This window comes from Nomascus leucogenys, chromosome 17 (genome assembly GCF_006542625.1).
Source record: "Nomascus leucogenys isolate Asia chromosome 17, Asia_NLE_v1, whole genome shotgun sequence".
Lineage (NCBI taxonomy): Eukaryota > Metazoa > Chordata > Mammalia > Primates > Hylobatidae > Nomascus > Nomascus leucogenys.
In genome coordinates, this window is record NC_044397.1 from 926,799 (window position 1) to 1,050,821 (window position 124,023).

At 43.6% G+C, this 124,023-nt stretch overlaps 2 protein-coding genes across 4 annotated transcripts in view; both read left to right on the plus strand.

Annotated features, from left to right (window-relative positions):
• Positions 1-33,529, plus strand: part of TBC1D22B (TBC1 domain family member 22B) — a 72,921-nt gene extending 39,392 nt beyond the window's left edge. Inside the window, exons 9-13 of the mRNA XM_030796357.1 lie at positions 14,102-14,208; positions 14,981-15,056; positions 17,875-18,002; positions 18,283-18,378; positions 31,625-33,529. Coding sequence (XP_030652217.1) covers positions 14,102-14,208; positions 14,981-15,056; positions 17,875-18,002; positions 18,283-18,378; positions 31,625-31,753 — 536 coding nt within the window. The 3' untranslated portion in view covers positions 31,754-33,529. The remainder of the gene's footprint in view (positions 1-14,101; positions 14,209-14,980; positions 15,057-17,874; positions 18,003-18,282; positions 18,379-31,624) is intronic.
• A 19,081-nt stretch (positions 33,530-52,610) lies between these two features.
• On the plus strand, positions 52,611-89,602 carry RNF8 (ring finger protein 8). 3 transcript variants are annotated; one of them, XR_004026417.1, is made up of 9 exons: positions 52,611-52,931; positions 59,087-59,215; positions 67,348-68,085; positions 70,378-70,440; positions 73,500-73,589; positions 75,792-75,899; positions 79,104-79,308; positions 88,723-88,968; positions 89,266-89,602. XR_004026417.1 is itself a non-coding variant. In XM_003276911.2 (8 exons), exons 1-8 carry the CDS (start codon positions 52,821-52,823, stop codon positions 88,737-88,739), a joined length of 1,461 nt encoding a protein of 486 aa, XP_003276959.1. In that variant the 5' UTR covers positions 52,611-52,820; the 3' UTR covers positions 88,740-89,221. The 3 variants fall into 3 exon arrangements, 2 of the variants coding, with proteins under 2 accessions (XP_003276959.1, XP_003276960.1); XM_003276911.2 differs by lacking the exon at positions 89,266-89,602 and having other exon boundaries at positions 88,723-89,221; XM_003276912.4 differs by lacking the exons at positions 79,104-79,308; positions 89,266-89,602 and having other exon boundaries at positions 88,723-89,221.
• Positions 89,603-124,023: the final 34,421 nt, after the last annotated feature.

A 124,023-nucleotide genomic window follows, 5' to 3' on the forward strand; every position in this document is an offset into this window, starting at 1 on the left:
TCAACTTCAGTCCTTGTCCTTGGACTTCTAATGGCTTCGCCTATTATATTTAATGCTCTAAAGCAGGCAGTACCTTTCTTATTGCTTATCTTTCTAAAAAAAAAATTGTAGTAGAAGAATGTTCATTAAAAAAATCAAAACAACATTCTACTATAAAGATACATGCACATGTATGTTTATTGCAACACTGTTCACAATAGTAAAGACTTGGAACCAACCCAAATGCCCATCAATGATAGACTGGATAAAGAAAATGTGACACATTTACACCATGGAATACTATGCAGCCATAAAAAAGAATGAGTTCATGTCTTTTGCAGGGACATGGATGAAGCTGGAAACCATCATTCTCAGCAAACTAACACAGGAACAGAAAACCAAACACCGCATGTTCTCACTCATAAGTGGGAGTTGAACAATGAGAACACATGGACACAGGGAGGGGAACATCACACACTGGGGCCTGTTAGGGGTTGGGGGGCCTAGGGGAGAGATAGCATTAGGAGAAATATATAATGTAGATGACAGGTTGATGGGTGCAACAAACCACCATGGCATGTGTATACCTATGTAACAAACCTGCACATCCTACACATGTATCCCAGAACTTAAAAGTATAATTAAAAAAAAATCAAAACAATATAGAAGTGTTAACACACACACACACACACCCACCTCCAAGATAACTACAGTTGTTAACCTCTTGTTGTGTGTTCTTCCAGACCTTTTCCTATGTATGGATGGAGCTGCATACATTGTTTTTCTTTACTGGGTTCAGAAAAATGAAATCAAGCTATTCATACTTTTCTATATTTTGCTTGTGTTCATTTAAAAATATCATATAGCAAGCTTTCCAAGCCTGAGCATATAGATCCACTTCATTATTTTCAGCAATTCCATTATTTCTATAATAAGACTTAACTATAGTTTATTTAACTTTTCTTCTCTAGAAGAACATTTAAATTGCCTACAGTTTTTTTTTTTTTTGTCTTGCTCTGTTTTTGTCTCGTTCTGTCGCCCAGGCTGGAGTGCAGTGGCGCAATCTCAGCTCACTGCAAGCTCCGCCTCCCGGGTTCACGCCATTCTCCTGCCTCAGCCTCCCGAGTAGCTGGGACTACAGGCGCCCGCCACCACGCCCGGCTAATTTTTTGTATTTTTAGTAAAGACCGGGTTTTACCATGTTAGCCAGGATGGTCTCGATCTCCTGACCTCGTGATCCGCCCGCCTGGGCCTCCCAAAGTGCTGGGATTACAGGCATGAGCTACCGCGCCCGGCCTAAGTTGCCTACAGTTTTTAGCTATTATAAGTAACATTGCAGTGGATATCCTTGTACATATTTTCTTGTGCACTTGTTAAAATATGTGTTTCTCTGAAAGAGTCCTAGAAGTGAAATTACTAATCCTGAAAGCATGCCAAATAGGTACTACTAAATTATAATCCAAAAATGTTTATACCAGTTTGTACTCCAGCCACGAATGTGTGGATGCACTTTTCCTCACCTCCTTAGCAAAACCTGTGTATGGATGAAGTCTAGTGCATTTCAACTGTCTAGCAGATAAACCATGGTTTGTGTTTCAGTTTTTGTTTCCACTTTCTGGTCGGTGATATTATGTATCTTTTCTCATCTGCATTATCATTTTCTTTTGTGGTCTGCTGGTTTAATCATTTACGTATTTTTTTCTAATGGATTATTGACCTGTCTTGTTTTGTAAGAGCTTTTTGTATATTAGATAAATTCATCCTTCATCTGCTATGTGTTAAAAATATTAGGTTGAATCATATAAATTGTTAATACTCAACTTTTTTTTTACCCCCCAACATGGGAATTTTATATAGTCCAAACTAATATTTTCCCCAGACCATTATTTATCTCTTAACTTTGCTAATTGTGTCTCTTTATGTAGAACTTACTAATTTTTATACAGTCAGATCTGTCCATTCAACAAGTATTTATTGAGCTGTTACTATGTGCCAGGAGATAGACATGGGCCTGCCCTTGTGGCAACTCCTGTCTGGTAGGGAGGCTCACAAACAAGTCACCAGATAATTGCAAACTGAGATGAAGCCTCCGAAGGAAGCAGCTTCTCCTTTAGAGTTTTTGGATTTGGTATCTTGCTTAGAAACTCTTTCCTTCCCCACCTCAAGATTACAAAAATACTGGCCGGGCATGGTGGCCCACGCCTGTAATCCCAGCACTTTGGGAGGCTGAGACAGGTGGATCACATGAGATCAGGAGTTCGAGACCAATCTGGTCAACGTGGCAAAACCCGTCTGTACCAAAAATACACAAATTAGCCGGGCATGGTGGCGGCTGCCTGTTATCCCAGGTACTCGGGAGGCTGAGGCAGGAGAATCGCTTGAACCCAGGAGGCAGAGGTTGCAGTGAGCCGAGATCACGCCACTGCACTCTAGCCTGGGTGACAGAGTGAGACTCTGTCAAAAAAAAAAAAAAAAAAAAGATTACAAAAATACTCCCCCGTGTTTTCTTCTAATACTCTTGTGGTTTTAACATTTAACTTTTTAAATTCCATTACTAATTTATTTTCTTGTATGATGAGAACTGAGATTTATAGTTACTATTCCAGTTACATAGCTAATTATTTCGACACCATTTATAAATAATACACCATCTTTTCACCAGTGTGAAATCTCTCTTCATAATATTACGTAATTTTAATTACACAGTTCTGCTGCTTTGTTGGTTTAATTTTGTCTCCATTTCTATCCAGTACCACACAGCTTGGATTTTTTGAGTTTATAAAGTTGTTAAATTATTATTATTATATATTTTATTTATTTATTTATTTTGAGACAGAGTCTCACTCTGTTGCCTAGGCTGGAGTGCCATGGCACAATCTTGGCTCACTGCAACTTTCATCTCCCAGGTTCAAGCCATCAATCTTGGCTCACTGCAACTTTCATCTCCCAGGTTCAAGCCATCCTCCCACCTCAGCCTCCCTAGTAGCTGGAACTACAGGCATGCGCCGCTATGCCTGGCTAATTTTTGTATTTTTGAGTAGAGACAGGGTTTTACCATGTTGGCCAGGCTGGTCTGGAACTCCTGGCCTCAAGTGATCCACCCACGTTGGCCTCCCAAAATGCCGGGGTTACAGGCATGAGCCACCACACCTGGCTATTATTTTTTATTAGTGGCTTTTTAAAAAAATTCTCCCCCGCCCAGGGCCAGTCTCTTTCATTATCCTTTAAAAAAATACTGTCTTGGTTGTTCTTCCAGATGAACTTATTTTTCAATTTTGTTTATTTTTTATCTTTTTCTCATAGTGATAAGAGCACTTAACATGAGGTCTACCCTCTTAACAAATTTTGAAGTGCGCAATACAGTATCATAAGCTGTGAGTACATGGTTGTACAGCAGATCGCTAGAACATATTCATTTTGCCTACAGTTGTCAAATTTGTTCCCTCTGAATGTCAACCCTCTGTTTCCCCTTCCCCCTATCCCCTGGCAGCCACTACTCTGTCTGTTTCTATGTTTGTGACTATTTTAGATACCTCATATAAGTGGATTCATATAGCATGTGTCCTTTTGTAAACCAGCTTTTACCTTGCATAACGTCTTCCAGGTTCATCCGTTGAACTTGAGAATCAACTTTTGTCAACTTTAGGAGTGGGGAACCTTTTATTAATACAATTTTTATTGGAGTTGCAATAAATTTATAAATTACAATTTTTGTGGGTTTTTTGGTAACAGCTTTATTGGGATGTACTTCATATGCCAGACAATTTACTCATTTAAAGGGTACAGTGAATAATTTTTAGTGTATTTATAGAGTTGTATATCACCACAATCAATTTTAAAACATTTTTATCACCCCAAAAAGAACACTCGTACTCTTTAGCCATCATCTCTAAGCCTCCCATCCCGTGTATCCCTGGGCAACCACTAATCTTCTGTATCTAGGGATTTCCCTATTCTGGACATTTTATATAAATTGAACCACACAGTATGGAGTCTTTTGTGTCTGGCTTCTTTTACTTAGTGTAATGTCTTCAAGATTCATTCATGTTGTAGCACATGTCAGTACTTCATTCTTTTCTATGGCCAAATATTCTATTATATGGATGTACTACATCATATTTACCTGTCAGTTGCTGGATATAAATTAAATTTCAAAGAAATACAGACTTCTCCCCACCCTCACACCTTTCTTGAACAGAGATAGATGCAACATTGTGGCCATCAAGCATCATTTTTTTGTCTAGGCAATGATGCTTCTCTTCTGTACTTCTCTCATGTTGGCATATCTGGATGAGGCAGCTGCTGTCAAAGGTTTTTTGCTGTGGCCCTCCTGGTGTGACTCTCCCTACTGTAGGAAGCCTCAAGTATCTTTCTCATGGAACAGGCCAGCAGTTGCCCTCATTATCCTGGGTAGGTCTCTCCAGGCATCCTTACCCCACTGCCCCATCTCACTGAATCATAGCATAGGGGATCTGCCGTAGTAGAGCTGTGGGGTCCACATTGCCACTGGGACATTATTTGGCTTCTCTCATACCTCTTCCCCTACCTATTCTCTACCACCTCTATCACTTTTAAAAATTAGTACCTGAGCCTGCTTCATGCTTTATGTTATGTTTGTTGTAAAGTAGTTGGAAACAGTGAGTTCCAGTGATTCCCCTGTGAGTTGATAGAGAAGTTTTCTATAGCTCTAGCCTTGCCCCCAAGCAGCTTCTTTATCTGCTGAAGCCAGCTGCTCCTGTAAAAGTGGGTCCTCTGCAGATAAGCCAGCTGTGTCTGGGTCTAGTGGTGACAGTGCTGCAGGTGGGGAGGTCACCCCTGGGGAGATAAAGTGTCTGGAATCTTATCTCTGAGACTGTGGTAGAATTCTAAACTCTTTCCTTCAAGAGCTTGTAGGCTTAGGCAATATTAGTCTAGCTTTGAACTACTAAAGTCCAATATAATTGACCATGCAGCCATCATCAAAATAAACTGCTTAACAGGAACAACAGAAGTGATTCATATAAGGAAGTCATGGAGAAGAGCAGGACTCATGATGCTTCCTATTTTCAAAAGAAGAGTGGTGTCTGATGATATTTTTAGGTACAAAATGCAACACCAATTATCAAGTAACCTTTTCTCTTTTCCTCTGCATGAAACAGCACAGTAGGATTTTCACCATAGATTTTACCTGGAAGCATGACGGCAGTGGAACTCTCAGAAAGGAAAGGAAGGAAAGGAAGTCCTCCACAGACCTCTGACTTGTGTCCGGTTCCCTACATGACATTTCCACCTGATTATGTCATAGATGATCACTTAGGATTAGCTAAGCTGCACATAACAGGGAACCCAAGTAACAGTTCCTTAAGTAAGATAGAAAAGCTTATTTCTCTCACATTGAAAGTCCAGAGGTAAGTGATCTGGGGCTTAACTGCTGCTCCAAAATATCAGAGATCCAGGTTCCTCTCTCTCATTCTGCAATCTTCAGCATGTGGTTTCTTTCTCATGATCCAAGAGCTGTTTGTGCTTCAGCCATCACATCTATATTCCAGCCAGTATGGAGAAGGAAAGGAAGCAAGGCATACTTCTTCTGTTTAAGAACATTTCTGAAAGCTCTGCATGACTCTGGGGCTTGATTCTCTTTTGTCTGAACTTAATCTTGTGGACACACCTAGCAGCAAGTGAGGCTGAGAAACAGTCTGTCTTAGGTGGCCAATGCACTTAGGGGTCCTGTCATCAAGGAGGAAGAAGGGCACAGTTATTTTAGGCAATCTTTGCGATTCCTAGGCTCCTCAGACTCGGTGATTGGCTCTTCTCCTTCCCTTACCCAGGCACCATTTTCTCTTAGTTGGCAGCATTTCCTGTCACTTAAGTCAGAAATGCTAAGAATTGCTCATGATTCTGTTTCCTTACTCTTCCATATCCAATCATTTACAAAGCTCTGGTGATTTTACGTCCTAAATGTTTCTTGATCTGCTGCTTCTTCATTCTCACTATGCATGCCCTAGGTCAGGCCTGGATTGCTGAACCAGCCAAGCATGTTTTTTCACCCCCGGTTTTATCTCCTTCAAACCCATGTTGCACACCATTCAAACACAGACTCGCCTACACAACTCCTCTGACAAAAATCCTTCCTTAGCGTTCCATCACCTGTAGGTTAAATGTCCAGGTTTTCTAACTTGGCATGTAAAGGCCCTGTGACCTGCTCCCTGCTTCACCCGTTAAACTCAACAATCCAAAATGGACATTGTAAATGTAAAGCCTTGTCCTGCACCACCTCTTTATCTCCTGAGCTAATCTTTGTGCACCCTTTAAGACTCCCCTTCCTCTTAGAAGCCTCCCCTGGGGTCCCCCCGACCCCCGGCATCCAATAGTGCTATTTCTGTCACTCCGTAGATTTCTCCTGTGGCACTTTACCTCGCTAGTCATTGTTTGTGTTTCCCTCCTACTCTCTGCCACCAGACTTTCTGATTCGTTGAGGCCAAAGAGTATTTTAAACATCTTCATATCCCCAGTACCTTCATTTTGGTGTCCAAAATAGGCATTCCACACATGTCCAGATGAATGAGAGAATGAAAATTCCATGATAGCTGCAGAATACTCAGAAACAGCTTCGCTAGGCTTGGCCACTGGAGGGCAGTGAGTTACGCTTTTCTGATACTGTGCTGAATGAGCCGAAAGTTGTCTCTCCCCTAAGGGATGGAGGTGGAGCACACCACTTAGTCAACAGGTCTCTGATGAGCACCCACACGTGCAGGGCACTGCTCTAGGCACTGGGGTTATGACCATAAACAAAGTAGACAAAAACCCTGCCTTCTACTTCTAGGTGTTTATTCAAGGAAAATGAAGGCTTATAGCCCCAAAAGACATGCACAAACGTATTCACAGCAACTTTATACAGGCATAAAACGAAACAACCCTAGTATCAATTAATATGAAAGCAGATATCCATACCATGGAGCAGTACTCAGCAATAAACGAGAACATACTAAGTACAGCAACATGGAAGAGTCTCAGAAACCATGAAACGGAATGAAAGAAGCCAGATACCAAAAAATATATATGATTCACATTATATGGAGTTAAAAATAGGTAAAGCTTATCTATGGCGATAGAAATGAGAACAAAGTTTGCCTATAGTGGGAGGTGGGCTGAGAATGGGCATAAGGAAATATTTCCGGGGTGATGGAAATATTCTCTATTTGGATGGGGGCATTTTTTTTTTAAACCATAGATATAAACATGTGTCAAGACTCATAGAACTGTGCACATATGTGCAGTTTACAATGCGTAATTCTACTTTTTTAAAAAAATCGCTTTCTTAGTTTAATTTCTGGTGGGCAGAAACAGACAATCAACAGAAAAAACAGATATTTGTAGGATTGAGATAAGTGCTATGGATAGAAACAAAGCAAGAAAGAGGGACAGGGATGTGCCACGCTGGCAAGTGTGGGAGCAGGAGGCAGGTTTTAAACCGGGTGGTGAGCCGCCTTCACACTGAGGAGATGACATTTGAGCAGAGCCTTGAAGGAGGTAAGGGAGGGAGCTGTGCAGTTAATTTTTGATAGCTAGCACTCACATTTTCAAAGAAAAGGTGCTGTGGATCCTGTTGCCTTGTCTTGCTCCTGGGCTGTTGTGGATTGTGCTCGCCCCCCACGCTCAGTCCTAGAAGGCGGCATCCTCCATCTTACATCTGACTCTTTGCGTCAGCTTTGCCCAGTCTGTTCTTCCCTGTCTGGCTAGGCCAAAGATGAAACTGGACAAACTTTATTACTGTCTCAAGAGGACATTCCTTTTCTGCTTTTTAAAATGTGAACTTCATATTAAATTGTACATTTAGAAAAGTGCATCTATCATACATGCACAGTTCGATGAATTTCCCCAAAATAACCAGCACCCATAGCAAGACATGAAACGTTTCTAGGACTTCAGAAGTCCCCTTGTGTTCCCTCCTAGTCCCTACCCCGTCCTCTCCTCCCCTGCCCCTGCAAGGGTAACTACTTTACTGATTTCTAACGCCTAGATTAGTTTTGTGTATTTCTAAGCTTTATCTAATTTGAATCATATATAAGAATTTTCCACTTTAATATTGTTAGTTTGGAGGGAATTGGTGGGGAGTGGGCTTGATGCTGAATTTTTAGCAGCCACCCTATTTGGGACTCAAGCTGCCTCCTGGCCCCATCTTCGTAGATGAAGCAGCCTCCTATGTGATAGGCAGCTGAGAAATATTGAGGCTCTTCCCAGCAGTGTGTGGAGATAGCCCAGCCAGGATGCTGAGCTGCTTTCAGTGACACGTGAGGACAGTGTGTGCATTTGGTGGGGTGTCCAGTGCTGGATTTCCTATCATTGCAGGAGGTGAGCTCTCCAAGGGCAAGTTGTAGCTTGTCATTTCTGAGACTATAAGACCTAGCCTGGCCCTCTACCCTGGCAGTGAGCTGAGCAGGGTGTGGTGCACATTTGCTCTCTGTCCCTCATCTGACCCCAGGGATAAGTGAGAAATCGTAACAGAGGAGAAGTTGAGGTAGCCAACATATTCAAGATATTTGAGCCTGCGTGAGTGGCCTCTGTGAACAGCTGACATTGGCACTGGGGACCCTGAGCCTCCCAGAGCCTGTTCACATCCACAGCGTCTTAGTAACATGCTGCCCATCTCTGTGAGTGGTCTTTGGGCAGGTCCTAGAAGGTTAAGTATGTGCTGGACCTTGCCTTTCCTTTGCCTCCTCTTCCTTTACTTCATAACCCGAATACTCAGAGTTTGGGCTCATATAATCTGGGCTCCTATAGCCAATGTCAGGAGGCTGACTTAACCAGCAGCAACTAATGTTTGCTAAATAAAAGTAAAAGTAATACAGCAACCTAAGGAAAATAGTGAAAACTTGGTGGTATGTTGGTTTTTAAAATTAATTTTAACCAGGGCATCATGATACATGTATACCCACGCTATCCCATACTGAGCAGCCAGAATTCATGTATTATTCCGAGTTAATAGTCACCACCCTGATTGACAGGCACAGTGTCAGAATGCTGTATGGTCAGCTAAGCAGCATCTTCAAAATAGCACATCTCCTCTGACAGTCAGAAACATGGGCCTGGCGAAACAGAACCACCTCCCAGTGGGTCTCTTCTCTGTGGGAATCTCGAAATAAGTCTTTCCTCCAACCATCTCATTGGAGTGGCTATCTCTCTCAGAGACCAGCTCCCCCTGTCTTTGTCAGGTGGTTTGGCTTTCCCAGGTTTGGCGAGGGGCCTCTCCACCCTCTCTACACTTACAGGTTTGCAGTGCCGTTATTGTCTCAGCTGCTGCCATCAGGGACTTGCCTGAAAATGCCAGATGCATAACACCCAACAATACATTTATATATAGCACTTGAACCAGTTCAAAATTATTACATCGAAGTGATAAGATGAATTATTGACGGTTTTCTTAAAACTGTTTTTTCTGAATGAAATATTTGTTGCTGTTTTAAGAGGTTCTTTAGATGTATGGTCAAAAAGATTTTTTTATTTTTCTCAGTCAGTTTACTTTTGTTATCAGAAATTTTTTTTTCTTTTCTTTTTTTTTTTTTTTTTTTTGAGACGGAGTCTTCTCGCTCTGTCACCCAGGCTGGAGTGCAGTGGCATAATCTCGGCTTACTGCAACTTCTGCCTCCTGGGTTCAAGTGATTCTCCCGCCTCAGCCTCCTGAGTAGCTGGAACTACAGGCGCCCGCCACCATGCCCGGCTAATTTTTATATTTTTGGTAGAAACGGGGTTTCACCATATTGGCCAGGCTGGTCTCGAACTCCTGACCTTATGATCTACCTGCCTGGACCTCCCAAAGTCCTGGGATTACAGGCGTGAGCCACAGCTCCTGGCCTGTTATCAGAAAATATTACGCAAGGTATTCTTATGAGTCCAGTTAAACAACAGCAACAACAACAACAATAACAAGGACCCGAATCAGGTAAACCAGAGGCTTTGGAAAATAGAAAGGCCATCTGCAGCTGAGGTGTTGGAGCCTCTTGGTCCGGCTGGTCAGGTTGAATCATGCTGGCCCACCAGATCACATCTAGAAATTGCCCTGAGATCACAGATGGTTCCTGGGAAATGCCTAGAGCAGTGAATAGACAAGTTACTCTTGTCAGTGTAGGCAAAACCAGTTTTTCCCATAGCTGTCAGGGAATTTTTGAGGCATATATTAAGCTGATTTTTTAGGACTGGGGCTCAGAGTTCTTGGAAAAATAAACAGTTGACTGGAGCCGTCACTCAAGTACATTTCATCAGCTAATAAATGGGCATGTTCTTTGTAAGGCCCAGAGTGGCCAATTTGATTTTTATAAAGAGCTTTTGGGTTTCCTCCTTTTGGATGCCTTGCCTCTTAAAATAGCCATAAAATATCCCTTAAAATCTCGTTTCCTCCCATCTGAGTCCTGCTGCTGTATGCTCTGTCATGACAACCAGAGACGCTGCCCTCACTCGAGACTACACTGCTGGCATGGTTTCCCATTTCAGCTTCAATTATATGTTGAATTTCCTCAAGTGGACGCTTAATGATCCTTGTGAACAGATTGTTTATGCTGAATGAAGCCCTTCAGAGAGCATTTGCTCCTCCCTTTCTCCATGGCTTTTTGCTGGTGCACTCAGCTCACAGTTTTTGACTAAATGTTTGAATTTTATCCTCCCAGCAGGCAGAAAAATAGAACTAAACCTTCCCTCCCACTCTCTGAAGTGCTGGGGAGCTCTCTCACTGGCTGTGAAAACAAAGGGCTAATGGGCAAACAACAGCCCCCAATTCAGGGCCCCAAAATAGGGTTCGGCGCCTCGTCTGTTGTTCCCTTCGCTCCCTAGATGGCTAAAGGTTTGGAGTGGGTACAGTTACCGAGCATGGTACCTTACCAACTTGTGACCTCATGTTGTTAGTCAGGTTTTCCTCCTTAAGACGAAAGGCAGAAGTACAGAACTTTTAAAATTGACTTATTTTTAAGGTATGTTTTGGAATGGCAGGTATATCAGTTAGGATTAAGTTTGGCTGTGAATAATAGAGATCCAGAATATCAGTGCTGGCTGGGCATGGAGGCTCACACCTGTAATCTCAGCACTTTGGGAGGCCGAGGTAGGAGGTTCACTTAAGCCCAGGAGTTCAAGACCAGCCTGGGTAATATAGTAAGATCCTGTCTCTTAAAAAAAAAAAAAAAAAAAAAAAAAAAAAAGACAGTGCCAGTGGCTTAAATAAGATAGAAGTGTATTTATTCCTTTGGTAACAATAATAATTATGCCAGCTAACTTTTATGTAATGCTTATTTTATGCCAGGCACTGTTGTTAGCACTTTTCATATATTAACTAACTTATTTAATCCATAAAATATCCTATGACACTGGTACTGATATTACCACTTTAACAGATGAGGAATTGAGACACAGAAAGTAAAGTCATTTGTGCAAAGTCACGTAGCTAATGAGTGACAGAGCCAGGACTTGAGCTCTGCGGTCTGGCTTCAGAGTCTGCTCTTAGCTACATGCTTGCTATTCTGTCTGACAAAAAAGCCACAGGTCACTAGGGCTGGTGTGACAGTGATGCTCCTGTTGCCCCCAGGAACTGGGGCTCTTGCTCTCTTTTTACCCTGCCAATTCTGTGGTTTCCAATTCTGCTTGTATTTGCATTGCAATGTTCTGGAATCTTAAAATGCCCAAGTTGGAAAAGACCTTTCAATTGATTATGCAGCTCTGGATCTTCCTTTGGGAAATGTGTATGAAGAGTGGGAGTGGTTTTTGTCTCGATCCTTCCTTGCGGTTTTCACAGGCTCATGCCTGTGATCCCAGCTTCTTGGGAGGCTGAGGCAGGAGAATTGCTTGAACCTGGAAGGTAGAGGCTGCAGTGAGCCGAGATCGCGCCATTGCACTCCAGCCTGGGTGACAAGCGCAAATCTCTGACTCAAAATAAAAATAAAATGTGATTTCTCAAATTGATCTTTATATGCTATCTAGATTTTTAGTTTCTGCAAGCTTAGTGTTGTTTTACAAAATCTTTATTCTTTTTTGGTGATAAAAGGCAGATGTAGTCAACTGTGGCTCTTTTTTCCTAAAATACTGTGCATATAAAATGACTATAAAAATTATGCTTATTGTAGAAATTTTGAAAAGTCCAATAAAGCTTTAAGAAAATAAAATCCTTCATTCGTACCACCTGGGGAATAAATACTGTAAACCTTGTGATGTTTTGTCTTTCCTCTGTGCATATATAAACACATAAATATTGTATGCACAGTAAGAAAGTATGCCATAAATAATTTTTCCCCTCTTTTCTCCTTAATATTGTGACATGCTTTTTTATGTCATTACAAGTTCCTAATAAATTTCATCTAAGATAGCTATATCGTGCCTACTGTGTGCCAGGCACTATATTTAGCACTTTATATATATTAACTGCAGCTGGCCTTCAAGTTGGATTTTTAGGTCATTCCTAGAGTCATGGCTTTTCTGGTAAAGCACCCCACCCTTCTCAAGAGGGTTTTTTTTTTTTCAGCCTTGATGTTCATTTAAAAAATGTCTCTTTAAACAGGTGAGAATCTGAGAGTTGTCACATGTTATCTCGAGGGTTCAGATATAGGTCTTAGTAACACTTATTAGAAATGAAAAGGCTGGGGTCAGGTGCAGTGGCTCACACCTGTAATCCTAGCACTTTGGAGGCTGAGGTGTGAGGATCACTTGAGTCCAGGAGTTTGAGACCAGCCTGGAAAACATGGCAAAAACTCATCTCTACAAAAAATACAAAAAAAAATTGGCTGGGCATGGTTGTATGCACCTGTAGTCCCAGCTACTTGGGAGGCCAAGGTGGGAGGATCATCTGAGCCTGGGAAGTCAAGGCTGCAGTGAGCCGAGATCATGCCACTGCACTCCAGCTTGGGCATCAGAGTGAGACCCTGTCTCAAAAAAGAAAGAAAGAAAGAAAAGCTAGATTCTGAATACGTTTTGTCTAATGCCTATGTCTCTGTAGCCCAAGGGATTGCAGTGAACATCTGTTTCCAGAATAGGGGTTGTGGGTCTGAGGAGAAAAGCTGACTGGTGGAGAACTCAAGGGCTTGATTGTTTCTGTGTGTGGCCTCTGACAGGCATACCCAGGGGCCTTTCTTGTTGGGCAAACACAGCGCTTCTTACTACTTCACCTCTCTGTGACAGGAAGGGGGAGTTAAACACGGGCTAGGAAGGACACATCACATAGCCTTTTCCTTCTTCAGGTTTCTGGAAGGCTGCTTATGTTTTCCTCACTTGCATCTCAGATGAGACAAATTCTCACTCCTGTTACTCTGTGGGAGGTTTCCATGAGAAGCTAACAGATAGTTCTTTCCAAAGAGGTCTCGTGGCTAGATAAACTTGGGAAATGCTGGATAAACAAAGTTAAGCAGATTTACTTAATGCAGAATTTCTGTCAACTTCTCAAACCCTTTTGTGTGCTGTGATGTTTGCTAATCTCCAAGATGGGGATATCTAATGCAACATTTCTCAGCCATATTTGTCTGTGGAACCCCCCCCCTTTTATTTTTATTTTTTTGAGTGTCCTGTAGGATTGATGTTTTGCAGAACCCATCTTGAGAAATACCGTCTTGTTGGAATTAAGTCCTAGAAGCAGTCACAGGCTTGACTCATCTTCCTTTACATGCATACCTTCTCTTTTGAGTGGCAAGACTGTGGGTCTGCCTTATCAGAACTTGGGAATTCCATCTTTAAAATAAACTGTGGGGGCTTTCTGATCCTAGCTGCTCTCCCTGCATATGAGTGTGAGTGTGCTAGACAGCTCACTGAGCTGAAATCAAAGAAATTTTCCAGGCCATCTTCAGGGAGCTAAGTATAATTCATTGAACATGAGACCTGAAGTATCATTTTCTAAAACTGAATGAACAAATGTCAAGGAAGAGAAAGATATGTTGGGCCTGATGGTACTAGCATGAGAAATGGCCTGTCCAGTGTTGTAATGAGATCTTCGAGAACTTCCCTGGGACATATTTGTCCACCTGACACAGAGAGTAGAGGGGCAGGCCCTCGTTTCTTAACATCAGTTTAGCCTGGTCCTCACTTGGCCTTAAAGACCTCGTTGAAGACACTCGAATCTATCTTTCTCTCTCCATTTTTAGATAAGACCTCTGGACTTTCTTCACCTTTTGTTTTACAGAAGAGGATGTGGAGAACTTTGACGTGACCAACTTGTCTCAAGACATGCTGCGAAGCATTGAGGCTGACAGCTTTTGGTGCATGAGCAAGTTGCTGGATGGAATCCAGGTGAGCTGCTTCTGCCCTTGTGGGAACAAACATCTAGGTGCAGGGGCTCCCAGCAGGCCTTTGGTTTCCTTCTTGCTCTTCTGTATCAGGCAGGACCATCCACCCACCCACTATGGCTCCTCCTCCTTTTCGTCCATCTCTATCCTTCTTCATTAGCTTTACAGCTCTCAAACAGCAATGGTGGGTCGGGCACGGTGGCTCACGCCTGTAATCCCAACACTTTGGGAGGCCAAGACTGGAGGATCGCTTGAGCTCAGGAGTTCAAGACCAGCCTAGGCAACATAGAGAGACCCCATCTCTACAAAAAATTTTGAAATTAGCCAGGCGTGGTGGCGTGTGCCTATAGTACCAGGTCCTCAGTGGGCTAAGGTGGGAGGATCGCTTGAGCCTAGGAGGTCAAAGCTGTAGTGAGCCATGATCACACCACTGCACTCCAGCATGGGCGATAGAGTGAGACCCTATCTCAAAAAAAAAAAACAAAAAAAACAAAACAGTGATGGTGTAGTTTGGTCTGGAATCCAGTGCCTCTTGGAGTAGACTGCTCCTTTCTGCGCTGTACCCCAAGCATGTGGGTTTGCTTCCACACTGCAGGGCTCCATTGGGCTTTCCCCCCACACTGTTGTTCTGTAGATTTCTTTGTTTCCCAGAACAGTCACTGGCCATTGGTACTAGCTTTGGAAAACAGCCTGAACTTTTAAACGTGTTTCAGTGAACGTCAGGTGATAGCACAAGTTAGAGTCCATGTTTATCCTGGGCTCTATGTCATTTGCAGGATAACTACACCTTTGCACAACCAGGAATCCAGAAGAAGGTGAAGGCACTGGAAGAGCTTGTCAGCCGGATTGATGGTAGGTTCAGAGGGAGAAGAGTTCTCTAGCAATAGCAGAGTTGAATCTGTTATGAGCCAGTTGTACTTGTGGGTCCTCTCCTCAGCTGTCTTCCTAGCCATGACCCTTTCCAGTGCACTGAGTGCTGCTGGCAGCACTAGGATCCTTCCACATCTCAGCAGGAAGGCAAAGTGAGAACTGCACTGTTATATCAAGTTCTTCTTCCCCCTTGGTTTCCTATCACCAGGCTCTGTTGGTTCTCCTTCGGCAGCTCTCCTCAGTATGCCCGTTGCCCACTTCCCCAGCCACAGCTCTGGTGCAGCTTCCTCCTCAGAGGACTTGCCTCCTCCATGCTCTTCTCTTCCAAACTATCTGTCACACAACTGCATCTTTCTGCAGCTCTGTTCTGGCCATGTCCGTCTTCTGCTCTGAAGCCTCCCATAGCTCTCCATTGCCTTCAGCATCCAGCCTGTCGTCCGGCCTTGTCCTTCACGTTATGATGTAACTCAGAACTCCTGGGCTTGATATAGGGTCCTCAGGCCTGGCTGATACCCCAGCAGGACTTTACACAGCTTCCCAGGACGTGTGTGGGGTGGGGAAATTGAGATGTGGCTCTTCCTAAGGCACATGTCTTTGAGGAACAGCCTTACAGGAATTCCTCAGCTTTGGCCTAGAGTCATAGAATGTTAGAATGAAAGGACAACTCAGGAAGCTCTGCTGTTGACTGACGTTTAACTGAGGTGCGGGGAGAGAAGTTGGTGGGATCTCTAACACTAGTTAAGTTGTAGTAGCTCCCGTAGGACTCTGCCTGTCCTGACACCAGCTAACAAATGTTATTCCCAGGCTTTCCTACTCATTGGATTTTCTGCTTCACCCAAGCAAAGCCTTTCTCCCCTACCTGCTGCCTACCCACCCCCAGCCCCACTCCCAACATTGTATATCTTTCTCTCTTCTTTCCCAGGTTTTTTTCGTGAAAACCTTCCTTGAGTTGTTCCACTCACTCTATTTTATGACTTAGCATTTCAGTCTTCTGAACCCATTTGTTTATTCACAGTTACTTTGCGTATGTCACACGTGGAGTGTTTTTTTCCGCTGTGTCTTATCACTCTGGCCCAGCTGTTAGCCCTCATGTTGGGGCCCGGCGTGCAGGTCTCTGACACCCCTCAACCGGAGCCTAGCACAGGGTGTCTGCTGCCCTCTTCTGGGGGATAAGCTGGCGGCCAGAGGCTGGTCATCAATCAGGTTCCAACAGGCAGGTGCTGTGGTTTCTGCCACTGTCTGCCCTATCCTTATGTTTTCCACCCTTACAAATACATGATACATAAAGGCATAATACCTTGGAATAGTGGATTTTTAAGTATATATATCTTGGATGTTTCTTTGCATTGTAGAAGTAATACTTCCTCATTAAAAAAATTTAAACAGGCTGGGGACGGTGACTCACACCTGTAATTCCAGCTGAGGCAGGAGGATCACTTGAGCCCAGGAGTTCAAGACCAGCCTGGGCAACATGGTGAGACTCCATCTCTACAAAAAATTTAAAAAGTAGCTGGGCATGGTGGCACACGACTGTAGTCCCAGCTACTCAGGAGGTTGAGATGGAAGGATCACTCGAGCCCAGGAGGTCGAGGCTACAGTGAGCCAAGATTGCACCACTGTACTCCAGCCAGGGTGATAAGGTGGGAATCCTTCCTCTCCTTAAATTCTTCTCCCCAGAAATAACTTGATTTTTGAGATGGAGTCTTGCTCTGCTGCCCAGGCTGGAGTGCACTGGTGCGATCTTGGCTCACTACAGCCTTGACCTCCTGGCTCAAAGGATCTGCCCACCTCAGCCTCCTGAGTTGCTGGAATTATAGGTGCGTACCACGACGCCTGGCCAATTTTTGTATTTTTAGTAAAGACAGGCTTTTGTCATGTTGCCCAGCCTGGTCTTGAGCTCCTGGGCTCAACAGTCCGCCCACCTCGGCCTCCGAAAGTGCTGGGATTACAGGTGTGAGCCACCACACCTGGCCATAACCATTGTTAATAGTTCTTCTTTCAAGAAGTGTTTGAAATATTTACCACATGCCAGGTGCCATTGTAAGCACTTTACTTGTGTTTTCTCATTTATCTTCCCTGAAACCCTCTGAGGTGTGAATGATTATTCCCGTTTTATAGGGTAGGAAACTGAGGACAGTAATTTAGAAAACAATCCCACTAAGCATTATTTGGAGAGCTGTCTTCTGGAACAGCAATCAGGTTTGTTTGGGCTTGCCTGAGAATACCACACGAACACCAAATGGTGGGAGTGAGGAGGCAGCTGGTTTTGTTGAATATGGTGAAGCACTTTCTGGTGAATCACTTCATACATCAGTGGAAGAGGCTGCCCTTGAGTGGAGTTTGTGAGCCCCTTTTGCTGGCAGTGTTCACGTCCCTGCTGGCTAGCCATCTGGCAGGGATGCTGAAGAGGAGTTCCTCGCCAGTAGGAGGGTGGCCAAGGTGACCTCCATGGTTCTTTTCCATTCTGGCTTCTTCTCTGATGAGTACTAAGGTCGAGCAGCCAAGTGAACCTCATATCCTCTGCTTTGTGGCCAGAGTGGCCCCGCAAAGGAAGCGGGGCTCCTAGAACATCGCTGTGGGATGTTAAAATAGTTCTGTCTGCTGGGCTGAGTTAACCATGCAGTGTTGCTGTGAGATGATGGAATCAAACATAAAGGACAATCAGATGCCTCTCTGCCCCCTCTGTGTCTGCTTACCTATGGGAGGGGGCAGTAAGAAGTGGGAGCTGCTGTTTTGGCTCCTGTGGCCCTTTCAGGGTCCAGTCCCCTAGGTTGATCCCCAATGATGCTTCCTGTTTCAGAGCAGGTACATAATCACTTCAGGAGGTACGAGGTAGAATACCTGCAGTTTGCCTTCCGCTGGATGAACAACCTGCTTATGCGGGAGCTTCCTCTTCGCTGCACCATCCGCCTGTGGGACACATATCAGGTAGGAGGGATTCCCCGGCCTCTCTGTGCCAGGCTGTCCCTGAGGTGTCCAGCTCCCTGCCATGTTGTGGAGTGTAGCTGCTTAGAAGTTTCCCCTTCTCGCCTTTTCTACTTCCATGTCTGCTTTAGCCTCAGGGCAGGGCCTTTGCTAAGTCTCTTCAGAACTCCATCTCCCCAACTGTGAAAGAGTTTCCCACCTCCCAGAAGGAATGGAACTGAGAGGACCAGAGCTGAATCCTTGTCAGGGCTGGGAGACCTAACTCCATTTTTTTGCTTCCCAGTCTGAACCAGAAGGGTTCTCCCACTTTCATCTCTACGTGTGTGCAGCCTTCTTGATCAAGTGGAGGAAAGAGATCTTGGATGAGGAGGATTTTCAGGTGAGTGGTCAAGAGCTTAGCGTGGGCAGGGAATGAACGTTAGAATGGGAGTTAGCCCCTCAGTGGGCAGCACAGACAGAAGGTGCCATAGCAGGTACCTGGCTGGGAGTAGGAAGGGAGAAGGAGTGCTCTGAAGGGGTCGTCCCTCTTAGTTGGCAGGAAGTCACTGGAGCCCAGGGGTTCTTCAGTGTGTGAGAAGGGTGTTTGTGCCAAGATGGCTGCAGAGTGACTGGGCAGGCCTAAGAGATCTTTCAGTCCTTCATTGACAAGCATTTACTGAATGCTTGCCACATGCCAGCACTGTCAAAGACAAACGCTATATTAAGAAGTGAAACAGAGAGAGGTCTCTATTCTCATAAAGCTTACATACTCTGATAGTTGTGGGGACACATACAGTAAATAACATCATAGTAAATAGTAAATGAAAAAGAATGTAAAGGTGCTAAGATATAATATTTTTTTAAAAAGTAGAGCAGGGTAAAGGTTTTATTAGGTGGTAGAAAAGGAACAGGTTCCAATTTCGGATAAAGTAGTCTCGATAGGTTCACTGAGAAGGTGACATCTGAGCAAAGACTTGGGGAAGGTGAAGGAGCAAGCCACGTGGACATCGGCAGGAAGAGTGTCTAGGCAGAGGAAACAGCCAGTGCAAGGACCTCAGGCAGCAGCATGCCTGAGCTGTAGAAGGAATCATGATGGTCACCGGTGTGGCCTGCAGCAGAGTGATCCAAGGGAAGAATAGGAAGAGGTGAGGTCAGAGGAGTCACAGGGACCCAGATCACAGAGGACTTTGTAGCCACTGTGAGAACTTTGGCTTTTACTCTGAGTGGAAGAGGAGCTCTAAGAGCCATGAGCAGAGGAGAGTGACACAATCCGACTTAGGTTTCCATAGGGCCACCCTGGCTTCTGTGTAGACTGTAGGTGTCGGCAAGAGTGGAAGCAGAGACCACCCAGGATGCTACTGTAGTCCTCCAGATGAGACATGAAGGTGGTGGGACCTGGATGGTGACAGTGGAGGTGTGAGAAGTGGCCAGATTTTGGATCTGTTTAGTAAGTAGAGCCAACAAGATTTCCTGATGAATTGGGTGTAGAGTACAACAGAAAGGGGTGAGTCTGGATGGCTTTACAGTTTATGGAGAAGGCTACGGTGGGGACAGCAAGAGTCCAGCTTCAAGCATATTGGATTTGAAGTGCCATTAGATGTCTCAATAGGGATGCAGAGTAGGCAAATATGTCTTGAGTTTGGAGTTTGAGAGAGATCTGGACTGGACCTATACATTTAGGAGCCTTTGCCCAGATGCTGCTTAAAGCCAACACACTGGATGAGATCCCTCAGGAAGTAAGGAGGGACAGAGAAGGGGCCCAGGGCCCCAGCCTTGACACACTCTTACATGACTACATGAAGAGGTCGGGGAGCAGAGGAGGCTGAGAGGGGATGACCAGCGAGAGTACAGCCTCCTGAAACCCCTAGGTGGGGGTGCTTCAGGGTCCCTATGTAGAAAACTCAAGAAGGGCCTGTGTTAGGTGGTGGATGGGCTAGGAGCTGTTCTAGGGTTAGGGAAATAAGGATTGAGGAGATTGTCAGGCTGTCCAGAGAGAATCACTGGGGTTGGGGGTGGGAGGTGTATTGCTTTTATGCTTTGCACATTTCTGAACTGAGGGTTTTTTTGGTTTTTTATTTTTGAGACGGAGTCTCGCTCTGTCGCCCAGGCTGGAGTGCAGTGGCGCAATCTCGGCTCACTGCAAGCTCCGCCTCCCGGGTTCACGCCATTCTCCTGCCTCAGCCTCTCCGAGTAGCTGGGACTACAGGCACCCGCCACCACGCCCGGCTAATTTTTTTGTATTTTTAGTAGAGACGGGGTTTCACTGTGGTCTCGATCTCCTGACCTCGTGATCTGCCCGCCTCGGCCTCCCAAAGTGCTGGGATTACAAGCGTGAGCCACCGCGCCCGGCCAGTTTGTTTGTTTTTAATAGGTATATACTCCTTTTAAAAGCACAGGGGAAAGCCAGAGAAAGTTGAATGCTTTTCTAAGTTCTAACTAATAACACAGATGTTCTCAAGAACGGCAGCGTCTCCATGTGATCACTGAGCATTACCACTCTGTGATTGGTGTTAGAGGGCAAAAGAACAGAAGACTATTTAGTAGATAGATGGAAAGACAGGACCCAGCTTGCCCAAGTAAGGGCTTTGGAAGAAAAAGGAGAGCAGATGCATTGACTTCTGTGAGTAGATGCTAGCCTTGGTGCCGGGGCTTCAGGCCACCGATTAAGAACCATGGCTTCTGCCAGTGAGCAGCATGTGTGGCACTCCAGGATAAATGAGGACAAGGGGCTGGAATGGCTGTATGCTGGGATGAGCTATCCATTTTGATAATGTGGTTGAGGTGGAGCCGGATAGTAAGAGCATGAAGTTTAATTTAGTTATCATGAGCCAGGCTCAGAGCTTTGCCATATGTGATAAAAGTGCTTTCCAAATCAGCTCAGGGAGGTGCAGACGATTCCTAGAATGTCTTTTAGCAGTTCACAATATCGGCAGAACAGAGGACAATACTCTGTGACTTTACAGCTGTGTTAATCCTAGAGATGGTCTTTACTGGGTAGCATTTTCAATTATCTGGTAGGTCTGAGGTCTTTTGGCAATACCCAACAGAGCAGCATTGGAGGCTATTGTCTGCTGCCGTATTAACACCTCAGTTAATCCTGTTCGCGGAGGAGTCTCACATCTTTCTTTTAGACAAAATAGAGTGGGCGATTAAACTGGATAAGGTGAAAAGTTCCTCCCACCTCCACAGTTCTAAAATTCTATGAATGATAAAAGAAGAAAATGTGCCTGGGTATTAGGCTAGACAGGCAGTGTCCTTTAGGAAACAGAATCGTGGCAGAGGTGTGAGGAACAAGGGCACAAAGCACTGTGTAAGGTTGTGATCTGTTGGGTGTGACTTCTGCAGAGGAAGAAGGCACGTGTATCCTAACTGCTTAAGGGCTGCTTGTAGTGAAATCACTGTGAAGGAAGCTTTGTAGATGAATACAGGTATTGTAAAAAACTAAACATGCCCAGCCTAGGAGAGAAGTTTTAGGGCTAAAAGCCACATTAAGTGACTCAAAGAAAAACCAGGTGAAGTGGTTACAGAAATAAAAGCGGTAGTTGCAGCGGTTTTAGCAGACCAGCAAACTGGTTACACTTAAAGAACAGGGAAAAAGAGCCACATATAAGGGGAGCCAGTAAGGCGTTCAGAGAGGAAGCAGATATCTTCCTGTCAAGGTTAGGGACTGTGCAGAATAGTACAGTGGTTAAACCATAGTCTTTGGAGCCAGACTGCCTGGGGTCAGATCCCAGCTCTCCCATTTTCCTAAACATGCAGCTGTAAGTAACTTGTTTCTCTCTCCCTCCATTTTCTTATCTATAAATGGGGCAATAGTACCTACCTCCTTGGTCTATGATGAGATTAAAGAAACAAGTACGTGTGAGGCAGTTAGAATAGTGTGCTTGATATATAGGTCTCAAAACAGTGAGCTTATTATCATTAATATTAATACTTCCTTTAGTGTATTCATGAGTCCTGGAAGCAATGAGGCGAGCTTTAAAAACCCACTTTTCTAATTAAGTGGTTTTTAACATAATGAGTAAACCATACAAGGTTCATACTGGGGGAAACTGGTTTGGAGAGGAGGCATCAGAGTAGACAGGGGCAAAGAGCTGGGTCCCGGCTGCGGCAAAAGCCCCCAGCAGGAAGGGTGCGTGCTTCTCCCTGGCCAAGCAGTTGTCTAGGGCCACTGCCTGGCAGAGGGGACCAAAAACTGACAAAGGAGATCACACTGAGAGGTTTCCTTCCTGAGACCGCTGGGCAAAGGAGCCTGAGGCACATTTGCACATAGTACTCTGGGAACAGAATGGCTGGATTCTCCGGGGCCCGTGGCAGCTTGAAATGAGAGCTGCCAGCAGAGCTGTGCCAAAGCCTCTTTTGTGGTAGGAGGGGACTCTCGACAATTCCTGCCCTCAGCCTGGGCTAGTGTAATAGAATCGTAATAATAATGTTAGGTTGAATCATATGCAATTGTTTTTGTAGATTAAAATTTTGCAGATTAAAATGGTTGAATATTGGCAATTTCGTGAGGCTCAATCTAATAGCAGCTAATTCTTAGCAATTTTAATATACAGGCACTATTCCAAATGTTTTCCTGTGTTAATTCATTTCATCCTTGCAGCAATCCTACAAGGTAGGCTATAATACCCCATTTTACAAATGGGGAAACTGTCATAGCAAGATTTTTTTTTTTAAGTAACTAGGCCAAGGTCACCCGAGTGAGTGGTAGACGCCTGGAATCCACTCTCTGAACCACTGTGCTTTGCTGTCTGTCAGTCCCAGGCCTGCCAGGTGCTTCCTGGAGCTCGTGAGCTAAACTCACATGGTGGTTGTTCCCAGGCAAGGATCTGCTTATGTTTCCACCTCCCCTCAAGATTTCTTCTTCCCCATCTCTCCCCCTACATTGGAGGTTGCTAGCAGGCTTTCTCTTCACAAAGAAACATTTAGCAACAACAACAAAAACTTGTTGTTTTAAAACTGAAAAAGAATTCCTCCCAGGGTCTTCCTTGTGACCTCCTCCTATTCTGGCTCCTGGGTTTTTCTCCTTCCACTGCCAGAAAGATCTGTGATCTCCTGCTGCCCTTTCATGCTCTCTCTCCAAGTGGCCTGAAGTCACCCCACACACATCCCTGGGGGAAGCAGAGGCTCTATTGCTCCAGGGTGGACTGCAGCAGGGAGAGCCTGCCTGGGCCCTGGTGGAGCTCTCAGCCTTCGGTTAGATCGGTGGCTGGGGAGGCCATGTTGACTGGGGAGGAGCATGAGTCTCTGAGACACAGGAAGTGTTCTCTGTTTCATCTGGGTGGTGGTTAATTGGGTGTGTACTTATGTAAAAAGTCATCAACCTGCATGCTTAAGATTTGTGTCATGAGTCCACCCTCAAAGGTTGGGAGGAAAGTAAATGGTGGAGACAATGTAAGAGTGCTCAAATCTACCTGCCAAATAGACAAATAGATGTTTTCTACCCATTTTGATGTAGGTCATTTTTACATAATAACAATTCATTACCACCATGTACAGTTGTGTACTACTAAGGAAGTGAATGGAGCTTCTGTTACCCAGCGGTGAGCCTGAAGAGGACCGTATCTGCCCAGAGGACAGGACCATATGGCCTGTCAGGGCCTCCTGTTGCCACTCTGGTCCTAGAAAAAGGAATTAAGAGGCCAGGCACGGTGGCTCATGCCTGTAATCCCAGCAGTTTGGGAGGCCACAGCAGGCAGATCACCTGAGGTCAGGAGTTCAAGACCAGCCTGGCCAACGTGGTGAAACTCCCATCAGCCAGGAGTGATGGCACGCACCTGTAATCCCAGCTACTCGGGAGGCTGAGGCAGGAGAATCGCTTGAACCCGGGAGGCAGAGATTGCAGTCAGCCGAGATCGCACCAGTGCACTCTAGCCAGGGCAGCAAAGTGAGACTCTGTCTCAAAAAAAAGAAAAAGAAAAAGAAAAAGAGAATAAGCAAAGGGAACTTTTGAGGGAACAAGGCTGGAGCCTGTGAGTGCTGAGGCCGGCTATCCCCACAGGTGTTTGTAATAAAAACATGTTTTTATTCCCAACACTCATTGGCAGAAAATGCCATCAAGGCAGGTTGCAGATGTCAGACTTGGGGAAGACTTCCCAAAGCAGATTAATGTCAGAGCTCAGGAAAGGAACTGGTTGAGTGAGTTCTGTGATGAGGAAAGGCATGACAAGCCCCCTGTGGTCAGTGCAGCACCACGTAATTACAACCCAAAACCAAGGGTTACAACAGGGAGCAGGGGAACACCTCCAGAAATCAAATTCACTGCACGTGTAGACGAGCATGAGCTGTGCCCAGTTGTGGGTACTTAGATGAGCAGCAGGCAGAAAATCCGTACAGAATAAAGCAATCCATAGGAGGCCTGAAAACTGACTCTAGGATAATATTTCTATGAGGACTGTGTGCCTGAGTTAGAGGGGACAGGCGCCTCAGCAAATTCCTGGTCACTCTATTCTAAAAAGTCATCTCGGGAAAGCAGCAGCAGCAGCGAAGCCCAGAACATGGGAGCCCAGGAAGATGTCAGCAGGTGCCAGCGAGGCCTCAGAGGGCTCAGGACGGAATTTGAGAAGCACCATGCAGGGCACTCTCAGGTCTAATAATCAAAGTTTCTTTAAACGCATAAAAAGAGGCCAGTCGCAGCGGCTCATGCCTGTAATCCCAGCACTTTGGGAGACTGAGGCAGGAGGATTGCTTGAGCCCAGGAGTTCGAGAGCACCCTGGGCAACACAGGGAGACCCTGTCTCTAAAAAAATATTGAAAAATTAGCCAAGCATGGTGGCACACACCTGTAGTCTCGGCTACTTAGGAAGGTTGGGTGGGAAGATCATCTGAGCCAGGGAGGGCGAGGCTGCAATGAGCCATCAGTGGACAACAGAGTGAGTCTCAAATGAGTGAGTGAGTGAGTGAAATGACAAGGGGGTCAGCTGGAAGAAAATGTTGGAGAGATTCCCACTCTGAAGGTTTCGTTTGTAGGAGACAGGTCAGGGTCATTAAATAGGATGGGATGTTCCAGACCTCAATAATAAAGTAAGTGTAAATAAATCCCTTGAACCAGATGGCATCCACCCACCACTTCTGCAAGAACTCAAGGGTGCAATTGTGGAACATTGCCAAATGGAGGCCCTGTCTTTACAGACATTTGGTGAGTTGCCAGTTTGAATCCCTCACGCAAGGGTTCAGAGGGAACCCTGGGAACTGAAGATCTTTCTGCCCAAAACAAGCTGGTGTGAGAAAGGGCACGGTTCCTAGACTTGTGAACAAAAACAAGCCATTGAGGGAAACTCTGCACAGCTTTCTTTGAGAGGAAACTTTGCCAAATGCCTAGATTCGGGAAGAGCCCATGAATAAAAGTTTGACTCTCAACAAGCTTATATCATAGGGACGTGTTTTTGGAAAGTTGCACTGGGACCAGGGGAAATGTTTCGCTACCTCATTTATTCTCACAATAGAAGAGGTTTGTTTTAAAGTATTTATTTGACTAGAAAGGTATTTTTACATGCTTGAATACACTTTACATTTGCAAAGAATGTTCCAGTACTGCAGAGTGATTCTAGATACAGTATCTTATTTAGTAGCACATATTTAATGTTCTTTTGTTGCTCATCATTATACATCCTGTCTTTGGTTGTGCCAGCCCTTATTGCAGAGTAAAATTAGTCAACTCTTAGTCACCAGCTGGGTCACACTGGTGGCTGGGAAAGACCAAGAAGAGGCAGAGGAAGAGGTGGCACTGATGATAAAAATCCATTCAAGAATTTAACCGTGGCACATCTGCAGCAGGTTCAAATCTCTCAGCTGTAAGACAAACTGGATACTTTGTAAGGACTGTGGCCTATTATGCACCAAAATCCCTTACTGAGATTGTCTGGGTGAGCTGCCTGCTGGGTCCAGTGATACATTAGTAAACGAATAAGTTGAAATAGAAGGCTAACATATGCTTTGGATCGCTTGGCAGTGTGACACCAATATGGAATCAAGCCTTACTATGAGTCCAAGGACTTAATGACTAAATAAAAGTAAAAATGAACAAAAAAAAAAGTGAATGCTTCTAGATTTCCTTCAAACAGCCTCTTTTATGACTTCTCTTCTTTTTGTTCCTTCTACTTTATGCCTTACTTCTCTTCTCACGCCAGGGCAGGCAGTATATAGTCTAGTGATTATGAGCACATGCCCAGATTGTCTGGGCTCAAATCCCTGGCCAGCGCTACCCTGTGACCCTAGGCAAGTTCCTTAACCTCTGTGCCTCAATTTCCTCATCTGTAAAATGGAGGTAATAATATGTATCTCAGAGAGTAGATGCAGGATTAAACGAACTAGTACAAAGTACATGTGAAACATCTAGAGCCCCATCTGTTATGTAATAAGTGCTCAATAAATAATAACTGCCATTATACCGATTGTCTTTGGTGTTCTTCCTCTTCCTCCTCAATTATTCTCCCACCTTTATTGGACAGTCTTTAGTGGAATTTTCCTATACCTTTCCCTTTTCAAAGTCTCTGCTTATTACCCACTGTCCCTTTACCTTTGGCCTCTTATCTAATTTTTTTTTTTCCACCTGTCACATATGGCTGAAAGTCCTTCTCTGCCATATTGCCTTTTCCTGTGTGGATTTTCAGCAGGTAACTATGCCTGTCCCTTTTCTGCTGTTTCAGCCATTTCCAGCTGTTTTTTACGAAAGGTGTTTGCTCCCTTTCTATTAATTGGGAATCTCTTTCTGATACTTGCCCTACAAGCTTTCTCCTCCTCCTGACTATAGTATCTCATCTGACTGCATGTCATACTTAAGTGCTCCCATGAACTGGCTTTGTAACAAATCTTCAGCTGTTCCCTGCCGCAGTAGTGTCTCTTCTCTGCCCCTAGATAAAAGCTCCTGATTTGTGATTAGCACCTTCATCCCGCAGCCATAATTATCGTTTCTACTTTTTTTTTTTTTTTTTTTTTGAGATGGAGTCTCACTGTGTCACCCAGGCTGGAGTGCAGTGGCACAGTCTTGGCTCACTGCCACCTCTGCCTCCCGGGTTCAAGCAATTCTTCTGCCTCAGCCTCCCATGTAGCTGAGACTACAGGTGCACGCCATGACGCCCGGCTAATTTTTTGTAGTTTAGTAGAGACGGGGTTTCACCATGTTAGCCAGGCTGGTCACGAACTCCTAAGCTCAGGCAATTCGCCCGCCTCGGCCTCCCAAAGTGAGTTTCTACTTTTTAATCCATTGGGCAGGGTTTCCCATTGTTGCAGCATGAGGACAGCAGGCGGTAGACTAGGGTTGGAGCTAGAGGTGGGGATGTTGCAGTTTTAGGCCCAGCCACCAGGTGGCAGAGTGGTTCCTTACGGCTAAGCGTCACTTCCCTTGGGGGAAGTGGAGACATTCACTTGTCCAGGGATGGAATTATTTGGAAGCTTTTGAGAGGTTTCTGTTAAGACTGGAAGAATTGGAAATTATAGGTATTTCTCATCTCAACAAAGAGTATTCTCGGCCGGGCGCGGTGGCTCACGCCTGTAATCCCAGCACTTTGGGAGGCCGAGGCAGGCAGATCACGAGGTCAGGAGATTGAGATCATCCTGGCTTAACGGCGAAACCCCGTCTCTACTAAAAATAAAAAAAAATTAGCCAGGCATGGTGGCTCGTGCCTGTAGTCCCAGCTACTCAGGAGGCTGAGGCAGTAGAATTGCTTGAACCTGGGAGGCGGAGGTAGTGGTGAGCTGAGATCGTGCCACTGCACTCCAGCCTGGGTGACAGAGCGAGACTACATCTCAAAAAAAAAGAAAAAGAAATCTTACCACACAGAGGTGAATATCACAAATTAAAAAAAAATTGATTAATATGCATTTTATTTTATGTATTAATATTTAGAACCATTATTCTTAGGAGATTGATGGGGTTCACCAGACAGCCCAAGAGTCTAAGGTACAGAAAAGACTGAGACCATTATAAAGAGAGCCTGCCTAACTTAGGATACAAGTTGCCTACCTGAGGAGAATGTTAGCAAAAAGAGGCAACGCCTTTTCCAATTGTGGGATAGGGGCACGTTGCAGGAAGGAGGTAGGAAGCAGCAGAGATGAGTCAAAGGGGCCAGAGACCAGGGAGTTCATGGCGGCATGGGGATGGGGGGCATGTATTATAGTCCAAGGCCAACATTTTAAAAAATGAGATAGAAATGATGGTTCTCTTTCAAAGAAAACAAACAAAAAAAGCTTTGAGGCAGACAGGACTGAGGCCAGAATAGAACCAAGAGAGAATTACTCCTGTGAGAGGGGAGTGTTCCAAAGATGTTCCGATCAGCTAAAGGCAGAGTTTTTAAAAGCAGAGCATCTGCTGGGTTGAGTGAATATCAATAACTGGTTGAATAACTGGTCTGGTTGAGTGAATTTCCGTAACCATGTGACTGGAGGGGTTTGCCTGGAGAGTTGGAGAAAGCAGATGCCAGCAACCATGGAGGGGAGAGTGGGGACCTTGGGATGTGCACTCTTCCAGCGGTTCACCACCATCTTGACTTACGGCTTTGAGTTCTGTTCTCGGGCTTGGGGATCAAAGGGAAGGCTTTAGCATTAGCAAAGTTTTTTTTTTTAAATGAGAATATTTAGTGCTGGTAGAGATCTAGGGAAATGGGCACTTTTCTGGAATATATTTTCTGGTTGAATGTTAAAGATCTTTAAAATGTTTGTGGCAGGCCAGGCGCAGTAGCTCATGCCTGTAATCCCAGCACTTTGGGAGGCTGAGGCGGGCAGATCACCTGAGGTCAGGAGTTCGAGACCAGCCTGGCCAACATAGTGAAACCCCATCTCTACTAAAAATACAAAAATTAGCTAGGTGCGGTGGCTAATCCCAGCTGTTCGGGAGGCTGAGGCAGGAGAATTGCTTGAACCTGGGAGGCGGAGGTTGCAGTGAACTGAGATTGTGCCACTGCATTCCAGCCTGGGCAATAGAGCAAGACTCTGTCTCTCCATAAATAAATAGATAGATAAAAATAAAATGTTTATGCCCTTTGAAATAGTAATTTCATTTCTAGGAATTTGGCTTAGGGAAATAATCCAAGATAAGACTTTGTGCATAATGATGTGCATTATAATTTTTTATAGTGAAAAACCAGAAATAATTAAATGCTTAAAACAGGAGGATGTAAATTATGGTACATCTTACATCATGGAAAATTCTTTGGTTATTGAAAACATCTACAAGGAATTTTTAATATTAGAGGAAATGCTTATGGTAAATGCTGCATAGATTCAAAATTATATAGAGAAAATATTTCAAGTATGTAAAATATGTAGGAAAAGGACTGGAAGGAAATATGACAAAATGTTTTAAAATGGCTTCCTCTTGATCACGAAGTTATGCGTAATTTATTTTCTGTTTTTTTTACTTTTTAGTAATCAAAATTTCCACAGAGTAGTTTCGCCCAGGCTGGAGTGCAATGGCGCGATCTTGGCTCACTGCAACCTCCGCCTCCCAGATTGAAGCAATTCTCCTGCCTCAGCCTCCCAAGTAGCTGGGACTACAGGCGGCCACCACAATGCCTGGCTAATTTTTGTATTTTTAGTAGAGACGGGGTTTCACCATGTTGGCCAGGCTGGTCTTGAACTTCTTACCTCAAGTGATTGGCCCACTTCGGCCTCCCAAAGTGCTGGGATTACAGGCATGAGCCACTGCGCCCAGCCCAGAGTAGTTATTACTCAAAAAAAAGTTATTTCATAACACAATAATATACAAAGATTTTATTTTATAAGATACATAAGTATAATGAGAGAAAAGTGAAAGGCTTCCCTCCCAAAGGGTAACCACTGTGAACAGTTCCCCACTTCTCTAAAATGTTTATGTGTACATGTACATATACAAATATATTGTTGCGTTTTTTTCTTTTACCTAAGAGGGATCATACTGTAAATACTTTTCCGCAACTGCCTTTTTTATCCTTTCCAAAATATCTTCTGTATCTTCATATATTGATACGTGTAGACTGGCTTCACTTGTTTCAAGTGCTGCCTTGCATCTCATGATGCAGATAATCCATGGTTTATCTCACCATTCGCATACTGCCGGACACTTTTCTAGTACCCTTTCTCCACTATTTGAAGCAGTGATGCAGTGAATACCTTTGTACACACAGTAGTGTGACTATTTCCCTAGGATAGAGAGTTAGAAGCAGAGTTGCTGGATCAAAGACCATGTGCATTTCTTATTTTGATAGATACGGTATGTATTTGTTAAGATGATATAAACTTGTCTACTGTAACCAAGACCTCAAAATAACAGTGGCTTAAAACAAGATAGCTGTTTATTTCCCTTCAACTAACAGTCTAAGTGTAAGCAGTCCAGGGCTAACATTACGGTTTTGGAGTGTTAGGGACTCTGATTTCTTTTGTCTTATTACTCTGCCATCTTCAACACATGCTTTAATTTTACGGTCTAAGATGATCACTTCTACTCCTCCATTCATATCCATTTTCTAAGAAGGAGAGAAGTTTAGAGCAAAACCTAGAAGTTACACCTATCATTTTTGTTCACATCCAGAATTGGCCAGAACCTAATCGTATTGGCCACACATAGCAGTGATGTGCATTGGGCAGTTTTGTGCCCAGCGTACGCTTCTAGTACTAAAGGAAGAAATCTCATAAAGGATGCACAAGACCTTTACAGTGAGAACTGCAGAGTGCTGCTGGAGTATTCGGATCAGCTAGGAGCAGGGTTTGTAAGTCATCATAGTGTGAGTGGCCACTGGCATTAGTGCATTAGCTATTCACATTGCTAGTCTGTTTTCCCATCTGGCTGTTTGCCTTCTTTCTTACTGATTTGTAGGCAGTCCTTATGGATTACATATATTAATCTTTTATCTTCTTTAGATGTTACAAATATTTTGTCCGTTTCTTTTTTTTTTTTTGAGACAGTCTCACTCAGTCACCAGGCTGGAGTGCAGTGGCGCAATCTCGACTGCCTGCAACCTCCGCCTCCCAGGTTCAAGTGATTTTCCTGCCTCAGCCTCCCGAGTAGCTGAGACTACAGGCGTGTGCTACCTTTCCTGGCTAATTATTTGTATTTTTAGTAGAGACAGGTTTCACTGTGTTAGCCAGGATGGTCTCGATCTCCTGACCTCGCTCTCCATCCACCTCAGCCTCCCAAAGTGTGGGATTACAGGCATGAGCCACCGCGCCTGGCCTATATTTTAACTTTGTCAAAGGATCACTTGAGCCCAGGAGTTCAAGGCCGCAGTAAGCTATGATTGCACCACTGCACTCCAGCTTGGGTGACGGAGCAAGATCCTGTCTCAAAAAAAAGTCATAATTATTGTTACAACTATTTAAAGAAATATGCATGTGAAAAAAAGACTGAAAATGAATACTTTAAGATTAAGAGAGGTATATTTGGATAAGTGATTATTTTTCTCTCTTAAAAATCTTTATTGTTGTCCTTCCCTATTTATGTTTTTATGTTTTTAAAGAGGCAGGTGTTAGTGGACTAGAGAATCAGCAGAGGCTTTCAAGGCTTCCTGAGGTGAACTAGGACTGAAAGCTGTTTGGGAGGAAGGAGGCTGGACTCTGAGATGTGTGAGCCAGGAGGAAGGGGCCCCATTCTAGGCCTTGGTCTCTCAGAATGGGTTCGCGGGTCTGCTGGTCTACAGTCTGGTATGATATAAAAGTCCTTTCTTGCATTCCAGGGTCTCCTCATGCTGCTACAGAACCTACCTACAATACACTGGGGCAACGAAGAGATTGGGCTGCTTCTCGCCGAGGCATACAGACTCAAGTACATGTTTGCCGATGCCCCAAATCACTACCGCCGATAGGTGCTGTCTCCTCCGGGGACCCAGACTGCCCTCATCTCTGATGGGAGTCTGATCACTGTGGCCACTGTGCGAGCCGTGGACCCCGGCCAGGAACCACTCCCGTTGTACAAAGCTCACACCCGCCGCCCAGGTCTTCGCCACTCCATGTCTCTGGATGTGTCACTTGGGCCACTGTCAGTATTCCATGCCGCGTGGATGGGCCCAGTTCTGGGAGAGGACAGAAAAGGTGGCACAGGGTTGTCTGCCCCTTTAAAAGAAACTGGACAAAGAAGGGGAAGGCTCAGGGTCTCAACTCACATTGTCCCTACAAGGACAGGCCCCAACTGATAACCGTTGCTTTTTTTTGTGAACATAGTTTGATTTGATCACAGGTCAAAAACACCTTATATTTTCAAAAGACTCCTGGCCCCTCTTCCCTCTTCCTGGCTTCCTAGCCCTTCCCCTTCTGCCCCAGTCTGAGCCAGTGAGGGGTAGCTTTTTAAAACCATTATTCTAGATGGAGGAGGCACTGATGCTTGTAACTCTGGGAAGAGGCCTACACCCAAGGGCTAGGAATTTTATTTTTCCTTTTCTCACCAGGTGTCTGCATGTGTGTGTGGGTGTGAATGTGTATACATGCCCATCGGCATTTAGTCACATGTCTGAATTTCTGTGTCCAGACGAGCCCCATCAGACTAGTTGGGAAGGGCCCCAGTGACCAAGTGTATAAGCATCCCTTGAAGAGGGATCGGGGCAGGGGAGGCAGAAAGGGCTCTCCAGACCCCTTTTCCATGATGACCCACTCCAAGATATTATGTGTAAATTGTGTTATTATGTATATGGGTAAAGATGTACAAATATATGTCCTCTTTGTAGCAGATATGATTTTATATTTATAATGTGCATCAACATATGAAAGCAATCTAGGTCACTAGCACAGAGGAAGTTGCCAGGAAGGTGGCTTCAGCGCCTCCAGGTTGGTTCTGGGTGTCCTGCTGTGAGGGGTAGAATGGGAGGCTGCTGGAGTGAGTGGCTGAGCAGCTGGAGCCATCTCAAGCATCAGTGTCTCAGAGTCCTCCTCGCCCCTTTCTTCACCCCGCCCCCCAACCCCCAGACTTTCCTGGAGCATCTGCCCTTTGCTCCTAGCAGCCTCCCCAAGAAGGGACTGCAGAGACGGGCAAGCCCTATGTGTTTTTATCCCCACCTTCCCCGGAATCTGGGGAGGGCTTTTGTTTTTACATTTTCAAGTTCAGCGTTGTATTCGGACAGAAGCTGTGACTGAAGACTCAGTGCCAAGGAAAGGGGCTTCTTGTGTGTCCCTCGGGTTTGGGGCTCTTCTCAGAGAGCAGCACTCCATGTCCCTTACTGTCACCTTCACTCCCCACACAGCTCATGAGATGTGTGACCCCTGTTTGAGTTTTGGTACTTGGTAGTGGAGGGTGGGGGGATGGGGGCCAGCAGCTGTCACCCTCCTGGGAAGCCGAGCAGTGTCCCTGGTGGGTAACACCCTCGAGTCTCTTTGCCAGTGAGGCCCCACCACATCGGTGTGAGTTAGGTTTCTCATCTGGAGCTGTTTCTCAGGCATTCTTCCCAACCCTCTTCCTTTTCCCCTTTGGTCTGCCTCAGTGGTCCCCTTCATAGAGTGAGAGGGCTTGAGACCCTCCCTCAACCGGACTAATTAAAGAAAGACACTTGTGTTCCCAAGTGGTGGTTTTATTTTTTTAGTTTTTATGTTTGTATGGGAAATTGTGGATAAAGTGAAAAGAATTGTAAATAAATGGTGTATTTCCTCCTCCATCTGCTGGTTTTTCTCCTGTGTGTTCATGGAACCTAAAGAGTCTCCTCTTCCTGAGTGTTTCTTGCTGATACTAGTAGGTGTGCGGTCAGGCCTTCTGTGAGGTGAGCAGGGGATCAGCAGAGGATCAAAAGGCATTCTTAGAGGACAGCCAGCAAACACTTACCCGACATCCATCTGTGAAAGTTACTGTGGAAACTACAAAAATGAGTAACTTGGTAAATGAAACTACTAAAAAGAGTTAACTTGCCAACCACTTTGAGAAGCCCTTTACATGGATTATTTCATTCATCCAAAAGAAGTATGTCATCTGATGGAGGGTAGAAAACAGACTAGAATTTCAGTGCTGGATGAAAACTTGGAGATATCTAGTTTAACCCCCGCATTCACAGAGGAAAATCCAAGCCAAGGCCAAGGAAGACAGCATCAGAGTCAGAACCAGAGATCCGGTGTCCTCCTGGCTTGCCTGTTCAGTGTGTTTCCACCAAAGCAGAAAGAACTAAGACGGCCGCCATGTAGGGTTGTCTTTAAGTCTTTTTTTGGTTGTCAGCTGTTGTTTTTTTTCTTGGTAACCTTACTGTGAAATATCTCAAGAAAGGTAGCTGATTACATTTCATCTACAAAGGACAGGTTGGAATGGTTTCTCCACCCAGAATTCCTTCCTAGGATTTATTTGAGAGTATTTCTTGGTTTCAGTCATTAGGAACCATATAAAAATTAAATTCAGCTATGTGTAATAAAAACCAAAAATAGGGCGGACGCAGTGGCTCATGCCTGTAATCCCAGCACTTTGGGAGGCTGAGGCAGGTGGATCACAAGGTCAGGAGTTTGAGACCAGCCGAGCCAACATAGTGAAACCCCGTCTCTACTAAAAATGCAAAAAAATTTAGCCAGGCGTGGTGGTGGGCATCTGTAATCCCAGCTACTCAGGAGGCTGAGGCAGGAGAATCACCTGAACCCGGGAAGGTGGAGGTTGCAGTAAGCCGAGATCACACTACTTGCACTCCAGTCTGGGCAACAAGAGCGAGACTCCGTCTCTAAATAAATAAACAAATAAATAAATAACAGTGACTTACACAGGATGAGAATTTACTTCTCCCTCACATAAATGTCCAAAAGTAGGCAACCCAGGGCTAGTAAGATGACTCTGTTTCACAAAGTGCTTAGGTACCTGGACTTCCTCCCTGGGTCTTCATGGTCAGGATGGTAGCCAGCACTCCAGCTATTTTTACACCAACTTTCCAGGCCACAGGATGAATTAAAGAGGTGACAAAGAAGAAAAAGGAAATGTGCCAGCAGTGTTGTAAGGAAGGTTCCAGGAAGGTGCCCTATTGTACCTCCTCCTACAACTCACAGCAGAACTTCGTCCGTGATAGGTTGCACCTAGTTGCAGGAGAGGTTGGGAAGATGAGTCCATTGCAGGCAGCCATATGCCTGGCTAAAAGGATTCTGGAGGAAGGGGAACACAGACATTAGGATTCAGGTAACAGTCTCTACAAAAAGAACTTATAAAAATAAGTTGACAATAGAGACAGACTTTCCCATAAGCATACAGAAAGGGAATGTGTGTTCAAAATCTAAGTCACTCTTCACAATTAACTTTGTAATTTAACCTTTGTCGTAAAACATGAATACTTTCTACTTGATATTATTTGGACTGAAGCCATTAATTGTTCCTGAGGCTAAAAATAACTAACCTGAACTAGTGTTCATTCAAACATTCTGTTTTTCATTTATGCAGGAAGTCAAGCATTTTCTGAGACAGGTTTGTTTGATCATGACTAGAAAATTGATGAAATCTTCCAAACTAATCCTGGCATACTCTAACCTACAGTTTATCCAGTATTTCTACAGTTTAAATCTCTACAAGGTTCTACCTAAAATAGGTCCTGCCTCTGTTTGTATTGATCTGCAAAGGGATAGTGGCACAGATTCCTCAGTGACCTTATTTGCTTCTAGAGGCAAGAGCCTCTCCTTGACAGCATTTGGCTTGCCTTGGACTGGACTTTGCATTTCAAAACTGTTACGTAAAACTTTGAGGATTGGAGGCAAAAACTAAGCCCCAGTAACTGAGCCTTTCATACCTCTACCTCTCTCAGGATGTCCAACACTCATTTCCTGATTGGAGACAGTTTGAGAAGCTGCCATAGATGCCAAGGTGATGATTTTAGATTCATGATGAAAAAGATGAGCTTCCCACAGTATCAGCCTAAAGTACAGTACCACAAGACCAGGGTCTTCTGAGCCTGTGCCAGCTTGCCAGGATAGGTGCCACATGCCCACAACCATGGCCAACCAAGGCATCTCCCAAGGAAAGGCATCCCCTTGCGTTGGCAGAGGCTGAATTAGAATTCTTGGAAGCAAGGAGAATCCCTGTTCAGTTTGGTTCTGCAGGTAGTGTGGCTTCTGCAGGGTGAGTGTGACAGTCCCTGCCTGAAGTGAGAGCCATTGCGGGGAATCTGGGAGCCAGACCCTGGGCTACTTTTGCTTGTATGGATACTAAACTTGTCTCAATAGTGACCCAACTAAACCTGCCCCACCCAACCCAGCTATCTGAAAGGAAAGCCCAAACCTCTTCAAACCACTGGTCTCCAAACTTAACTTTCCTTCCTTTACTTTTAACCTATCTATGTCTTTATGTTCAATGTGGATTTCTTATTTTATTTTTTATTTTTTTGAGATGGAGTCTTGCTTTGTCGCCCAGGCTGTAGTGCAGTGGGTCAGTCTCAGCTCACTGCAACCTCTGCCCCCTAGGTTCAAGCGATTCTCCTGCCTCAGCCTCCTGAGTAGCTGGGATTACAGGTGCCCGCCACCACACCCTGCTAATTGTTGTATTTTTAGTAGAGATGGGGTTTCGCCATGTTGGTTGGTCTCCAACTCCTGACCTCAGGTGATCCACCCACTTCAGTCTCTGAAAGTGCTAGGATTACAGGCACGAGCCACCATGCCCAGCTTCAATATGGATTTCTTAAAGACAACGTAGCTGGGTCTTGTTCTCCAATCCAACCTGACAATCTCTTGTTTTTCATTGGTACATTCAAGCCATTTGCAATTAATATTATTAATATGGTTGGATTTAGTCTACCATTTTATTTCTTTTTCTGTTTGTTCCCTTTTATGTTTGTTACTTCCCCCCACCCTTTCCTGTCACGTTTTGAATTATTTGAATAACATATTTATTGGCTTTTGGCTATATATATATTTTAAGAGATTGCTCTGAAGATTACAGTATACATACCTAAAGTTGTTGACAGTCTATTTAGAGTTTATATCTTATCTCTTCAATTAAAATTCAGAAGTCTTAACAACCATTTAGGTCCTTGATCCTTCCTTCCTTTATAATCGTTACATGAATTACATCTACATCCATTGAAAACCTTACCAGATACTATTATCATTTTGTTCTCAACAGTCGTACATATTTGAAGGAACTGAAGAGGAGACGTTACCTGTCACGTTCTTCCTTCAGTCCTTAAGTTCCAGGTTTCTTTCTGATATAGTTGTTTCCCTTCAGCCTAAACAACTTTCTTTAGCACTCAGAACAGATCTGCCAACAGTTCTCTTAGTTTTCTTTCATCTGAGAATGCCTTTATTTTGCCTTCATTCTTGAATCTATTTTCTCATGATACAGATTTTTTTTTACTTTCTGGCACTTTACCCGTGTTGTTCCATGATCTTTTTTTCCATGGCTTCTGATAAGAAATCCACAGTCAGGCCTGTAATTGCAGCACTTTGGGAGGCCGAGGCGGGGGGATCACGAGGTCAGGAGTTCAAGACCAGCCTGGTCAATATGGTGAAAAACCCCGTTTCTACTAAAAACACAAAAATTAGCCAGGCGTGGTGGCCCGTGCCTGTAGTCCCAGCTACTCAGGAGGCTGAGGCAGGAGAATCACTTGAACTCAAGAAGTGGAGGTTGCAGTGAGCTGAGGTTGCACCGCTGCACTCCAGCCTGGGTGACAGAGCGAGACTCCATCTGAAAACAAAACAAGAAATCCACAGTCATTGAATAATTTTCTGTGTTTAATTCATTATTTTTCTCGGGCTTTTTTTAAAAACAACTGGTAAAATGTACATATCAGAAAACTTGCTATCTTAATCATTTTTAAGTGTACAGTACTGTTAGGCACATTCACATTGTGTGCGATCAAGCTCCAAAATTCTCACCTTGCAAAACTGACACTCTATACCCTTTAAACAACAGCTCCCGTTCTCTTCTGCCCCCAGCCCCTGGCAACCACCATTCTACTTTCTGTCTTTTTGAATTAGAATTTTCTAGATACCTCATAGAAGTGGAAGCACTTCTATGTGCTTCCAAAAGTATTTGTCTTTTTGTGACTGGCTTCTTTCACTAAGCACAATGTCCTCAAGGTTCATCCACGTTTTAGCATGGATCAGAATTTCCCTCCTTTTTTAAGATTAAATTTTGATTATGTGTATATACCACATTTTGTTTATCCATTCATCTGTTGACGGGCACTTGTGTTGCTTCTGTCTTTTGACTATTGTGAATAATGCTGCTATGAACATGGGTGTGCAAACATCTCTTCAAGACCCAGCTTCCAATTATTTGAGTATATACTCAGAAGTGGAATTGCTGGTAATTCTATGTTTTAATTTTCTCGGGAACTCCTGTATTGTTTCTCAGACTGCTTTTGAGATTTTTTTTTTTTTTTAAGTTTCTGGAGTTTGATTATGTGTCTCAGTGTAAGTTGTTTGTGTTTGTTTTCTGGAGTTTGTTCATTTTTTGCATTCATCCTGTTTGGGGTTCACTAATTTTCTTGAATCTGTAATTTTATATCTTTAATCAAATTTGAGCGTATTTCTTCAAGTATTTCCTTTTCTGCACCAATCTCTTATTCCTCCCTTGGGACTCCAATGATATGAACATTATTAGACCCTGAGACTGTTCATTATTTTTCCAATCTTTTTTTCTTTCTGTTCTTCAGAGTAGATAATTCCTCTTCATCTATCTTCAAGTTCATTGACTTCCTCTTCTGTGGTCTCCATTCTGCTATTAAGCCCATCCAGTTAATTTTTATTTCAGATACTGCGTTTTTTGGTTCTAAAATTCCCATTTGGTTCTTCTTATAGTTTCTATTTTTCTGCTGAGAACTTTTATCTTTCCCTTTATTGCAAGTGTGTTTACCATTATTTCATCCAGCATACTTATAATAGATGTTTTAAGTCTTTATCCGATAATTCCAACCACTTGGTCATATTGGTGCTGGCATCTTTTTTATTTTTGCTTTTTTTTTATTATTATACTTTAAGTTCTAGGGTACATGTGCACAACGTGCAGGTTTGTTACATAGGTATACATGTGCCATATTGGTTTGCTGCACCCATTAACTCATCATTTACATTAGGTATTTCTCCTAATGCTATCCCTCTCCCACTCCCCACTCCACAACAGGCCCCGGGGTATGATGTTCTCCACCCTGTGTCCATGTGTTCTCATTGTTCAATTCCCACCTATGAGTGAGAACATGTGGTGTTTGGTTTTCTGTCCTTGTGATAGTTTGCTCAGAATGATGGTTTCTAGCTGCATCCATGTCCTTGCAAAGGACATGAACTCATCCTTTTTTATGGCTGCATAGTATTCCATGGTGTATATGTGCCACATTTTCTTAATCCAGTCTATCATTGATGGACATTTGGGTTGGTTCCAAGTCTTTGCTATCATGAATAGTGCCGCAATAAACATACGTGTGCATGTGTTTTTATAGTAGCATGATGTATAATCCTTTGGATATATACCCAGTAATGGGATCGCTGGGTCAAATGGTATTTCAGTTCTACATCCTTGAGGAATCGCCACACTGTCTTCACAATGGTTGAACTAGTTTACACTCCCGCCAACAGTGTAAAAGTGTTCCTGTTTCTCCACATCCTCTCTGGTGCTGGCATCTTTTGATCATCTTTTCCCATAAAAATTGATAACATTTTCTAGAGCTTTGTGGAGTAATTTTGGATTGCATCCTAGATATTTTGAATAGTATTAATATGTTGTGAGACTCTGAATCTTGTTAAAATTGTTCCACAGCAGGAGTCAGCAAACTATGACCTGCAGGCCAAATCCAGCCTTCCCCCTGTTTTTATAGGTAAAGTTTTACTGGAACACAGCCTGGCTGGTTCATTTACATACTGTGCTGCTTTGGCACTACAATGGCAGGGTCGAGTAGTTGTGATAGAAGACTGTATGGCACAAAGCTTAAAATATTTATTATCTGGCCCTTTGTGGAAAAAGTTTGCTCACCTCGGCTTTAGAAAGTGTAGGGCCGGGCGCAGTGGCACATGCCTGTAATCCCAGCACTTTGAGAGGCCAAGGTGGGCAGATCACAAGGTCAGGAGATCAAGACCATCCTGGCTAACACAGTGAAACCCTGACTCTACTAAAAATACAAAAAAAATTAGCCAGGTGTGGTGGCGGGCGCCTGTGGTCCCAGCTACTCTGGAGGTTGAGGCAGGAGAATGGCGTGAACCCGGGAGGCGGAGCTTGCAGTGAGCCGAGATCGTGCCACTGCACTCCAGCCTGGGTGACAGAGCGAGACTCCGTCTAAAAAAAAAAAGCGTTGACTTTGCTTTTGTTTTGTTTTAGCAGGCAATCAGTCTAATGAGGTTCGAACTTTAAATTCCGTCTCTCTATCTTGGGGACAGATCTAGGAGACAGAAAATGAAATAGTTTTGATGGGGATTTCACTTTACACTCTCTGGCTCACAGGGACCCTTTTCCTAAGTCTCTGGTCAGAGGGATGGGGTTTCTCTCAGAGTTTCCGCTGTCTCTGCTACCATGCAGCTCCCCAACTGGACCTATTCTCAGCTCAAAGCTGTGATAGAAAAGAAGAAAAATTGGGGGAAACTCACCCCATACAGATAGTTTCTTCAAGCTTTGATTCCCTTCTGTAATTTGGCTGCTTGTTTACTTTTCGGAGTCCTTAGTTACATTTTGTCCAGAATTTTTAGTTATGATCAGTGGCAGAGACTGCATTGCCTTACTCCATTTTGTTTGGTACTGGAAGCCTCCCAACTTCTTTCTGACCACGACCTATAGTGAAAAAACAGATTTTACATTGAGACTCAGTGTACACACACACACACACACACACACACACACACACACACAATGAATGTTTCACAAACAATGCTTACCCTTACTGTGTGTGATGGCCTCTTACTTATTCTATTATATTCCTTTTCTGTTTTTTGTCTGTTTGTTTGTTTTTTTAATGGTGTTAAGAGACCAGTGTGATGGCTTATATGGGAGGATTGCTTGAGGCCAGGAGTTTGAGACCAGCCTGGGCAACATAGTAAGACCTCATCTACACAACAACCTAAATTAGCCCAGCATGGTGGCACGCATCTGTAGTCCTAGCTACTTGGGCTGCTGAGGCGAGAGGATCATTGCTTGAGCCCAGAGGTTTGAGGTTACAGTGAGCTATGATCATGCCATTGCACTCCAGCCTGGGTGAGAGAGTGAGACCTTGTCAATAAATAAATAAATAGTGCTAAGACTCATCACTCAGCGTTAACCTAAGTTTGAAAACACAGCTCTAAACCCTGTCACTGAAACAGGAGAGGCAAGGCTGCTACTAGCTGAAATAAGCACATTTAAACAAGTCCTGAATAATATATACCACAACTGATGGTACAATAAACTTACGAGTCAAAAAATGTGATGAGATTTGCATTATAACCTTGAATTGTAGAACTCCAGTTTCTCCATGTGAGAAACACCCGACTCTCTGCTCCCCTTCCTCAACCCTTGACAAAGGTGAACGGAGTTAGGAATCTTTGTGATCTTTTGTAGTACAAAAATAGCCAACTCAAAGTTGACTCAACTGTAAGTCATCCAAAATCTAAATTTTATGTTAGGTGCCTGATACACATGTTACTCGCAAAATAAACAGCCTGAAGCCAACTCAGAGGAAAACAAGGTGGTCATTATTGATGTCTGATTCCCACTGCCTTCTGCTGCTGCTGCCCCCACCCCCCACCCCGCCCCCCGTTAGCTCCCCTCCCTTCTCTCCTTCCTCCCCTCTTCCTCCTGAATAAAATCAGCTGGCTAATAATTTTTTTTTTTTTTTTTGAGATGGAGTCTCTCTCTGTCGCCCAGGCTGGAGTGCAATGGCGCGATCTCGGCTGACTGTAACCTCTGCCTCCCAAGTTCAAGTGATTCTCCTGCCTCAGCCTCCCAAGCAGCTGGGATTACAGGCACCCACCACCGTGTCCGGCTAATTTTTGTTTAGTAGAGATGGGGTTTTGCCATGTTGGCCAGGCTGGTTTCGAACTCCTGACCTCAGGTGATCCACTCACCTCGGCCTCCCAAAGTGTTGGGATTACAGGCGTGAGCCACCAGCCCAGCTGGTAATAAACATTTGATCCAGACACTGATCCTTGGCAAGTTAAAGGATGTGGATGCTTAAACAGTCAGGGCCCCCACCGAAAAGGTGGTTACTAATTTTAAGTACCTCCAAAATATCCACCTTCATTACTGATTAAAGACACCTCCAGGCTGGGCACGGTGGCTCATGCCTGTAATCCCAGCACTTTGGGAGGCTGAGGCAGGTGGATCACGAGGTCAGGAGATCGAGACCATCCTGGCTAACACAATGAAACACCGTCTCTACTAAAAATACAAAAATTAGCCAGGCGTGGTGGCACGCTCCTGTAATCCCAACTACTCAGGAGGCTGACACAGGAGAATTGCTTGAACCTGGGAGGTGGAGGTTGCAGTGAGCCGAAATGACACCACTGCACTCCAGCCTGGGTGACAGAGCGAGACTCCATCTCAAAAAAAAAAAAAAAAAAAAAAAAGACACCTCCAGAATATCATAAATTTGATTACCTATTACAAGTACTTCTGAAATATAATAAAGTTGATTGAAGGTATCAGAAATATCTTACAACTCTATACTTGAAACCCCATGTTTATATAAAATAGCACTGAACGCAGAAGCCGGCCAAAGCAAGTGGTTACTTTTCCCCTTCTCGTCGTCTAAAATATTTCCTTTTCCAGGGTGAAAGACATCTTTTCCTGATTCCTTCGGCGTGGAGCTTTACATTTTGGGGATGAGTGGAGAAGAGAAGGTGGTAGAATAAAGGAGTAAGAGAAAAGGTAGAATGATGAGAACGTGGCGCCCTAAGTCCCACCTCCTTGCTTCTCCCCACCACACACCCAGGCTGCATCATCCCATCTGGGATTTCATCTCCCCCAGTCACCCTGAATTCCTCCAAGTCTACGGTACCAATCTGAGCACTCACTGCCCACCCCACCCCCAAGATGGCTACATGCAGCAATCTATTGAAAAGTTGGCCTGTGGTCTCAAGAAAGAAAGTACTCGGAGAAACACAGGACTTTCCTTGAGATGCTACATCAAAACCCTTTTCTTCTCTGCTCAATCTTTTGAAAACGTAATGAAAAAATTCTATCTCGCCTTTATTGAAATTCACACAGGGAAACCACACTTCAGTTGGCAGAGCTCTGCCCCCAAAGTGGATCAACCCTTGCTTACAGAGGGAACTAGTTGTTTTAGACATTTTAAGAACCCATCTTGCTTGGACGCGGATTATTTTTAAAAAGTATAAAATTAAATAGATTTCTGCTTTATAATGTCACCAATTTAAAGAGGAGGAAGCTTTTATTTTTATTTTTATTTATTTATTTATTTTTTGAGACGGAGTCTCGCTCTGTCGCCCAGGCTGGAGTGCAGTGGCGCGATCTCGGCTCACTGCAAGCTCCGCCTCCCGGGTTCACGCCATTCTCCTGCCTCAGCCTCTCCGAGTAGCTGGGACTACAAGCGCCCGCCACCACGCCCGGCTAATTTTTTGTATTTTTAGTAGAGACGGGGTTTCACCGTGGTCTCGATCTCCTGACCTCGTGATCCGCCCGCCTGACCTCGTGATCCGCCCGTCTCGGCCTCCCAAAGTGCTGGGATTACAAGCGTGAGCCACCGCGCCCGGCTGGAAGCTTTTATTTTTATGTCTCTTGGATGAAAGAGTGTAGAAAAGGCGTGGGGAGATAGTGTTTGTATCTGCAGAAGCCCACGCTCCCTTCTTCCACAATGGTAGCTGACCATTATTGGTACTTAGTCTGTATCTTACAAGAATTGACCCACAAAACAATCCTATACGTTAGGTGCTATACTTAGCATCACCTTCATCTTACAAATGGGGAAACTGAGGCTTGGAGTGGTCAAGAAGCTTGCCCAAGGTCTCACGTAGCAAGTAGCCGAGCTAGGACTTGAACAGCGGGGCTCCAGAGTCCATGTCCCTCACCACCATGCTACAGTAGCCTCTAGTTTACCACTGAATTAAAAGCTGGTCTTACACAAAAGCCATGGAGTGAGCAAAAATTCCATCCTTTTACTTCTATTCCAGGGAGAGAAAAGCAAAAGAAATGGGAAAGATAATGTCATCATCATCATTTTAATTTGTTAACTTGAGTTCTAAAGTCTGGCAGAATTCATGCTCCTCTTCCCACAATTTAGAGTTGTTTCTGGTAAGGACTAAATCAGCCAGGGCCTGAATTTCCCAGCCTCCCTCAGATCTAGGTGGGGTCGTTTGACCAGTTCTCTCCAGTAAAATGTGAGCCAAAGGAGTGTATGTCACTTTGGGGACAAGACAATGAAGAAGCAAGTGTACCTTCTCCATTCTCTCTTTCCTTGTTTTGCTTTCTCGATGCAGAGGACTCCAAGCCCTAGGGAATAGAGAAGCTACAGGAAGAAAGCAGTCTGAGTACTTGAATGACTTAATGGTAGGCTGTCTACTCTCTAGGGACACTGAACAAATACGTGAGTAAGAAATAACCTTCTGTTGTGTTAAACCACTGAGACTTGGGGTTTGTATGTTACTGCAGCTAGCATGACCCTAACATATAAAGCACACAACCAATGACAGTCCAAGAGCCCCCAGCATGTCCCTGCACCCTTTCTGTTCTAGTTCCTTACTGCTGCATAACAAACCACGTCAAAACTAAGTGTCTTAACCCAACCATCGTATTACGTTCACTAACTCTGTGGGTCAGGAATTCAGGTGGAGTATAACAGAGAGAGCTTGGATCTCCTCCACTGGTCAGGAGATCGAGACCATCCTGGCTAACACGGTGAAACCCCGTCTCTACTAAAACTACAAAAAAAATTAGCCGGGCGTGATGGCGGGCGCCTGTAGTCCTAGGCTCCTCTGGAGCCTCAGCTGGAAGACAAAGAGGACTGGGGATGATTCAGGGTCGGGGCTGATGTCATCTAGGGGCACCTTCATTCCCACGACTGGCCATTGATGCTGGATGTCAGTTGGGACCTCAGTTGGGGTTGTCAGGCAGGACATCTACATGTGCCCTCTTCATGTGATCTCTCCACTTCCTTATGTAGACTAGGTTCCAGCAGTGAGCATCCCAAAAAGACCAGGTGGAAGCTGTATCACCTTTTATGACATAGCATTACTTCTGTTGGAGTTCCATGCCCATCTAGATTCAAGGGGAGGAAATATAAACTCCACCTTGCAATGTGAGGAATGTCAGTGTCACATGGTAAGAGCAAGCAGGATGGGAGATCTTGTAATCATCTTTTAAAAGAGTGATCTGCCACACTTCCTTTTCATAATTCTTTTATTTCTCCCTTCCTTCCTTCCTTCCTTCCTTCCTTCCTTCCTTCCTTCCTTCCTTTCTTCCTTCCTTCCTTCCTTTTCTTTTTTCTTTCCTTTTTCTTTTTTCTTTTATTTTTCTTTTTTTGAGATAGGGTTTCAGGGTTTCACTGTGTTACCAAGGCTGGAGTGCAGTGGCACTATCATGGCTCACTGCAGCCTCGACCTTCCAGGCTCAGGCGATCCTCCCATCTCAGTCTCCCAAGTAGCTGAGACCACAGGTGCACACTATTTTTTTTTTTGAGGTGCACACCTGACTAATTTAAAACCTTTTTTTTTTTTTGTAGAGATAAGATCTCCCTATGTTGCCCAGGCTGGTCTTGAACTCCTGGGTTCAAGCGATCTTCTCACCACGGCCTCCCAAATTGCTGGGATTGTAGGTGTGAGCCACTGTGCCCGGCTTTTCCATACTTCTCTCATCCCTTTCCCTTTCTTCTTCTTGCCCTGTGCTTTCTCCCCTTATTGTCATGTTCCTTCCCCACTCCCCAAGCCTCTCCACAGTCAGCTTGAACATTCCTCAGTTCTGTTTAATTGACATTAACTGAGCATATATAATGTGACAGTTGTCAGTTTCACATAGATAACCCCCTACTTACTTTTCCACATCCTGCTGTCTTTTCCCATTTCAGTTTTCACTCTTGAGATGGGTATGAGACAGGGTTTCTCAGCCTCAGCATTGTTGACATTTTGTATGGGATAGCCCTTGTTGTGGGGACTATCTTGTGATTTGTGGGATGTTCAGTAGCATCCCTGGCCTCTAATCATTAGATGCCAGTGGCACCCCTCCCCACATCATGACAACCAAAAATGTCCCCAGACATTGCCTGGAAAGAGCAAAATCACCCCCAGTTAAGAGCCACTGTTAAAAGGGAATATATAGGGGAGGTAGAGTTGATAAAATCTCCAAATCTTAGAAGTCAGTGGTCTCGACGAGATCGGGCACGTTCAGGGTGGTATGGCTATGGACAGAAGTCAGCGGTCTTCAACCTGTTTTGGTCACATGCACCCTTAGTAAAAAAACAGTGTCTGAGAATACAGCCCAATATGTGCATGTTTGTTTATTCACGTAAAGTCTATACATATCTTCTATGTTGTTCTTTTTTGTAATTATAAAATAATCACAAAAGTAGGCATTTTTAAAAGGATGAGATAAAAACCTAATTAGAGGCCAGGTGTGGTAACTTACCCCTGTAATCCCAGCACTTTGGGAGGCCAAGGTAGGAGGATTACTTTATTTATTTATTTATTTTAATTTTTTTATTACACTTTAAGTTCTAGGGTACATGTGCACAACGTGCAGGTTTGTTACATATATATACATGTGCCATGTTGGTGTGCTGCACCCATTAACTCATCATTTCCATTAGGTATATCTCCTAATGCTATCCCTCCCCCCTCCCCCAACCCCACAACAGGCCCCGGTGTGTGATGTTCCCCTTCCTGTGTCCATGTGTTCTCATTGTTCAATTCCCACCTATGAGTAAGAACATGCAGTGTTTGGTTTTTTGTCCTTGCGGTAGTTTGCTGAGAATTATGGTTTCCAGCTTCATCCATGTCCCTACAAAGGACATGAACTCATCCTTTTTTATGGCTGCATAGTATCCCATGGTGTATATGTGCCACATTTTCTTAATCCAGTCTATCATTGATGGACATCTGGGTTGGTTCCAAGTCTTTGCTATTGTGAATAGTGCCACAATAAACATACGTGTGCATGTGTCTTTATAGCAGCATGATTTATAATCCTTTGGGTATATATCCAGTAATGGGATGGCTGGGTCAAATGGTATTTCTAGTTCTAGATCCTTGAGGAATCGCCACACTGTCTTCCACAGTGGTTGAACTAGTTTACAGTCCCACCAACAGTGTAAAAGCATTCCTATTTCTCCACATCCTCTCCATCACCTGTTGTTTCCTGACTTCTTAATGATCGCCATTCTAACTGGTGTGAGATGGTATCTCATTGTGGTTTTGATTTGCATTTCTCTGATGGCCAGTGATGATGAGCATTTTTTCATGTGTCTGTTGGCTGCATAAATGTCTTCTTTTGAGAAGTGTCTGTTCATATCTTTTGCCCACTTGTTGATGGGGTTGTTTGTTTTTTTCTTGTAAATTTGTTTGAGTTCTTTGTAGATTCTGGATATTAGCCCTTTGTCAGATGAGTAGATTGCAAAAATTTTCTCCCATTCTGTAGGCTGCTTGTTCACTCTGATGGTAGTTTCTTTTGCTGTGCAGAAGCTCTTTAAGAAGCTCTTTAGGCCGGGCGCAGTGGCTCATGCTTGTAATCCCAGCACTTTGGGAGGCCGAGGTGGGTGGATCACGAGGTCAGGAGATCGAGACCACGGTGAAACCCTGTCTCTACTAAAAATACAAAAAAAAAAAATTAGCCGGGCGTGGTGGCGGGCGCCTGTAGTCCCAGCTACTAGGAGAGGCTGAGGCAGGAGAATGGCGTGAACCCGGGAGGCGGAGCTTGCAGTGAGCCGAGATTGCACCACTGCACTCCAGCCTGGTGACAGAGCAAGACTCCATCTCAAAAAAAAAAGAAGCTCTTTAGTTTAATTAGATCCCATTTGTCAATTTTGGCTTTTGTTGCCATTGCATTTGGTGTTTTAGTCATCAAGTCCTTGCCCATGCCTATGTCTTGAATGGTAATGCCTAGGTTTTCTTCTAGGGTTTTTATGGTTTTAGGTCTAACATGTAAGTCTTTAATCCATCTTGAATTAATTTTTGTATAAGGTGTAAGGAAGGGATCCAGTTTCAGCTTTCTACGTATGGCTAGCCAGTTTTCCCAGGAACATTTATTAAATAGGGAATCCTTTCCCTATTTCTTGTTTTTGTCAGGTTTGTCAAAATCAGATGGTTGTAGATGTGTGGTATTATTTCTGAAGGCTCTGTTCTGTTCCATTGTTCCATTGGTCTCGATCTCCTGACCTCGTGATCTGCCCGCCTCGGCCTCCCAAAGTGCTGGGATTACAGGCGTGAGCCATGGCTTAACAATTCTGAAACCACTATACATGTATACTGGAAATGAAAGATTAAGTCAAGGGATGGCAGATGGTGGGATTCTGGGTTCTCACTTTTGAAGTAGAAGGTTACAGATAAACAAGGGGCGATAGCTAGAATGATTCAGGTGGGAATGGGTTAGAGTGGGAAGACATCAGAATGAACTCATGCCTAGCTTACAGATACACACAACACACATATAACACAAATGTGTATATATGCATAAACATTTATAAGTATGTGTATATAGAGGGTTAGTATTCACCCATATATTTATTTGCTCTGTCAGCTGAGAAGGCCTAGAAACAATGACATCCCACTAGCAATGACTGCACCTAGTGCCCAGAGTTTCTTGGTTTCTAATACCATTTTCCAACAAAGGAACCAGAGATCCTTGGAGAAATAGCTGATTCTAGGTCTAGGGCATCTTGTGCCAGAAAGTAAGGAAGTACTTAGCAAAACAGAACAATGGGAGTATGTCAAAAGGACACCAGAGCCACCTGAAAAGAGCTCTCAATGGCCAAAGTAGGAACAATTTGAGAAACAAAATAAAGTAGTATGAGATTATAACCCAAAATATAAAATAAATATCCACAGGTTCACACTGATATATTTTTCATTTTACTTATTTATTTTTGAGACAAGTCTCACTCTGTCACCCAGGCTGGAATGCAGTGGCTCACTGCAGCTTTGACCTCCTGGGCTCAAGCAATCCTCCTGCCTCAGCCTCACAAATACCTGGGACCACACGTGCGTGCCACCACACCCAGCTAAATTTTTTAATTTATTATTTGTAGAGAGGGGGTCTTGCTATGTTGCCCAGGCCCATCTTGAACTCCTGGGCTCAAGTAATCCATCCACCTTGGCCTCCCAAAGTGCTGTGCTGGAATTACAGACGTAAGCTACCGTACCTGGCCTGATACAAATGAATGATTGAATAAATAAATCGACAGGGGAGGAGAGACAAACTCCTGTGCAGAATTCCATACAGTTTCTGTAGAGACCCTGCAGTTAGGGAAGTGGAGCATAATTCCTCACTCCTAAAATTTGGCCCAGGAATAGTGACTTCATTCCAAAGAGTACAGTGTGGAAAGAGAGAGAGAAAAAAAAGAGTAAGTTTAGGTTGGGTGTGGTGGCTCACACCTGTAATCCCAGCACTTTGGGAGGCCAAGGTGGGCAGATCACCTGAGGTCAGGAGTTCGAGACCAGCCTGGCCAACATAGTGAAACCCCATCCTTACTAAAAATACAAAAATTAGCCAGGCATAATAGCATGCACCTGTAGTCCCAGCTACTCAGGAGGCTGAGGCAGGAGAATTGCTTGAACCTGGGAGGTGGAGGTTGCAGTGAGCTGAGATTGCGCCACTGCACCCCAGCCTGGGCCACTGAGTGAGACTCCATCTCAAAAAAAAAAAAAAAAAAAAAAAGAAAGAAAAGAGTAAGTTTACAATGGAGAAACCTGACAAACACTACCTAGATTTCCAAAGCCTAATTTCCTAACCATAGTTGCAATCCCAACCTGGAACGTTTTATCTGTGTGGCACTATCAGATCAAGAAATAAGAAATGCCAGGTGATCGAGATGAACACCAACAATGATAGTTCATGTTGATAACATGTACCCTGGATATGATGCCATGAGAATGACACTTTACCTATGTGGTCTTCCATCCCCAAATCCATAACCCCAGTCTAATCATGAGAAAAACATCAGACAAATCCCAATTGAGGGACATTCTACAAAATATCTGTCTGGTACTCCTCAAATTGTCGAAGTCATCAAAAACAAGGAAAGTCTGAGAATCTATCACAGCCAAGAGGAGCCTGAGGAGACACACAGACTAAATGTCAGGGTGGCTTCCAGCTGTGCTTGCTGTTCCTGGGGTAGAATGCTAAGGTAGGGTGGGGGCACCAACAGATACCTATACACAGCTTAGGGAAGCAACTCCATGAGTGCAGCTATGACTCTCACCAATGTTCCTGGCCCTCTGTGATGTCAGGGCCTGCATTTCTTGATCTGACTGCACAACACAGATAAAATGTTCCAGGTTGGGATTGCACCCATGGTTAGGAAACTAGGCTTTTGAAACAGACTTGAATTGACATCCTACTCTGCCATTTCATTTGTTACTTTGAGAAGATTACCAAAACCTCTCTGTGCCTCTTTTCTCATCATCTCTAATGTAGGGATTATAATTGTAACCACTAATAACTGGCTAATTTTTCTTTTTTCTTTTTGTTTGCAAAGGACAAATAAAGTATATAGGGTGCTTGGCCTAGTACCTGGTACTATTGTACATTGTGTAATTCATTTAGTGTATGTATTTTCTTTTCTTGTTGTTTTCTTTTGTTTGTGTATTTGTTTTTGAGACAGAGTCTTGCTCAGTCGCCCAGGCTAGAGTGCAGTGGTGTGATCTCAGCTCACTGCAACTTCTGCCTTCCAGGCTCAAGGGATCCTCCCACCTCAGCCTCCCTGGTAGCTGGGATTACAGGTGCTCACCACCATGCCCAGATCATTTTTGTATCTTTACTAGAGACAGGGTTTCACCACATTGGCCAGGCTGGTCTGGAACTCCTGACCTCAGGTGATCCACCTGCCTCGGCCTCCCGAAGTGCTGGGATTACAGGCGTGAGCCACCGCGTCTGGCTGTGTGTGTGTTTTGTTTTGTTGTTGTTGTTGTTTTGATGGAGTTTCACTCTTGTTGCCCAGGCTGGAGTGCAATAGCGAGATCTCGGCTCACTGCCTCCTCTGCCTCCTGGGTTCAAGCGAGTCTCCTGCCTCAGCCTCCCGAGTAGCTGGGATTACAGGCACGTGCCAGCACGCTGGGCTAACTTTCTATTTTTAGTGGAGATGGGGTTTCTCCATGTTGGTCAGTCTGGTCTTGAACTCCCAACCTTAGGTGATCTGCCTGCCTCGACCTCTCAAAGTGCTGAGATTACAGGCGTGAGCCACCATGCCCAGCCCTGGCTGTTTTTTTTGACAGAATTTTATTTAGGAAAATTGTTTTCCTTCTTTCCCCTTGTGCAAAAAAAAAAAAGAGAGAAAGAGGAAGAAGGAAGGAAGCAAGGGAGGAAGGAAGTAGAGAAAGAGAAAGAAAGAAGAAGGAAAGAGAAAGAAAAGAAGGAAGGAAGGAAGGAAAGAAAGAAGAAAGAAATTGTTAACTAGGTGTTGGAAAACTGAAAAGACAAAAGGGGCTCAACCATTGGATGTACTCACTACAGGCAGCAGCTATCACACTATATGGAAAATCCAAAGGAGAGGTTGAGTTTAAAAACAATTTTTTAATTGGCCGGGCTCAGGGGCTCATGCTTGTAATCTCAGCACTTTGGGAGGCCGAGGCGGTTGGATCGCTCGAATCCAGGAGACACGGCGAAACCCGGTATCTACCAAAAAATATAAAAATTAGCCGGGCGTGGTGGCGCGTGCCTGTAATCCCAGCAACTCTGGAGGCTGAGGCAGGAGAATCTCTTGAACCCGGGAGGCGGAGGTTGCAGTGAGCTGAGATCGCACCACTCCAGGCTGCACTCCAGCCTGGGTGACAGAGCGAGACCCTGTCTGTAATCAATAATAATAATAATAAAATTAACAGTTTTATTGAGTATAATTTACATGCCATAAAATTCACCCACTGCAAGTGTAGACTTCCTTCACTTTACAGGGTCTCACTCTGTCGCCCAGGCTGGGATGCAGTGGCGCCATGTCGGCTCACTGCAACCTCTGCCTCCCGGGGTCAGGTGATCCTCCCACCTCAGCCTCCCAAGTAGCGAGACTACAGGTGTCCACCACCACACCCAGCTAATTTTTCTTTTTTTCTTTTTTCCTTTCTCTCCCTCCCTCCCTTCCTCCCCGCCTTTTTTTTGTAGATACGGTGTCTGCCCCTGTGGCCAGGTCGGTCACAACTCCTGAACTCAAGCGATCCACCCGCCTCGACCTCCCAAAGTGGTGGGATTACAGGCGTGAGCCACTGCGTCCGGCCACATTTCCATGACTTTTTAATAAACTTATACAGTTGTGCAATTGCCACCACAATCCACTTTTACAACATTTCTATCACCGCTTTCCTCCAATTTTTTCAAGCCCATCTGCATTCAATCCCCGCTCCCACACCTCGCCCCAGGTAACTGTGCTCTCTGTCTTTGTAGATTTGCCTAATGTAATTTATTTTTTACTTCGGTAATATAAGGAGGTCGTGCAAAATAGAGACTATTTAGGAACAGACCAGGCAGACTTAAATCTGATGGAAAGTTTAAAGTTGTTTAAAACTGGGCTATAGTTTTACATGATTTTTTTTAAAAAGAGGAAAGGTGAGGAGAGGTTCCAGTCTGGGGCGGCCAGGACTGGGGTGACGGTTCCGGAGGGGGCGAGGGAAGGTGTGAGGGGAGGAGGGCTCTCGAGTCGCGCCCGCCCCGCCCAGGGCCGGCTCCCAACCCACCCTCTTTGCCCCAGGGCGGCCGCCGTCCTCTTGCGCAGGCGCAGTGCTCCCGTTTCCTGGCCGAGGGCGGGCGAGCCGAGCCTGCAGCAGCAGCGATTGCGAGCGTGTGGCGATTGCTTCTGTCTGTCATTTAGATATGGAAGCTGAGGGGATGCACGGAGGCAGCCGGAACCTGGGTCGGGGTCTCGCTCGGTGCTGACCGCCCCCGGGGTCGAGTAGGCGATGGGGGAGCCCGGCTTGTTCGTCACAGGAGACCGCGCCGGTGGCCGGAGCTGGTGCCTGCGGCGGGTGGGGATGAGCGCCGGGTGGCTGCTGCTGGAAGATGGGTGCGAGGTACGGGGGAAGGGGTCCTGCGGGGCGGAGGGCAGGGGCTGGAGGGAGCGGGGCTCCGGGGAGGGAGGAAGGCGTCTCGCCGGATGAATGGCAGAGAGGAGGCGGGCACCGGGAAGAGGAGCGAAGCGTCTGTCGGGGGTGGATTCCCGGGGAGAGAAGGGAGAAAGCGGTTCTGGCGCGAGCGGCTGAAGGGTCTGCGGTGGGAGGTGTTTGGGGGAGAAACGGGGGCCGAGTGGGAGAAACGAAGAAAAGAGAGTTCGGCTCCGGGGAGCCCTGGGGGGCCACAAGGGTTGGGGTGAGGACGGAGGCCCTGACCCGCGGCCTGTGGGGCGAGAAGCGGGCCCCGTCCAGGGAGGCCTGGGCTCAGCGGGTAGCCGGGCCGGGGACGGGAAGGAGGGGGACGCGCAGAGAACGTGAGGAGCGCGGGGGTGTCGGAGAGGGGAGGGCGGGGGCCGGCCGGATCCCGTTTAGGGCGCACAGAGCCCCGCGGTGCCCGGGTCGGGGGACGGTGGCGGGGGCCGCGAGCCGCGGGGAAGCCGAGGCAGGGCCCGGCGCGTGAACTTTCTCGAGTTTGTTTTGAAAACGATTGCAGATTTTGGGTTTTGTCCCTTAAAGCAATCAAACTTTCACGTAGAAATGTCTTCCTCCTTCCCAACTCTGAGGAACATGGGCGGCTTGGGCTGAGCCACATTTCTCCCGTGAGGCTCCTCCGTACGGCCGAGTGGCACTCCCCGAGGTGGGTCGGGCGGGTATTCAGAGTTCTCTCCAGAGGCTGCCTGTCGTCTTTATGAATGCAGTTGCAAATGAAAAAAATTTTAAGGGGAAAGATGAGGCACGGTTCCTGGCACGGTTCAAGATGCACCAGCGTGGTGCATCTTGACAGGGCGAGGGAAGGGAGGAGGGCGTTAGATTGCAATCAGGTTGAGAAAGAGAACTGGGTCAGGGACAAGCTTGTGATGACTGGGAACCATTTGGGTTTTGGAAATAATCTGTATGAAAAGTTCTCTTTGCAGTAAAAGTGGATGGTTGGTCATGATGTAAATTGAAGAAGTCTTTTGAGTCTTATGCGCGTTCAGGTAGATTTTTCCTATAAGCCATATACTGCCTCAATTCAGTCTGCCAGGTATTTACTGAGTATTTAACATTGTTTGGTGTACAATGAGGACAAATAAAATCTCTGCGCTCGAAGAGTTTAAGGCTTGAGTGGGAAGAGAGGATTTATACAACGAAGCAGTCATTGTATAAAGAAGATCCATATGAGCTGTATGATCAAGTGCCAAGATGTGGATTATTTAGTTCAATCCCAGAGCAGTAGTTCTTCAAGTCAGAGGAGGAATTCATGTCTAGGCACAAATTTAGTTGCTAGATTAGGGGGTGTTATAAAGGATTACTTGTATGCTGTGATTTGAGGAACACCAAGAAAACATCTCTGCCCCCAAATACCTCTTCTATCCAGGTATTAGTGCCTAAAAGTCCACATTAAGCATTCATTCTTTTAGCTTGAGCACTGATCTTTCCCTGCCTGGCCCTTTCCAACAGCATATGTTTGTGAGAAGTTTAACAAATTAAAACACGAACACCTGAATAATAACCTGAATAATACACACAAAAATAATTTTTGTGCATAACTATTAGTTAATTTCACATACATTACTTAATCTGATCCCTGCATACACACAACCTTATAAGGTAACTTAGTGGGCGAGTGTTATTCCTTTAGACTCAATTGTTGTGGATTAATTTATGACTCTTCTGAATAGCTTGTTAGTACTGCCGTCTTCGGCAGGTGGGATGGGGAGGAAGAATTAAAGCACCTGAAGAGAGGGCAAGAAGACTATAAAGCACTCTTAGACATATTCTGAACCATTTGATAGTTCTTTGTGGGGCCACTTGCGTGGGGAGGGACCCATATAAACCCAGTGGTAAGACTGTGGCTGGCTTCAGGGACCTGTGTGTAGGAGAAGCCTGCCAGGCTTGGCGGCCCTGCAAGGTCAGGTCGTAGCACAGCCTGAAAAGAAGTCTGAATCTAAGGCAAGAGAAGAAGTTGTACTTATTGTTATGGTCCCCAGATCATAGCACAAGCTGTTTTGCACAAGATTTTAAAAGGTATGCTAATAACGTAACAGCAAAGGTAGGTCAGTTCCCTGCCTTTCCAGTTCTTAGTCTCAGATGTTGTGGATAAAATAATAAAACAGGGTTCCTTTCATGTCATTGATGGGAACACTGTAGTAAATTGTCTAAATAAGTGGCTTTAAGCTTGTTAAAGCAATGCATAGAGTTTGGTGGAAAAACAAATAGAGATTTATTGCAAATTAGCTAGTTCTCAGGTACTATAAAGTATCTAGGCCTTTGGGGAAAACAACAGAAACTTCTCTCCCCTTTTCTTCTCTTGTATTTAGTTTTCATTAAGTTTTCTGCCCCAAGGGAAAAAAGGGAAAGGATGGTTATATTTACTGGTTTGGGGGCTTTTTTGTGGGGTGTTTTGTTTTGAGACAGGGTACTCCCTCTGTCACCCAGGCTGGAGTGCAGTGGTGTGATCACACCTCCACCTCCCCGGTTCAAGTGGTTCTAATGTCTCAGCCTCCGAAGTAGCTGGGATTACAGATATGCACCTCTATGCCCAGTTACTTTTTGTATTTTCAGTAGAGACGGGGTTTCGCCACGTTGGCCAGGCTGGTCTCGAACTCCTGGCCTCATGTGATCTGCCAGCCTGGGCTTCCCAAAGTGCTGGGATTACAGGTGTGAGCCACCGCACCTGGCCATATTTACTTGTTATTTGAGAAACAGTAGGAATTGTGCCCAGGAGGAGAGAGATAGTCTTAGTGAAGGTGGGCAAAGACAAGATGATCTTTTAGATCAATAATGTGTGTAAGCCCAAAGGCTTGCAAAACTATTGTAAATGAAAACAACCCCTCACATATGGGTCGTCAGTCAGTTCCCATGGGAAATTCAGTGTTACGTTGAGTGGTCCTGAGATTTCCAGGTAACCTCACTGCACTCCTTAACTACAGTGTAGGTGAAATATCAGTAGTACCAAGGTAAATTCTAAGACCAGGCAGTGCAGGGAAGGATGTAAAAGAATGATTCCCTTTTCTGGGTTCAGAGTCTGTTGGAGGCAATGTCAGGAAAAGGTACTCTTCTACTTTTTTGGTACTGTTTTCCCCAGGCTACTCACAATGGCAGTCTGGCTGTCTCCCCTCAAGTATTAGCATGTAATATGAGATGCTTCCTCTCTTAGAGATAAAGCTACCTAAATAGAAATTTTACTGAATATGGATGACAGATAAATCCCTAGCCATTCCATTTTTAACAGATATGTGTATTCAGAGGAACTTCTATAATTAATATAATTCTGGCAGAGTGTGAAAGAACTGAAAAACTTTGTGCTCAGTGTTGGTGGAGTGATCACCACAACATTTTAAAGAGAAACAAGTGAGACCGTATGAGTTCCAACTGCTGCTCCATGTTTTCCAGGGGTAATACAGTCTCTACCTTCTGACCAAAAACACCCACCCTAAAATCCTGAGGATTCATATGCAAGACCTCTTTATTCTTTCATTCATTCTCAAATACTTAACTGAACACTATGCCCGGTATAGAAACACAGTGGTAAACAAGACAGACAAAGTCCCTGCTTATCTGGTTTATATTCTATTAAGGGGACAGAGGGGAAAAGTCAAATAAGCAAGATAATTTTGGTTTGTGATAAGTACTTCCTAATAACTGAAGAAATATGATGGGAAGCAGACAACCAACTTTAGACAGAGGTAATCAGAGTAGGCTTATGAGTAGCTGGAACATGAAAGATAAGGAGTCTGTGCAAGATCTGAGAGAAGAGTGTTCTTAGAAGGGCTAAGTGAAAAGACCTTCAGGTAGGCTGGCACTTCGGGGAGAGGGGCTTAAGGAACAACAACAAAAAAAAGTTTGAGGGGCTGGAGCAGCTAGTGTTGGCACTATGGTATGAGTTAAGACTAAAGAGTAGAGGGGCTCAGGACATTCAGGGTCTTACAGGCCATGGAAGGAAGTTTGAATGATTGGACAGTTTTAAGGAAAGAAGGAAAATGATCTGATTTAAAATTTTTACATTTCTATTCCAGTTACTATATAAAGCTTATGGGGGCTAGAGTGAGAACAGAAACAGTAGGAGGCCAGGTGGTTTGGACTAACGTTGTGGCTGCAGAGATAGGAATGAACAGATTTAGGACATATTTGAATTATAGCCCATATAATTTACCAGTGATTTCAATGTGGGGATGAGGGACAGAGATGAATCAAAGATGGCTTCTGCGATATGAGTTGAGTAGTTGGTTGGATAGTATTGTGAAGACTGAAATGAGAGTTTGTGGGGAGGAATAGATTAGGTCAGTGAGTCATGGTGGTCTTTGAGGGACTGAGGAGGACAGGCATTCTGAAAGATTTTAAAAAGAAGAGGGCAGTTTTAGCTAACTTTGGTTTAAAGTCCCCAGTTAAGATCGTGGTATGAGTCATTAAAGAGGTCGTTTGTGCACTAAGAGGAATATGCAAGGAGCTGGGCGCGGTGGCTCACACCTGTAATCCCAGCACTTTGGGAGGCTGAGGCGGGCAGATCACTTGAGATCAGGAGTTCGAGACCAGCCTGACCAACATGGTGAAACCCCCGTCTCTACTAAAAATACAAAAATTAGTCGGGCGTGGTGTTGTGTGCCTGTAATCCTAGCTACACGGGAAGCTGAGGCAGGAGAATTGCTTGAACCCGGGAGGCAGAGGTTGCAGTGAGCCAAGATCGCACCACTGCACTCCAGCCTGGGCGATAAAGCAAGACTCTGTCTCAAAAAAAAAAAAAAAAAAAACAACAACAAAAAAGAATAAGGGAATTCTGTGATCTGGATCTCAGAAGAATTTCATTTCCTTCCTTCACAGGGTTGTTATGAACTAGACTGGTCCAACAGGAAAGTATGATAGATGTGAATTGGGGCTTCTTTTCAACCTTTTCTGGAAGCTCTCAAGCTGTTGTTGTGGATAAGACAGAGGATATGTACTCCAATGCAAAGACTTTCGGTTGAATTATAACTGGCTGAAGTATATCCAGACTGTGTGGATTAATGTTTACTAGGTTCTCCTGAAAACTTTGCCTTTGGCTGCACCCCATTCTGTGTCTTAAACGAAGGTATAGAAGGCATCGTCTCATATAAATTTGGTGGAAGGGATATTAAGTATGTCTGATCTGATGGCAGATTAAAAATTCAGAAAGGTCTTGACAACTTGGTTTGATAGGCTGAACTAGCAAGATGAAATTTAATAGGAATCAATCTAAGGTCCTGCGCTTGAATCCAAGGTTTTCCATCCGGTCAACTATAGAGCAGAAGAGACAGGACTTAGCGTAGCATTTCTTGGAGGAGGGGGAGACCAAGAAATTTAATCATTCCTAAGTTCGAGGATACACTGGCAGTGTACTAGATCTGCTATGAAAGCTAATGCAATTTATATGCTCCAGTGATAATATCTAGAACTGGGAAAGTAACACTTGCGTTTGACTGTGTAATAGAAATTAAGTTTATTTTTCTTAATATGCCATCCAGGAATAAAGATAAACCAGCAGTCCTTTCACAGACTCATTAGAATGGCAAAGACTCAAGCCCATCCCCTGGGAGTTAAGTTGAAGTAACTGGGAATACAGAGCCAGGAAAAGAGAAAACTCAGTGTTCACTTTATAGCTGTGACATCGAAAGGGGATTGGAGGTTTCCTGATGGTGCCGAGGGCAAAGCCAGTGCCAATGGATGGAATTTACAGGGAGAAAGATGCCAAGTCAGAGACATTTTAAAAATTGGAGGGCCTGCCTTATGTAAAGTTACTGGCAGTATTTATGCGTTGATGGGATGTGTAGAAAGAATTCCTCCATCTCATGGTCACTGAACCAGATGACCTTTCAAGATCTCGCCAACCCTGAGATACATGGATAACTCTTTTTCAGCGTTCTCTTCTTGTCACAACTGTTTGCCTTTTTCTACTTGGTGGTTCTCATGGCAGCTGAAGAGGAGATAGCTGATGCACTTCCACAGGTGTCTGATTTCTTAAGTCAGGTCTGCATATGCTGCTGGTTGACGAGATTTGTAAAGGACCTCCCTTTTCGGTACAATGACTGATGGTATTTCTTGCATTGTTGTTGTCTTCCCAGGTGACTGTAGGACGAGGATTTGGTGTCACCTACCAACTGGTATCAAAAATCTGCCCCCTGATGATTTCTCGAAACCACTGTGTTTTGAAGCAGAATCCTGAGGGCCAGTGGACAATTATGGACAACAAGGTACAGGAATTCACAGAAGCCTAAAGACTTTTGTTTTTAAATTACTTTTTTTTTGCATAGGTAATTCAAGGTATAAAATTCAAAAGTATAACTTCTTTCCTAGCCATCCAGTTCCCTTTTCCAGAGGCAGCCACTTCCATATGCTGCCAGAGATTCGATTATGCTAAAATAATTTCTCTTGATTTGGCTTGAAGTTTGTTACCTTGAAGAGAATACCTGAACTGGGGTAGTAGGTCCTATTCCAGAAACTAGACTAAGTTACTGGGCAAATTAGCCTGTTTGAGGTGAAGCTCCCAGAGACCCTGGGAATCTGCAGAATCTGCTGACGCTTCTGGAGTACACTTATGGCTCAGTGGACAGGGGAGGACGGAGAAACTGATCTGACTGCACTTAGCCCCTTTCCTTCCTCACTCCTTTCAATCTGAGCAACCTCCCCTGGCTTTTAAAACATGTTTTAAGTATTGGTGTTCTGAAGATTTCCTTTGAATAATGGGTTTTTCTCCTTTAAACAAATTTGAAAACCACTAGTTTAGTGGTAAATATATTGAGGGAGGTGCAATAGTATATAAAGCCCAGCAATTAGAAAGTACCTAATGTGCTGGGTGTGGTGGCACATGCCTGTAGTCCCAGCTACTGGGGAAGCTGAGGCCAGGGGATTGTTAGAGCCCATGAATTCTGGGTTATAGTGTGCTGTGCCATTCCGGTGTCTGCCTTAAGTTCGGCATCAATATGGTGTCCTCCTGGGAGCAGGGGACCACCAGTTTGTCTAAGGAGAGGTGAACCGACCCAGGTTGGAAGGAGGGCAGGTCAAAACTGCTGTGCTGATCAACAAAGGGATTGCACCTGTGAATAGCCACTGCACTCCAGTGTGGCTGACATGGTGAAGCCCTGTCTCTATCAAAAAGAAAAGAAAATACCTAAAGTGCAGATGTACAAGCACCCAGGAATGTGATGAAAATACAGACTATGAGGTGAGAGAAATTCTAACATAAACAGTTAATGTTTAGGAAGTATAACATGTCTTTAAGTACCATTTCATATTGCTTCACTGCCCCAGTTAGGATTTTAAAGGTACCATTAGAAGGGAGGATATCCCAGAGGTCTGCCCGCCAGCCTCATTTTGCGTGCATAAAACTGCTAGATTTAAGCTGTTGGAAAGTATCTTCCTGCTCTAGAATTAAGCTGAGTTGGCACTGTATTGAAGGAGACAGTACATAAATGCTAAGTAAATTGGTTCAGCACTTTTAGCAAGGCATCATGAGCAGGATAAAAGTTGGCACTGAGATTATCTACTTTAACCCCTTATGTAGACAGATGAAGCTGAGGCCCAGAGAGATAAACTGTCTTTCCCAAGGCCTTCTCTACAATGAGCCAGGACTTAAGTTTCTCTGCTATACCCTGTGTCAAATACCAGTAAAGTACGTAAGCAATTTGCGATACTGGCTTTATGACGTCAAACAATTAATTATGCATATTTAAAATATAGCTGCAAGGTTTTAAAGCCTCTGTAATAGCGTATATCAAAACAGCTTAGGAAAAGATGTTTTCCTCATCAGAGCAGGCTGTATGAGAGTTAGGATTACAATATTATAGAGGTGAGTTCTCTGCTGCTGCTTTTCTTAATTATGTGCAGTGTAGATGTGATCCACTGATGGGATTAGCAGATTTTCATAGGCTGGGAAGCCAAGAGCTGATCAACTTTAGTGTTATTTGAATGTCAACCACAGGGACACAGAGGCAGCCTGTGCAAGATCAGATCATCACTGTGCTCCGGGCTCGCTCTCCAGTGTTCGCTTTGTACCCTTCCTTCTAGGGTTGCTGTTGTCATGTGATTCTTCTCAGGTCTCAGTCAGGCAATAGAGAGGAAAGATGGGTTTCTTAACAACCTGTTTAAACTTTTTAGCTGTGATTGTGAGATAACTGATTTTTAAGAGAAGCTAGGACTGGGGTGTTTTGGTGGAACAATTCTTACAAGTAAATCCCGCCTCCCCCCTGCACTTTTCTTTTGACTACAGATGCCCCCTTTCTGGCTTCCTCCTGGCATGATGCCATGGCAGCCCTCTTCTGCTGATAAGAGACCTGAATTTCAGCTGTAGGGTATTATTGCTGTGGTTGTGTTTGAAGTCATTTGCCAAGTCTCTTTCAAGAGATAGGTGTTTCTAATAAGTTAAAACTCAGAGCTGCATTCTCTTATCTGCTGGAATGGCCAGAAAGTGAGAGCTTAAGTATAGATACAAAAATTGCAAGAAATGTTATTTTGGTTTAAAATTGGCTTAAAATATAGAAAAAAACCTTGGAGGACAGCTAAGTCTGCACACAGTATGAGGATGGTTCTAGTTGTGTAGGTTTTGGTCAATTCATATGCCCTTCAGATGGCCCGTGCTTTGTATTGGTATCCAGCTCTTTCAGAAAATTGGTTGTTTTAAAGTCACAGTATGAAATGCCTTAGAGGTTCGGTCACATCTTACTTGAGACTTTCCCATTCTTACACTCCTCTCCTGTTGCTTTTCACCTGCTGCCTGGTGATTCCTACCTTTGTTCTTCTGCAGACTCTGGCATTTGAAGTCTCTGGTGAGTGTACTCTTACGTGAACAAAGTTTGCTGCTTGAGACAGTTCAGCTTCTGGTCCTCCAGCAACTAGAGCAGTGGTTATCAACCCCGTTTCCAGTTTTTACTCTCACCTGGGGCACTTTTTAAAAATACTGATGGTAGTACAATAGAAATGTTCATTCATCAAAAAACACCATTAAGAGAGTAAAAGGCAAACTCAGAGGAAGATGTTTGCTACACATTATAGTCAATGAAGGGCTTATACTGAGGTATCTGCAGAACTCCAATAAGAAAAAGACAGATATGCCCTATTTAAAAATGAGCAAGAGACAAGCACTTCACAAAAGGTTCTATCCAATGAAAAGTTGTTCAACCTCATTAATAATCTGGGGAATTTAAAACCATAATGGAATACCTCTACACATTCACCAGAGTGGCTAAAATTGAAGACTATTGATGCCAGGTATTGGTAAGGATATGGAGCAATAGAATGCTCTTACCCTTCTGTTGGGAGTGTAAATTGGTACAACTACTTTGGGAAATTATTTGGCATTATTCATTAAAGTTGAACATACATATAGCTCTTGACACAGTATTTTCACTCCCAGGGAAACAGCCCAAATGTCCATCAACAGTAGAATGGATAAATTGTGGAATAATCTTATATTGAAACACTATACTGTAGTGAATATGAATGAACTACTATATCTAATAACATGGATAAACCTTACATAATATTGAGTGAAAGAAGGCTGGGCACAGTGGCTCACGCCTGTAATCCCAGCACTTTGGGAGGCCGAGGTGGGCGGATCATGAGGTCAGGAGATCGAGACCATCCTGGCTAATGCGGTGAAACCCCGTCTCTACTAAAAATACAAAAAATTAGCCAGGCGTGGTGGAGGGCGCCTGTGGTCCCAGCTGCTCTGGAAGCTGAGGCAGGAGAATGGCGTGAACCCGGGAGGCGGAGCTTGCAGTGAGCCGAGATCAGGCCACTGCACTCCAGCCTGGGTGACAGAGCAAGACTCCGTCTCAAAAAAAGAAAAAAAATTGAGTGAAAGAAGACAGACACAAAAGAATACATATTATATGATGCCATTTATACAATGTTTAAAACCAGGCAACATTTACATGTGCTGTTAAATCTGAATAGTAGTCACCTTATTGCTAAGGTGGCTACTAACTAGAAGGAGGCACACAGGGGTTTCTGGAATGCTGATAATGTGGGGTTTGTTTTGTTTTTGACTTCATGGTAGTTACACTAAGATGTTCATTTTGTGACTGTTCATCAAATTGGTACATTTATGATTTGTACACTTTTATGTTTGCATGTTCTGCTTTAGTAAAGACTTTAAAAAATATATTGATGGATACATACTTAATACAATTGCTGAAATAAGACTTGATGATACCACGTGCTGGCAAGCATGCAGAATAACTGGAACTCCTCAACATTCAAGTGTGGATATAAAATGGTACCTCCACTTTGAAAAACTGGTGGTTTCTAAGAGTCAAATATACACTTGTCCAGTGATCCTATTTCTAGGTATTTACCCAAGATTAATGAAAGCTTATGTTCTCACAGAAACTTGTATGTGAATGTTTCTAGTGGCTTTATTTTTTTTATTTTTATATTTTGAGATGGAGTTTTGCTCTTTTTGCCCAGGCTAGAGTGCAATGGCGCAAACCTGGCTCCCCAAACCTCTACCTCCCGGGTTCAAGTGATTTTCCTGCCTCAGCCTCCCGAGTAGCTGGGATTACAGGCACGCAGCACCATGCCCGGCTAATTTTTGTATTTTTAGTAGAGATGGGTTTCACCATGTTGGCCAGGCTGGTCTTGAACTCCTGACCTCAGGTGATCCACCCGCCTTGCCTTCCCAAAGTGCTAGGATTACAGGCATGAGCCACCACGCCTGGCCTGTAGTGGCTTTATTAATATTAACCAAAAACTGGAAAAAAAACAACTAGGGAATGGATAAACTGTGCTCCACCCGTACTACCTTCAGTATTACTCAGCAATAAAATATAACAAACTGCCGATAATGCAACAGCGTGGACGAATCTCAGAGGCATTACACTAAGTGAAAGAAGCAAGACTCAAAAGTGTAGATAATAAGATTCCATTTGTATTACATTCTGGGAAAGGGAAGAGAACAGATAAGTAGTTGCCTGGGAATGCGGGAAAGGTTGACTACCAAGGGATACTGTTTCTTGATACAGTTCCACAACTATATGTGTTTGTATATAAATGTAACTTTTAAAATACTGATACTTAGTTCCTATCTCAGACCACTTAACTCACTCTGAGGGTGAAACCCAGGCACCGCTCTTTGTTTTAAACCTTCCCAGGTAGTTTTACTGTATAGCCAGGGTTGAGAACCACTGAGCTACATAAATTATCTAAAGCACTCCAAGAAAACATTGTCTTTTGGTTTTGAGTTTCCACTTTCCTCAAGAACTGTTTAAAAGCAGCTGGACAGAGATTGAGCATCTAGTGAAGTAATTCCTGTCTAAGCGGATGTGAGTTATCCCACTTTTTTCCCGTTGGTGGCTAAGAGACATCAGGCAGACTTTTCTGGGTATCATTTTCTGCTGTTAGCATTGTTCAAGTGGGTAGTTATGAAAACCAACATTAAGAAAGCCTTGAACAGAGCATGATTATTTAAGCCATTGTATTTGAGATAATATCCGGCAGTACTTGATTGTTCTTGTATAGCCATGGGATTTTTGTCCTTTTTTTTTTTTTTTTTTTTTTTTTTTTTTTGAGACGGAGTCTTGCTCTGTCACCCAGGCTGGAGTACAGTGGCGCGATCTCGGCTCACTGCAAGCTCCGCTTCCCGGGTTCACGCCATTCCCCTGCCTCAGCCTCTCCGAGTATCTGGGACTACAGGCGCCCTCCACCACGCCCGGCTAATTTTTTTGTATTTTTAATAGAGACGGGGTTTCACCGTCGTCTCGATCTCGTGATCCGCCCGCCTCGGCCTCCCAAAGTGCTGGGATTACAAGCGTGAGCCACCGCGCCCGGCTGGATTTTTGTCCTTTTCTAGTCTCCTTATATGAACAGACCTGACTCAGGGCTTTGGTTTAAATTATACCACTAGATGTCACCAAGAAGTGATGAATGGGTAAATGTACAAGGATCCAAGGACAAAATATGATGGGAGAATTTTGAGTTTTACTTTCCAGCTTCTAAAAGGGCTCTGAAGACAATGGGTTAATGTAGAGGATCTAATGGAGGGCTGCAACATATCGTGAAAGTTTGCCCCAGCTTCTGAGGGATTCTTACTCTCTTTAGCTGTGGGCTGTTTCTGTAATCTTATTTATTTATTTTACCTTATCTTAGCTTTGGAGACTTTCCTTAAATTTCTGTACCTTGGCATTAGGTGGCCTTCTGTGTCTTACTACTTTTTCTGAGACCTTTTTCCTGCGTATAATCTAAAATGGACTGTCCTGCTCTAAAATTGTTCTCAGATAGATTGTTCTGGCTCCATCCCTCTCCTTTGTTGTTTCTCATATGTTGTTTCAAAATTCAGCAAAACTTATCACTCCCCATAGTTTCTCAGGCTGAATAGAAAGAGTGTGAGGAGGTTTCCTAGATGAACCAGGTTAGGCCCAATGCACAGTGGGTTAAGACTAATCTTTCGGTATGTATCTATGCCAGTCTTTCTTTCCGTGTAAACCAAGTAATAGAAGATAAAACTGGAAACAGGAGCCTAATGCCAAACCAGAGCTAAGATCTAATCTCTACTTTACCCTCTGTGCCTTGTGGTCAAACCCCCCGTCCCTCATATTTGGGTTGACTGGGGATTTTTTTCTAGCTGAAAGTAGGTAACTGTAGTTGCCAGTGTAAACATAAATCTTGGTCCCAATTCAGAAGTGAGCTTCATCTCTCGCCTATCCCCTGAATTTAAGTCCTTGGTATGGGTTGAAATGCTCACCAGTATATTTCAACTCTGTATCTTGCCTTTGTTTCAAATCTATTTTAGGACCTGTCATCTCCATTTAGCATCCCTTAGCTATCCCAGCTGCACATGATATTCCTTTGCATTTACAGGCTATGCCATGTAATCCCACATTTGCTTATTTGTGCCCTTGCATTGCCTTTTCCACCGTCAGCTGCTGAAAGTTTTCATGTCCTTTCCACTCAGTATATTTACCTTGCATGACATCGAGCATAGAATCGAAATGACTGTTGATGAATCAGTTGAACCAAGGCATAGTAATAGTAGTGAACACTTATGTAATACGATGCCCAGGCACTGTCTAAATACTTGCCATATGTTATCTCATTAAATCCACACAGACACCATGAGGGAGAGACTTATTTTCCTCCATTTTATCAGTGCAGTAACTGGGCCATAAAGAGGCCAAGAAACCTGGCCAACATCACCCAGCTGCTAAATGATAGAGCCACATTACAAACCCAGGCAGTCTGACTCCAGGATCTGTGCTCTTAACCTCAATACTATGACTTCATTAAAACCATAAAAGTAAATATTTATTTTATTTTATTTATTTTGGAGACAGAGTCTCACTCTGTCACCCAGGCTGGAGTGCAGTGATGCGATCTCAGCTCATGGCATCCTCTGCCTCCTGGGTTCTAGCAATTCTCATGCTTTGGCCTCCCAAGTAGCTGGGATTACAGGCACCCACCACCACACCTGGCTAATTTTTATATTTTTAGTAGAGAGGGGGTCTCACTGTGTTGGCCAGGGTGGTCTTGAACTCCTGGCCTCAAGTGATCCGCACACCTCGGCCTCACAAAGTGCTGAGATTACAGATGTAAGCCGCCACTCCCAGACAGTAAATATTTATTAAGCATTTATTCTATGTGAGTCATTGTGCTAAGTGATTTCCATGCATTATCTTATTCACTCCTCACTGGAACAGTGTGAGGTAGGTACTGTGCTATCCCTGTTCTGCAGACAAAGCTGAGGCCTGGAGAGGTTAAGTAAATTGCCGAATGCCATGCAGACTATGAACCCACATCTGAGTCCGGAGCTCCAGCTCTTAACCGCTATCCTGTATTGCCCATATACCCCTGTTGGTATTAATTGGGTCAGATCCTACCTGCCATTTGACCCCAGTACTGGATATAGTACTCTTTTTTTTTTTTTGGTTTATGTGTGCTTGCTTGCTTACCAGTGTGTTAAGGAACCACATCCAGAGATAGCATTTGAACCTACTTCATGGACCTCACCCTTAACTACTGCTTTCTTCACTAATAGCATTTTTTCTAGTTTTGGGACATTGCTCCAGTTTAGGTTAATAGGAGCTATCCAGTTTCAGTTTCCTTTAATGCTATTCCATGTGTTTGAGTAAATTATCCACCAATAATAAGGTGATTCCTGCCTGTTATATGGCAGTTCTCTGTGGAGGCATGAATGTGAAATATAGGTAAAAAGCCAAAGCACTGCTTGACGAATGCTGTTTCTAAGGATGGTTGTTTATGAATCTTTCTTTTCTATTTGTTATCAAGAGTTTTCCTTCTGAAAAGGCAGAAGATTTTACAGCAGCAGGAGAGAGATTCCCTTAAGAAGACGAAAATCATGAAGCTTATTTCTTCTTTCTTTCACTTTCCCCAGAGTCTAAATGGTGTTTGGCTGAACAGAGCACGTCTGGAACCTTTAAGGGTCTATTCCATTCATCAGGGAGACTACATCCAACTTGGAGTGCCTCTGGAAAATAAGGAGAATGCGGAGTATGAATATGAAGTTACTGAAGAAGACTGGGAGACAATATATCCTTGTCTTTCCCCAAAGAATGACCAAATGATAGAAAAAAATAAGGAATTGAGAACTAAAAGGAAATTCAGTTTGGATGAATTAGCAGGTCCTGGAGCTGAAGGCCCTTCAAATTTGAAATCCAAAATAAATAAAGTGTCTTGTGAATCTGGTCAGTCAGTGAAATCACAGGGGAAAGGTGAAGTAGCCAGTACACCCTCTGAAAATTTGGATCCTAAGTTGACTGCCCTTGAGCCAAGTAAGAAGACCACAGGGGCTCCCATTTACCCTGGCTTCCCCAAAGTCACAGAGGTTCATCATGAGCAGAAAGCCTCAAACTCTTCAGCATCTCAGAGAAGCTTACAGATGTTTAAGGTGACCATGTCCAGGATTCTGAGGCTGAAAATACAGATGCAGGAAAAACATGAAGCCGTTATGAATGTGAAAAAGCAGACCCAAAAGGGGAACTCAAAGAAAATTGTGCAAATGGAGCAGGAACTGCAGGACTTACAGTCCCAGCTGTGTGCAGAGCAGGCTCAGCAGCAGGCAAGAGTGGAGCAACTAGAGAAGACTTTCCAGGAAGAGGAACAGCATCTTCAGGTACCACACAGAAGGGAAGGGCAAGAGTGGTCTTCAGGGGTGGGGCAGGCACTTCATGAGCCTCTGGCCAGAGTTCTCAGTTTCTAGGCCAGGTACCAAATTCTGAGCACCAAAGACAGGAAATGGAATGGGAACAGTAAACTTTTGAGATAAGGGAAGGGGATTGAGTAGAGGGTTAAGGCTTCAGCATGCTGATGAGATCAGGAGCCAGAGTTAGAGTGCCAAGATAGGGTAAAGTGACCAGCAGAGCCAGCCAGGGCATAACCCATCCCAGGATGCAAAGCTGAGGCAACTCAGAACCAACATGAATTCAGGGGGAAGTTAGGTGAAGGTCAAGATGCCACAAAACCACAGTATAGTCCAATTAAATCAATAGTTGTCTTCAAGACTTACCTATCTTTGCTCTGTGGCCAAGGCCAAATCACTTAGTCTCAGGGCAGGTACATGTCAGCTGGTTCCTCTGCCCTGGTGCCTGACAGTTTGTTAGCTATAAAGGTTAGTTAACTCTGTAGCTAAGCCAGGAGGTGAGGGGCTAAAAAGGCAGAAAATGTTTTTGTTTCTATTTTGAGCAGCCAGCATGTGATGGGACAGATGCACCATGACTGCATTGTTGGGTTGAATGATAAACCACCTTCCACAGTGCCTATAGTAGGAAGGTAAAATAATGACTGTCTTAGCTGTATAAAGGTAAGACCAAATGTGTTTCCATCCCTCAGTCATTTGCTTAGATGACAAGCTCTTGCACAAAGCTTTAGGCTAGAGCAGATCCTGTCCCTGCTCAAAATGTCATTTCCTATCTGGCAGGAACCGCACATTTTGCTCCCACCCAGTTGCTCAGATAATATTGAATGTCAAGAATTCCCCATTGTTGACTTAGAACTCAGACGGACCAGTCACAACTAAAGTGAATAAGCTTTTTGCTTGGGTTGCTTAGGGTAAGGAACAGCCAGGGGTAGTGTTGGCTTATCTCCGAGCAATTTATAAATTTCATTCTGATCTCTGCCATCCCCTTGAACTGGTAGTATTAGCAAAGGCCATGGATTAAATAGGTCTTTTGAGAGTATACACTGCTTGCTTATGTGTACCTTTTTGCTTCCCTTATCCAGCCTAGACTAGTTCTTGAAATTAATAGAGGGTGGTTTATGTCTACGTGTTTAGTATATCACACCTTCACCAGGACAGAACTCTCTGTAAAGGCTAATATGTTCAGGAACAAGTTACTGTTGATTAATATTTGTGGCTGCTCTGGGCATGCCTCAAGGTATAGCTGCAAAATCTTTTTCTGTACCAAAATGTTAAAGGGGAAAGGATTGGTTTAGAGAATTTCTCTGGATATGAGTTGGTCGTGTATATATTGCTCATAGTGAAGTGTATCTAGTCCCTTGTTTATCAGCTGCATCTCCCTCTGCCCACCAAGCCCTAAGGATTTATCCTATCCCCTACTACTTGTGTAGAAGCTCATTAAACCTTTGCTCCTTCACACTTTTTTTTTTTTTTTAAGTACTCAAATTGCCTGGTACTAGGGAATTCTGGTGGTTATAAAGATGCTTACCAAATGGTTTTTGCCATTAAGGAATTTATCTTGTTGAGGAGGCAAGATGTTTCATACACATGATATAATCAGAGAATAGTTTTCAGTCAATATAGTAAATTAGAGAACAATTTCAAGTTGGCATATTAAATGGGTAGGTAATTCTTAAGGACAGAAGGGCCCAGAAGTTCTTTTGGAAGGTGCTGGACATATAAGTTAATGATCACCTGGAAAGCTTCCACATTGGAGGGGGCTGATAAGGAAATACAGCATAAGCTCAGCAAGGAGAGAGGAGGAGCAGAGGAGCAGTGTATAAACTGAAGTGGTAAAGACTCAGAATGAGAGACAAGATGGCCAGAGTAGAGGGAAAAGAAGCTTGCTCGGTGTTGTGAGTGCCAGCACTGGGGATTACATCTGAGTTTAGGTATTTGGGGGCTCAGAAGTTCTCAGTTTATATCCTTTTGGGAATCATGGCATTAGTCCATGAAGGAGGCTTGGACTGTTAGGCCATAGTATTTCCAGAACAACCCAATTGTTGGCTTAAAGCTGACAGTCCTGAAGTGTGCGGTATTTGAGCAGATAACTCTGCTCAAATTCTTTACTGCCAACAGCTTGAAGTAAAACAGGAGATTTTCCACCTGCTCCCTCACCCCTGTTGTTTCCAGATGCTCACACTAGCTGGTCTGCTCTGCTTGTTGCTGGATTGTGTTCCTTTTTTCTTTTCCCTGCAGAGAAACCTTCCATTTGTTTTGGCTTTGCAGGGTTTGGAGATAGCACAAGGAGAAGAGGACCTGAAGCAACAGCTGGCCCAGGCTCTGCAGGAGGTAACTTTGCTATAGTACTAAGATTATAGTGGGCTGTAGAGTGGGGAGCAACCAGGCATCACATGGCCACTGGCTGCCTCTGCTGCTTAGCCCATACCTCTGTGGCATCCCCAGTCTGTAAACAGAGCAGTTGGCAGCTGCTCACACCATCAGATCAGAGATTTGGAGCCTTACAAACATGCCAGACCTCAGCATGAAAACTTACATCTTTGTCTGAGCAGAAGTTGCTCTGGTGAAGATGGAATGGAGCTTTAGCAGTTAAGAGGCTCTCTGGGGAAGTGGCTCCACTTCCAGAAAGGTGAGGGCAGCAGAGGGAAAATGTGAGGTATGACTTGGCCACCAGGGCCCGTGAAGGCCTCTGTTACCGCAATGTTCCTGAGCTGTAGCCGACCAGAAACAATTCGGGAATGTTCCAGTTAAGCATTTTAGGCCAGGTTGAGAATGTGCAGTTTAACAATCAACAACACATATCAATTTATTGAAAAGGTAAAGCTCAACAGGACTAAAATTCTCCTAAAAGATTGCCTGTAATTTATTTAACCTGACTACTCTCATTTGATTATTTTTTTGTGTGTTCTTTTGCATCTTTAAAACCTACTATGCCTTCTACCTTTTATGTATTATGATTAGTAGTTTAGTGCCATTTAGTCAGATGGTTCAAATCTCGTTGGAGAGAGTGAGCAAATCGCATAGGAATTTGTTCAGGGGAATTTATCCTTTTATCGTAAACCTACTTCCCAACCTTACAGTGCTAACAGTCATACAGTATTGTAAGCATGACAGGGTGCCTGCCTTGGTCTCCTTGAGGGTTGCACAAACAGCTTTGGAAAGAATTAGATGAAAATTAATTCAATCTTTTCAGAATTTTATTTTTTGAGCTTGTTTATTTTCTAGGGTGGGAGAGTAGGCATGTTTCCCATTTGGAGCATTATTAAGTTACTATTCAGACACTGTTTTGAAATTGAAAAAGAATGTGGTTCTGCTAGTTGGAAATCCCTGAGGGATCACTGAGTAGCCTGCACCCTCTCCCGAGATAGGAAAACCCACTATCATTTTGCATGGGATACTTGGCCATGCATTTATGAGCTTCAAATGTGATACTTTTAGACCGGGCGCAGTGGCTCACGCCTGTAATCCCGGCACTTTGGGAGGCCAAGGCAGGCGGGTCACCAGAGGTAGGGAGTTCAAGACCAGCCTGACCAACATGGAGAAACCCTGTCTCTACTAAAAATACAAAATTAGCCGGACGTGGTGGCGCATGCCTGTAATCCCAGCTACTCGAGAGGCTGAGGCAGGAGAATCGCTTGAACCTGGGATGTGGAGGTTGCAGTGAGCTGAGATCGTGCCATTGCTTTCCAGCCTGGGCAGCAAGACTCCATCTCAAAAAAAAAAAAAAAAAAAGTGATACTTTTAGGTCATGGTTCTATACCATCATGCCTGGGGGACATGCCACTCTCATGCAATGGTGGTTTTTTGTTCCACCATGCTGATACTTTTGAAAGCTGTTCTTTACCAGACCATTATAAAAACTGTTTTTATAATGGTCTTTTATAACTGATTTCCTGTTTAAATCACATAATACCTTCCTCTCCAATCTCCAAGAAACTACCACATCTTTTTAAACCGAGTGATTCATAAGTTCTCAGGGAATTTGACTGTAGTTAGAAATGGGTCCAGACCTTCTTCGTTGCCCTAAGTGGTCTGCCAGTCTTTGCTTTGAGTGGGAAAGAAAATAAAAAGATGCATTTATATACAGCTCAAAAAACTTCTCTGAATGCTTTTCATACCTGTTATTTTCTTGTGAACACTGAGGGAGGAGGGGGCACCTATTTTCCCATTTCCTTTTATTTTTATTTTGAGACAGTGTCTCGTTCTGTCACCCAGGCTGGAATGCAGTGGTGCAATCTCAGCTCACTGCAGCCTCCGCCTCCTGGGCTCAAGTGATCCTCCCACTTCAGCCTCCTGAGTAGCTGGAACCATAGGCGTGTGCCACCATGCCCGACAAATTTTTTGTGTTTTTGGTAGAGATGGGGTTTCACCATGTTGCCCAGGCTGGTCTCAAACTCCTGAGTTCAAGCGATCCACCCGGCTCAGCCTCCCAAAGTGCTGGGATTACAGGTATTATGAGCCATCACGCCCGGCCATATTTTCCCATTTTGTAGATGAGAAAGTTAAAATACACATATCTAATTAGTGAGTCAAGTTGAAGACCCAGGCCTTCTGACATAACTGCTTTTTTTTGTCAGGAGATCACACATTTTAAAATTTGGTTCTTGAATAATATCTTTTCAAAAATATTTACCTTTACTCCACCTTCTTTTAAAAAGAATTTGAGGTGAGATTCTAAAGTATAAGCTATACTTAAGCATGAGAGTACTCATAAATTATGTTTCATATATGTGGAACCTCTTGACATTCAGCATAGGCATTTAGTCACAATGAATGAGCTGTTAGCTCCTGGGTGTGCCTTCTTCCAGAAGACACTGGCAGGGTTCAGGCAGCATTGTCTTCTGAGCACGTAATGTGTGATTTGTAGAATAACTAGGTTAAAGATCTTTTTTATTTCAATAAAAATGACTATCTAATTCCGCTGATTCCCATTTCCTCCTGATTATTTCATAAAAGCCGCTTCCAGTTCTGAATAGCTTTTAATTACTTCCTAGTTCTTAAATACTGTTCCCAGAATCACTTGGGTGGCTTTAAAAAAAAAAGAAAAAAAAAAAACAAAAACACATTTCTGGGCTCCAAGCCAAACCTATAGAAGCAGACTCTGGGACACAGTGAAAGTTCTTCAGTTGACTTGGATGGCCACCAATGTTGGGTTAGTTTTAGAGGCCCTAGTGCATTTGGTGGCCGCCTTCCCTAACTGCCCTCTCCCCTGAAAAAAGCAGCAGGTAGGTGAGATAGCCCGATGGAATAAAGGTATTATTTTGAAATTGCCAATTTATCGATCCCTGAAACAAAGTCACTAACTAGAGGGAGAGAACAGGCATGTTTGTGGCTAAAAGGAAGGATGCATTGTAGTTCATCCTGAGTATGTATCTGCTATGTTTTTGCAGCACTGGGCTCTAATGGAAGAGCTAAATCGCAGCAAGAAGGACTTTGAAGCAATCATTCAAGCCAAGAACAAAGAATTAGAGCAGACCAAGGTACTGGAAAGAAGATGGAAGTTTAGAATTTGGTTAGTGCATGCAACTCAGCATTTTCAACAGTGCAAGGGTTGCTATGGAGAATATAGAGAGAAATTTTGGCTGCTCCTTGCCTCTGGGGAAATAATCTATAAAATTATAGAGGCCTGTAGCAGGTTCTGCCTGTCAGACAACATCTATTTCCTTCCCTTGTTCAGAAGCAAAATGCTGGGAATAAGGCACTTGCATCCTACATTCTAGTCCTTTGTCTATGGTGGGTACTTCTTCAGGGTATGTCACTGATACAGACTGAGAAATATTGTAGTCAAGAAATAGTTCCTCCTGAACTATGTAATTTGAATTACATAAAGTAAAGTGAATTACTTAATGCAGTTCCTTCCCATGTCAAATCAGGAGAACTCTTGAATTAGGGGTTATAAACTTAAATGCCCACCAGGGCCAGACTGGTAATCAAAGTGAGTGAAGTGGCCTGAATGTAAGAACACAGTAGGGAGCTGTGCGGGCTATGGCTCATTGGATGGGGTACTTGCCCATACCCCATCCCAGGAGGCAACTCTTCTCTGCTCAGCCAATTGTTGCCATCCAGAAGTGCAGGCCCAGTGTTGTCAGATCTTCTGATTTTTCCACAGCAGATGAAAGTCCAAATGTTTAAGTGGAATATCCCAAATTTTAAATATTGGCAACAGCTTCAGCTCTTTGTGTGTGTTTTCTTTAATATGAAGGCCAAACTAAACAAGTCTGCAGGGTGGATCCAGTCCACAGGCCACCAATTTGCAACCTCTGCCTTGAAATTAATGCCTGAGTCTGACTGCATCTCTCATCCCACCCCCTCCATGTACTGACCTAGAGCTGAAGGAGGGACTTGTTTTAGTTGGTTTGACTTCCTGTTTAAATCACATAATACCTTCCTCTCCAACCTCCAAGAAACTACCACATCTTTTTAAACCCAGTGATTCATAAGTTCTCAGGGAATTTGACTATAGTTAGAAATGGGTCCAGACCTTCTTCACTGCCCTAAGCAGTCTATCAGTCTTCGCTTTGAGTGGAAAAGAAAATAGATGAAAAATGAGCCAGCCACTCAAATATACCTCAAATGGCCTATCCTCTCCCCTTCAGGGGCTCTTAATGCTTTCTGTGTTGGGAATGAAGTGCTAAAATAAATGTCTACTTCAAGAGAGTATACCTAGGATCCTCCTTAAAAAGTGTGTCCACACGCAGTCTGACCTCTTGGGGAAAGCCGGGGAGATGGTACTGCAGGCCTCTGCAGGAGTGGGAAGTGGCAGGTATCATAGAGCATGGAGCCTGAAGGTAATTCAAGAGGCCTCTCTCCAGCCTTCTGCCTCCAGAGGTGTACCTTACTTTATAGAAAAGTCAGCTGCAAAGAACACAGCAACTTTATAACTAATTCAAGTTTCCTGCCTCTGTGGACTATTCGTGCCTCTTTTCTTGTCCACTGAGTTTTTAATTGTTTGGGATGATCTTATGTAACGTCTGAACTACAGCTTGCTTTAAACTACTTAATGTCCCACCTGGTCTTGGGTGGTTGGTGTGGTTAGTATGCCACCTGCATTTTTCTCATTTGATTAATTTTGGGGAAGGAGACAGAAACTGCAATGCAAATACTGAAAAAGTGGTATTTTAGTCCATTCAGGCTACTACAAAAAAGACTCATAAACTGCGTAGCTTAAAAACAACAGAAATTTATTTCTTACAGTACTGGAGGTTGGGAAATCCAAGATCAAGATGCTGGCATATTTGGTGTGTGGTGAGGGCTATCTTCTGATTCATAGATGGAATCTAGCCATGTCTGTCCCTACATGGTGGGAGGGGCAAATGAGCTCTCCTTGGGCCCCTTTTATAAAGGCCACTAACCCCATTTATGAGCATGGAGCCCTCATGACCTAGTCACCTCCCAAAGGCCCCACCTCTTAATACCATCACGTTAGGAATTTGGGAGGAAGCACAAACATTCAGACCATAGCAAGTAGGAAGAGGAAAGAAAGGAGGTTAGTGCTCTGTATTAGAAAACAATTACTGAGAAACAATAACCCTTAGGGAAAGTGTTCTATTCTTAATGTTGCTGCACCAGAATGAATCATTCATTAAGACTGAATCCTCTTCTAAATAATTGACCCTGCTCCCTGTCCCATTTTGCATTTTTGTTGGTTCTCTGAATGACAGGTAGGATTGTGTGTCTTGCAGGAAGAGAAGGAGAAGGTGCAAGCACAGAAGGAAGAAGTTCTCAGCCACATGAATGATGTGCTAGAGAATGAGCTCCAATGTATTATTTGTTCAGAATACTTCATTGAGGTAATTATGAACAGTTGCTCACCCTTTTTTTTTTGAGACAGAGTCTCACCCTATCACCCAGGCTGGAGTGCAGTGCCACGATCTCATTTCACTGCAACCTCCACTTCCTGGGCTCAAGCAGTTCTTGTGCCTCAGCCTCCCGAGTAGCTGGGATTACAGGCACATGCCACCACGCCTGGCTAAGTTTTTGTATTTGTAGTAGATGTGGGGTTTTGCCATGTTGGCCAGGCTGGTCTCAAATTCCTGACCTCAGGTGATCTGCACCCCCCTCAGCCTCCCAAAGTGCTGGGATTACAGGTGTGAGTCACCACACCCAGCCGACCCCTTCTTATTCTCCCAACCCTGAATGGAGCCTGGGCTACACAGGCTGCTTCTACTATAGGGGAACATTCTGAAGAGATTTTCTTCCAGGAACTTACAACTATTTGATTTCAAAGTGACCTCTAGAGATGACCACCTCTCATTTGTTTTTATAATCTTCTTTCCCTTCACTGTCCTTTTTTGGCATTTCATCTGTTCTTAAATGTTTATTTGGTCTGATTAACATTTTTAGCTGCAATGAAGCCTTTATCTCTTTGTTGTTGAGGAGAAAACAGGGCCAAATTAAATTTTGGAAGTATCAGAATAAAGCTGCTCAGTAAAAGCTATTCTTTCTTTACTCTGAATGGGCACAATGCTGAGAATATGCTTATAGTGCAACCTTTTAAACGAGGGGGTAAACGTCATTAAAATGTGGTCACTTTGGGAATTCAGGGCCCAAGTTGAATATATTTCAGGGACTCTGAGGCTCCTTATGGAAATGAAACCTCTACTATTTGTTAGCCTATCATATTTTTGCACTGGCTTATTTATTTATTTGACAAATTCTGCCATTTGTGACCAGTTCACCTTAGATCACAAGTGTTAAACTCAAGTTGCTAAATGACAGTGCTATTCAGACTCCTTTAAAAAGAAGGCCAGGTGCAGTGGCTCACACCTGTAATCCCAGCACTTTGGACGGCCGAGGCAGGAGGATCACCTGAGGTCAGGAGCTCGAGACCAGACTGGCCAACATGGTGAAACCCCATCTCTACTAAAAATACAAAAATTAGCCAGACACGGTGGTGTGTGCATGTAGTCCCAGCTAGTCAGAAGGCTGAGGCAGGAGAATCACTTCAATTCGGGAGGCGGAGGCTACAGTGAGCCGAGATCATGCCACTGCACTCCAGCCTGGGCGACAGAGCAAGGCAGGAAAAAAAAGAGAAAGAAAAATGTAGGCCGGGTGCAATGGCTCATGCCTGTAATCCGAGCACTTTGGGAGGCCAAGGTGGGCGGATCACCTGAGGTCAAGAGTTCAAGATCAGCCTGGTCAACGTGGCAAAACTCCGTCTTTACTAAAAATACAAAAATTAGCCAAGCATGGTGGTGTGCACCTGTAATCCCAGCTACTCGGGAGGCTGAGGCAGGAGAATTGCTTGAACCCAGGGGGCGGAGGTTGCAGTGAGCCAATATCGCACACTGCACTCCAGCATGGGTGACAGAGCGAGACTCCATCTCAAAAAAAAAAGGAAAATGCATATACACACAGCTTTCTTTTCTCAGGCGATCTTTGGGGAAGTTGGGTCTGAAAAATCTCTCCCTGGCAGGACTATTTCTTTTGCTCTGGGTCCATTTAGACTTCAGATCGTAACTTCTCCCATAATTTCTAGTCATCTGATTCTCTACTTTGGAGAAGTTCTATGTTGTTTTGACAGGGCTTATGGACTCTAGAAGAGGAAGACAAGGAACGGGGGTTGAAATAAATGATGAGTTAGCCAACCTGGAGCATCTGCAGAGACATATAAGACATAAACAACTTGACCTGTGTTTTGTTTACAGAATACCGTCTTACCTACTCTACTGGTCACCTCTTAAAATTAGTCTCAGAAATATGTTTTATTTTATTTATTTATTTATTTATTTTTGAGACAGAGTCTCACCGTGTCGCCCAGGCTGGAGTGCAGTGGCGCAATCTCGGCTCACTGCAACCTCCTCCTCCTGGGTTCATGTGATCCTGCCTCAACCTCTCGAGTAGCTGGGACTACAGGCACCCGCCACCACGCCCGGCTAATTTTTTTGTATTTTTAGTAGAGATGGGATTTCATCATGTTGGCCGGGCTGGTCTCGAACTCCTGACCTCAGGTGATCTGCCTGCCTCGGCCTCCCAAAGTGCTGGGTTTACAGTGAGCCCGGCCAGATGCTTCATTTTTATCAGATAGGTTTTCAGTACTGTTTATGAGAGCTTGTCTCATGTAATAAACACAATGTTTCCTAGCTTCTGTGCTCAACTTGGCATTTGAAAAATACATAATATCTGTGTTACTTTGCACTGTTATCCTAAGAGCAGGAATGAGCACTTTTGGGCCTCAGAAAAAGTTGTATCTTAGGAGATGTACATAAACAAGAGTAACAAAGAGAAGGTTTGTATTTTTCTGAGTGAAAAGGGCTCAAGCAGAAATTGACCAGAGGGATTACTCAGAGGAGCCCCACAAATACAGGCTTCTTTTTGCTTTCTCTCTTCATTGGCACATCACTTAGATATTCAGGCATTGTCAATGAACCCACTACATTTTTACTTTTTTAGTTTATTTTTTGCTGAGGGGAGGCTGAGGCAGGAGAATGGCGTGAACCCAGGAGGCGGAGCCTGCAGTGGGCCGAGACGGCGCCACTGCACTCCAGCCTGGGGGACAGAGCAAGACTCCGTCTCAAAAAAAAAAAATATTTTTTCCCAACCCTAAAAACGATTTCTGCCTCTGTCACCCTGGCCGGAGTGCAGTGGTGTGATTTTGTCCCACTGCACCCTCCATCTCCTGGGTTCAAGGAATTCTCGTGCCTCAACCACCCGAGTAGCTGGGGTTACAGGTGTGCACCACAGTGACTGGCTAATCTTCGTATTTTTAGTAGAGACGAGGTTTTACCATGTTGCCCAGGCTGGTCTCGAACTCCTGACCTCAGGTGACCCACCCGCCTTGGCCTTCCAAAGTGCTGGGATTACAGGCATGAGCCATCACGCCCAGCCCAACCCCAAGAATGATTCTGATACTCTTTATAAGCCCTCAAGATGGGATTGTTGTTAATTTTCCATTTGGCCTTTGAAATTCACTCCTGTCCTAACTTTGAGATCACAAGCATCCTGAGAAAGTAAGCATGAAAGTCCTGATATGTGTGTTCACATTCCTGTTGTAGGCTGTCACCTTGAACTGTGCCCACAGTTTCTGCTCCTACTGTATCAATGAATGGATGAAGCGGAAGATAGAATGCCCCATTTGTCGGAAACACATTAAGTCCAAAACGTACTCTTTGGTTCTGGACAATTGCATTAATAAGATGGTAAATAATCTGAGCTCAGAAGTGAAAGAACGACGAATTGTTCTCATTAGGGAACGAAAAGGTGAGTGGGTGTGAGAATTCCTACCCCTCAAGAAAGGACTTATTTACTTCCAAACTTCAACAAATATTTTTGGAAAGGGAAGGAGTCAGATAAACAGTTCTTGAACTAGGGAAGAGATGGAATAAATGGGGAGGAGTAAAGGGAGTTAAAGACAATGCATGAGAGGAAGAGTTGAGATAGAATTAACCGCAACTGTTATTTGAGCAGCAGGGAAGTGGGAGGCTAAGTATGTGTGCCTTGGTTGTGGGGATAAAATAAAGATGTGATTTAAAAAAATACACACAGTCAGACGTTTTACTGTACCAATCACTAGATGGTGCTGTTGTCAAGACACCTCAGTGGCTGTCCAGGTGTTGAAAAAACCTTGAGTTAAGTATACGGTGAGTTATAAATAGGATAGTAGGGCCAGGAATCTGATGCTGACTTGCAAGCACCTGTGGTTTGAAACAGGCCCTCGGCTGGTCAGCCAGAATGGAGGCAGCAGGTTTGTCACAGAGGCTAAGCAGGACGTGTGTCTGAGCCTCTTATGCCCAAGGAAGACATTCTGACCTGTGGGAGGGCAGAGCGGACTTTGAAAGTTGGTTCTTTGGAACTGAAGTTTTACCACTTTACAAACAGCTGTATGCTAATGGGTTTTGTGCCTAAATTTAAGCCCCCACAGATTTTCACTTCCAAGAGCTACTTGATCTGGCAGAATCCCATTGTTCTTCCTTTTCACCTCCCATCACTCCGTAAGCATTTATAGGAATGCTACACTAGGCATCAGGAGAAAAAGATAAATAAGACATTATCTCAGCCCTTATGGCACAAACAGTCCGGTGGAGGAGATAGAAAGGCAAGTAGATAGTGTGATGAGTTCCTTATCAGGGTGCTATGAAACTTCAAAGGAAGGGACACACCTGATTTGGCCTGGGGAGGTGCAGGTATGGGAGAAAGCTTCATCAAGGAAATGACATTTGAATGAGCCTTAAAGGTTCCCTAGGAGGTTAGCTTTCTAAGCAGAGGCAGTAGCACAAGCAAAACACAGAGGCATGAGAAGCAGTGACCTGTCCTGCCCCAGTTCCCAGTGTGGCCCACACAAGACATAATATTCACATGATGTCAAGGCTTAGAAAGTATCTACGGAGGCTTTGCGAATGTTTTTTTCTTCCCACTTTCCCTTTTTGAGAGGAGCAGTGATCTGGGAACCCAGATCTGGCCAAGATCAGCTGAGTCGGGGGACGGGGTTGGGGGGTGGACCTAGGGACACCCATGGGCTTTCTTTGCCCAGTCTACCACCTAAGTTCCTTCCCTGCAATCTAAGCATGGCAAATGGCTTCACAAAACATCAGGGAAAGAAAAGGCTGGGCACAGTGACTCATGCCTGTAATCCCAGCACTTTGAGAGGCCAAGGTGGGCAGATCACGAGGTCAGGAGTTCGAGACCAGCCTGGCCAACATGGTGAAAGCCCATCTCTACTAAAAATACAAAAATTAGCTGGGCGTGGTGGCGCACACCAGTAGTCGCAGCTACTCAGGAGGCTGAGGCAAGAGAATCGTTTGAACCTGGGAGGCAGAGGTTGCAGTGAGCCAAGATTGCACCACTGCACTCCAGCCTGGATGACAGAGCAGGACTGTCTCAGAAAAAAAAAAAAAAAAAAAAAAAAAGGAAAGAAGGGCCCTGGGCTCTGTGTCCTAAGTTTACGTCTGACTCCTATTACACAGAGTTAATTCTGCAGAGTAATAACAGATCCCCCTTTTCTCTCCAAAGGCTAAAGACGGTGTCTCTCACTTTTTTGGTAACACTAGGGGGCTACACAGTAAAATGAGTCAGCTTCCCTGTTACATGCATTGGCTGGGAGCAGTTCTGGCACCCATCTTGGTTTCTGTAGTTATCGCACTGAATGCAGCTTTGAAGTTTTCTCTAGAGACAGACAGGTTTTCTGAGACCTGATTTAGGGAAAGACATGCCAGAGCTATCAACAGCTTCACTGGGTTTAGAGAAAATTCTCAGTTTAAATACCAACCTTCCTTCCATATTCCAGGGCCAATTGAAAGCTGGTTTAATCCCTGTTGCATGGGAATTTTTAAAAAGGACCAAATTTAGGATCTGGAAACTAGGATTGGCAAGCCTCTGTAATTGTCAGAGTCCCAACACTGCAGGCCCTGGAGCAGGAATTGCTCTTATAAATTCAGAGGAGACCTGCCTGCCTGTGGCAGCAGGGGGTTGCCCATGCAGACATGCCTGTATTCTGATTTCACCAAGAGTAGCCTCACTTCTAGGCCTCCTGGGCTGGTTATTGAATTTTCATATATCAGTGGGAGGAGTAGAGTCTCATGACTGATTAGCCATTGATCTCTTGTGTGAGACCAGAGGAGAGGAGGAGGATGGGAATGTTAGGATGCTGGCTGCTGAGTTGGAGATGGATGCTCTGGAGCTAGGACAGATAACAGACACTCAGTAAGTCTTGTATCATGAGTCACTGTGGCTCTCTAGGATATTGACATGAGATTTTTTCTGAGTGGAAAGGTTGTTTTTGAAATCCCCTATAGAGCATCTCCCTCTGGAGCTGGTGAGGTGAGAGAGCAGTCTTGTTTCAGCTGCTCCTCTCCTGTTTCTTCCATTCTCATTCGATGTTAGTTGGTTGACAAGAGTGTTAAAACTCTTGTGTTTTGCTTTTCCTAGCAGTTTCTTTGGGCTGTACTCAGAAAAAAAAAAGCGATGTAGAAATAAAATCTCCTTGGTCCTTAAGAACAGTGATTTTCAACCAAGGGGCTTTTTCAAACTACATTCCTTAGCTCCCTTGCTACTATTTTTTTTTTTTTTTTTTTTTTTTTTTTTGAGACAGAGTCTTGCTTTGTTGCCCAGGCTGAAAGGCTGAAGTTCAATGGCATGATTTTGGCTCACTGCACCCTCCCCCTCCCGGGTTTAAGTGATTCTTCTCCCTCAGCCTCCTGGGTAGCTGGGATTACAGGTGCACGCCACCATGCCCAGCTCATTTTTGCATTTTTAGTAGAGATGGGGTTTTACTATGTTGGCCAGGCTGGTCTCCAACTCCTGACCTCAGGTGATGTGCCCCCCTCAGCCTCCCAAAGTGCTGGGATTATAGGCATGAGCCACCGCGCCTGGCCCCTTGCTACTATAATAGTGAATTGCGGCTACTAATGAGAGTGTGCCATGGCCTTCACGTGTGCTGAGGTGGGGAGAGGCATTTATGAACTGTTGTGTGAATCTGTGACACAAAGACCCCTCCAGAGGTTGGGGGTGTCTGGGAAGATGAACCCAGGTCAGATCACGTGGCCTGTATCTCCTGCCAGCTTCCTATAGGCTAAGTAGAGGGCGTTCCCAACACAGGACAGGAGAAACTGGCAAAGCCTAGGCTCTGAAGAGTATCCATCAGCCCACCTGTAAGGCTTTCCCTGATATTGCCCATCCTCCTTCGCTGAAAGACAGCCTTTTAAAGGGATGTTTGAGGGAGTGGCAGCAGTAATCCTCTCTCTTCCAGAGAGAATACTTGTTAGCAGGTAGTTGTAACCTACTCAGTCCTGTCCCTGGAGAATCAGGGTCATTTGCATGAAGTCAGCATTTCTGTCTGCCTTGTGTAAGACAGTGTTTGTCTAAGGGAAAATGGATCTTGGCAAGGTCAGGATGAGGCGGGAGTGTCCACATGCTTGTACTCAGTATATAACACTGTATTCTTAAGTTTGTTTTTTTTGTTTTTTTTTTTTGAGACGGCGTTTCGCTCTTGTTGCCCAGGCTGGAGTGCAATGGCGCAATCTCAGCTCACCACAACTTCCGCCTCCTGGGTTCAAGTGATTCTTCTGCCTCAGCCTCCCAAGTAGCTGGGATTACAAGCATGCGCCATCATGCCCAGCTAATTTTGTATTTTTAGTAGAGATGGGGTTTCTCCATGTTGGTCAGGCTGGTCTTGAACTCCTGACCTCAGGTGATCCGCCCACCTCTGCCTCCCAAAGTGCTGGGATTACAGGCGTGAGCCACCGCGCCCGGCTCTTAAGATTTTTTTACTTTAAACAAGGTATGCAGGGCAGGCACTGTGGCTCATGGCTGTAATTGCAGCACTTTGGGAGGCTGAGGGGGCGTGGATCACGAGGTCAGGAGTTTGAGACCAGCCTGACCAACATGGTGAAACCCCATCTCTACTAAAAATACAAAAATTAGCTGGGCATGGTGGTGCACACCTGTAATCCCAGCTACTCAGGAGGCTGAGGCAGAAGAATCGCTTGAACCTGGGAGGCGGAGGTTGCAGTGAGCCAAGATCATGCCACTGCCCTCCAGCCTGGGCAACAGAGAGAGACTTCATCTCAAAAAAACAAAAAAGAAGAAAAGAAAAAGTATGCTTTGCAAAATTGTAACGGGATAGAACATTATCAGACTTGTTACTAGAAGCTTTTTAATTTCTGTATCACCACTTCCCTATCCATCTCCCTTCTTTTTTCCTTCTCTTCTTTTGTGTCCTAGTATCCTTCCTTGTCATCAAGATGTGGTTTTTCCTCTGTTAATTTCTTTCCCTTGTCATTCTTATTCTTTTCTTTTTTTTTGAAAAAGGCTGGTGTGCAGTGGCATGATCACGGCTCACTGTAGCCTTGGCCTTCTGGGCTCAGGTAATCCTCTTACCTCAGCCTCCCAAGTAGCTGGGACCACAGGCGCGTGCCACCACACCCAGCTAATTTTTTGAATTTTTTGTAGAGATGGGATTTCGCCATGTTGCCCAGGCTGATCTTGAACTCCTGAGCTCCAGCAATCCACCCACCTCAGCCTCCCAAAGTGCCAGGATTACAGGTGTGAGCCACTGCGCCTGGCCTAATTTTTTTCCCCTCTCACTCTTATTGGCACCTCAGAATACGCAGTTTGAAATGACAAGGGCATCATGGGAACTGTTCACCTGGTGAAACTTAGAAGTCTGCTGTGGGATTAATTGGACTGTATGGAGTGGAAACCCAGGAAGTCCTAGAACTTTGAATCCTTTATTGTCTCTGCAATCCTTGTGATTCCCGAATGGTCCTTCCATCTGGAGGTCAAAAGGCTGTTCTCTGACTTTGTGCTCTGTGGTAGAGTGTCTTCTCCCTTTCACCAAAAGTTACTACCGCCCTGCAGGCACCCGGAAAAGTTTTCACAGCTTAGGAGAGTGGCCTTCCTAGATGCTGTTAATCATCTTTCAGTACACCCTGAATGTGTAGAAGATTGAGTTGGAGGGAACCACGCATGCCAGAGTTGAGAGATCCAGGGCTGGCTTTGACTGCTGGGCTACAATAGCTTTAAATACACCCTGAGGAGTCCAGTGCAGGAGAGTCAGTGACTCCAGTGAGCCCCGCACCATGTTGGACTGAAAGCGAAAATCAGTGCTTGCTGGCCATGGTGGGATCCCATCGCTGCTGGAGGCTGCAGCCCAGCTATCAGCCCACCAGCCTAGCTTGTCCATCAGGCTGGGAAAAGGGCCTGGAGATGGAACGTGAGCAGTTCTGGCCATCTCCGGTGTTTAGCAGGAGACACTTCAGATTGTTCATTGCTATTTCCCACAGTAAAATTTTATCCTGCCCTTTTTTGATTTTTAGTGATAACACAGTTATTTTGGCCCTCTAAAAAATGGGTCCTCCTTCCCTCCTAACATGTAGTTTTATGATTTTTCATACCTACTTCCAGGAATGTCTATTGTAGGAGACTACCTGTGCAAATATAGAGTAGCGTCATTAACCAAAGCAGCTTTTCTTTGAGTTTCTTGGTTAACCCTAGATGAACACTGAGGATTTTTAGAGCAAGCTCAAATAAGTTGATATTCTATGAACTGATCATAGAGAATGGCTGATTATACCTCATCAGCTGGATATATATTGTGTCCAACTGCCAACTGCTGTGGTTCTTAAGAAATCTGAATGTAACTAGACATGCTCCTTTTCCTGGCTAGGGCTTCTACTTCAGTTACTTTCTGTATCCTGGAGAGTTTGGACTGCTTGTACCCTTGTTTCATTAAACTTGAACCAGAACCAACCCCAAAGAAATATCTCTTCCTTGCTTCCTTTCTTCTGGGTCTTTCCTTTTTTTCTGTCGCCCAGGCTGAGTGCAGTGGCATGATCTCAGCTCATTGCAAACCTCCGCCTCCTGGGCTCAAGCATCCTCCCGTCTCAGCCTCCCTAGTAGCTGGGGCTACAGGTGTGTGCCACCATGCCTGGCTAATTTTTTGTATTTTCTGTAGAGATGGGGTTTCATTATGTCGCCTGGGCTGGTCTCGAACTCCTGGGCTCATAGGATCAGCCCACCTCAGCTTCCCACAGTGCTGGGGTTATAGGCATGAGCCACCATGCCCAGTCCTGGGTCTTTCCTTTTCCTTAGCACCTACTAAATGCTAAGTGCTTGGGGATAAAAGCAAAGAGGGCATGTGCAGCCTCTCCCCTCATGGAACTTTTGCTCTAAGTGCAGGCCCTGGGTTCCTTATAGTAAAGTCCTACAATATGAGAAATAAAGGGTGCTAAGTTTAAGGAAAGGCTTCCCTGAGTCAGTGAAGGACATGGAGTGTATATTTTAGGTGAAAGGACAAGAAGCAAAAGCAAGGGGTTTTCAGGGGCTGAGAGAAGTACAGAGTGCTAGAGAGAATATTGAGCATTCAGCCTGGAAAAGTAGGCAGGACTGGGTCATGAAGGGTGTTACAGACGTGTTGCAGAGTTAGTCTAGGGGCAGGGGGAAACTATCAGAAGATATGAAGTGGAGATCTGACTGTTGATGTTTGTGTTTTTCGGGATAGGTTAGTCTGGCTGTAGTGAAGAGATGACATGGTGCTGGGAACAAGAATAAAGGCAGTAATCATGGCCAGTGATGACGGTGGCTAGGCTAGAGAAGTAGCAGCAGGGATGGCCAGAGTGGATAGATTCAAGAGGTAGTTAAGGAGGTAGAATCCACAGGTCTGTGGGACTGATGTGCTGTGGGGACTGCAAGGGAGCTCAGATCATGTCCAGGTTTCTTTCTATTGGGGCACCTGAGTTGATGATGATGCATTTACTAAAATAGGAGCAATTGGGGCAGACAAATTTAGTTTTCAACTGGGAAGTTTAAGGCACCTGAGGACATCAGTGGAGCTGTTCAGTGGGTATTTGAATGTGTGGATCTGGAGCCTGAAGGACAGACCAAGTTGAGATTCTAGGTTTGGGGATCATGAGCCATCGAAGTGGATGAACCACTGTTACCCTCTCTGTGGTATTAAGAGCCAAAGGGCAAATTCTTAGCCATGAGAAACACCAACATTAGGGGATGAGTAGTAGAAGCGGGGCCTGCAGGGCAGACTGATGAATGGCCAAAGAGAGAGATGGGAAAAGAGGGATGTGGGGCAGGGATGTGGGGCAGGCAGAGCTGGCACACGCCTGTCCTCACAGCTACTTAGGAGGCTGAGGTGAGAGGATCACTTGAAGCCAGGAGTTCAAGACCAGCCTGGGCAACATAGTGAGACCCCCATCTCAAAAAAAAAAAAAAATTAGGCATGGTGGCACATGCCTGTGGTCCCACCTACTCAGGAGGCTGAGGCTGGAGCATCCCTTGAACCCAGGAGTTTAAGTCTCCAGCAAGCTGTGACTGTGCTACTGTACTCCAGCCTGGGTAAAAGAGCCAGACCCCATCTCTTTAAAAAACAAAAAACAAACAATAAAAAACATTACATGGTGTCCTTTGAGCCTTCCTGGCCACACTCTTGTCTAGGGTAGACCCGCCTCATTACATTCTAGACATTGCCCTATTATTTCTTGGAAAGCATTTACCAGATTGAAATAATATTTGTTAGTGTACTCTTGCCTCTAGATTTCTGAACTCCTTGAGGGCAGGAATTTTGTCTTACTCCTTGTAGTATTTTCAGGGCGTTGAAGAGTGTTTGGCACATGGTAGCTCTTCAGTAAAGATGTGTTTATGAAGAGTTATAAAGTGAGAAGTCAGCGTTTGAAATGCTGCTGAGACATTAAACAAGATAAGGATGAAAAATTGCCCATTGAGTGTGCAGGCATGTGGGATATCGGTGACTTTATCTAGTATAAGTTGTGGGGGATGGTGGAGTCAGAAGTCAGTTTACAGTGATTGGGGAGTGAGTATGAGGTGAGGGAGTACAGAAAGAATAGATAACTTCTTCACAAAATTTGGCTATGACTAAGATGGGGAGGACCACCACCAAATGAAGGCTGTATTTGGAGGAGGAAGTAGGGTGAAATGGAGTTTTTGTTGTTTTTTAAAGACAAGAGATTCGAGCATGTTCAATTGCTGATTGAAAGGATCCTGTAGAGAAGGGCATGCTGGCAAGCCAAGATAGCGGACAGGGCGTGATTCTTTGGAAGACAGGGAGTACAGAGCTCAGAAAGCAATCAGTCTTTAAGAGGAGAAGGGTGCATTCTTTGTTTTATAGAAAGAAGAGTATCGTGGGGTGGGGGGGTAGGGCAAGGAAGTTTGCTTCAGGGGCGCCCAGAGAATTTCTTTCTTGTGGCTTCTGTATTCTGTGAGCTAATAGTTGAGGCCGTTAGCTAAGGGGGGGGAACCCCACTTGGTTCTCTCTCTCTCCAAGGCTGAAGGCATGCCCAGCCCCAAGGCCCACCACTTCAAAGGCTACCCAGAAGTGGGAGACAAATAACTTCTGTAGTCCTTTCAATCCTCTACCAAAGCATTCCAGAATTCAGTCTCAGAGAAAGGGGACAATTTGGCTGGTGACTTTATTGTGCCTTTGGCATAAGCCAGGATCCCCACAAGGAAGCAGAAGCTATTGGAAAAGCCTGGAGGCTAGTAAGTAAATAGCCTTTCTTGTCCCCTCCCTCTCTGAACACAGGAAGAACTCTCGCCTCTCCCTGCCTATTCCTGTATATAATTCATTCCCTTCTTTAACAGATATATTGAGGGCCAGGTTTGTGCTAGGCACTGTTCTAGATGCTGAGGATGTAAAAAGTGAAAATCTAAGTTAGATGTAATTCATGCTATGGAGAAAAATCAAGCAAGAAGGGGGGAAGGGGTGACGGTGAAAGCCTTGGCAATTCTTGGGTAATCAAGGAAGGCACCTCTGAGCAGGAACTATTTGAGGGAAGCTCTGAAGGAGGTGGCCATGCTGCCATGTAGGGAAAGAGGGAATGGTAAGGGGAAGCATGCTGGTATGTGGGAGGGGCGGCAAGGAGGCCAGTGCTGGGGAGTGGAGTGAGCGCTGGGGAGTGGGTAGGAGAGGAAGCTTGGGCAAGACGCAGATTGTGTCGGGCCTTGTGGGTCTTTGAAAGGACTTTGACTCTTACTGTGAGAGGAATGAGGAGTGGGCTTTGAGCAGAGAGTGACATGATCTGACTTCTGTTTTCTCAGTTCGCCATGGCTGCTGTGTGAGGAAGAGACAGGGTGGCGAGGCTGGAAGCAGGGAGTCCAGGGAAGGGAAATGCAGGCTCCTCATTTATTTATTTCTCTTCTTTTTCTCCAAAGCAAAGAGATTGTTCTGAAGACTGTGCTCTAAGGGCATTTGAAAGACTGCCAGGCAATGGGAGCCTGAGATGGTCTGGAGGATTCTCTCCAGCCGTGACTCTGCTGCTCTGAAGGTCAACTGAGAAGTCTTGTGGGACAGAGACTTGAGTTAGGAAGCCCTCAGTCATTTGCCTTCCACGGTGGCCAGCCCTGCTGCCATCATTGGCTGAAGCACCACCAGGATTCACGGCACCCAACTGCTTCAGGGTACTCCATAGACTCTGCCTCACTACATATTGAATGAGTTATTTGAGTTCTTTTCTGTTTTTTTAATATGTTGTTGTTGTTACTGTTTTGATACCTCAGAAACACCTCCGCTGACAATTGTTTTGGATAGGTTGGGTGTACCCCGTGGCTGCCTCTGAAGGCAGTGTCTATTTTGAGAGGATGGCTTACCTCTTCTTTGTGAAAATACTATCTCATTTCCTGGAAATAAAATGTAAAATCTGTCAGTTGCTCAGCTGGGCTTTGGTGTATTTACCTTCCTTCCCTTCCTGCTCCCAGACAGTCTCACAAGTAAACACCGGCAGCTCAGAGATTACAACCAAGAAAGTGACTGTATCAGATGATAGACTTCAAGTGAATGTCAGCCTAAGAGGCCAAGCCACAGATCACAGCCACAGATGAGCTCTGTTAACCCCCTGACTGTCATGTTTCCTTTTTGTTACAGAGGTAGGTCCCTGTTTCCGGGGTGGGAGGGACTCCTTTCCTTCAGCTGGCATTTGAATGTTTCCAAATCTATTTTATCCGACGTCATGAAGACACAGGCAATGATTTTATGACAACTTGATGTGCTTTTTTTAAAAAATTTTTCTTTTAAATTAAAAGTTTTCTCTCTTTTTCTCCATCTCTCCTTTATTTTTAATTTTTGAGACAAGATCTGACTGTTGCCCAAGCTGGAGTACGGTAGTACAATCTCAGCTCACTGCAACCTCCACCTCCCAGACTCAAGCCATCCTCCCACCTCAGCCTCCTGAGTAGCTGGGACTACAGGCATATGCCATCACACCCAGCTAATTTTTGTTTTTTTTTTTGTAGGGATGGGGTTTCACCATGTCGGCCAGGCTGGTCTCAAACTCCTGACATCAAGTGATCTACCTGTCTCAGCCTCTCAAAGTGCTGGGATTACAGGCATGAGCCACTATGCCTGGCCAACTTCCCCTTTTTAAACAGAAAGGAAACTAGTTTTGATGTTCAGGAGATAAAAGGTTAGGGATAACCTGTGGCATCCTTGGTTTCCTGTGATGAGAATGAGGGAAAATATGAGAAATTAAAGAATGGTCATTTGAAACCAGGAGCCCTCTGCTAGGGTTGTGAAACCGTGCATTATATAATTTAATGATTTGCTTCCCTCTGCCTTTTTACTGCCTACCTAGAGAACTATTCCTTTTTCAACTTCTTTTTTTTTTTTTTGTAGAGATGGAATCTTGCTATGTTGACCATGCTAGTCTCAAACTCCTGATCTCAAGCAACCCTCCTGCCTCAGCCTCCCAAGATGCTGAGATTACATGCAGGAGCTACCATGCTCAGCCAAGAACCATTCTTTTATAGTTCTTTCTACTCCGTGTATTTTCTTTTTTGTTTTTTTGAGATGAAGTCTCACTTTGTTTCCCAGGCTGGAGTGCAATGGTGTGATCCTGGCTCACTACAACCTCTGCCTTCCAGGTTCAAGTGATTACATTGAAATACTCAGCCTCCTGAGTAGCTGGAATTACAGGCATGTGCCACCACACCCAGCTAATTTTTGTATTTTTAGTAGAGATGGGGTTTCACCATGTTGGCCAGGCTGGTCTCAAACTCCTGACCTCAAGTGATCCACCTGCCTCGGCCTCTAAAATGTTGGGATTACAGGCGTGAGCCACGACTCCCAGCCTGTACCCCATGTATTTTCATAAAGAGTTGGAAACTATTGACTTGCCAACTTTTTAAGGATGGTAGGGATTTTTTCTTTGTTGAATATACTGTGAATTTTGGGATTCTGGAGTTCTTAGTCTTCATTTCCATTCTTCTGCCCACGATTACTGATTGAAATACTGGTAGAGTCATGGAGGAAGTAAGTTAAACGTGGAAAAAATGCTTTAAAAGCACTTACTATAACCACATCGTAACAATTCTGGAAAAATAGAGAACAAAAGGAAAAGATTGTTACCACCTTGATTTAATAACTTCTTGTTTCCCCATACATGGTTTTGTTTACAGATTGCGTGGGTATATGTCACTTTTTATATGTTCTGTCTTTAGTTTCCATATTGTAATTCATTTTTAAGAGAGTACAGACATACACTTTTTGAGTAGGCAATATGTTCACATAGTTTGAAATTAAAGGTACAAAATGGCGTAGAATGAAATGCCTCTCACCCTTTCCCCACGGCGACTACTTACCACTCAGAGGCAACCAATATTACAGTTCCTTGTGTATTCTTCCAGAGATCTTCTCTGTCTGTGCAAGCAAAAACACATGTGGTCTTTTTCCTTGCTTTGCACAAATGGTAAACTGTACACTGTCCTGAACCTTGCTTTTTTCAGGTATATGTTGGCAACAGTTCCATGTCAGTACATAGTTTCCTATCTTTATTACAGCTGCCTGTTATTTCATTGTGTATTTGCACCATCATTTACTTTTCTGGCTTATTTTTTATAGAAATCTAGGTTGGTTCAAACCTTTTTACTCTTAAAACAATGCTGCAGTTAACACCCTTGTACATACATCTTTAGAGAAAAGATATTTTAGGCCAGGCGTGCTGGCTCACGCCTGTAATCCCAGCACTTTGGGAGGCCAAGGCGGGCGGATCACAAGGTCAGGAGATCGAGACCGTCCCGGCTAACACAGTGAAACCCCGTCTCTACTAAAAATACAAAAAATTAGCCGGGCATGGTGGCGGGCGCCTGTAGTCCCCGCTACTCGGGTGGCTGAGGCAGGAGAATGGCGTGAACCTGGGAGGCGGAGCTTGCAGTGAGCCGAGATTGCACCACTGCACTCCAGCCTGGGCGACAGAGCAAGACTCCGTCTCAAAAAAAAAAAAAAAGATATTTTAAAAAGAAATACCTTTTTAAAAATTATTTTGTTATTTTTTAATAGAGACTATGTTACCTAGGCTGGTCTTGAAATTCTGGGCTAAAGCAGTCCTACCACCTCGGCCTCCCAAAGTGCTGGGATTACAGGCATGAGCCATTGCACCTGGCCAAGAAGAGACATCTTGACTTGAGCCTGAAGACTATGTACAGAGACTGACCTCACAGACTGACCGTTCCGTCCCACAGCTGCTGGACATAGAGTGATTTGCAGCCCCTCCTTTCAGAATACCACATCCCTCTCAAATGTTCCACAACATCTAGGAAAGTGAGCTCTTAAAGACAGACTAAAAAGAATAATAAATCAATACAACAACATTAAAAGCCAGACTAGCGGAGTTTGAATCTTGGCCCTGCTGTTAGTAACTGTGTGAGCCTTGGGCAAGTTACTCAGCCTCCTTGTGTCTTGGTTTTGGTTTCTTCATCTCTAAATAATTGTATCTGTCATTATTGCCCTGATCACAAACAAAAGCCTGAATGTGCTATGTTTAAAAGACAAACCAAAAATTAACCCAAACTTGCATTATTTGTCTGAGCTACAGAATGTTCTTTCCTTGGAGAGAGATCTGATATTAAACATCATCTGCATTTTACTTGCCTAGAAAATACATGGTAACTTTTCTGCCTTGCAGCATCAAACTATAGTACAGCTGAGCCCCAGTGCTGTGCAGTCTGGCTCTAATTAAAGGCACATTCTTTACAGCAGGGCTCTGGGGAACTGGAAAAGGGGGTTTGTTTCATTATCTGGTTTTATTAAGCAGATGAATGCAGCCAGCTGTATGAAGCACTTTGCAGTGAATGGCAGGTGTCCCATATCTGGTTACGTTAACCTAGAAAGGGCTCACTCTACCTCTAGGCATGTTTCATCCCATCAGTCAGACTGTGCCAAAGCAGGGGACTTTGTCCTTTGTGGATTGAATAGCTGGATGCCCATCATCTGTTTCTCTGATTGGAAGCTGCTCTTGTATAGAAAGACCTGCATTTCCCCCTTGTCTTCAGTTCTCTCACTACTTTTTCCTCCTCTGTGAGTGACCATCCAGGCAGTCACCATAACTGCTGGAGTGTCTGGGATTTGTAGCTCTCTCCAACTGCCTGCTTGCTCTTTACAGCCTCTCTCTGTGACTGGAATCTCTCCACCTCATCATATCTAAGGATAACCCAGAAACATGGGGTGCCCTAGGTATGTTTATCTCGACACCGAACCCCCTAGGCTTCTGATGAATCCAATGATTAGCTAAATTTGACATAGAAATTAAGAGAAGGAATGTCTATTTTGTATTGTGGTCCTAATCTAAGAAGATGAGGAGAATCCTGGAATTGTTATCTGTCTCTTGCTCTGAGACACAGACTTGTTCATGGGTGTGGGGCCTGATTGAAACAGGATCTGCCATTGGTCACAATAGGCCAAGGGCTCGTTCTGAACCATAGTTAGCTTCATTCAGAGAAAGAAACTTCCTACCTGGTCGGCTTTTTCAGCTTCTCCCACAAATGGGAGTTGAGGCAGTAGGAGTGTGGGGTTCCTGGGAAGACGATGGGGCCTTGTATTAAGGAGAAATAATGAACTATCTTCTTGATTCTTCCGTTGAGAAAAGCATATGAATCCTAGGAAAGGGCTGAGCCTGTGACAGGTATTCAATAAATACTCCAGTGCTGTCATTCCTTCGTCTACAGCATCCTCAAACAATGTACCAGTGATGGGCTACCTGAGCTCATCTGGTTGCCAAGCAGTATCTCCTGCTCGCTGCTGCTTTACTACATTCCAGATGCCCACCTCATCCAATTTCCAGAGCCACTATCTCTGCTGCCCACTTTCCTTCAGGCTCTGTGAATACTTCAGCGTGCTGTGATTTGGGGCCGTTTGTACTCTGCATGTATTCAATAAATTCAATTCAGCAATAGTTATCAGATGCCCACTTTCTTACTAGGCACTGCTGTAGGCGTTTGGTATATGGCAATGAGCAAAACACAACCATTGTGAGCTGATGTTCTAGAAAGGTGTCAAAAGCGTTTCAAAGGTTTTATCAGATGCTGTGGGAGGGGTTTACGCACTGCTACCTACTGAGCTAGCAATATTGGGTGTTTCCTCACGTTCCTCAGCCTCCACGCAGGAGAGCCAGCAGGCTACGCTGGCCCTTCCCGAGATCCAGAACTGACGTTTCACATCTCTAGGACCTGGGTAGCCCAAGCCTTTGCAGTCTGCTGCTTTTACCACCACCCACTGGCCTTCAGGATGTAGAGACCAGCTCCTTAGAGATCAAGCTCTCCTGGGCCTCTACCCAGCTCTACCCAGGGGCCTTCAAGGGCATCTCTGTGGCAGGTTTCAGGGCCAGTTTGGCCCCTTAGCATGGAGAATAGGCCCTGAAGCACCGCATACCACTGTCCTGTGTAGGCAGGCACCCAGGAGACCTCTGGAAGCCTCAGGTACTTCAGCCAAGGTAAGCACAGCCGAATGTTTCTGATGCGAATATTGACACCAAACTTAACCTAGCGGTGGATAGGGCTGGACAAGTTTTCAGGACCATGAGGCTTTGTGAGTTTCAGCCTGGCTGTGAGGGTGCTCTCCTGATCTCAATTCCTCCCCATCTTCCCTGGGCCTCTCCCAGTGCCGCCCTGGCTCTGCAGCTGATGGTGCATCTCTTCCCAACTCTACATTCAGTGAGGTCATGTTGGTAGTTTGGAATCAGCCATGGTGGGAGTATTCACACCATGGAAATTGGCAAACGCTGTAAGTTGGAGCTTTCCCCACCCCTGGATAGGCGGTGAAATATTCACCGGAGCATCACTGACATCTCCCCGCATGGTTGACTCCTGAAGCCTGCTCACCCCAGGTCTTCCCTGTTCTTGTGAGAAAGCCACCATTCAGTCTAAGAATGCTTCTCCTTCCTAATGCTCTGGAATTGCCCAGCATGGTAGCAGTGTCACTACAGAGGCAGGAGAACGGCTCTTCCAAAAACTTGAGGCCACATTTTGGCACCTTTGGTATCACCAACACCTTTAGAATTCTCAGTTTCTCAACCAAGTTGCTGCTGACCATCAGTACCATAACCACTGGAACCCAGAACTCATCCCAGAGGCCAGGGAGAAGGTAGATGTCATGGCGCCCCCTGTAAATAGCCCCCATTTCCTTCCTCATAGCTGTCAATATAGATAAGATATACACTTGGTGGAAGGGGTGGAGGCAAGGGATGTCATTGCAACCAGCATAGCCTCAGTCCTCAGCACAGCCAGTCAGTCAAGTGTGCTCCATTGTACTTCCTCAAGCCTGCCTTCTACAAGCTTTTTAATTTAATTATTTAAAAAAATTTTTTTTTTTCCTTTTTTTGAGACGGAGTCTCGCTCTATCGCCCAGGCTGGAGTGCAGTGGCACGATCTCTGCTCACTGCAACCTCCGCCTCCTGGGTTCAAGCAATTCTTCTGCCTCAGCCTCCTGAGTAGCTGGGACTACAGGCACATGCCACCAAACCTGGCTAATTTTTGTATTTTTAGTAGAGACGGGGTTTCACCATATTGGCCAGGCTGGTCTTGAACTCCTGACGTCGTGATCTGCCTGCCTCAGCCTCCCAAAGTGCTGGGATTACAGGTGTGAGCCACCGTGCCCGGCCTCAAGCTTTTTTACTTTAGGAGACAGAGTCTCACTCTGTCACCCAGGCTGGAGTACAGTGGCACCATCATGGCCACTGCAGCCTCAAACTCCTGGGCTCACGCAATCCTCCCGCCGCAGCTTCCTGGACAGCTAGGACTAAAGACATGTGCCACCACGCCCAGCTAATTTTTAAAATTTTTTGTAGAGACAAGATCTCACTATGTTGCCCAAGCTGGTCTTGAACTCTGGGCCTCAAGTGATCCACCTCAGCGTCCCAAGTAGCTAGGACTACATGCACATGCCAACACTTCCAGCTAATTTTTAAAATATTTTGTGGAGACAGAATCTTGCTATGCTGCCCAGGCTGGTCTTGAACTCCTGACCTCAAGCAGTCCTCCTGCTTTGACCTCCCATAGTGCTGGGATTACAGGCATGAACCACCACTTCCAGCCTCCTACACAAATTCTTTTAACAGAGAAAAAAGGCACTGTGGCTGGGCACCAGGCATTTCTCCGGGGCTGGAGACAGTGCTGCATGATGTGAACTACATTTCACCCTGAGCCACGTGGGTCTGGATATTAGCCCTTCCTCCCCTGGGACACATGGTTTCTACCCAGGAGGTTCCCTCCATGCGAGGCAGCCCTGGCTTCTTCCAGCAAAGGCACAGGTTGTCATGGGTAGCGTCTTTCCTGATTTTTGGGAAAATCCCTCCCAAGCATGCTAGGACCTGGAAGCTGGCAGCTGCCCTTGACTCAAAGATCATAGCGTGGGGCTTGAGGGTTAACCTGGAGAGCAGGCCGGTTTCCCAGTGAATGCCTCTAGTCATGTAATTTGTTTCTAAGTGTGCAGTCCTCACAGAGCAGCTGTGGCTATCCTCTTCCCGTTTGGAAAATCTCCTTACCCTTCTGCCACAGGTCAGGTCCTGAAATTCAAGGGACAGAAAGAGTCTCCCCTACCTTCTCTTCCCATGCCTGAATGTGAAGGGTAGGACTACTCATTTTCTTTCTTTCTTTTCTTTTTTTTTTTTTTTTTTTTTTTGTGAGATGGAGTCTTGCTCTGTTGCCCAGGCTGGAGTGCAGTGGTGCGATCTCGGCTCACTGCAAGCTCCGCCTCCTGGGTTCACGCCATTCTCCTGCCTCAGCCTCCCAAGTAGCTGGGACTACAGGCGCCCGCCAACACACCCGGCTAATTTTTTGTATTTTTAGTAGAGACGGGGTTTCACTGTGTTAGCCAGGATGGTCTCGATCTCCTGACCTCGTGATCCGCCCGCCTCGGCCTCCCAAAGTGCTGGGATTACAGGCGTGAGCCACTGCGCCCGGCCGGACTACTCACTTTCCCCTGCTCTTCTGGAGTTGCCCAGTCCCTTCTAAGGGGAACTTAGCTTCTGAACCCCTGGGGAAGAAGTGCTCACATTCATTCGTCGCACAAATAGTTACCAAACACCTCGCGTGCAAGACATTGTGTTACCTACGAGGGTTACAACCCTGAAAAAGACAGGCACAATGCGTGACCTTCTGGAGCTTGTCCTGTGAAGAACACACAGAGTAACAAGTGTTTGTAGGCATAGTACTGGCAGCCAAAAAAGCACTGAGAGGGGACAACTAGCCCAGACTGAGGAGCATGGAAAGCTTCCAAGAGCATGTGGCATCTTAGCTAAGACTTGAAGGATGACTAGGGGTCAGCAGAGTAAGACTGGGGAGAGGATAGGGCTGGGGAGCAGACAAGGAAGTGGGAGGGTGTGGAGGTGAGAGACAGCATGGCCTCTTGAAAGCATTCTGTGTGACTGGATTGTAGAGTTTGGGGAGATAAATAATCATGTTAGCTAGTAGCAGCACAATAACTGGTTGAGCATTGTTACCAGTACTTTAGATGAGGAACTCTTTTTTTTTTTTTTTTTTTTTTTTTTTAGTAGAGACAAGGTCTCACATTTTATAGATGAGAAATGAAGGCAATGAGAGATCAAGATTTATGATTGATTGAATGTGGGGGTGAGGGACAGCCTGGAGGGAAAGATGACCGTGGGTTTCTGCCTTGGACAACAATCTCAGTCATAGTGTTCACTGAAATAACTTAGGGAGAGGAACACGTCTGGGGAAGGCACTGGAGATGTTGAGCAAGCATGAGTTCTGTTTTGGGATGTCAAAAAGAAAATTTCGCCCAGCACGGTGGCTCATGCCTGTAATCTCAGCACTTTGGGAGGCCGAGGTGGGCAGATCACTTAAAGTCAGGAGTTCGAGACCAGCCTGGCCAACATGGTGAAGCCCCGTTTCTACTAAAAATACAAAAATTAGCCAGGTGTGGTGGCACATGCCTGTAGTGCCAGCTACTCGGGAGGCTGAGGCAGGAGAATCGCTTGAACCTGGGAGGTGGAGGTTGCAGTGAGCCGAGATTGTGCTACTGCACTCTAGCCTGGGCAACAGAACGAGACTCCATCTCAAAAAAAGAGAAAATTTCATGGAATGTGTACAGAGTTCCTATGTATGCTGACTTGTATGCTCCCCTCTGCTATTCACATAGATTTAGATTTTTCCTCATAGTCTTCTGGACATCAACTTTCATAGCCATGGCTGGAAATTATTAAAATTGTCCTAGATTGTGTAGATTTGAGAATTTACTCTTTCAGAATGCCCAAAAGCAAATCGTCACATGTTGTTAAGTGTGCCATATGCTATTACACCCACACCCATTCCAGCATCCACTGAATTGGTTGTCAAGATAAGTATCCACTAACTGGGAGAGCATAAGTGCTGGGGCAGGAGAGCTGTTGCTTCAAGACCTTCCTCTCACAGTTGTGGGAAAATTCACATGTGAAATGTACTCAAGTAACCCTTGTGGTTGACGTTGACAAAAGAAATGCCCCAATAAGTGAACTTATGAAATCACTGCCCATATCAGGACATGAAGGAGCTGCTGCCCTTGGGTGGAGGAGAAGGTGTCAATCATAAGGATTTTGTGGCTTCTCAACAGAGTTGAGGATGCAGAGGTGAGAGCTGGCCTGGCGATACAAATGTGAGACTCATGGAGGTATAGATGGTCACTGGGGTCCTGAGAGAGGGTGAAATCCCTAGGGAGAGTGGGCGAGGGAAAAATTACCCAAGACAGAACATTGAGGATAACAGACATTCAAGGGAGCAGCTTGCAGAAACCGATAAAGGGTAGGAGGCAAGAGGTAGGAGATAGAAATGGTGATATAGCTGAGAGGGCAAATGTGATAAATAACTTGCTGTGTATACATGATTGGGCCATGGGGTGTCCAGGCATTTGGTCAAACATTATTCTAGGTATATGAGGGTATTTCTGGATAGGACTAACATTTGAAGCTATACCGAATAAAGCAGATTGCCCTCCCTAATGTGGGTGGGCCCCATGCAATCAGTTGAAGGCCCGAGCAGAACCAAATGGCTGACCCTCTGGCGAGTAAGACAGAGTTGCTTCCTACGGGACTGCCTTGAGCTGGGACATCAGTTTTTTTCCTGCCTTTTGACTTGAACTGAAACATCAGTTTTGTCTGGGTCTCAAGCGTCAGGTCTTTGGACTAGATCTACATACACTGTCAGCTCTCCTGGGTCTCTCCTGACTGAAGATCTTCGGATTTGTCAACCTCCATAACTGTCTGAGCTCATTCCATATAACCGATCTTCCTCCCTCCCTCCCTCCTTCCCTTCTCTCTCTCTCTCTCTCTCCCCCTCTTTCTTTCTTTCCCTCCCTCCCTCCCTTCCTTCCTTCCTTCCTTGCTTCCTTCCTTCCTTCTTTCTTTCCTTCTTTCTCCTGTTGGTTCTGTTTTTCTGGAGAACCCTGACCAATATAGCAAAGCAGTGCTTCAAGAAGTAGAGAATGGTCGATTGGGTCAAAGGTTGCTGTTTGGTCAAGTAAGATAAGATATTTAAAAAGTAGCAACAGGTTTAGCAACCAGGAGGCTGTTGGAAGAGCAGTTTTAGTGGCATAGTAGAGGCAAAACAACCATTTGCCCTGCATTAGGGAGTGAGTGAAAAATAAGCACTTATTATATTTCAGGAGAAGAGAAAAAATAGAATAGAGATGGAAAGAAAAGTCTGAAAATATGGAAGAGGGAAGTTGAGGAATTTTCTTACTGATGGTTTCTATTTATGCTGTGAAGTTGAAAAGGGATCTTCTGACAAGTGTGAAGGGAGAGAGGTGTTTGGATGGAAGGTTGGAAGAAGGAGGAGATGGTCTAAAATAGCTACTGCAGAGAACAGGGGAGTGCTCACTAGGGAAACAGAAGGATTGCTGGGCTGTGTGGGGGCATGGTGATGAGGGGGCCATGGGTGTCTATGACACCAGTAGGCACTTTTGTGTGGTTTTTCCTGGCAGACCCTACATCTGGAGAAAATGCAACTGGATGGACCCAGGGTTGGGATTTGGTAATGGGGTACCATGGAGATGGATAGGGGTTAAAGTGATGGAACTTGGATTCAGGGCTGGTTAAGGTGGAAAATGAAAATAGGAGGGAGTTAATAAGTAGAAAGTAGGGAGGTCCAGGGTCTGGGGAAGCTGCCTGCCGGGTCAAAGAACAGTGTAAACACACACACACACACACATACACACACACACACAGAGTCATCTTTTGGTATCTGTGGGGGATTGCTGGTTTCAGGATGCCCCATGGGTTCCAGAATCCACAGATGCTCAAGTCCCTGATATAAAATGACATACTATTTGTATATGACCTATGCACACCCTCCTGTATACTTTAAATAATCTCTAGAGTACTTATAATACCTAAACAATCCTACACATCACTTCATTTGTGTGGATTCAACATAGTACTTGACACATGGCATATTCAAGTTTTACTTTTTGGAACTTTGTAGAATTTTTTTTCTGAATATTTTGGGTCCTCACTCAGTTGTATCTATGGATGCAGAACCCATGGATATGGAGGACCAACTGTGTGTGTGTGTGTGTGTGTGTGTGTGTGTACATACATATATATGTATATACATGAATATACTGCTCTTGTGGCTATATTTGTCTTACAGATATTAAAAATAAGAATAAATATTAAACAAAATGTCCATAGGAATTCTTCATTTTCAATAATATATTCTTCTTATACCTCTTAATCTCCCACTCTCTTTTCTCTTTAATTTTCAGCTGCAACAGCAGGAACAAATTATGCATTTGTTGTGGAATTAGGAGGACCAGAGAGAGACCTTGGGGTGTATACAGGAGGATATCTTTATTATTGAGTGCAATCAGACCCAGCAGACTTAATGTCCAAAGACTGGGCACAGAACAAAGACAGCACTTGACTTTCTTTTCTTTTTTTTTTTTTTTTTTTTTTTGAGACGGAGTCTTGCTCTGCTGCCCAGGCTGGAGTGCAGTGGCGCGATCTCGGCTCACTGTAAGCTCCGCCTCCTGGGTTCGCGCCATTCCCCTGCCTCAGCCTCTCCGAGTAGCTGGGACTACAGGCGCCCGCCACCACGCCCAGCTAATTTTTTGTATTTTTTTAGTAGAGATGGAGTTTCACCGTGGTCTCGATCTCCTGACCTCGTGATTCGCCCGCCTCGGCCTCCCAAAGTGCTGGGATTACAAGCGTGAGCCACCGCGCCCGGCCAGCACTTGACTTTCATACACACTTCACAAAAGGGAGTGGGTAAGCTTACAGTGGCCTGAAAGCAGGGATACAGAGGCAGGACAAAGACAGTTAATTAAACTGTAACAGGTTCATAACTTAGGATTGCACATGACCATTGCCGTGCAACCCAGATATCTATTATCTAGGTTTTGCTCTAAAGAGACTTGCACTGGCTTATCTCATAACCTTCACTATGGTGCCCAGGCAGCTGTAGTTCAGGCCTGCTCAGGCTTCTCATGACCTTCATTGTACTTATTAGATAAAAGAGAATACTTGAAGTTACTAGTTACAGAGAACAAGAATCTATAAACTCATACCATAAAACAAAGGAAAATTTGTTTTTCTTCTCCCTATGTTGAGGGAGTGCTGGGAGAGTCTGCAAAGCATGTTAGATAATATCGTTAAGACTTTTCCTGGGTCTGGCCTGTGCTTGTTGCTGCCTCTGGGTCAAGTCAGCCTAATACAGAAAAGCTTATTTCTCTTTCTTTTTAATTTTATTTTTCTTTAATTTCCCACCTCACATTGTCATGAAATGTTGCAAAAATCTTCTTTGATTTCTGCCCTTTTCCTGAAACTATCTCATCTATATTTGTCCTTTTGCCCCCTAGCACAGCACCTAAACTACTTTCTCTTGTATAAATTTAAGGGGCACAAGTGCAATTTTGTTACATGGATATATTGCCTAGCAGTGAAGTCTTGACTTTTAGTATCCATCACCCAAATAATGTACCTTGTACTCATTAGGTAATTCCTCATCACCTTCCCCTTCTGCTCCCTACCCTTCCAAGTCTTAAATGCCTGTCCCTTCACACTCTATGTCCATGTGCACATACTATTTAGCTTCCACTTATAAGTGAGAACATGCAATATTTGACTTTCTGCTTCTGAGTTGTTTCACTTAAGATAAGGGCCTCCAGTTCCATCCATGTTGCTATAAAAGACGATTTTATTTTTTTATGAATAAGTAGTATTCCATTGTTTGTATATACCACATTTTCCTGATCCAATCATCCACTGTTGGACACTTAGGTTGATTCCATATCTTTGCTATTGTAAATAGTGCTGTGATAAACAATGAGTGCAGGTTTTTTTTTTTTTTTTTTTTTTTTGAGATGGAGTCTCGTTCTGTCACTGAGGCTGGAGTACAGTGGCTCACTGCAACTTCTGCCTCCCGAGTTCAAGTGATTCTCATGCCTCAGCCTCCCAAGTAGCTGGGACTACAGGTGCCCGCCACCATGCCTGGCTAATTTTTTTGTATTTTCAGTAGAGACGGGGTTTCACCATGTTGGCCAGGCTAGTCTCGAATTCCTGATCTCAGATGATCCACCCGCCTAGGCCTCCCAAAGTGCTGGGATTACAGGCATGAGCCACTGCACCTGGCATATCTTTTTGATATAATGATTTCTTTTCCTTTGAGTAGATACCCAGTAGTGGGATTGCTGGATTGAATGGTAGTCCTATTTTTAGTTCTTCGGGAAATCTCTATACTGTGTTCCTTAGAGGTTTTACTGATTTACATTCCCACCAGCAGTGTAAAAGCGTTTTCTTGTCTCTATATCCTTGTCAATATCTGTTATTTAAAAACTTTTTAATAATAGCCATTCTGGGCCGGGCGCGGTGGCTCACGCTTGTAATCCCAGCACTTTGGGACGCCGAGGCAGGCGGATCACGAGGTCAGGAGATCGAGACCACGGTGAAACCCCGTCTCTACTAAAAATACAAAAAATTAGCCGGGCGTGGTGGCGGGTGCCTGTAGTCCCAGCTACTTGGAGAGGCTGAGGCAGGGGAATGGCGTGAACCCGGGAGGCAGAGCTTGCAGTGAGCCGACATCGCGCCACTGCACTCCAGCCTGGGTGACAGAGCGAGACTCCGTCTCAAAACAAACAAACAAACAAAAGCCATTCTGACTGATGTCAGATGACATCTCTTGGTTTTAATTTGCATTTCTCTGATCACTAGTGATGCTGAGCATTTCTTCACATGCGCGTCGGCCATTTCTCTGTCTTCTTTTGAAGAATGTCTATTATGTCCTTTGCCCAATTTTTAATGGGGCTATTTATGTGTTTGTTGTTGTTTGAGTTTATTGTAAATTCTGGATATTAGTCTCCTGTCACATGAATAACTTGGAAATATTTTCTCCCATTCTGCAGGTTGTTCACTCTGTTGATTATTTCTTTTGCCGTGTGATTATTTCTTTTTAGTTTCATTAAGCCCCGCTTACCTATTTTTGTTTTTGTTGCTTGTGTTTTTGAGGTCTTAGTCATGAATTCTTTGCCAATGTCCAGAAGAGTTTTCCCTAGGTTTTCTTCTAGTATTTTTATAGTTTCAGGTTTTAAACTTAGGTCTTTAATCCATGTTAATTTTTGTATACTGTGAGAGATGGGGCCCAGTTTCATTCTTCCGTATATGGCTATCCAATTTTCCCAGCACCATTTATTGAAAAGTGTGTCCTTTTCCCAGTGTATGTTTTTGTTGACTTTGTCAAATGTCAGTTGGCTGTAGATATGTGGCCTTATTTCTGGGTTTTCTATTTTCTTCCATCAATCTATGTGTCTATTTTTATACTGTTTTTATATCTATTTTTATGCTGGTTTGGTTACTATAGCCTTGCAGTATAATTTGAGGTCAGATACCGTGATGCCTTCAACTTTGTTCTTTTTGCTTAGGATTCTTTGATGATTCAGGCTCTTTTTGGTTCCATATGAACTTTAGGATAATTTTTTCTAACTCTGTGAAAAATCACTTTGGTATTTTGATGGGGATTTCTTTTCTTTTCTTTTTTTTTTTTTTTTGAGACGGAGTCTCGCTCTGTCGCCCAGGCTGCAGTGCAGTGGCGCGATCTCGGCTCACTGCAAGCTCTGCCTCCCGGGTTCACGCCATTCTCCTGCCTCAGCCTCCCGAGTAGCTGGGACTACAGGCGCCCGCCACCACGCCCGGCTAATTTTTTGTATTTTTAGTAGAGACGGGGATTTCACCGTGTTAGCCAGGGTGGTCTCAATCTCCTGACCTCGTGATCCGCCTGCCTTGCCCTTCCCAAAGTGCTGGGATTACGGGCGTGAGCCACTGCGCCTGGCCAAGGTGATCAAAGTTAACTTCACTAGTAATGGTGCAAACTGACATCATGTCCTTCCTGATAGAAGGGACACTATCATTTCAATGTATTATTGCCAAAAGTACATGACTCCAACTTAATCATGAAGAAACTTAGACAAATACAATTGAGAGACTTTCCTTTTTTTGTCGTTGTCGTTGTTGTTGTTACAGGGTCTTGCTCTGTCACCCAGGATGGAGTGTAGTGGTGCAATCAAGGTTCGCTGCAACCTCCGCCTCCCAGGCTCAAGCGACCCTTCCGCCTCATCCCAAGTTCCTGGGATTACAGGCACATGCCACCATGCCTGGGTAATTTTTTATCTTATTTCGTAGAGATGGTGTCTCGCCATGTTGCCTAGGCTGTTCTCAAACTCAAGCAATCTTCCCACCTCAGCCTCTCAGAGTGTTGGGATTACAGGCATGAACCAATGCACCTGGTGGAGACTTTCAACTAGATAACTTTTTAAAAATGTCAAGATTATGAGAGACGAAGATAAATTTAGGAACTGTTCTGGGTTAAAGGGGACTAAAGAGGCATTACGTATAATTTGATATATGATCCTGAAATGGTCTTTGGGAAAAAAAAAAAATCTTATTTACGGCTGGGTGCAGTGGCTCACACCTGTAATCCCAGCTCTTTGGGAGGCTGAGGCAGGTGGATCACTTGAGGTCAGGAGTTCCAGACCAGCCTGGCCAACATGGTGAAACCCTGTCTATACTAAAAATACAAAATTAGCCAGGCATGGTGGCAGGCTCCTGTAATCCCAGCTACTCGGAAGGCTGAGGCAGGAGAATCATTTGAACTCAGGAGACAGAGGTTGCAGTGAGCCAAGTCATGCCACTGTACTCCAGCCTGGGCAACAAGAGTGAAACTCCATCTCAAAAAAAAAGAAATTCTTGTTTACTACAAAGGACACTATGGGACAACTGGTGAAACATGACTATAGATTCAAGTGTCATATCAATGTTAACCTCCTGATTTTTATAATTATACTGTAGTTAAGTAACAGACTATCTTTGTTTCTATGACATGAACACTGAAGCATTTAGGGATAACGAGGCATTATGCCTCATTGTAATTTACTTTCAATGGTTCATAAAAACAATATTTACTTATATAATGAGATAAGTATGTGTGTACATAAAATAATAATACAGAAAACTATGTATACATAAAGAGACATATATGACAGAACATGACAGAGTAAATGTGGTAAAATGTTAGCAACTGGAGAATCCAAGTCAAAGGTATATGGAAATTCCTTGTATTATTCTTGCAAATTTTCTGTAAGTCTGGAATTATTTCAAAATAAAAAAGTTAAAACAAGTAAATTGGATCAAAGTTTTTATTTTAGCTTGCCTGCCTGCCTGCCTGCCTTCCTTCCTTCCTTTCTTTTCTTTCTTTCTTTCCTTCTTTCTTTCTTTTCTTTCTTTCTTTCCTTCTTTCTTTCTTTTCTTCTTTTCTTCCTTTCACAGAGTCTAACTGTTGCCCAGGCTGGAGTACAGTGATGCGATCTTGGCTCACTGCAACCTCCGCCTCCTAGGTTCAAATGATCCTCTGGCCTCAGCCTTCCTGGGACCACAGGTGCACGCCACCATGCCTGGCTAATTTTTTTTTTTTTTGGAGACAGAGTCTCACTCTGTTGCCCAGGCTGGAGTGCAGTGGCACACTCTTGGCTTACTGCAACCACCACCTCCCAGGTTCAAGCGATTCTCCTCCCTGAGCCTCTCAAGTAGCTGAGATGACAGACGTGTGCCACCATGCCCAGCTAATTTTTGCATTTTTAGTAGAGATAGGGTTTCACTATGTTGATCAGGCTAGTCTCGAACTCTTGACCTCAGGTGTCCACCCGCCTTGGCCTCCTAAAGTGCTAGGATTACAGGCGTGAGCCACTGCGCCTGGTCCCCGGCTAATTTTTTGAATTTTTGATAGAGACGGGGCTTCACCATGTTGCCCAGACTGGTCTCAAACTCCTGAGTTCAAGCAATCCACCCGCCTTGGCCTCCCAAAGTGCTAGGATTACAGGCGTGAGACAGCATGCCTGAACGTTATGGGACACAAAAGGCACAGTGGTGTGTGTGTCTATAACAATTAATGTGAATTGAAGTATGACATCAGAAAAATTGAAAGAGTATATCACATCTGCCCAGCTTGAAAGGGCATCTAAGTAAGACATGTCTCTTGTCAGACATCTCTCAATGTAGCCAGCTCCCTCTTTTTGTTTCTGTATGCATGCTGATGCCATCAAATAAGAATTCTTATTTTGTGACTCCTTTTGGAAACTACAAAACCTGTTCATTTTGGAAATGGTGAAAGGATTTTTTGCCAAATCAAACTTTGGAACGAAAACTTTCATACTCTGCACAGATGGAGCTCCTGCAATGCTTGATATTGCATCTAGTTTTCCTGCTTTAATGAGAAAGCAAACTCTTCACATAGGCATCATCATTATTTTTTTTTTTTACAGAGGCATGTACTGACAAGAAAGATTCTTTCAACAATCCTGAAAAATAAGGTGTGTCAACAGCCATAAACATCATCAACTTTATCAGAGGCAGGTCTCCGAGTCAAACACGTTAGACATTTTCCATTAAGATGTGAGAGCAAAATATGAATTGCTTCTCTCCACACAGAGGTTTGCTGACCTTAATGAGAATACGCCTTGAAGCACTTTTTCAAACTAAGGACCGAAGTTTTACTTTAACTGAAATAAAACAAGAGCAGAAGAAAAGAAAACCCACTCTTGGGACATTATGAGAAAAGGAATTTTATCAAGGTGTTGGCTTACCTGGCAGATACTTTAAACCATATGAATGAGTTGAACCTTCAATTCAATGTTATGAAATCAACATTATAGATGCTACTGAAAAAAATTAAAAACATTCTTGACTAAGCGGTCAATAAGAAAGAAGCTGGAGGATATGCTGTTCTAAGATGGAGTTGTAATACACAATTCTCTGTCGTTTTCTTTGAAAAGAGAAATCTGTAAATTTCTTGAACACTGCAGAAGGCTTCCAAAGTCTATTTCTATCTTGATGGCTTCTAAGTTGACCCAGAGACATGCAATCTGTTTCTTTCTTACACAAACTGAATCAAAGATGTTAAGATGTTGACCTAACTGAAGATGAATTAATTGATCTTAGGATAAAAAATACAGTTGAAGTTTAACTCAAAACTCCTTGAAAAATTATTGAATTCCTTAAGAAAGGATTATTTTTGCCTTGATTTTTAACAAGGTCTAGAAAATTTAATTCTGTTTGCAACAATAGTTTTTGAATCCACAAATGGGGATTTTTCAACACTTACGACCTTTGAAGATTGATTTAATGTGTAACAAAACATTCATTGTCAAACGTCATCTTACAATTTAATTTTCTTATTTAAGCTAAGGAACAGCCTTTTCACATATATACTGATATGGTTTGGCTCTGTGTCCCTACTCAAATCTCACTTTGAATCGTATAATGATCCCCATAATCCCTGTGTCAAGGGCCAGACCAGGTGGAAATAATTGAGTCATGGGCGCAGTTTCCTCCATGCTGTTCTTGTGATAAATGAATGAGTCTCATGAGGTCTGATGGTTTTATAAGCATCTGGTGTTTCCCCTGCTTGCACTCACTCTGTTCTGCCACCCTGTGAAGAAGGTACCTACTTCTCCTTTGCCTTCTGCCATGATTGTAAGTTCCCTGAGGCCTCCACAGCAACGTGGAACTGAGTTGATTAAAGCTCTTTCCTTTATAAATTTTACCATACGTACATACACACACACGCACATATATATGTTAAGTGTTTTTATTGTGTTAAATTTTACATACTGTGAAGTCACAGTTTTTTTGTTTTGTTTTGTTTTGTTTTGTTTTTTGAGATGGAGTCTCACTTTGTCGCCCAGGCTGGAGTATAGTGGCACGATCTTGGCTCACTGCAACCTCTGCCTCCCAGGTTCAAGCAATTCTTCTGCCTCAGCCTCCCGAGTAACTGGGACTACAGGCACGCACCGCCACACTCGTCTAATTTTTGTATTTTTAGTAGAGATGAGGTTTCACCATATTGACCAGGCTGGTCTTGAACTTCTGACCTCGTGATTCACCCGCTTTGGCCTCCCAAAGTGCTGGGTTTACAGGTGTGAGCCACCACGCCCAGCCAAATTCACAGATCTTAAGTGAACAGTTCCAGAAGTGTTGGCAATGTATGTACCTGGGTAACCATCACATCAATCAAAGTATAAAATATTTCCAGCATCCCACCAAGTTCCCTCATACTTCTTTTCAGTAATTCCTCAGTCCCAGAGCCAACTACTGCTCAAATATCACCATAGATTAGTTCTGACTCTTCTTGAACTTCATATAAATAAAATCATAGCGTGTATACTCTTCTGTGCATGGTTTTTTCACAGCATTTTATTTTTGAGGTGATGATGAATAAAACTGCTGTGAACATTCATGTGCAAGCCTTTTTGTGTGCGTATGTTTTCATTCTATTGTAAATACCTGGAGGTGAAATTGCTGGGTCATAGAGTAGGTGTATATTTAACTTCATGAGAAACTGCCACACTGATTTCCAAAATAGTTATGCCATTTTACACTCCCACAGTAATGTGTGAGAGTTACGGTTGCTCCATACCCTGTCAGCATTTGGTTTTGTCTGTATGTTTAATTTTAGCTATTCGAGTGAGTGGGAAGTGATATTTCACTGTGGTGGTTTTAATTTGCATTTTCTTGATAACTAATAGAATACAGTTAAATTGGCTTTTTGATATACACTTCTATAAGTTTTAATACATATGTAGAGCTGTGTAACCATCACCACGATCAAGATGTAAAACAGTTTCATCACCCTAAAAAATCCCTCATAGATTCCCCTTTGTTTTGTGGTCAAACTCCCCCCTCCCCATCTCTAACCCCTAGCAACCACTGATGTATTCTTTGTCCTGTAGTTTTGCCTTCTCCAGAAGGTCATGTAGATGGGATCATACAGTATGTAACAATTGGAGCCTGGCTTCTTCCAGTCAGCATTTTAAACTTTTTCATGCCATTGCTTATGTCAACAGTTTGTTCATTTTTATTACTTGCATAGTATTCCATTGTATAGTTATATACAGTTTATTTATTCTCCTGTTGAACAACATTTGGTTTCTAGATTTTGAAAATTATGAAAAGAGCTGCTAAAAACATTTGTGGTTGTTCTGTGAGCATGAGATTCATTTGTCTGTGAGCATAAGATCCTAGTTATTAAATAGTTCAGTGGAACTGCTGGGTCATTTAGTAAGCATGTGTTTAGATTTTATTATAAAAAACTGCCAAACTGTTAACCAGACTGCCAGTACCATTTTGTATTCCCACATAATGTATAAGACTTCCAGTTGTGACCAGGAGCAGTGGCTCACGCTTGTAATACCAGCACTTTGGGAGGCTGAGGTGGGTGGATCATCTGAGTTCAGGAGTTCAAGGCCAGCCTGACCAACATGGTGAAACCCCCCTCTCTACTAAAATACAAAAATTAGCTGGTCATGGTGGCGGGTGCCTGTAATTTCAGCTACTTGGAAGGCTGAGACAGGAGAATCACTTGAACCCAGGAGGCAGAGTTGCAGTGAGCTGAGATCATGCCGTTGCACTCCAGCCTGGGCAACAGAGTAAAACTCCATCTCAAAAAAAAATAAACTGCCGGGCGCGGTGGCTCACGCCTGTAATCCCAGCACTTTGGGAGGCCAAGGCAGGCGGATCACCTAAGGTCGGGAGTTCGAGACCAGCCTGACCAACATGGAGAAACCCTGTCTCTACTAAAATTACAAAATTAGCTGGGCATGGTGGCACATGTCTGTAATTCTAGCTACTCGGGAGGCAGAGGCAGGAGAATCGCTTGAACCTGGGAGGCGGATGTTTCAGTGAGCCGAGATCGCGCCATTGCACTCCAGCCTGGGCAACGAGAATGAAACTCCGTCTAAAAAAATAATAAAAATAAAATAAAATAAAATAAAATAAACACTTCCAGTTGCTTTACATCTTCTCCTACACTTAGGTCAGGTTTTTTTTTTTTTTTTTAATTGTAATCATTCTAGTAAGTGTATAACTAACCATTGTTTTAGCTTTCATTTCCATAATAGCTAATTTCAATCACTTCTTTGTCATCCGCATACTTTCCTTGGTGAACTATCTGTTCAAATCTTTGACCCATTTAAAAAATTGAATTGTTTTCTTATGGTTGAATATTGAGAGTTCTTTGCATATTCTGGATACAAATTCATTGTGGGATAAACAATTTGCAGATATTTTCTCCCACTCTGCAGCTTCTTTTCATTTTCTTAACAGCGTCTTTTTCAGAGCAATAATTTTCCATTTTGATGCAGCCAAATTTATCAATTTTTTTATGAATCATGGTTTTTGTGTCATATTTAAGTAGTCTTTGCCTAACCCAAGTTCATTAAGATTTTCTCCTGTTTTCTTCTCAAAGCATTATAGTTTTACGATTTTTGTTTAGATTTATTATCTATTTTGGTTTAATTTTTGTACAGAGTTTCAAAACTCTATAAGGATACAGCTTATTTTTTGCATATGGATATTCAACTGGTGTTCTAACACCATTTGTTAAAAGGCAACCCTTTCTCCACAACTATGTCTTTGTATTTTAAAAAATTTTATTTTTTTGTTGAGGTAAAATATTCATGTAAAATTTACCATCTTTGTCAACTTTTAAGTGTACACCAGTGGTAATAATTACATTTATATTCTTTTTTTTCTCTTCATCCCTCCCCTCCCTCCCCTTCTTGGCCTCTGGAAACCACCAATCTACTTTCTATCTTCATGAGATCTACCGCTTTAGCTCCCACATGTGGGTAATAACGTATTTGTCTTTCTGTGCCTGACTTATTTCGCTTAACATAATAGCCTCCAGTTTCATCCATGTTACTGCAAATGAGAGGCTTTCATTCTTTTTATGGCTGAATAATATTCTATTCCTTTGCACTTTTGTCAAAAAGCAATTAGTTTGATCAGAAATATACCTGTTTTTGGTAAAAAGTTTTTAAAAAAGCAATTGGTTTGTGTTTTTGTGTGTCTCAAGGGGGGAAAAGCAACTGGCAATATTTCTGTGGCCAATTTCTGAACTCTATTCTCTGTCCTACTGATTGTGTTTCTATTACTTTATAGCACCAGACTGCCTTGATTACTGTAGCTTTATAGCGAGTCTTAAAATTGGGTAGTATGAATCCTCCAGCTTTATTCTTCTTTTTCAAAATTGTTGCTGGCTATCCATGTTCCTTTGCCTTTCCACATAAATTTTAAAATCCATGTATCTATTTCTACAAAAATTCCTGCTGGAATTTTTACTGGAGTTGTATTAAATTGATAGATCATTTAGAGATAATTGACATCTTAACTATATTGAGTCTTTTAATCCATGAATGTTTTATGTCTCTCTATATAGGTCTTCCTTGATTTAGTTCATTGGCATTTTATATTGTTTAGCAGACATATCCTGCACAAGTTTTGTTAGAATATTTCATTTTCTTTAAGCTATTGTAAATAATTTGAATTTTTGTTTGATTTCCAATTGTTAATTGCAAGCATATAGAAATATATTTTTATATTATATAAGTATATTTAAAATATAATATATAAATATATAATATATATAACATATAATATACATATATATATTTTTTTGAGATGTAGTCTTGCTCTGTCACCCAGGCTGGAGTGCAGTGGGGCGATCTTGGCTCACTGTAATCTCTGACTTCTGGGTTCAAGCGATTCTCCTGTCTCACCTTTCTGAGTAGCTGGGATTACAGGTGCACGCCACCATGCCCGGCAAATTTTTGTATTTTTAGTAGAGACAGGGTTTCACCATGTTGGCCAGGCTGGTCTCGAACTCCTCACCTCAGGTAAGCCACCCGCCTCGGCCTCCCAAAGTGCTGGGATTACAGGCATGAGCCACTGCGCCTGGCCGCATATAGAAATATTCATCTTTATCTGTTGACTTTGGATTCTGTAAACTTCGAAAACTCACTTATTAATTCTAGGAGCTTTTTTGGTAGATTCTTTGCAATTTTTCTGTGAATTCATCATGTAATGTGTTGAAAAGGACACTTTTCCTTTTTGCTTGTCAGTTGTATGCCCTTTTCCCCTGCCTTTATTTCACTGCCTAGGACGTCCACCAGGATTTGAATAGGATGTTAGCTATGTGTGTATATATATATGCACACCAATACGAATATACACATATATCCTTCGTTATCAGGTTATAAAAGTTCCCTTTTATTACTAATTTTTAATAATTAGTGGATGTTGAATTTTGTCAAATGCTTTTTCTGCAGCAATTAATGTGAAGTTTTGATACTTAAGTATGTTAATATGATAGATTATATTGGTTGATCTTTGAATATTTAACCAGTCTTGCAAGTAGGCCATGGTGTATAATTCTTTTTATATATTGCTGGATTTGATTTGCTAGTATTTTGTTTAGGATATTTGTTTTTTTATTCATGAAGGATATTGGTTCTTTCACTCTACTGTCTTTATCTGCTTTTTGTATCAGGGTGATGCTGAGCCTCATAAGATATATTGGAAAATGTTTCTTTCTTTCTTTCTTTTTTTTTTTTTTTGAGATGAAGTCTCACTCTGTTGCCCAGGCTGGAGTGCAGTGGCACGATCTTCGCTCACTGCGACTTCCACCTCCCAGGTTCAAGCAATTCTCCTGCCTCAGCCTCCCAAATAGCTGGGACTACAGGCGTGCGCCAACATGCCCGGCTAATTTTTGTATTTTTAGCAGAGACGGGGTTACACTATGTTGGCCAGGCTGGCCTCGATCTCCTGACCTCCTGATCCACCCACCTTAGCCTCCCAAAGTGCTATAATTATAGGCGTGAGCCACTGTGCCTGGCCAAATTGTTCCTTTTTTTTTTTTTTTTTTTTGAGATGGAGTCTTGCTCTGTAGCCCAGGCTGGAGTACAGTGTATTCAATTTACTGTCTGGTATTCTTTCATTTTAGCATGAAGGACTCTTTTCCATATTTTTTGTAAGGAAGGTCTGCTAACAGCAAATTCTCTTTTTTGTTTTTGTTTATCTGGAAATGTCTTCATTTCTCTTTCACTTTTTTTTGTTGTTTGTTTTTGTTTATTTTTGAGATGGAGTTTCACTCTTGTTGCCCAGGCTGGAGTGCAATGGCACGATCTTGGCTCACTGCAACCTCTGCCTCCCGGGTTCAAGCGATTCTCTTGCCTCAGCCTCCCAAGTAGCTGGGATTACAGACGCGCACCAACATGACCGGCCTATTTTCTCTATTGTTTTTCTAGTCTGTATTTTCCTTATCTCCCTTATCTCTGTTCTAATCTTATTATTTCCTCCCTTAGGCCAGCTTTGGGTTTAGTTTGTTCTTTTTCCCCTAGCTTCTTTCTGTCTTTTTTTTTCTTTTTCTTTCTTTTTTTTTTTTTTTTTTTTTAAGAGACAGAATTTCACTCTTGTCCCCCAGGCTGGAGTGCAATGGCAGGACCTCGGCTCACTGCAACCTCCGCCTCCCAGTTTCAAGCAATTCTCCTGCCTCAGCTCCTGAGTAGCTGGAATTACAGGCACACGCCACCACACCCAGCTGATTTTTGTATTTTAGTAGAGACAGGGTTTCACCATGTTGGCCAGGCTGGTCTCAAACTCCTGACCTCAAGTGATCCGCCTGCCTTGGCCTCCCAAAGTGCTAGGATTACAGGTGCCGGCCCCTAGTTTCTTAAGCTGTAAAGTTAGGTTGCTGATTTTAGATCTTTCTTACTGTTTTAATGTAAGCATTTATAGCTATAAATTTCTCCCTTAGCACTGCTTTTGCTGCATCTCATAAGTTTTGGTGTATTGTGTTTTTAATTTTCATTTACTTCTAAGTATTTTCTAATTTCCTTTATGTTTTCTTCTGTGTCAATTAGTTGTTTAAGAGTATGTTGTTCAATATCCACAAATTTGTGAAATTTCCAGTTTTACTTCTGTTAATTGATTTCTGACTCCATCCCACTGTGACTGGAGAAGATACTTTGTGTGATCTCTATCTTTTAAAATCTATTGGTACTTGATTTGTGGCCTAACATATGGTCTATGCTGGAGAATGTTTCATGTGCATTTGAGAAAAATGTGCAGTATGTCGTTGTTGAGTAGTGTTCTGTACATGTCTATTTGATCTGATTGGTTTATTATACTGTTTAACTCCTGCATTTTCTTACCTTTTATCTGGTTGTTCTATCCATCATTGCAAGGGCGGGTATTGAGACCTCCAACTACAGTTGTAGAACTGCCTATCTCTCCCTTCAATTCTGTCAGTTTTTGCATTTTATATATATGTATATACATAATATATATAAAATATATATACACATAATATATATAAATATATATATAATATACAAATATATATATTTGTATATTATATATGTATATATATAAAATGCAAAAACTGTATATATTGCATACATATATATGCATATATATATGTGTGTGTGTATATATATTATTTTTTATTTTTTATTTTTTTGAGATGGACTCTTGCTCTGTCACCCAGGCTGGAGTGCAGTGGTGCAATCTTGGTTCATTGCAACCTCTGCCTTCTGGGTTCAATGGGTTCAAGTGATTCTCCTGCCTCAGCCTCCTGAGTAGCTGGGACTACAGGCGCATGCCACCACACCCAGCTATTGTACTTTTAGTAGAGATGGGGTTTTGCCATGTTGGCCAGTCTGGTGTTGAACTCCTGACCTCAGGTGATCCACCCACCTCGGCCTCCCAAAGTGCTGGGATTATAGGCGTGAGCCACAGCGCCCGGCCTGCATCCTATATTTTGATGACCTGTCATTAGGTGTGTAAATGTTTGTTATTGTTATATCTTCTTGCAGTATTGAACCTTTAATATGTAATATCATTCTTTGTCTCTTATAACCCTTTCTGATTTAAAATCTATTTTGTCTGATATTAGTCTAGCCACTCTACTCTCTTTTGGTTACTATTTGCATGGAATATATTTTTCCATCTTTTCACTTTCAATCTATTTGTGTTTTTGGATCTAAAACGGGTGGCTTGTAGACAGCATATAAAGGATCATGTGGATTTTTTTTTTCATTCTGCCAATCTTCGTCTTTTGATTGGGAAATTTAATTTATTTATACTTAAAGTTAATTATTGATAAGGAGGGACTTCTCTCATTTTGTTATATGTTTTCTTTTTTATTCAATTCAATTAAATTAATTTTTTTTTTTTGAGACAGAGCCTTGCTCTGTCATGCAGGCTGGAGTGCAGTGGCATGATCTGGGCTCACTGCAACTTCCACCTCCTGGATTCAAGCAATCCTCCCACCTCAGCCTCCTGAGTAGCTGGGACCACAGGCACGTGCCACCATGCCTGGCTAATTTTTCTATTTTTAGTAGAGTTTCGCCATGTTGCCCAAGCTGGTCTCAAACTCCTGATCTTAAGTGATCCACTCGCTTCAGCCTCCCAAACTGTTGGGATTACAGGTGTGAGCCACCATGCCCAGCCCATTATGTTACATGTTTTTATATGCCTTATAGCTTTCTGTCCCTCATTTCTTGCATTACTGTCCTTTTTGTATTTTGGGGTAGTAACATGTTTAAATTCTTTTCTCATTTCTTTCTGTGTATATTCTCTAGCTATTTTCTTCGTGGTTACCATTAGGATTACATGTAACATGATAATCCTGTGTTAGTACTCTAATTTGAATTTACACCAGTTTAACTTCAATAACACACAAAAACTCTGCTTCATTACATACAACACTGTGTTCACCTCTTTTCATTGTAGATGTCACAAAATTACCTATCTTTATACACTGTGTGCCCCTAAACATAAATTAATGAAGTGGCCTCGTTGTCTGGGGTAAATACCTGGGTGGGGTTCGCCGTCTCCTGCTGAGAAGATTAACAACACTGTCACACACTCAAGATGTGGGTTAGGGAGTGGAAAGTTTAATAGGCAAAAGAAAGGAGAGAGGAGAGCAGGTCTGTTTTTTGTGAGAGAGAGGTGTCCAAAAGGGAAAAGGTGGCCTGCGGCAGACTGCAGCAGATTTGACAGGCAGGCTTGAGGAGGCGGTGTCTGCTTTACAGAGAGCTCACAGATTGGTTCAACCAGGTGTGACATTTACATAGCATGTGGGGAAGGCCGGTTGCCCCACCCTAATCTTATTATGTAAATGGACTTTCCACTTGGACAGTGCCATCTTGTCTGCTCCTTACTGTACACGTTGCTGGCAAAGAGGAGAGAAGACGGACCCACCATTTTGACCATGCCTAGTCACAGGTAGCCTTTTTTTATTGGCACAACTGCCGGCATTCACCCGTGCCAAGCTTCAGCTTGGTGTTCTGTGTCTGCAGCTCGATTTTACAGGCTGCTCTTTGTTAGAAAAGAAAATGATTTGGGGGCTGCTTTTCATTAAAAGGAAAACCTTACTGAGGACTCCCGTACCCTCACTATCTGCCGAAGTACCTTTCTCTTTATTTTTTTGAGGCAGAGTCTCGCTTTGTCGCCCAGGCTGGAGGCATGATCTCGGCTCACTGCAAGCTGCGCCTCTCCGGTTCACGCCATTCTCCTGCCTCAGCCTCCCGAGTAGCTGGGACTACAGGCGCCCACCACCTCGCCCAGCTAATTTTTTTTTTTGTATTTTTAGTAGAGACGGGGTTTCACTGTGTTAGCCAGGATGGCCTCGATCTCCTTACCTCGTGATCTGCCCGCCTCGGCCTCCCAAAGTGCTGGGATTACAGGCGTGGGCCACCACGCCCAGCCTAGTACCTTTTTCTTAATTCCTGTATCACTAATATTTTAAAACTACATTAGTCTCCTAAATTATACAGAAAACAAAATATAGAGTTGCAAACCAAAGTTAATACTGGGTTTTAGGCTAATAATTTTTTTAATGTATTCATCTCTCACATCATATAAAAAATAAAAAGTGGAATTACAAACCACCTTAGTTGCAATAATGCTAGCTTTTATAATTGTCCATGTATTTACCTTTATTATTATCTTTATTTTTTTCATATGGCGTCAAGTTATTTTCTGGTGTCCTTTTATTTCACCCTGTAGGACTTCCTTGAGCATTTCTTGAAGGGCAGATTCAGTGGTAACAAACTCTCTCAGCTTTTGTTTATCTGGGAATGTCTTAATTTTTCCCTCACTTTTTTTTTTTTTTTTGAGATGGAGTTTTGCTTTTGTCGCCCAGGCTGGAGTGCAGTGGCACAATCTCAGCTCATTGCAACCTTTGCCTCCCAAGTTCAAGCAATTCTCCTGCCTCAGCCTCCAGAGTAGCTGGGATTACAGGCACCCACCGCCCAGTTAATTTTTGTATTTTTAGTACAGATGAGGTTTCACCATGTTGGCCACGCTGGTCTCAAACTCCTGACTTCATGATCTGCCCACCTTGGCCTCCCAAAGTGCTGGGAAGTTTTTCCCTCACTTTTGAGGGACAGTTTTTCTGGATATAGAATTCTTGATTGATTTTTTTTTCTTTTAGCAATATATTATTTATTTATTTATTTATTTCCCGAGACAAAGTCTTGCTCTGTCACCCAGGCTGGAGTGCAGTGGTGCGATCTCGGCCCACTGTAGCCTCCACCTCCAGAGTTCAAGCAATTCTCGTGCCTCAGCCTCCTGAGTAGCTGGGATTATAGGCACGTGCCACGCCTGGCTAATTTTTTTGTATTTTTAGTAGAGACGGGGTTGTACCATGTTGGCCAGGCTGGTCTTGAACTCCTGACTTCGTGATCCACCTTGGGCTCCCAAAGTGCTGGGATTACAGGCATGAGCCACCATGTTTTAGCAATATATTCTTGAATATATTGGCCCACTGCTTTCTGGCCTCCAGAGTTTTTGATGAAAACTCTGCTGTTAATTTATTGGTGATCATTTGTATTTGAAGAGTTGCTTCTTTCTTGCTGCTTTCAAGATTCTCTCTTTGTCTTTCTAAAGTTGATTGTAATGTGTCTCAATATGCATATCTTTGAGTTCATTTTATTTGGAGTTTGTTAAGCTTCTTGAATCTTTATATTCATAAAATTTGAATCTTTATATTCATCAATTTTGGGAAGCTTTCAGTCACTATTTCTTCAAATATTCTCTCTGCCCCTCTGACACTCCCACAATGCATATGTTGGTCTGCTCCATGGTGTCCCAGAGGCCCCTTAGACTGTGTTTGTTTTGTTGTCTTGTTTTTTTGTTCCTTAGACTCAATAATTAACATTGTCCTATCTTCAGGCTCACTACTTCTTTCTTCTACCTGCTCAAATCTGACTTTGAATCCTTCTAGTGACTATATTGTATTTTGATTATTGTACTTTTCAGCTCCAGAATTTTTTCTTGTTTCTTTTTAGGGTTTTCATCTCTTTGTTGATATTTCCAATTTGTTTATACATTGTTTTCTAGACTTTCTCCACATCTTCCTTTAGTTCTTTGAGCATCTTAAGACTTTTTTTAAGTCTTTGTCCAGTAGATCTCCCATCAGGTCTTTTTCAGGGACATTTTCTGTTGATTTATTTTTTCTTTTGAATGTGACACACTTTTCTGTTTCTTTGTATGCCTTGTGAATTTTTGTTGGAAATTGGACATATGCATCTAATAAGATGGTAACTCCAGAAAGCCAATTCTTCACCTTCCCCAGGACTTGCTGTTTTTTGTATTTGTTTTTATTTTTCAATTTTTATTTTTTGGTTAGTGTAGGTTGTCTCTGTGCCAAGGATGAGCCTGAGGTATAGAGTTAAGGTCTCCTCAGGTCTTTTTTTTTTTTTTTTTTTTTCAGAGATGCAGTCTTACTCTGTCACCCAGGCTGGAGTGAAGTAGTGCAATCTTGGCTCACTGAAACCTCTGTCTCCCAGGTTCAAGCGATCCTCCCACCTCAGCTTCCCAAGTAGCTGGGATTACAGGCGTGCACGACCACACCTGGTCAATTTTCCTCAGATCTTTTTTGAAACTTTCCCTGGGCAGGCTCAGTCACTTTCTAATTTGCTCCATATGTGTAGTCGTTTTTTAATGTCCTGGTCTTTAATGCCTGGCTCCAAAAGGAGAAAAAGCAAAAATGAAATGGGGGAATAGAAAGGTCACCAGCCCTTTAAATCTCCAGGAGTCACTACAGCCAGAGGGCAAGAGGATTGAAACAAATAGGGGAAGTTGCAACAACAATGGCTTTCCCCGCTTTGTTTATACCTCTGTGATAAGAAGCGGGAATGAGAGATCAGGGCATGGATCCCCCGTAATCAGAGGACAAAGTCCTCTTTGCCTACCCTGGCTCCCACAAGCTGTTTGTAAGCTGCTCCAGGAACAGGTGCACCGCTGTCTGCCATATGGCTGAGTGGTGGTGGATGAGTAGCTGCTGCTGTGCTAAGAGCTGAAATGAACTAAAATTAACCACAATTTACCATCCTGGCCTTCCTCTGGATGTTGCAAGCCCTTATTAGACTCCAGAGTCCCATAATAGTTACATCAGACAGATTCCACCAGCACAATTTTTGTCTAGGTGAGAAGCCATATTCCTGCTGCTTCCCAGAATCCTCTCCACCCAATTTTGGCAATTTTGCTAGTATTCTCATTGTTTTTATGGAAGATTGTATTTCAGAGGTCCTTACTTCGCCTTTCCAAAAAGGACAATTCCAGAATAACTTTCACAGTGTATTTAGAATTAATATTTTACCACTTTCAGTGGAATGCAGAAACCTTACTGCTTTATAGATCCCTTCACCCTTCCCCATTTATGTGGTAGTTATCATATGTGTTACATTTACACACACTGGCAACTTTATCAGACAATGTTATATGTTTTGCTTTTAATCATCAGGTATATTTGTAAGAACTTAAAAGGAGAAAAATAGCCTATTATATATCTACCTAGCTATTTACCACTTTTATTGCTTTTTCTTCATTCCTGACATTTCCAGTTTTACTCTGCTATCATTTCTTTTCAGCCTGAATAACTTCCTTTAGGCTTTATTTTACAAAGTGTGGCTGGTGATGAATTCTCTTAGTTTTTCTTCCTCTGAGAATCTCTTTAGTTTGCTTTCATTCTTGAAGGATATTTCTACTGGATATAGAATTCCAGGTTGACTGTTCTTTTCTTTCTGGACTTGAAATGTTTTGTGTCACTACTTTTTTGGCTTCCATGGTTTCTGATGTAAGATTCATAGTCATTCTAATTGTTTTTCCCCTAAATGTGATACATAGTTTTGTCAGCCTAAATAACAGAGAGAGAGAGAGAGAGAGAGAGAGAGAAACTCTCCAAAAAAGAAGCTGTGTTTATTCAGGAATAAGCATTGCAACGGGAATACAGCTGCCACAGTAAATAATGTGTGTATTCAGACAGGTAAAGGAAGACCAAAAATTTTTTAGGAAAAATGAGGAGGATTACATAAATGTTTCAAGACAATTATCCTTCACTACAAGGATCCTTAATAACAAGGATGGTGTCACTGCAAGTTTGGACAGGCAGTTGTTAGGCCGTTGTCCTTGCAGAAGTATGTTGCTGTTGTTGTCGTTGTTAGGTTGTGATGACTTTTGTGGAAGACTGTGATTTTTGCAGAGTCTTTTGCGATAGTTCTTGTTATCAGGCATTTATGCATGAGAACCCTCCCTTTGTGGGTTCCCTGGCTCTGTTTGTCAGAGTTTTGTTTTTTTGAGATGGAGTCTCACTCTGTGACCCAGACTGGAGTGCAGTGGTGTGATCTCAGCTTACTCCAGCCTCCACCTCCCAGATTCAAGCGATTCTCCTGCCTCAGCCTCCTGAGTAGCTGGGATTACAGATGTGTGCCACTGCGCCTGGCTAATTTTTGTATTTTTAGTAGAGACAGGGTTTCACCATGTTGGCCAGGCATGTCTTGAGCTCCCAACCTCAGGTAATCCACCTGCCTTGGCCTCCCAAAGTGCTGGGATTACAGGCATGAGCCACCACACCTGGCCTGTCAGAGTTTTAAACATGAGTGACTCCATTTTGATTCTGACAACTTTCTCTGGCTGTTTTTAAGATAGTTTATTTGGCTTTAGTTTCCAGCAATTTGGTTATGATGCATTGGGAGTGGATTTCTTTGGGTATTTACTGTTTGGGAATTTCTGAGCTTTTTGAGTCTGTAAATTTATGCCTTTTTCCCATTGTTTGGAAGTGTTTAACCATTATTTCTTCAAATATTTTTTAGCGCCAAATATTTTTTCTACCTCCTTTTCTTTGTAGGACTCTGATGACATAAGTATTGGATCGTTTGGTATTGTTCCCTGGGTCCCTGAGGCTGTCTTCACTTTTTTTTTCCATTTGTTTTTCACGTTTGATAATTTTCATTGATCTATCTTCAAGTTTAGTGACTCCCTCCACCCCCATCATCATCATTCTGCTATTGAACCCATCTAGTGAAATTTTTGTTTTTGTTACTGTACTTTTTAATTCTAAAATTTCCATTTGGTTCTTTCTGCAGAGACTCACTATCTTTCTATTCATTTTTTAAGAGTCTCACTCCTGTGTTTTAGGTTACAGTTATAATAGCTATTCTTTAAATTGTGGTAAAAAACACAACATAAAATTTACCATCTTAACCATTTTTAAGTGTTGTTGAAAGAAAAACTTTACATAAATAAAATTTAGCAGAGATTATTTGAGAAAAGAAACAATTCATGAATTGGGAAGCATCCCAAACCAGTAAAGGTTCAGAGAGCTTTACCTACCAATGGAGGCATGCAGTATTTATAGACAGAAAAAGGAAGTGACATACAAAAATAACCTGATTGGTTACAGTTTGGCATTTGCCTTATTTGGACATATTTTGGCAGTTTGCATCCCCATGACTGACTGAAAGTTTACCTGCTATGATTAGCCCAGACTCAGATACTTGTTACAAGAATATACTCTCGGGAGGCCAAGGCAGGCGGAGCACAAGGTTAGGAGTTCAAGACCAGCCTGGCCAATGTGGTAAAACCCCGTCTCTACTAAAAATACATAAATTAGCCAGGCGTGGTGGCATGTGCCTATAGTCCCAGCTACTCAGGAGGCTGAGGCAGGAGAATTGCTTGAACCCAGGAGGTGGAGGTTGCAGTGAGCTGAGATTGTGCCACTGCACTCCAGCCTGGACGACAGATCGAGACTCCATCTCAAAAAAAAAAAAAAAAAAAAAGAATATACTCTCAAGTTAGGTTACAGTTTGTTTACATATTGTTAGATTACATTATGTATGGAGGGAGATTTAACCCAAATGTAATTTAACAGTGTACAGTGCAGCAGTGTTAACTATATTCACATTGTTGTGCAAAATATGTGCATTTTAGGTTGCCTTTAAGTATAAGTTGGGAGAAAACAAAGGGGAAAAAGATTGGGAAATTCACTCTTGATTTGACAGTTCTTTGACTTCTGGTTTCCTTTCTCCATATTTCTGCCATTTACTTTATACTTTACCATTTACTTTTCAGAATCCTCAGATGGTTATTCCATGCATTCTGTCTAAGGTTTTAAATTACATTCAGTGGGAGAAACAGAATGAAATGTGCTGTTTCAATTTTGACAGGAATTGGAAATTTCTGTTTTTCTTTTTATTCTTGGGTATTTTATATATATACGTGTGTGTGTGTGTGTATATATATATAAAAGAGATAAGTCATTTGTCAGATATATGTATTGTGAATCCTTTCCTCTCATTCTGTGGTTTGATTATTCAATGTCTTAATGGTGTCTTTTGTTGAGTAGAAGCCTTTTATTTTGATGAACTCCATTTTATCTTTTTTTTCTTTCTGATTAATTCTCCTTGGGTCCCATGTAAAAAAAAAATCTTTGTCTACCCTAAGTCTGCAAAAATATTTTCCTATGTTTTCTGTTATAAGTTTTATCATTTTAGGTTTTATGTTTAGGTCTATGATCTATCTTAACTTAATTTGCATTTGGCATAAAGTGAGAATCAAAGTGGGCCGAGCATGTTGGCTCATGCCTGTAATCCCAGCACTTTGGGAGGATGAGGTGGGCGGATCACGAGGTCAGGAGATCAAGACCATCCTGGCTAACATGGTGAAACCCTGTCTCTACTAAAAATACAAAAAATTAGCTGGGCGTGGTGGTGGGCGCCTGTAGTCCCAGCTACTCGGGAGGCTGAGGCAGGAGAATGGCGTGAACCTGGAGGCGGTGCTTGCAGTGAGCCGAGACTGCACCACTGCACTCCAGCCTGGGCGACAGAGTGAGACTCCATCTCAAAAAAAAAAAAAAAAGATTCAAAGTTCATGTTTCCCTATATATTTATCTGGTTTTTCCAGCACTATTCATTGGGTATACTCATATACATTAAAAAATAAAATTTAACTTTAACTTGACTGTATTTTGAATGCATTCTCTCATTATTTAATGCTTTACATAAAAATTAAGTCACTAAATTTGCTAAATATGTTAACTTTTTCAATATAACTCATTTCGTATACCTTATTTTATACCCTTCAAATTATTATTTTGAGAACAGGTCCATAAGCTTTACAAGATTACCAAAAGTGTTCGTGTCACAATGCGTGTTAAGAAGCCTTAGTGAGGTGGAAAGGACACTAAGCTTTAGAACATAGAGAACTAGGTAAATACCTGTTTGCTGCTTCCTAGCTCTGTAACCTTGAACATATCACTCAGCCTTCATTCATATTCCACACTTCCACAGATTCAGTAAATATCTATTGAGCACTGACCACCAGCCTCTGTTAAATCTTGTGAATTTAATACAGACAGACAATCTTTCCTGTACAGAGTTTACAGCTGAGTCAGGGAGGCAGATGAATCCACAGGCCATTACACGACACTGTGGTAAGTGCTTTGATAGTGGAAGGACAGAGTGCTTTAGGAGCTCAGAGGTGGGGCTCCCAACCTAGACTTGTGACATCAGGAAATATTTCGAGATGAGGACACTAAAGTGAGTCCTGAGGGATAAATGGACATTAGCCCAGCAAAGAGGAGAAGCATGAT

What these genes read in the sequence shown, in the direction of transcription:
- RNF8 (XM_003276911.2), top strand. Translation starts at nt 52,821, where the DNA reads ATGGGGGAGCCCGGCTTGTTCGTCACAGGAGACCGCGCCGGTGGCCGG. An exon ending in GGACAATTATGGACAACAAG is followed by an intron (nt 59,216 to 67,347) that starts GTACAGGAATTC and finishes CACTTTCCCCAG; the next exon opens with AGTCTAAATGGTGTTTGGCT. An exon ending in AAGAATTAGAGCAGACCAAG is followed by an intron (nt 73,590 to 75,791) that starts GTACTGGAAAGA and finishes TGTGTCTTGCAG; the next exon opens with GAAGAGAAGGAGAAGGTGCA.